Raw genomic sequence first — 142,469 nt, forward strand, 5'->3', positions numbered from 1 at the left:
CACAACGGTCACTCTAAGAGAGCTTAGGAAGTCCTCTGCAGAGATTGGTGAGCCTAACGGAAAGTTGACCATCGCATCAGCACTGCATCAATCAGGCATTTATGGAAAAGTGGCTAGATGGAAGCCGCTATTGAGTAAAAGGCATGTGACCGTACACTTGGAGTTTGCCAAACAGCAATCAAAGGACTCAGACGTGAGGAAAAATATTCTCTGGTCTGATGAGACAGAAATTGAACTCTGGTGCAGAACTCCAAGCATGTTTGGCAGGTACCAAGGATTACTCTTCACCTGACTAATACTATTCCTACGGTGAAGCATGATGGTGGCACCATCATGCTGTGGTGGTGCTACTCATCGGCAGGGACAGGGAGACTGGTCAAAATTGAGGGAAGGATGAATGCATCGATATACAGAGGTCCTTGAAGAAAACCTGTTTCACAGTGGACACAACTTCAGAGCATACGCGAAGGTTCACCTTTCAGCATGATAATGAGCCAAGACAATGCTGAAATGGATCTCTGACTTTCCTTGTGTGGCCCAGCCAAAGCCCAGACTCAAACCCCATGGAACATCTGTGAAGAAAACTGAGAGAACCAAACTTAAGAGGATTTTCAAGGAAGAATGGGATACACTGCCCAGTTCCAGATGAGCAAAGCTTGTAGAGACATACCCAAAAGACTTGCAGCTGTAATTGCTGCCAATGGGCCTTCTACAAAGTACTGAAGTAAGAATCTGAATAGATATGTAAATTAGATATTTAAAATATGAGATTTTAATCAATTTAGAATTTATATTTTAGAAGATTTCTAAAAACACGTTTTCACTTCGTTGCTATGGATAATTGAGTGTTGATTAATGGGCAAAATAGCAATCTTATTCAACACAATATAATGTGCTCAAAGTGAAGAGGAAATTGGCTACTTTCTGAAGCCACTGTATAAATATTTGCTTTGAAATATTTATAACATGCCAATATAGCACCTGAAATTAGAATTGAATTGAGAGAGACAGAAATAGAAAAAAAGAGAGAGAAAAATGTGAGAGAAAGAAAGAGACAAGAGGCAGAGACATGAACAGTGAACTACCACTAGTAAGTAGATGTGATGTTCTACTGCCCCCTACCTCTAATTCGCAAACGTGAACCTGGAGTGGACAGGGCGTCTAGTAATAATTGAATCTTTTTTTCACTGCTCGTTTACAGTTATATTGCACACACTTTTATGTGCCCCACTGCACATATTGGGAATTCACAGAAAGCTATCCATCTTTAGAACCATCCTAAAATGCAATATGCACGCACACAGAAGACTCGGCACAGTAGTCAGAATTGAGGTAGGCTAAGAAAACATTACAAAACTAGAGAGGGTACAATTTCTGGGGAAATTGTAGGGTGTGCTTGCTTGCGTCGGTTGGACAGGGGTCCGTTTTTTAATGACATTTTTACAACTGATATTTCTGTATTTTATATAAAAATGCATACTTATTATTTATAAAGATGACATAGATTTAAAAGCATTTTTTTTTTGCTGCTCATTTACAACTGAAAATACGAGTGAAGTGTAGAATGAAACGGATGTCTTCTCATTTCCCCAAGAGGCAAGAGGCAGCCTCATCGTTGAATCAAAACGAATACATTTGGCAGACCGGTGTACAAATTGACCTAATCTCTATGACTTAAACGTCCTTTTAAGTTTTTCCCTTCTCGTGATATTTTCATGCATTTAGCCTACTCATTGCATTCATTCATTAATAAAGAACCCCCTTTGAAGATTATTCTACGACGTTACCCGGCAGTAGAAGATGGAATCGCGATTCAAACAGTAACATCTGCTAACTGAAAATATGCCCCCCAAAACGTAAATAAGCTTGACATTTATTTAGTGGAAAATCGCTCATTCATAAAAAGCTCACTGGTAGCGATCATTGTCAGTAACAACGCAAAATGCGATATAGCCCTGTGTGGAGAAGCTGCCCCGGTAAATTGTACTACTATGGTACAGTAGTAGTACAGACTAGACTACTGCTGTGTTCGTCTTGGTAGCGATTGCGTTGGTTGAATTGGATTTAACGTTCCGTTGTATGGTTTAGGCTGAAATTAATTATTTTCATGAACAGATTGACAAAGTTTAGGCTGTGGCAATGAAGTTCAGGTTAGTAGTTAGATAGACTTTTGACTTAAGTAAGGGGAGTGCCGAACATGTTCTGTCGCTGTTTGACTTCCTACAGCTGTGTAGATGTTTTTGTAGTGTCTCGCGTAGGCTACAGCGTTGCAGTGATACACTGGATTGAAACCACGGGTAATGATAATTTCACCCACAAATCGTTTACTTGTAATCTAATGTCATAATAAATCCTACAACGAAAATGTATATGTGAGGAATGTTTTTTTTAACGATTGAAAACAGATACATCATAGACCACTGTAGTATGTGTTGGCCGGGCAACACAGGCTAATGTCATGATGCTAATATTTCAGTGAAATAGTAGACTACTGTTTCCGAAAGTAGATGTACTTCCTTAATAATATCAGCTTATATTGTACATTACACATCACAATTGTGTGTCATATCACAAAGTAAAATGAGTAAATAGTTATCACCCTGGCCTCTTTGCTTGTGGCGTTCCTGCAGCTGCCTTGCAGTAAAGCTATAGTTAGCCTAGCTATCCCCCAAGTTAACAGATGCGAAACGAATGTTCTGCTACAGGTAGTCACGCGTGTTTTCGTGACGTTAGTGACGTAGTGACGTTAGTAACGTCAGTGACTGTGGCTAGCAAATTAGCCACCGTTAGCTTCACTTTTCGCCACAAAAACTTAACTTAAGCCCAAACCATGCAACGGAACGTAAATTCCAATAGAAGCAATGCAATCGCTACCAAGACGAACCTTTTGACACCGCCGTTGTGTATGTAGGCCAAATATTGACTGAGTTTTAGGGGGGCGAAAATAAACAATAAACAATAAATAATAATATATATGTGAGAGAACAAAGGTTGTGCTCTCGCCGAAGGCTTGAGCACACCCAACTAAAGATCGTTTCTAAATGAGAGGCCTACCAATCATCTTATTTTGACTGAAACATAAAAACATTATTACATGAAGCTCAAAAAAACAGTATTTGCGCTCAAATGAATGCAAAAAAATGTGTGCTCTCGCATTGATGTCCCTGCCAAAGCTGATAACAAACTTGTGTCCCTGAACTGTTGTATAATGGGTTAAGCGCACAATGTAAGTAAAACCTTAGTGTGCTGGGACTAGGAGGCCAGAAAATCTTGAATCTCGTGCAGAGGTTAACATAATTCTCTACCTATAGAACATAATGGTTCTAATACTTTAATTGTTAGTTCATGGTGATGACCTTTGACTGGAATTTCATATGAAAATTTACAATGGAAGGCTTTTTGTATAATCAAGAAAACAGTGCTTTAGTGCCACTTGAGACATCCACTTTATAAACTCATAAAGAGATTTGACTAAATTGACTCACATTAGGATATTAATTTCAAAACAAGGCTGTGTAATACATTTTTATGTTGTAATTTCTTGCCGGAACCTTATTTGTTGTTATAAAAATAATTCAGAAACTACAGGGTAAATATAGAACAGTATCACATGTGCTAAGGTAATTAGGACAATGGTGAGTAGGGCTAACTGAAGAAATGTATACTGACCCAAGGGTGGTAAATAACGACACCTGGCACAAACAAGTGCCTCTCACTTTACTGATGCCAAGTTCTACAATTTCTTAACCCACTTTTTCACATTTCACTTACCATTGCCGCATACAAAAAGGATGTACTGTACAGCACATCAGCCAAATGTCTGTTTTCAGAATAAATTAAACAATCATTGGTCCACATATAATGTTGAATATTTTAGTTTAGTCTATTTCAAAAATGAAATAACATTTGGGGATTTAGAATAATATCCATATGGTCTTAAAATTATATATTGATATTTCATTTCAGTATTACATTTGAGTGGATTATAATTCAGAATAGTCTGCTACTGTGGCATGATCTTGCACAACCACATGGTGGCAATATCTACAAATATATCTACCAATACAATTTTACAATTCATGAATTATAGTTTCAGGGTTTGTGGAACATGACTGACGCAGCAGAAGTATTACTCAATAAGTCTGTGAACTGTCGGGGACCTTTCGAACAATTTCAAGCCACCGAAAGACAGTCTATGTTTGAGAATACTGAAAATTGGACTAGATTAGATGTAGGTCTACCGACCATGAAAAATGTGGTTGTAGGTTACTTGTCCACTTGACCCTACATAGTATAATGATTTTTAGAGGAGTTAAAGACAGAATTTGATACTTAAATGCAATTTTAGAGCAGAGCAGTATATGGAACTTGTTATCTCTTACCTTAAGACCAACAGAATTGTGCCTACTTTAATATATATATTACTGTTGTAATATGTAATAGATATTTTACTGTTGTAATATGAAAAACTTAATGAGTCTATCCACTCTAGATAACTGCACAAAAAAGTACATATTAACCTACCTGATTGTAATAAAAAACAATTGCAGTATATACATGTATAGTGTTGCCTGCCGACACAATGCATTTACTGTAAGTAAATCCATTACATGTGTTGTTTTTTTATACAAATAAAAACAACATCCTCCAATCCAGCTGCCACGCTCCGGGCCACATATTGGTGCAAACCATAAAACACTCTTCTTATTTACTAAATGCACATATCCCTCCGCAGGATCAGAGCGTATTAAGACATTGTTGTTTTTTTTACTTGATATTTCTAATCACGTCTTGCTGGTTTTGTAGTTTCCCTTTCCCATTCAGTGACATTTTTGACACGTTTCATTTTTTATATCTCCATGTATATCCTTTTTTGAGATACATGTATCAATTTCGGACCTATTTTTTGGGAATCCAATAGGTAGTGCTTCGATAACACTCTGACATGGCCACCGTAAAGGAGCATAAGGATACATTATTTGCAACTTTAATTTTATAGATATTCCACAGACTTTCACTATCAGTCACTGTCTGAAAAGAAAGTGTTATTTCACTTTCCGCCGTTGATGTCAGAAAGTCTTTCAGTCGGTTATCTTTGCGTGTCTATGCGAGTCTCTAGCCGAGGTAACCTGCAGCTTGCTCTCCGCTTGACGCAGCTGAAGAAAATAGAACCAGTTGGGAAGCGAGTAGCTAGTAGGCTCGATCATCGTTACTCCGCTAGCTAGCCAACTGGTCCACCTCATCCGTGATATCTCTAAAGGATTTGTTTTGGTTCGTTTTGGGAGTTGTTTGTGGGTCTGACGTGGAGTATGGATTTCTTTTTTTTTCAGACAAAAAATGAAATAGTTGGCTACAGGACTTGGGGTATCTAACCGAAACCTTTTCGTATTGCGTCGACAGCTGTCATTGAAGAAAGGAAAGTGATCCATCAGTGTTCGTGTGCTAATGAAACAAGTCCCTTTGGATGTACATTTTGTATTATTGTTGAAATGGTTGAAGACAAGGCTCAACATTGGATCAATGGTTTATGCGTAATGCATTTTTGACAACTGCAGTGTTCCTCCATCCGAGAGAAACCCTGCTTCATTGAGCTAGCTACCTAGCCAACTAGCTAGATTGCTAGCTAAACTACAAAGTTATAGAAGTATAACATCAGCTATATCTCCAGCCATTTTGGACATGAAGAAAACAATTCATTATTCATAGGGTTGGAAGGTAAGTTTTTATCTCACTGTGCGGGGTTTTGATTGTTAGTATTGGCTGTAGAAGAAGGCTGCAAGCTACCTAGCAGTATCGAGTTTTTTTTTTTTTTTTGTCGCCGCCTAGTTTACAGGCTCTGTCTACTTGCTGGAAAAGAACGTGTCTACAGTGGTAGTCCACACCATAGCCATCCCACGTCCTAGTATGAGTCATCTTTGATAGTTAATGTTATGTTGTTATAATGCTCTCAAAACGAATCAATGCAATTGTAGTGCATGTTAATATGGAAGTAAGACTAGTTTCTCATAATTTAGCTACTGAACGTTGCTTGACGGTGCAAATGCATCTGTATCTTGTTGTCACTGGACTAGAGGGGCTCCTGCACCTTTTTAATCCACGAGAACGCAGCCAATTACTCGAATTCCTTTTATATTTTATTTCCCTTGTTAAGTAATTAAGGTTTCACAGTACACTCTAAACGCAACCTGCAAGTGGGCAAAAAAGTATTTGCTTTCAGAATGCAAACAAAAAACGGAAGATTTAGAATTAGAATGATCGGATGTAATGAGTTGCAATCAGATGCAAACAATGATTTTCTTTTAATATAATATGTTATTTCTATTTGTGATGGTGTAGTATTATCGTTGACTGTAGCAGGCATTTAGGCACATCATAAACATGGAACGTTCCAGGGAGAGTATGCGTTCCAGAGACTAGCCATATTCTTAATGTGGCCCAAACCTTCGCCATCTACTAGCTAGTTAGCCAGCTGCTAATAATCTGCATATTAACGTCATATCTTAAGCACTTCTTTTCTATTATTGCTATGTTTAGAATACAGAAGGGGCAAATTAGTTATCTTGGATTGTAAATGTTGCCACTATTTAGAAACAACTCTAGCTTTGTTTTATGAAGCTACGTAGCTAGTTAGCCAACTCTGGCTAGCTATCTGTAGGTTACCTAACCTGTTTGCTTGCAAGTCAATTTGTAAATAACAACCATGTTATGCAAAAGTTATCTTTAACCTTAATGAGAACAATCACTAAAGTGTAACCAGAGACGTAGTCCCTACAACTAGCTAGCTAACAATGTTTCAGCTACTGCTAAACAAAGACAACAAAGTAACAAGCTAGCCACGCTAGCTGCATTGAAGGGGCAGCTGCTTTGTGTCCTAGGTCGAGTTTAACAAAAAGCTAGCTAAGCTAGTCCTTTCTTGTGCTTTGCTTGTCATATTCATTAGAGACTGTCCATCGTTTGACATGGTGTTGAAGGATTGTCTGAGTTGGACAATTAGTGGTATGTCTAACTTGGATAAATTGTTACTGTTCCCAGAAGTATGTGAATAGACAAAATTAGTCTTCACATTGATTTTATCAACCCATGTGTACACAGTTGTATATGCATATTTTCAACTGCCCTCAATGAAACCAAATAAAGGCTTGTGTATATTAGGTATGTAGTTCTCAACCTCAAAATGGAATAATGCTATAATAGCTCATCAATGTTTGTCATTATTGGCCCCAAATCCACCTCCACAGTTTATGATCGATGTGTTTTATAACGTCATGTAGGCTATATCCTCGAAAATGATCAACAACAAAGTCTTACATGACTACATTGTTAAGCGTCAGCTTTCAGGAAGGGGTTCTCCTATAGCTTGAGGAAAAAATGGTGTCCATCCATTGGACAGGATGTTGTGAATGCCTCCAAAATACATTCAAGAGGCTTTACAGTCCAACTGAATTGAAACAAGTTGGCCTAGTCATACTTGGGATTGCTCAGGAAGGCACAAGGAAGGTAGGTTAACTCAGATTTGACATGGCAACAGAAGCTACACATCCTCAGTTGGCCCATACTTAGATTGGCACATTTTGTACTTTTTTGTCAAAGTTAACAAGGACATGGAGATTTATATAAGTCATCTTGCTATGTCTTAAGAAACCTCAAACAAGCTGAGATACCTTAGACATGAGTTTGAGGGATCCTACAGGTGTATCCGAAGATGTGATCTCACAGTTCATCTGTTATTTTGCACAGAATGTCATCAGAGGATAAGACTGTGGAGCCCTCTGACCAAGGGCCCTCACTGCCACCCAGCAGCACAGGGGCCACATCCACAGGAAGTCCTGCCCAGACAGACAAGCGTCCCAGAGGCAGGCCACGCAAGGATGCTGCCACCGTCACAACCCAGGCTCTGCCCACGGCCACGTCCAAAACCAGAAAGAAGTATGTTTATTCAAGGCTTTTATGTTTTCATTTTTCTCTTAACTTGGGACAGCCATGGGTCCCCTCAGCATATGACTAAAATCCATGTTTACACTAATAGATTTAAAAAAAAGCTTTTTCAACTGGGACTTATTCCAGGAGCTTTCTTTGTTGCATGTTGGCCTGGATGTTACTTTTGTGACATTTGGTGAACATGCCTATTTAGCATAGCACTGTGACTACAATGGTCAGACAGACCAAGGCTGTAGATTTAGGTACTACAAGCACAGAACATTTCCAATATTTCATTGTATTCTGTGCCTGGGTGCCTTTGTTATTACCATGGCAACACATAATGCAGCTTAGAGCCCCACTGTAATCAAATGCCCACAAGGTCTTTCACTCTCTCCTTACACACTTACACTCCTCAATTGATTCAATAAAATAGCCCAGATGAATTGATGTTTAATCCATCCATATCCTTACTGTTGTCATGGCATGGCCATAGAATGATCAATAGTTAATTGATAACTGTATGTTTGTGAAATGCCTTCTCATATCTCCTCAACAAGATGTGTTACCCGCGTGAGGGGAAACCTGACGGTATACTAGGGGTGGAACGGTACATCTATTCGTATTGAACCGAAACAGTACGGGCGTCACGGTTCGGTGCATGAAATTACACGGAGAATACACAGTATAAAAATAAATAAAACTTGCGTGCAAATTAATTAATATAATGCGGAACTACTGTTATATACTCATGTTCTTTAGGGACACCTAATCTGTTGCCCCACTTTAGCTCTGAAGCTCTGGCGCCGCCATGAGTCAGATAGCTAGCAGCACTAAGGACGAGTATGGCGAGTGGTGGCGACCCACAAGAGATAGAGGCACTGCCGGCCTCTTTAAGATCGCAAGTTTGGGACAACTTCATTCAGTTACAGTAGTACAGGCAAGAGAGTGGTGGATAAGACAAGCACTGTGTCGGCGTTGTTCAGCAGTTGTGGGGTATGCGAGTGGAAATGCTTCTAACATGCTAACGCATATAACGCATCTGGATAAGAGCGTGTGCTAAATGACTAAAAATATCCGACACCATCACCCAGGTGTGCCAATCACTGGAACGAGACAAAAAAACAGTCCAACTTCTCCTCCCTACAGTGCCTAACCAGCCTTTAGATACAGATACAAATAGGGCCAAAAAAATCACTGAAGCAATCGGAATTTACATGTCATCTTCAATGCAAGAACTCACTCCTGAGGAACCTGGTTTGTTTTGCTTTTCCCTCCATTGTACCGAACACGTACCGAACCGTGATGTCTGAACCGCGGTATGAACTGAACCGTGATTTCAGTGTACCATTCCACCCCTACGGTATACTCTGTTAGATTCCAGTCTGTTGTTTTGGGCCACTGTAGTGTTCATGTGTTTTTGTCCTATGGCCCCATTTGTTGCATTTAGTCGTCGTTTAGTTGGCTTCATATCACGAGGGAGTAGTGTGGTCAGTGACATCCTCCACTGGGCTTCAATGATAGACTTAGATGCTATAGCAGTTTCCAGGGACACTCAGGGACTGATAACAATGGCAAGAAGAGATAGTTGGGGGACTGCATCTGAGCCAGCTCATCAAGTAAATGTGAGGAAGGGGTGTCAACTGACGGCACAATATTTGTTGTCTTTCTAGAAGTGTCAGGTGTTGAGACAAACTTGTTACAACAATCGGAGGGGGTGACTGCAATGGGAACTTGAATAAACATTGATGTGACCAACCAAGCTAGGTATGTTATTATTTGGTAGATATGATTTGCCCCATATATACAGACAGGAGCCCTTACAGGTAGGGTGACCAGTTTGTGCTCAATCATGGCTCTATAGTGATTGATCAGGATACCCAGGGTTTACTTCTGCTGGACATGAACTCCACTCCTAGTTGGGGGCTCATTTTCCAGGTTTTCCACTGTGCTCCGCCTGAGCTGGGACTACTTACCACAGCATTATTTTCACCTTCTTTCTCTTTTTTTTCCACCCCTGTCTCCTGGTGGTGGGATTGAGGGGATAAGTTGTGCAGGCAGGGTCTTGAGGTTTGATATTCGGGTGTGCCTGGTTTTTGTAATGGAGAGAGAAGGTGGCTGGTCGATGTGAAGATCGATGCTTCAGTTGATGTTGTTTTCGATCAGTGCGTCTGCCTATACGGTAACGGGCCTGCAAATGTAAATGTTTGAGCATCTTGAATGTTCACACTGGGTTGTAAAGTGCATGGTACTGTCTACCTGACGGAAATGTCAAGCAACATTATTTGTTGTCTGGTTTTTAACGGAATAGGCCTCTGTAGGTCTGTGTAATTAATCTATGTTGATCGGCGAACGTGATATTTCATGCCTGATGAAGGGGGTTTGTCAGAGAACGATCCATCCTCCACACGCCCAGATATCTCCGTTAGGCTGCAGGCATTTGGCTTTGGAACAGGCCTTGCCTCCTCTCCAGACAGCTAGGGAGAGAGGGAGAGATGTCTGGGAACAGAGATGCATTTTTAATTCTGATGTCTGTCTGCACCCCTAGTCAGCACATGTCGCTGTGCAGAAACTGGAACTGGGGAGGACTAGGAGGTCTCACCGGAAGGACAAACCAGGTGGACTAGGGTCTCTTGGTACTGTGATTTAGGCCTTCAAGGCTTGTGGGGTTGGTTGATTTAAGGGACACACTGGCATTGGTGTTGATTGGGAGACTGACATTTAATGATGTGACTTCATATGTGTCTGTCGGATGATTCAACCCTGCAGTTAACCTTATCTAAACCCATATCTTGTGTTTGAATTTAGTTGGCAGGGTTGGGTTTCCTCCAATCAGGTTTGGGGCATTAGCAAGGCTTGAATTTGTCATTCAGTCAAGGTTTCAGTCTCGTTGCTTATCTAGAGTGGGAAGTCATTTGGAGGGAGGGGTTGATTTGGCATCCAGCCGATTGTGATTTTTCTCTCCAGTGGCATTGAAAATTACCCCCCTCCCCTGTTCCCCTCCGCTCTGCATCCTCCTGTCTCCCCTGGAGACCGCTGCTCTCATTGGGCTTTTCTCTTTGTGCTCACCCCCACAGCTGGCCCGCTGTCCTTGCTACCGTCAAATGTGTGTCTGTCTTGTTACCATCAAATGTGATCATCCCATCCACAACTACTGATTTGACTTTAAACAGGTCCTATTGGAGGACATTTTAATAACAGTTCTGTTTGCGCCATCTCCCAAAGCCGCACTGGTGTCAGCAACAGCACTACCTGTCCCCCACCTCACCTCCTAACACCCATGCTCTCTCCTCCTATTGCCCCACCGCGTCACCCTGCCCAGCCACATTGGCCAGCAGGCCTGAGTGTCTCCATTAAAAATCAGTGATAGCTGTGACTATATTTAACTAATTCATGACCCCTTCAACCTCCACCCACTCCGAAGGCTAGCCAAGGCAGTAACACCTCTCTCTCTCTTTCTCTTTCTCTCGGTCTCTCTCTCGGTCTCTCTCTCTCTCCCTCCCCCCCCCAGGGGTCGCACCAGAGGAAGAGTGGTTGTGGACGAGGAGGACAGCATGGATGGGACCGAGGTGGCAGAGTCGGTGGGCCTTCAGGACACAGGTAAGCACCCCCCTCCTAAATGCTCTGCTGTGGATCTGAGGATGATGGTTCAGCCTCACCCACCACAACCTTGTGCGGTGAGTCCTTCACCGGGGCTTTCAGAAGGAGGACTTCCCCAGGTCTGGAGAGGGATGGATGAGAGCCTTTTCTTGGCACCCCATGCCTCTACTTTTGGGCTGTAATTGAAAGGGTTTAGCTTGAGCCGTGAAGCTGCAGCTGGGTAGTGAGTGAGGCTGGGCATTTTCTCTCTCTCTCTCTCTCTCTCTCTCTCTCTCTCTCTCTCTCTCTCTCTCTCTCTCTCTCTCTCTCTCTCTCTCTCTCTCTCTCTCTCTCTCTCTCTCTCTCTCTCTCTCTCTCTCTCTCTCTGTGTCTGTGTCTGTGTCTGTGTGTGTGTGTGTGTGTGTGTGTGTGTGTGTGTGTTGAGATTGGCATTGAGGTGCAGCGGGAAAGAGCCCAAGGCTAATGCCCTCTAAAAGCTTTTTAAAATCCCATCACTCCCTAGACCCATTTATGTGCTTTTTATGTGTGTACATTGCATCACGTGAGTAGCCTCCCATTCCCATAGATCTAGGTGCTTTCATGCTTCTATGATGGGAGGGAGGTACGGTACCAGTGCCCGGCTGTTGTTTCCTCAGATTTTACTTGTCTGAAATGCAAAGTGTGGAACAAAGTGGTAGTCTTTTGTTGTTATTATCATTATAATTAGTCTTTGTTTAAATAGTAAAAAACTGATTTTTTAGAATCTATTTTACTAGGTAATAGCATAATACGTGCTGTAGCGTCAGTACTTCTCTTTAGACAGTTGGCCAAATGGACTTTACAATTAGTCTTTACAATCTTGCCCCCCACAGTAAGAATAGAGGATCAACATGTCTTAAAAAAAGGTCACTACAGAGGAAAAAAAAAACATCCCGTTGTACTAATCCCGTGCTTGTTTCCTGAAATGTGTCGCACTCGCTATTTTTTTTAAATTTATGCATGCTGCCATAGCAACGTCCTAAAGGTAAACAGTCCATAGTTAGAATCTCACCTGACCTCTTAGTATACCTTGCAACCACCCTTTGACCCCAACTGGTCAAACGATTAACTCTCAAATTGCTACTAAAGTGACAAGTTAAATGCTAATCAAAGTAATGAGCTGCCTGTTGAGGGAATGTAGGGCGCCCTGAGCAACCAACCAACCCCCAACGACCTTTAACCACCCCCATGGCTAGACCACTGCTCAGCTCTCCAGTTAAAGTATGTTTGAAAAGTCTATGCGGTTTTGGAAGATCTTTCAGTGGCTGTGGCCACAGTGTTGGTGTCAGTGTCATTGCCCAGTTTGTGTGTGGTGTGAGTCTTTAGTAGCCTGCTGTCGCCAGACCAATTTGAAAATACGTTTGAGTCTAAAACCTCTCAGTTCCATTTTTGATTTCCAAAGGGCATCAACGGGTGTAGGTCAAATCAACTGAATGCAGTTATTTAGATGGAACCAATGAAAAATGTTCTCGGTTGTTTATGAAAATTTACATTTTACATTTTAGTCATTTAGCAGACGCTCTTATCCAGAGCGACTTACAGTAAGTACAGGGACATTCCCCCGAGGCAAGTAAGGTGAAGTGCCTTGCCCAAGGACACAACGTCAGTTGGCATGACCGGGAATCGAACTAGCAACCTTCGGATTACTAGCCCGATTCCCTCACCGCTCAGCCACCTGACTCCATGTCCATGAAAATGCCTCAGTGATGCTCTTTTAAAGTCATCGTTTCAAACCTGCCCCATATAACATACAATGGTTGAGATTGGCCCGGCACTTTTAATGCTGGAGGGAAATCTGTTTGAATGGGAGGGTGGCCAGACCCATCTGTCAGAGCAAATAGAGCTGGCAGATTGGTCTGGTTCTCAGGCCAAGTCTTAAGCACTTTCTTAATCTATTTTAACTTTGAATATTATTTTGAATACAATTTGTATTTGCTGCGTGTGTGATAAGAGCCTTCTGGGTGTCCCTTTGGCCAGATTGTACACTCTGGAGCAAATGCTTTCTGCTGTCAGACCATGTAGATTCAGTTCACAAGCATAGCCCTATGATGTGCTGACGTGCCGTCGCTGACAGTGGCGGGATTTAACGCTTCATGCCTCTATCCTGGTTGTGTGAGCTGACTGTCTTCCATGTTTTTCCTCAGAGACTAAAGAGCTGCCGGGGGAGAGGGCCGAGGAGCTGGGAGAGGACGCCACCAGACCGCCCGGCCCTGCCAGCAGAGAACCCAGACACAGGTAAGAGAAGGAGCTCTTAAAGCTGTCGAACATTCCTGGGTATGTATGCATTAGGGATGGAACGGTACACTGACATCACGGATCGGTACGAGTTCGGTACAATGGAGGGAAAAGCAAAACAAACCAGGTTCCTCTACGAGTGAATACGAGCGCATTGAAGATGACGTGTAAATTCCGATTGCATCAGTAATTGGACAGTTTTTTTTTTGTCTCGTTCCAGTGATTGGCACACCTGGGTGATGGCGTCGGATATTTTTAGTCATTTAGCACACGCCAGATGCGTTATATGCGTTAGCATGTTAGATGTATTTCCACTCACATACCCCACAACCAGTGACGTGCGGTCATGTCAGTAAGAGGCTAGGCACTGAGTTATGAAAGCCAGATTACCTAATTACCTACTTTTTGAATAAAATCGAGCTTGGAGAAATTCCTCAACTTTTGACTTGAATTTTGTGGGAATTACGCTTACAATGTAGCTGGTGTAATGACGTTAGCTGCGCAAATGTCCAGTAATATCTCAATTTTAATTGGTCCACGTTTGATGCCTAACGTAGGTGATTACTGTCTGGCATAACATATGTACGTGCAAAAACGTGCTTGTCTTATCCACCACTCTCTCGCCTGTACTACTGTAACTGAATGGGAAACCGAAGTTTCCCCAAACTTGCAATCTTAAAAAGGCCGGCGGGTCCTCTATTTTTCGTGGGTCGCCACCACTCGCCATACTCGTCCTTAGTGCTGCTAGCTAGCCTATCTCTGACTCACGGCGGCGCCAATCAGAGCTTCAGAGCTATAGATTAGATGTCCCTAAAGAACACGAGTATCTAACAGTCCCGCATTAAATTAATTAATTTGCACGCAAGTTTGATTTATTTTTATACCGTGTATTCTCTGTGTAATTTCATGCACCGAACCGTACGGGCGTCCACGGTATAAAAATAAATCAAACTCGCGTGCAAATTAATTAATGTAATGCGGGACTGTTAGACTGCATGTGTGTATGTTTGTGAGCCTGCACTTGTGCAGGTGCTTGTATTATAGCCCTCATTCACAGTCCCAGCATGCACAGCCTCGTACCGTGGAAATATATTCTGCTGCACATGCTCAGTGTGCCCCGCTCGGGTCAACAAAATGGAGTCATCAACCGCTAGCGGCAAACTCGCTCCTGCCCAGGTGCCAGTCTGTTAAAGGTTGTAATCAATCTCCTGGACTGACTGCACTATCGATGGTGGTGATGGAGGGCAGGCCGAACAGCATCTCCGGGGATCTTATTAACAGGCCCCATCTCCTCCCTTAGAAAGCTGATAAATATTTACCGCCTGCTTTATTTCATTGCACTCTAGCCTCTCAGAGCGCCTCTTTCAACTGCCCCTCTCTCCCGATGTGCTCTCTCCAGCCCAGACCTCAGCCGTTGTGGGCGGATTGATTGATAGCACTGATCAAAAGTCTGCTCGTTGTCCCCCGTGATGTAGCTTTAGTAGTCCCACAGATGTTTGTTGAAGGCACCTACCAGCACAAATATTAGTTTGTGGGTTTCCCCCCCACCAACTTGTCGATGTGTTGTAGAAAAAACATCACACTGCTGTAATTATGACGATGGAGAAATGATCATGGTTTATAAGATTGATATAGAACCACTTAATCACCTTTTTTACTTGTATACGCTATATTATTGAAAACCAGATGCAAAGCTGTTGATGGATTAGAATTGCCACTAAAACATGGCCAAATGTGGAAGTCCAGATACATGGGGTTTGAGTGCCAGAGAGAAAAGAATGTGTGTAGGCCTCTCCCATGAAGGACTACATAGCCCAGATATTGAGAACTACAACCGCCTGATATCAGGGGACAGATTTATGTCCTTAGACTCAGTGTCCCTGTGCAGCTGGGCTGCATAGCCCCACGTGGGCCTTGGAAAGAGAAAGTAGGGGGAATGTACCAGCAATGTAAATTTTGTGACCATTGACCAACCAGGCGTGAAATGCATACATGCATCTGAGACCAGAGATAATGTACCAATGACAAAAGATCTCAAAATAATGGAAAGCAGATATATAGACAAATGTCCGGAGAAAAAGTCAGTCAGACTCCGGGGTCTACTCACGTTTGTTGGAATCGTTCCTCTGTGTTGGATTCTAATAAACACTTTGCATCATACTTTGCTGCCTTTTCCGTGCTGTTTTAAAAACTTGGATATTGGATGAAAACTTGGATATTGGATATAAATTTGGATTATTGTACTTCAACAAATGCTCGGGCACATGTATGATTCATGGTCCCCATTCTTCCAGAATACAAAGTGATTCATAATTACACGCATGAAGCACAGACGTACCAGGTCACATTTGGTATCTATAATTAAACAAGCCTCTCTCTCTTCGCTCTCTCTTTCTCTTTCTTTCTTTTTCTCTCTCCTTTCTTTCTTTCTTTCTCCCCCCCCCCAGTGATGGTCTCTGTACCTTCTGCTACTGTGGCGGCCGTAGCCTGCTGGGTCAGGGAGACCTGAGAGCGTTCCGTGCCCCGCCTGCCCCCGACCCCCCCCTCAGCTGCGAAGACGGAGGTGGCAGCGCTGACGACGGCAGCAAGGATGAGCATAGCGGCGGAAACTGCGACAGAAGCATCAAACCCAACGCACCCACGGAGATCAGCTTGGGGCAGGGCACACAGAAGTAAGTCGGTCCGATTGTCACAAAAGGCTCGCCCCCCAGCACTTGGTCGGAGCCCGGCAGGAATCATCTGCAATGCCCTCTCTGTGACTGGGTAATGAGCCGCATGAAAGGAGAGCTGTCTGTCGGGCTGTGGTGTGGGCCTGCCTGCTCCCGGGAGAGAGGACAGGGGGAAGCCTCTTTCCCCGTCCCAGCATATACGTGCCTCAGAGTCCGCTCTGTGGATGGACCTGGTTTACAGGAGGTCAGGGGACATTTTGACTGGAAGGTACAGAATTGTTGAAAGTACATTGTCGTTTGTACAGTTACGAACGTAGTCTCATCGTGTTTAAAGGGCATCATCTTTGTTTTTTGGGGGTTTAGTATTAGTTTGTTAGAGTCTTGGAATTGGCATTTGAGTGGGTTGTCACTCTTTATTTGGCAAAACGGAACCAAGCATGAATGTGGATGACATCAGTTTAACCTTGTCCATCCACTTCAATTCACACCACTAATGGGATGAACGCTTCTTCAAAGTGCCGTACATACGCTCTCAGATTCCACCAGCTAAACGAACACTCTTTTCTACAAGTTAATTAATGCCACTCACACACCCGCATACATCTAGAGGTCTTTGCAGATCTCGTGTGGGATAAATGGCTACCTTGACTTAGCGGCTTACTTAGCTGGTTACGCTAGCTCTCGCAGGCTAAATTAGCGCTCCGCCTCTCTGCCTGCCTGCCGTGCTCCCCACACCCAGGGAGCCTGTACACAGCAGAGACACGTGAGCCCCCTCCTGTGCACTAGCACCGTGCCAACAAAAGGACCCTCCCCGGACTCCTTTTGGACAGCTGCCCAATTTGTTTCGGCTCTTCTGAGCCAATAGAGCGTCTCCCTGGGGAGCAGGTGACGTAACGTTCAGCAAGAGGCAGCGCAGGCCCCTGGCATGCAGCCAGGCCCAGCCAGCCCTGCTTTGTTGTGCTGAGGGAAGAAGAGGGATTGGCCACAGGGACTAGAGGCCAGGACTGTACCACACAGGAGACAGAGAGGCACAGGAGAGAGTGGGGGAGGGAGAGGGAGAAAGGCAAAGAGAAACGGAGAGAGAAAGATGGGAGGGGGAGGGACAAAGATGGGGCAGAGAATTACAAGGGAGGATGGAGGGAAGAAAAAGTAGGGCAGGTGAGGAGAGGGGGGAGTGAGGGGAGGAGGGAGGGGATGGCAACATAAACACTGCCAACGGTGTGGAAGCCGGTTACAAGACGATGCACGCGCACAAGGGCCTGGCATGACGAGGCAGTATGCCATGAATACTCATTCACCGTCACCAGCATCATTACCAGCGGCAGCATCCTAGGAAATCAGTCACTTAGCTTTGGCTGCCGGTGTGTTTACTGAAACCAGGGCCTCTTTTAAATGCTAATTTCCCCTTTCCACTTTTTCTGCCCGCTCGGCAGCTCAGCTGTGCAAGCCAGGGACTCGAAGAAACACTTCCCCCTTTTTCAGCTGATTTTATGCAAGCGAACAGCCAGCCCCTTGTGTGAGTGCCAGATAGGGTGACCCCCCTCACCCCCTTCCTCCTCTACCTCCTCCCATGCTTTTTCTTAGCCCTTAAGCATTTTCTTTTTTACCATCTCTTCCACTCACTCAGTCGGTCCTCCTCTCTGTGCTCTGTAGAATAGGCTCCCTTCTTCTCCTCTCCCCTGTCCCCTAGCCCACCCCCAACATGCCCCTCAGCCGGGCTGTTGCCTAGCTGAAGGTATAGTGTTTAGGAGGAAGGAGCCCTAAGCCCATGCTCCATCAGTCCTCTGACGTCCCTCCCTCCATCTTTCCTGTTCGTGTTAGTGGAGCTGGGAGTCAGGGGGCAGACCCAGACCCAGGCAGCAGGTTCTGGGACGAGCTTGCCCACGTGGGACTCCCCGACCACCTGGACGTCCGGTCGCTCGTTGACGAATCAGGTGAGTTCTCCTTCAGGGTGGGATGGGGGGCACATGATGTGTCATCAATGGGTTCTGACTTTCCTCTCCCTCTCTCTCTCTCTGTGTCTCTCTCTGTCTCTCTCCTGTGACTGCAGGGCAGTGCTGGGCCCACCAGCGTTGCGCCTTGTGGTCCGACAGCGTGTGCAAGGAGGGCGAAGGACAATCGCTGCTCAACGTGGACAGAGCCATCGACTCAGGGAGCACAAAGGTGAGGAGGAGGAGGAGGAGGAGGAGAGGACTTCCGGGTGGCTAATAGGACTTAGGGTGGCGTGTGTAATGAGCTGTGGCAGCAGGGGGAGGGTGTGATGGTGAGGGGCAGCGGCGGGCGCTGATGGATCAGGCTGGTAAAGGTCGGCCCCGGCAGCGTGGCTCGCTCAGCTGTGAAATGGGAAAAGGTCACACCACTCAACAGGGATCTGCCCCCCTCTCTCTCTCTCTCTCAGGCTCTCCGTCTCTGCTTCTCTCCAATGGCTGCTTACCTGCTAGCGTTAGCATAGCCCCCCAGCATTAGCACAACTCCCCGCCTGATTGTGTTTGAAAACCCTTCTGTCTACTACACCATCAGCAAGCCTACCCACTTTATTTTCGTTTGTGTGGGGAGGGAGGGGGTCGCCACGGCAAGGGGATTTACATTTTCGACCACAGAATGAAAGCTTTACAAGTTCTTTTTTTTGTGAAACCCACAAGTGATCTGATTACCCTCTGTGTATTTGGCTGTATGCAGCACTGTGCCTATTGTAAGCGCCTTGGAGCCTCCATCAAATGCTGTGCTGAAAGCTGCACTCGCCTGTACCATTACCCCTGTGCTGGAGCTGCCGGCACCTTCCAGGACATCAGGAGCCTCTCCCTGCTCTGTCCAGAGCACCTCCAACTGGCCCTTAACAGATGTGAGTCACCATCTGCTAATGTCCCCTTCACATATACCGAATCAAAACACACACACACAACGTTTTAACGTTACCAACAACCTTCGAGGAACGTCTCTCCAAGCTAACTGTGCCCCTGCCTCCCTCCCAGTTCCGGAAGAGGCGATCTGTGCGCTGTGCGACAGCCCCGGGGATCTTGCCGACCAGCTCTTCTGCACCAGCTGCGGCCAGCACTACCACGGCATGTGCCTGGACATGGCCGTCACCCCGTTAAGGAGAGCAGGCTGGCAGTGCCCCGAGTGCAAGATCTGCCAGACCTGCAAGTGAGTGTCTACTCGTCCGGCTGCCCACCACTCTGACCCCCCCCCCCCACCTCCTACACCTCTTCCCACGTTCTCTTTCTCCTCTCTCTCCTGTGTGTGCTCTGCGTGGAGCAGACAGGGGAGGTTGGTTGACCATCTCTGCCTGTGGTGCCCAGAGGCATCTGTGTTCTTGAACCCCTGACCTTATGTGAGAAGCCAGTGGTTGCATTCAGAAAACCCCATCGTGGTAGCATTAGCAGAATTGAGTTACACAAGATGTTTTCCATCCCCTGTAGCGCAAGTGAATTATAATTTCTCGACTGAATGTCTGTGTGTGAGTGAGAGAAAGAGCTCACACACACACAAACATTCATAAACAATGGGCCGCAGGCCATTTAACCACATTAACAAATATCCTGACTTAATAATCTTCCTGCCTGGAAGCTAGTCTAATCACCATTCCATGTTCCCCCCTGCTGCCGTGCAGGAACCCAGGGGAGGACACCAAGATGCTGGTGTGTGACGTGTGCGACAAAGGTTACCACACCTTCTGCCTGCAGCCTGCCATGGACTCCATCCCCACCAACGGCTGGAGATGCAAGGTAGGGCAGGATCCCTTCTGGTGGCGGGTTGGTGCATATTTGGAAAGCAAAAATGAAGCCTCTTGGTTGTTGTCACTGTGCAACAAATTGTTTTCCAAGATATGATATCAAAGTTGGGTTAGGAAAGTTTTGCGAAGCTAGCTATTTTAGCTTCTGTTTTGATACGATTAAACTAAAATATTCCACCCTCTCCCTTCAAAGCCACATTGAGTGCAGGGGCCAAGTAGGTAGGTAGACAGACAGGTATCCCGTCCAATCATTAGTGAGGGTACGGCCTAATGATTTGTCGTGTTTATTACAGTCTTGCAACGCCCACAGATGTCGATTTGATTTCATATTACCGTCAATGTATGTATTGGTTGCTATTAAGATGCGAAGTTTATAAAGCCAAAGTATGACATATTATATGACAACGTGCTTCTCAAAGACAGTTGATACTCTGCCTTTAAGTAACTGAACTGTAAAAAAAAAAAGTTATTTCCATTTTTGTGTCACTGTAGCCCACAGAACATTTCCACCCTAATATAAGCACCGATTGAGAAATGTGGTTGCTAACCAAGAGAATATGACCTTTTTCAGTGGTTGTATCTGTGCTTCCTGTGGTTAAGAAGTGACTCACACTGGCTGATCTTTTAAAGGCCCTGTAGTGTTTTTGATAAGGCTGTGTGTTTGTGTGTGTGTTCCACCGCTGCATGTGCCAGCTCATGTTCTGGTAAGTGCAGGTGGTACCCCCGGTCACCTGTGCTGCTGGTTAGCACCCACCCAGCTGCAGTGGTGTGGGTGCAGATGGCAGCAGCGCTCGAGGCAGCCGTGCTCAGGAACATGTTCACACACTGTAGCCTGTGGTTGTGACTCAGCACATCCAACCCCCCCTCCCTCCCTCTGGCTACAGCATTCTTTCACTTTCTGTCTCTCACCCTTCTCTCTTCTCCTCTCCTTTCCTCCCCTTCCTCCCCTCCCCCCACGTTAAAAAGCGTGTAGTTTAGAAATGAATGGATGTGTCTGAATGACTCAAAAATGCTTGAAAATGAATGATTGTTCTTGTTTTGGTCCTTCCTCTGTCCTCCACTCTGTTTTGTATATGTGTGTGCAGGGCTTGTGTACCCTTTTCATCAGAGCCAGTCAGAATGCACCGGAATGGTCTTGTCTAGATACTGGCTGAAAACGGCAGCATGTGTTAATAATGTTGCCCACATCAGTGTGGAACTATGCGTCTCAGAAAGTTAGCAGTCTCGAATGCTGCACAATATTGCATCTCCATGACATCTCCATGAACCCCATGCCCCCCCCCCCCAACCATGTCCAGAACTGCAGAGTGTGTGTCCAGTGTGGATCCAGGACCAGCGGTCAGTGGCACCCGGCCAGCCTTTTGTGTGAGAGCTGTGTCCAGCACCAGGACCCGGCGCTGTGCTGCCCTCTTTGTGCCTGCGTCCTGGACCCGGAGCACCACAAAGACGTGCTCTGCTGTCACACTTGCAAAAGGTAGGAGACACCAGTCACCTCTCATTGTTTCATTACGGTGTATTTCTACGGAACCTACATAGTTTTTTATTTTTTTCTCAACCCAGACTCCACTTTATTTTAGTTCCCTGATTTCTGTTTCGTTTTCCTCCCCCCCCCCCCTCCCCTCAGATGGCTCCACCTGGAGTGTGAGCGTCAGAACTCAGGCCAGGCTGACGTCCACCCCAGGGAGGACTACACCTGCTCCAGCTGCAGGCCTGGCATCCCTGAGCTCCCACCCCAGGCGGAGGACGAGGTCCCCATGGACACGGGCCCAGAGCTGAGCCTGCAGCCAGCCTTGACGCACACACGCCTGTCTGACTCCAGTCCGCAGCTGTCCCAAGCAGACATGGACCTACACACGAGCCCACACCCCCCTCCTCCTTCTCCTCCTCCCCTTCCTCCCCCCATGCACAGTGACCCAGAACAGGAACCACAGTCCGTTCCAACGCACACGGAGCCCAATCCCGTCCAAGCCATCGTCATCTGTGAGACCAGCCAGGAGGGACGATCTCAGGCCAAAACAGACCAGCAGCTTGGTGAGACATCTTGTGTATGCCCTGTGTTCTGTTGGCCAGTAAAAGGTGTGTGTTAGGAGTGGAACGGTACACTGAAGTCACGGTTCGGTTCATACCGCGGTTCAGACATCACGGTTCGGTACGAGTTCGGTACAATGGAGGGAAAAGCAAAACAAACCAGGTTCCTCTACGAGTGAATACGGCGCATTGAAGAGGACATATAAATTCCGATTGCGTCAGTATTGTTTTTGGCCCTATTTGTATGTGTATCTAATGACTGGTTAAGCACTGTAGGGAGGAGAAGTTGAACTTTTTTTTTTTGTCTCGTTCCAGTGATTGGCACACCTGTGTGATGGCGTCGGATATTTCACTGCGTCATTTAGCTAGCTAAATGACGCATATAACGCCAGATGCGTTATATGCGTTAGCATGTTGTATTTCCACTCACATACCCCACAACCAGTGACGTGCGGTGATGTCAGTAAGAGGCTAGGCACTTGAATGGGAAAATGTGTCCAAACCTTTGACTGGTACTGTACATGTTGAAGAATACAGGATCGAAAACAGAAGTTTTTCGCTTGTCGTCCGCAGTGAACAGACAGTAAAAGCACTGCTTATTCTACTTTTTTTTTTGTATTTGATTATGCGTACCTGCTAAATAAAATGATTTAATAAAAATGTTTACGTTTGAATTTTGGCAGGGTAGGCAGTGCCTACCTTGCCTACCCAGACTGCACGTCACTGCCCACAACTGCTGAACAACGCCGACACACAGTGCTTGTCTTATCCACCACTCTCGCCTGTACTACTGTAACCGAATGGGAAACCGAAGTTTTCCCAAACTTGCAATCTTAAAAATGCCTGCGGGTCCTCTATCTCTCGTGGGTCACCACCACTCGCCATACTCGTCCTTAGTGCTGCTAGCTAGCCTATCTCTGACTCACGGCGGCGCCAATCAGAGCTTCAGAGCTACAGATTAGATATCCCTAAAGTACACAAGTATCTAACAGTAGTTCCGCATGACATTAATTAATTTGCACGCAAGTTTTATTTTTATACCGTGTATTCTCCGTGTAATTTCATGCACCGAACTGTGACGCCCGTACCGTACGGTTCGGTACGAATACATGTACCGTTCCACCCCTAGTGTGTGTGAGAATGTGCGTGTGTTTTTTCGTGCGTGTGTGCGCGCGTCTCAATTCCACATTTCCTCTTGGAACTTAATGTTTACCTTCGGAGCGTTAGGCAGGTGGACTCATTGGAGCAAGAGTGATGGGTTGTTTGTCACCGGGCTTTATCAGCCATCCGGACTGGAAGGTTGTTTGAAAGCAGCCAGAGACAAGGCCTTTGTGGAGCTGCCAGAGTCTAGGTACACCAGCCGGCTCCGCAGCCCTTTGCGTTGTGTGCGCATCAGGAGTTTGAACTGCCTTGATCCAGTCTGTGTGGATGGTCTGTATTTCCATGCAGGTGTGAGGCTCCACCTGGCTGGCATCAGTACTGTGGGTTGATGCCCTCTTTGGTGTGGCAGATTAAGGAATGGAGGAGGGGTGGATGAAGACCAGATAGAGCAGGACACACCCTCATCCCTCTCCTCCGCTTGCTCTATCTCCCTCTCTCTCTTTCACTTCTTCTCTGCCACGCCTCAATTCAGAATTACAGGCGTTCGTCACGGGCTTCTAAAGCATCAATGACCAGATGGTGTCCCGGGATCAGTAGATTAAAGCAACAACGTCGTCTTTGTAATTCTTAGCTTTGAAAATGTGAAGTTAAAACTCCCTCCCTCCTTCTCCTGTGGAGCTGGGAGTGTTTGGAGTTAGATTGTGTTAAGGGGACCAGTCCCAGGCCTCAGGGGCTTATCACATGACATCTGCACGCCTGGATTGCCTGGCCCCCTTTTCATCCTTCCTTTTCCTCCTCCTCGTCATCCTCCTTTTCATCCTTCTCTTCCTTCTCCTCCTACTACTCTAGGGCACCTTCAGCAGTGCACATCCATAGTTTTCACCAGCAACTGAATGTCAGACAGACAGGGTCCCCGAGGGTCTGGTCGGCCTTGGGGCTGGCCCTGCTGAGGAACACATCTCCAGCCTTGGCCCTGTGGGCTCCAGGCTCCTAGCTCCGGGGGAGGAGCTCTAGTAGGTCAGGGACATATGCAGCAGGCTAACCTCGCCAGACCCCCTTCTCCAGTCTACGTGTCTCCCCTGACTGAGAGACCTGAGAGAGAGTGTTGCTCGTGGAAGGTGTGCCCGGTCATTATGCCCCTCCAAATACACACAGCCCTCCTTTCTCCTGGAGGGTGATATTCATTTTATGGATGGCGGCCTTTCACTTGGCATAAATTGTCTGACATAGAGCGATGCTCTTCTCTGCTACTTACACTGGCTCTCAAAGGTAAACATGGGGATGCATTTTTCGAGAAACATTTGACCAGGAACCCTGCCGTCACCCTGTAGGTGAAGCTGTAACCAGGGACGGTCTCGTCTTTCCAGCCACTCCCCTCCTCCCAGAGCCCTGTAATTGAGGTCATTAAAGTGAGCAGCCATCACCTGGAAGGATCCTCCTCATTGCAGGGCTTAGCACCAGGCTTACCATGACTCGGATTACAGGTACCTCCAGCCACGGTGGGGGAACCAATTACAGCTGGTGCGATTTGCGCCGCCGTGTTAACTCGAGCTGTTGTTTACTTTTCGCACAGTTGCTCCTAGGGAGACATGACGCGGGGCAGTTAGCGTAGCATCACAGATGGGGACTGGCTACTGCTGTGGTGGCCTGATCGATGTTTTCGAATGCTCAATCACTGTCTTATTGACTTCCGACTGTGTGCTTCTGTTGGGTGCGTACGTACCTAGAAACTGCACACTCACCAGCCCCCGAGCGCGACAGAACTCCGCGGCCTGGTTGTCATGGTTACCCTTCCCTCTAGCAGCGAGGACTCGGCCGGGCGCACACGCCATCTAGGTTGACATGGGGAGATTCAGGGATGTGTGTGCATGTGAGAATGTGGGTGAAGTCCGTCATTGCTTTTGTAATCTTTCATCTTTACACAGTGAATCCTGTTGTATTGAGTTTCCTGATTAAAAATGTCCTTCTCTGTCCACTTCCTGCAGTTTCAGGGGAAGTTGATGGTGATGGGGGGGCCAAGGAGGTTCCTGTCAACAAAGACACAACCAAGGCCCTATCAGGTTGGTCTAACCAACTTGGTCATTCATTCCTCTGAGCATCAGCAGCAAACTAGCACCTAATATTGACTACATCCACATACAGCGTCCTCACATACTAGACATGTCAGGTTGCTTATATCATACTAGATGTTAGAGGGGTTTATATAATACTAGATACTAGACGGGCCTATACTAGATGGATCTATATAATACTAGGTGTTGAATATAGACATACTTTCTTTAGCAACTTACCGTCTTGGTTAAATATGCAGTTGCCAGTTGTACTGGGAATGTACTAAAATGTGTGTCATCATTCCGATGTGTTAACAATATTTGTTTGTTCTTGTCTTCAGAAATTCCACCAGTAGGAGAGAACGTGGAGAAGTTGGATCAGCCCATGCCCACGCAGCTGTCAGTGAGGCCAGAGCAGCCACAGGACACTACAGGACCCACGAAGCCAGCAGAGACAGAAACCCATTCTGTTCAACTCAGCACAAAGGAAGTCAAGGCCATCATCTCACCCACCAAAGAAGCTGCTACCGGTCCGCTAACGGTCAAGGATGAGCCCATGGACGTGTGGCCCTCGGGACCGCTGTCAGCAGCGCTGGAGACGGCCCCCAAGGAGGCCAGAGAGCGGAGGAGGGGGGAACATGTTCCTGGAAGCCTGGCTGAGAGGGCAGAGTCTCCAGAGGCTGTGGAGGACATGGACACCAGCCTGGAGAGCAAGTCTGGCCTCTTCCACCTCAGCCCATCCTCCTCCGACCACAAGCCCCTCAAGGCCTCCCTGGACAGGTTGGCGGAGATGGCTGCCTCTCCCACCCACTCCTCCCCTCTCGCCATGGGAACCTCCCCCAGAGAGCCCCCCCACCCCCATGGCCTCCCTGGCCAGGGGGAGCACACAGGCCTGGTGACCTCCACCACTCACATACCACTCACACCCAAGATCGGCATGGGGAAGCCAGCCATCACTAAGAGGAAGTTCTCTCCCGGGAGGCCCAGGGTTAAACAGGTTGGGAACTAAATTCTACTTATTCTGCTGTGGCTAACCCTAATTGGGTGTGCTTTGCCTTCGGCAAGGGCACAACCTTTGTTCTCTCACATATATATTAATATTATTTTTGCACCCATAAGGATCCCTCAATATTTGGACTACATAGACAACGTTGGTGTCAAAATGTTCGTCTTGGTCATGATTGCGTTGCTTCTATTGGGAATTACGTTCCGTTGCACGGTTTAGGTTTGAATTAAGTTTTTGTGGCAAAAAGTGCCTTTTGTCGCACAAGGGAACTCAGTGCTAGCCTACGTCACAACGTCAGCACACGTGAGCAACGATGCATAGATACGACGTGCTAATGTACTAGCAGCAGTTCCGCTGCCAGCCATTTTGGTGCCCTAAGCATAATTCCTTTATGATGCCCCCCCCCCCCCCCCCCCACTAGCCTGGCTCTGCCCTCCTTACGTTCTTCCGCTCAATTTTGATTTTGCTTCTGTACTAGGTCTGGGCTTGAGGTACGTAAGTCAGATGTCTCCGGTTAATTTTCTACCTGTCCAATCAGCAAACAGAGGGAGTGGCTGAGAACGTTGACGTTGATTTAGTGCGCTAGTTTGTGTTGTAGTTCCGTAATGGCGGCGGAGAAAGATGCGAGCGAAGCCATTCGGTCCGTTGTGGCAACGCTGCCGAATATCCAGAAGTTAAAGCCGGAGCAAGAACAATCTTTGATCCCCACCGGGTTCGTTTGATTTTCCAGGAGTTGGCTAAGGCGAACGCTAGCGATTATTATTATTCTTATTATTGGTTATGGCAGATCCAGAGTGGCTCTGGGCAGGGCCCCGTTCGTCGTAAGGGTTGAAGCTAAGTTAATCAATTGTCCCTTTAGCCCGTTAACATTAGCGAGATGAGTGAGAACAGCAAATATCGGTTCGTCAACGGCTGATCCGCATCCAAATCATGTGGTTAATTTCAATAATGGCTAAACTTATCAGGGAAATTGCACGTGCACGTCCTACTTCAAAAGGCAGGAAAGGTCGAACACCAAAACCGTGATTTTCTAACGGTATGATGGCGGAAAAGACGAAAGAGAGAGCGGTGATTCTCGCCATCCGAGCAAACTATTATAATGAGTCTCTAAGAAGACAATAAGCATATTATCATGGCTAAGTCAAACACCGCCACCGCTGCCAGAGCAAGACAAGCAGCTTGGCAAAAAATTTCCGATAAGCTAAATGTGAAAGTTTTGGGGAAATGTATAGGCTCATCTTAAGTGCCTCATTACCCCAATCAATCATATCACATTTCTTTAAATGTGCCTGCTGGTATAGGCTTAATGGAAATTAAGAATCGAATGAGATCTTGCTAGCGAAAATAATGATCTCAACTCTTTCAGAATAAGTAGGCTAGATAAAAACAAGGCAAAAGAGTATCTAATTGATACGAATTCATAGACAATTATGAGGATATATGTAGGCTACTGCGCTTATATCATGTACTATATATGTGTATATGCATGTAGGCCTATGTGTAAATCCCTCTTTGATTTCATTGACTGGGAGATGGCCAGGGAATATGATGAATTGATTCATCAGCTGGTTAAGCGCCAAGTACACTTTTCTTACAGCAACGCATGCTGCGGCTTTGCCAATGTTTTCTGCATCGCCTATACTGTATACAAATGTAGCCTATAGCCTACCTGACGCAAAAAAACCTCAGGCTATGCAGTCTGAAGCACAGTTAAAGTTTCAAGTAGCTTTATTGTCAATTTCTTCACATGTCAATACATAAAAAGGAATCGAGATGACGTTTCCCACTCTCCCACAGTGAAACATATAAAAAGCACAGGCACAACAGATAAGACAAGACATTTCGTAAAACATAGCGTTACATATTCACATACAGCAGCATAAGCTAATAATGAAGCATAAAGATTGCTGCGGCGTGTGATATTTGCAATGTACGGCCCGAGAAGGTCTTGCAAATAAATGAGTCCTTGTCGGCTGAATCGATATCGCTCAAACAAGAACTCATCCGTGTGAAATAAAGGATTTTGGCAATCGCGAAGAACTCTATTGGTATGGAAAGCTAATCAAACTAAAATATAGCTCCTTGGTCAACTGGGTCTCTCAAAAAGGGAGCTGCCATGTTATTTTCCGGGGGTGTGGCAAGCTTATCCAGCTACACTTACGTTAGCCTGCTCTGGAGCAGGTTAGTGCTAATTGATATGTTACTATGGTGATTTATCGAAAGTTGCTTCCACGAACCAAAAAGAGGGGCGTTTTTTATCTTAGCCTGAAAATTAGCTTGCTAAACCGCTTAGCGAGCTACGACGAATACCCCCCTGATCCAATAGTTTTAAACTTCAACAGAGTACCCGCCTTCAAGGAAGTTAACGCTTGTCAATGGAGCGAGCCCAGACTCTCTGTACAAATGAAATGTACGAGAGTCTGTTTATGACCAGGCTACCCCCCCACCCCACCCCGAGAAAAAAACTTTGATTTTGCAAGTTTGACTTCTTATTACCAAACATATAACTCAATACCAATAACACAACAGCAGCATCACAATGTAACACCTATTCAGAGGTGGTGGTTCTCTGCTGTGTATCTGTCCCTAAACTGCTGGTTGAGGGTGGTTGATCAGGGCTTGGCAATGACGGACTGGGAGTAAAAATAGGCCCTGGACTTTGATCCAGACCGGCCCACCAGAACCGGCCACCATATAGCCACCTCAGCTGCCCTGCCAATGCATGCACTTTCTGTGTTTGATGTGATGCTAGTTACAGATTTCCAGACTTAATGCGAGCATGCAATGCGTGCAAGCGAAATTGTTTGGCCTTTATTTGAGCGCAAAATAGTTTTTTGAGCTTTATGTAAAATAAACATAGCCGTTTTTCAATTGGTAAAACCTTGTCTAGTAAAGGTGATGTCTTTTTGTCTCTTAATTTTTGAGCCCCACCCTTACGTTTCTTAGCCTGGTAATGTTTAACAGTAAAATCTCAATTTAGCTTGCACCTAAGTTAAAACATATTTGAGTTTGATAACATTAGCAATAACGTCGGCTAAGTGTATGCATAGGCTAACCATTACATTAGCAGCACATTTCCCGTATTTAACAATGATTAAACATGGACTTACCTGCAAGTGATGCATGGGCATCATCTCGCAGTTTCTTCTTCTTTCTCTGCTTCTGACTCCTGCTGTCTTTTCGAGGCCATTTACAAAAAAATTGACTTTTAGCCAGCTGTCAAACTTCCATCAGGCGCAATCCAACAGACCACTGATAGGGAAAGGCACCCACGGGGAGCTTGGAAAGTTGAGTGTTTGTTTTAGTTTGTGGTTTAGTTTAGTTTAATATATATAATAAATATATTATATATATTTAAATATATATAATAATATATAATCTTATATATATATATAATCTTATATATCTTGAGCAATTAAATATATATAATAATATATAATAACAACAATTGTGATATACATGCCTAAAAAGGGCCTAATATTTCTATACTGAAATAATCTCGGCATTATAATTATTATGACTATTAGGATTTTTCATTAGGCTATTTTTGGTGACCCCTCAGCACTTGGTGCCCTACGCACAGCGCGTGATGCACGTGGTGGGAGCAGCGGCACTGACTAGCAGCATCATATATTTAGGCAATTCAAGACTTGCATGTATAGTAAGTAATGTCAAATTAAATAATGTATTTAAACTCAAGCTTGTGTGGTGCGTCATTGTCTTCAATGACACAGCCTACACTTTATGTCAAAAGAAATGTTTTTTATTTCCGGCGCATTCAAACAATACCCTCAGTGAAGTTTGGCTAGCACCAGCAGCTAGGCTAGCTTGCCCGTAGCACAATTCAGCTTCTCCACGCAGGGCTCTAGACTGAGACCAAATGGTCGCTTTTGGCTTTGTTACTGACAATGATTAGCCTGGGTGCCAGGCCAATCTAGACCCGCCCACAAAAAAATTTGGTTGGGAAGTTGGGTCTGGGGTCGCTAGATTTGGGAAAAACTATCTCAGAACAGGAACTGTTCGGACCAATCAAATTGTCAGGGCGGGCTTTATACGATGATGGACAGATGATAAACAATAACGTAATCAACCACGTCACCAAAGAGCGCTTGGGTTTAATTTGTTTTCAACAAACATGGCTGCCGCTGGAGAGCTGAGATGTGATGATTCTGCCATCGAGTCTGTTTTAGAAGACATCGACAGGGCATTAATTTTTAAAGAGGAACAGAGAAACGCAATCAAGGCATTTGTCGATGGAAAATATGTTCTTGCCGTCCTTCCTACGGGATTAGGTCAAAGTTAACATACTACGTTGCTCTGATTGGTTGTAGGTCTATCCAATTGAGCGAAGAGGCATTTTTTTTCAGGGTTCGGTTGAAACGCCCCATACTCACAGCCCAACGGAGCGGTATCAGACTCCTATTCTGACTAGAATTATGAGTATGACAACTTCAGGCTAGACAATGATCGCTTCCAGCAAACTTCTTTAGAATTAGCCATTTCCCCATAAATAGATATTAAGCTTATTAACGTGTTTGGGGGCATATTTTCAGTTAGCAGATGGTACTGTTTGAATCGCGATTCCATCTGAAAAATACTGCCAGTGACAACGTTGTTAGAATAGCTTGTTTCAAACGGTGTTCAGCTTGTTTCATAATAAACGGACCCATCTGCAACCGACGCAAGCAAGCACACCCTACAATTTCCCCAGAAATTGTACCATCTCTAGTTGGTTATGATTTTTTTTTCTGCTTCTTTTAAGAAGACAGCTCTGCAGAGTAGGTCAGATTGTTGCAGTTCAGTGATAAGCTGCTCGTCATGTATTTAATGAGATTGGAGATTTTAAGGACTGGGATCTTGCAGGTGGATTAGATATTGTGTTGTAAACCGCCGTTTCCAGGGTTTAGATCCGATCTGCCTACTTGTCATCAAATACAGTCAAGCAGAGCTTGCAACCTCCAGTGTGTGTATTTATGTATTCTGAGAACAACAGAGGCAAAACCTCTCCCCCACCCCTAATCCCCCCCCCTCCACCCCCCCTTCCCCTTCTGATTTAATTTGCCGTCAGCCTGGTCCGTTTCAGTACAAGCATCCATTCCTCTTTAACATGTGACAACATCCATAACATGCTCTTCATCTGTTTCCATGATTCATCTCCAAACAACCTGATGAACTTTGTCTTCAACAAGAGTTTAAACCTCTCTACATATGCTTGTGCTGCACACAAAAATAACAATTAGAGAAAAAGGAAAGCATTGTATTTGTAGGATGAGTCCGGGTGGGGGGGGGGTGGGTGGGTGCGAGCTGCGCAAAGTCTAACACAAATCTGTCCAGTCTTTTCTGCGCTTTTTACAGAAGCGCACGCCGTCCGTCACTCTGACTTGACTCCCACCTCACTCGTTCTGTCAACACGCCAGGCACGCAGTTGCCATGGCGAGAGGTTGCATGGCCTCTTTCCCGCTGCACGGGGCTGTTGCCTTGGCGAGCGCTGCCATGTGAAGGTTGCTGTGCGACTAACACGATTGTGCTTCTGTCTCTGTCTCTCAACGCAGAATCTCCTGCAAAAAAAATTATGTTATGGTTATGGGCAGCGAGATCATTGTACGCATCACTTTTAACATATATACAATATATATACGTATATGGAAAAATATATGGGTAAACAGTTTAGCCAATATATAAAAACACCATCAGCAGAGCTAACCATCTGCAATTTAACCTTGTTGTCAGAATATTCTTTCCAACCCAAGGGGTATAGAATCTTTTTCCATATTAGCGTTCCATTTAAGAGTATTCTATACATAGTACACCCATTTTCATTCACAAAATGCACACTCAATTGGATTTAATTGACTTAACGATTGAGTAGACAACTTTTTGGCATAAAGAACTCTCGCTGATCTAGCAGTATGTTTTTGCCATTGTGATGCAAAATCAGTTGAGTCTGGGTCAGACTAGATCTGTTGGGTGGTTCTCAAGGGAGTTTTCTTCCCAATAGATGATTCCTCTGTCCACTGTAGAGGTGTTCCTTTTGTGAAACAGATTTTGTAATGAGAGCCAGTGTTTTGTAATGAGAGCCAGTGTAATTGATACAAACAACTTAAAACTTATACGTGAAACAGAATCAAGACTAAATATCCACAACTCTAATGCATACAATACTCTATGCTAACAACACACACCTACTTCTTGAAACACTGTTGTCTCATTTTAACTAACACTTTTTTGACAACCATCTGCATGTCAACTTCATTGTTCTGTGTCATGTAAAACCCGAAGTGCCAAGATCAAAGTAACAAATGGGTCGATATCTGATGATCTCGAGTGCTCACAGTATAAACATCTGTATTAAGTTCATGTCCAAGTGTGTCTGATCCTTTGCATCAATTGCTCAGCTTAAACTACCTCATGGTGGTTACTATCTCAAGCTACGTTAAGCCTGAACTCACTGCATCTCTCTCTTTTACATCTCTCTGGTTATGTTTTTGTTTCTTCGCTGGCCTTGGTTTTTAAGTTGCTGCATTTTGTCGCCCTCCCTCCCTCTCTCACCCAACCCTCCTCTTACTCCTGACCCCTCCCCATCCCCCCTTACCCACCTTAGGGCGCATGGAGCCCCCATAGCAGTGTGAGCTCCCCCTCGTCCTGGTCTCCCGACCAGCCAGAGGGGTGGGATGTTCCAAAGACCAGGCAGCCCTCCAGCTCAAGCCCCGGCTGGAGCATCCGAGTGGTAAATACCCCCTGAGGCTCTGCAGAGGGAGAGCCAGCAGTAGCCTCTCCTGTGAGCGACGTAGACTAGCAGTGCCAACACGTGTTGATTCGCGTCACTGGGCTTTTGGCCAACCGTCACCGTATATTGCTACAATCAGGAGCGTGTGTCTTATGGAAGAGAAACTAATCTCATAGAGGGACCGTATAGAATGGCAGGTCCTTTCTGTTTCTCTCCAGAATGTTTTTTGACAGCCTTGTGATTGAACTCAGGGTTGGAGCTATTTATGTTTGTCATGCTGTATCTCAGAGAGCGGACTGATAATAGAGCAGTGATTAACACTAATGATCGCTGTATCCTTCCTGGACATACGCAATGCTGTTTCCCTGCTTGGAGCCAGAGATGTTTTTCTGATTGTTGGTCATCTTTTTAAAAGTGTTTGTTTACTTGTTGGGATGTCTGGCCTTATTTGTTTGAAGCTGATGGTGGATCCCTGAAATATGTCGCTTTGGAGACAATAGCTTGATTACTGCGAGATTTAAGGGAAGGTTACTTGTGAAGTTCTGAAAGGGTGCCCAGCCAGGTTCAACGGACACCTGGAAGGGGGTCTTGGGAGAGTAGGGTTGGAAATTGTGTTCAAATGGGGAGTATTGTGGAATTAGATTTTAAATCTGATTATTCCCGGGGCCCCCTTCCCGAAAATACACAAACTACCTTAAAATAACTAAAATTGAAATGAAAAACACATTCCAGGCTTCTGTCCACAGCCCATGAACGCCTAAACACCCCACTGTCACACAAAAACGGCTGTGACATCAGTGTTTCCTCTGGGATTTTTTTTGGCAGTGGGGGCAGGCCTGTACAAAATATACAAACGTGAGCAAGGGCAGCAATCGCTATCGAATCAACAGACGTGCAATTTAGCTAGCAGGGGAAGAATACAAACAATGAAAATCACCAGTTAACTTAATTTAAATTTGCAAGAACTATAAACTTATTCAATAACAGGCTTGAATGAACTGATAACATAAGTTATACGACTTACAGTTCTCAAGGACGCACGCACGCAATCTCAACTGCGATGTGATGCGCGTGTCCGTGCTATTCTCCGACATGCACTCTAACAATCACTGCTGATAGACGGCCTAAAATTTTTAACAGCCCTATTTCTGATGCCGTGGCGGGCAGGCAAAATCAACATAGAGGAAACACTGGACATTTTTTAAACGACCATTATGCTAAGACACTTCATAGTAAAAATCAGGGGAGGGGCAAAGTAGGAGTATGATTCAGAAATGACTGGTGGACAGCTATTTTAATCCTATAAATTCAAAATCCCCTAAATAAACACTAGTGTGTAATATATTAACTGTTTGTCATTATCTTTGCTTTAAAATCAGGATAGAAATGCAGGTGTCTCTTTCCTCAGCGATTCATTAAAAACCACAGCGTTCCTCAGCCACAGCAGCTCTGCCACAGTGCAGTAAGCACCACAGAGGAAGTGACCTCTGGAAGCAGAGGAGCCGTGCCGTACTTCCTCTCTCAGCCTCATCTCGGTCAGCATAGATAGCAGACTCAGAGCAGCGCAGCGGGCAGCTAGCGAGGACCCCTCTGGCTCTGGCACACTTTCTTCATCTTCATTTATGAAAAGTGTAGGATTTAGTGTGCCTGTGCCGTATGGAACATGTCAAACCTGTCAGTTTGACCTGTGTCCAGATTCAGTTTGAAAAGTGCAACAGACCATGTCTATCCTGTTTGCAGTTTGCTTACTTCTTTCTGCAGTGTCACGTTGCCAGGGAATAGGCTTATTTGTCCCAGGCAAAAGCAACCATGCGCGCAGAAAGTAGAACTAAAGTATTGAGTGTCTTTCCAGGTCCAGTTTGTGTGAATACACTCCAGCTGAGGTGTGTGTGTGTGTTCCTCTGTCCACAGGGTCGAGGGTCCGCCTTCCCAGGTAGGCGGAGGCCCAGAGGGGCGGGGCTGTCGGGCAGAGGGGGGCGTGGCCGAGCCAGGGGGAAGAACGGAGCTTGTCCTTCAGTCAACTCTGGGGTAGGCCACAGTCACCTGCCTGCTTTAACCCTGCCCAACATGCCCAACATGGCCTCCACACATACCAGACAATCTACTTGTATTGAGAATTTATCTTCTGCCCATGCTATCTGACAAGTTTCCAAGTTTCCTGTGTGTGTGTGTGTGTGGAGGACGGGGGGGGGGGGCTGCTGTGGGTATGTTGTAAACGGTAATTATGAACTTGTTGACAGATCAATCAGTTTTAATTATTCAATTTACAAACTCAGCTCTAGGGAGCATGTTACTCAATACCTGAAGGGTGATGCAACACCAACCATGAAAAGGCTAATCCATATTCCAATACAGAGGCTGCCTAGTGTGGAAGATCTTGTGATGGTCTGTCACATGTAGAGGCTGTATAGGGGGGAATAATGAAAACCTTATGAAAATTTAGATTTGATCCCCCACTACATGAAACGGTGCAACGAAAGGTTTGGACGCTCAAGTGAAAATACTGTAACCTGTGCGTGTGTTTGACGACCACCTTCAGGTGACTACCATGGAGACGCCATACCCCGTGAAGGAAGAGGAGGACAACGCCATGCACAACACGGTGGTCATATTCTCCAGCAACGACAGTTTCACATTGAAACAAGTGAGCATCCTCCTTTTACTTGATTCTAACCCGGGGGAAACTGTTACTACAAGGTTCTTTGTCTGTCTGCCACTAGTCTATGTGATTTGAAAGTGTTGAGCAGTATGGGATTTCTGTGCTCCAGGACATGTGTGTGGTGTGTGGGAGTTTCGGACTTGGGGCCGAGGGCCGACTCCTTGCCTGTGCTCAGTGTGGACAGTGCTACCACCCCTTCTGTGTCGGCATCAAGGTGAGCCTTTTCCTGTGCCTGGATAGTCCTGCACCGTTCTTCCTGCCCTCGAGGCCACGCTTTAGGGTTTGACCCGGTTGATTTCCCCAGATCACCAAGGTGGTGCTGAATAAAGGCTGGCGTTGCCTGGAGTGTACGGTGTGTGAGGCGTGCGGCGAGGCCAGCGACCCGGGGCGCCTCCTGCTGTGTGACGACTGTGACATCAGCTACCACACTTACTGCCTGGACCCACCCCTGCAGAACGTGCCCAAGGACAGCTGGAAGTGCAAGTGGTGAGCACGTTAATACTGTGCTAATGCTAGTTAGCTTCTTTCATGTCTATGTTCTGTTTTTGGTGTGTCTTTGGAACTGGGTTCCAGTCAGTTCAGTTTCAAAATTGGTAAAAAAGCAACTTAAGCTTCTGTTTTTTTCTTGTGTGTTTTTACAAAATAATAATTATAATTAAAACAACAAAGAACAAATAAGTTAGATTTTCATACATTGAGCTCCTGAAGCAGCCCTCCAGTGACAGGCTCTCTCTGCCCCCCCCCCCCCCCCCCAGGTGTGTGTCCTGCACCCAGTGCGGTGCCACCTCCCCAGGCCTGAGGTGCGACTGGCAGAATAACTACACCCAGTGTGGCCCCTGTGCCAGCCTGGCCTCCTGCCCCATCTGCCAGCTGGACTACAGTGAAGGAGAGCTGGTGGTGCAGTGCCGCCAGTGTGACAGGTGGCCAAAGTCATTTCCTCCCCTAGAAACCACTTTTGTCTGTGGGTTTGTGGGTCATTTTCCCAAATGAAGCCATTCTTTGGACATAACCCTCCCTCTGTGCCCCCCCACACACACACACACACACACACACCCGTAGGTGGATTCACGGCTCCTGCCAGGGTCTCCGTTTTGAGGAGGACGTGGAGAAGGCGGCGGACGGCAGTTTCGACTGCACAATGTGTCGAGCTTTCAAGATCACCAAGTGTAAGCAGCCCCACGCTCACACCTTGCTACTGCATTTGACCTCGTTGGTCTGTCCGTCTGTTTGTCTGTCTAACTCATGTTATCTTGTGCCTCGGCAGCGGTGGCGACAGCCAAGGCCAAAGACTCTATTGAGCCTCCAGCTATGACGCATATTGTCACAAAGGCTAAAGAAATCGGTAAGCAGATACCTGGCTATTGGCTACATACATACAGAGAGTAGAATTGAGGATTTTCTTCCAGTTGAGGCTTAAGAATCTTTTCGAACTCCTTCGACAATAGATAACGAATAAGGGTTCAAATGTTGCTATGTGGTGTAACTTTTAGACAGACGGTGTTCCGTTTAACCAAAGCTTTTAGTAGCAAACTAAGCTTGCTAGAGGTTGGCCCCAAGTACTTGGAATTAGATTGAATCTTTTAAACTCACTGGAACTAAATAGTGCTCTGAAGGACTCTTCGTGTGAGACATGAGAAAGTCACAGCGGTTCCTCGAACAAACCATCGGCAAACTATTTAGCTTGACTCGTACTTGTGTGTTTGGTCAGACTTGGTGAGGACGTACACCCAGGACGGCGTGTGTCTCACAGAGTCCGGGCTGTGCCAGCTGCAGAGCCTGTCGGCTGCGGCGGCACGGCGCCGGAAGCCCAAGCCCAAGCTGAAGCTGAAGATCATCAACCAGAACAGCGTGGCCGTGCTGCAGGGGCCCGGGGAGCCCCCCTCAGAACAGGCCCGCCACGAGGACATGGACGACCACAGAGGTGCTCTTAACACACACACACTCTTCAGGCCTCTGGTCGGCTGGACTGGAAATGCACTTTACACGATATTGAGGGGGAGAGGAGTTTGTTTTTGATCAAGCCACCCAGTCTATAGGGAGGCTTGGGATGGAAAGGTTGCTTCACCCAAAGTGAATGCTCTGTAGAATCTTCTAGATTTTTTTAGGGGTTAGACATTGATCCGTTCCAAAAGTGGGTGTTCCCCCTCGTGTGACCAGGGCTGTCTCATCCCTGCGTCCTCATCCTCCTCCTCACAGAAGCAGAGCTCCTGGACTGCGATGCCAAGTCAGACTCCAGCCCGGAGCGGGAGCCTGCAGAGGAGGACTCCAAGGGGGCCGACAGCAGCAAGAAGAGGAAGAGGAAGCCGTACCGGCCGGGTAGGGCACCTGATTGGAGGAGACAGCTCTTCTGGAGCGTAAAATGGTGCAGTACGTGCCCAGCTCTTGCTGCAGCCTTGCTAGCACGGCCAGGCCACGAAGAGCCATTGTATTTTGGATTTGTCTTTGATTTTGTATACGGTTTTCTTAAAGAGACTCTCCCTCTTCAAGTAATTATATAAATCCCGACACCAAAAGAGAACCTATTCAATATCCATATTCATTCAGTAGCCCCCTCAAGCTGTTTGCTAATGGAACTGACATCAAAGTAGAGCTCTTAAGGAGTCGGACGTATGCAAATGAGGATATTTACCTTGATTAAAACACATTTAGTAACTCTTTGATCGTTTGTGTTCCTGTCTGTGGATAAGTAGGAAGGAGAGATGTAAGTGTGTGTGTGTTTTTCCCTCGGTTAACAACCTCTCCTATCCAGGCATCGGAGGGTTCATGGTGCGTCAGAGGAGCCGGCCTGGACTGGGCCTAGGCAAGGCCAGGCGATCACTGTGCAGGAAGGATTCATCCGGTTCTGTGTCTGAAAACCCCATAGGAAAAGATGACGGTCAGGGCATCGATTATTTATCATATAGCCGACATACACACAGTTTGAATTGAATATTATATATATATATATATATATATAGTATTGAATGTCTGTACTGTCTGACCCATTTGCAGGATGGGGAGAGCCGTTACCTGACACACCCGTGGATGACATGCCCCCGGGACCAGAGGTACCGGAGAAGATCAAGAAACGCTACAGGAAGAAGAAGACCAAACTGGAGGAGGCCTTTCCTACCTATCTTCAGGTCAGCCATCCACCACGCTCACAGACAGCTTCGCTTCACACAATCTAGAAACAGTAAAGGCAGACGGCTAGACTATTCTTTATTTTTGTTAGTAAGTAGTTATTTTCAGTTTTTTTTTTTTAAGCGCAATGGTTCCAAGGATGCAATTGATCAATAAGGAATTTAACGAGTAATTGAACGACTCATAAATGTAGACGTCTGATTTCCGTTCAGTAAGTTTTGCGAAGGCACCCGTTCATAGATGCGACCGATAGCCTGGTCACGTCACATTGTATCAGCATAAAGAACTCTCACCCATGGGAGGGCTGAAAGGGTGGAACTGCTCTGCATGGCAACCACTTAAAGACAGGCCCCTTTGGAGAGCACAGCCTCTACTGTGTGCATTCTTAAATGACTGGATATTAAATCGCCTGGAGGATAGTGCTTCCTCTCTGATCAGCCCCCACCCACCCACACACACACACACACACACACACATCAACGCTAAACTAATAGGCACCAAGTCTTGAAATAAAATTAAAATAAAAAACACAACTCAATGTCACCTTTCATCGGGGGCCAAACAGAGGAGAGATGTGAGGTGCATTCAGCAATGGGGCAGCTGTCAGCAGCACTCTGTGTCCCATCGCAGGGGCGGAGCCCCGATGAGGAGTGGGGGTGGGCTGGGATGGGTCCAACCTAAGGGCTCTGACACAAAGAGGAGCATCTGATTAATAATTGAAATGGTGACGCGTTAGGCTTTTAATGTCTGAGCGTGGCGAGGATGAGCAGTCACATGGTCAGGGGCTGACGAGGGCAGACAGGCAGATGCACACGGGGAGAGAGAGGAGTGTTGGGGGAGGGAGGGAGGGGGTTGCCAACGTCAGCAGAGGCAGTGAGAGCATGGGTTGTTTTCGTCTCAGTGTTTACCCCCAGGATCTCCACCACCTAACGGGCTGTGTGTCTGAACCCTCCTACTTAGTATGTGGTGGAGGTGTGCCTCCCCCCTAACAGCAGTCAGTCCCACGGGGGGACCTTGATCAGAGCGGGGCTGGGAGGGCTGGAAAGTGATCCCAGGTGTTGTGTCATGTATAGGAGGCCTTCTTCGGCAAGGACCTGCTAGACAAGAGCAAGCAGAGGCATCAAGGGGTGGAGTCGGGCCTCTTGGAGGAGGGCCAAGGCCAGGTGGACAGGAAGCACCCGACCGCCAGCTTCCTGGACCCGGCCTCGGACCCCCTGCTCAGCGCAGCCACCACGCCCATCGGCACCAGGGCCACAGTACCACGTACGTCACACACACACACACACACACACACCACACTCTGGCATTCTTCAAACATTGGCTGCTGTCATGACATTGTGTGTTCTCATTGAGCCAGGTTTCATCATGTTACGGTCTGTGTTGTTGGTCAACAGAGACAAGCGAGGAGCCTCTAGTGGATCTGTCTGACGTTCTGAGCACTGACACAGACCTCTTGGGAATGCTTGGGAAATCAGCTACCGATCCTGGTATGTGTGGGAGAAATGAAAGGATTGACGTACTGGCATGTGTTCATCCTAATCAGTAGATCTAGTCTTACGGGACATTCACACATGCAGCAGGCACATCAAGGTGTCATCAAGGCGCATCAAGGCGTCTATATTGTTGATGAAAGGGGGAGAAGCCGATGAGCGGCGCCGAGCTAGCAATTCGAGTGACGGGAAAGTTGACAAATGAAGCCACTACATCCAGTCAGTGACTCCCATAAGCAAACCTGTGGTGTCCACATTTTTGTATGATTACCTAGATCTAAACAAAAACACAGTAGCTAGCTGGTGCTAGCATAGCCATCAGCATCTTTTGGTCGGTCTAATGTAAAACAAACAACCCAGCTAGCTGACTAGCTAGCCGCACATAGCTTCCAACTTTGTCAACGCCCACACAGAGCGTTGAGCCAATTACCAGCAGAGCTGCAGGGTAGAGTCCATTCACTGCTACCTGTGTGAATGCACCATCACCTCATGTTACCATCTTATCTGACATTAGAATATCCGTTAATATCTTTATACTGATTATAAGGTGCAGTCTTGTAGGTACCCCCGGTGCTTAGACCAGGAAGAAAGCTATCAGGATCTGTCAGAATATACAAGGACTGCTTTGTCTTCATTTGCCTGCTTTTCTGGATACAAGTTTCTGTTTCTTATGTCTGTGTTCACTTTTAAAATGAGCCATGACCTTCATGCTTCAGAGAGGTTTTGCAGCAGATTCCCTTTCTTTGATCAATTCATTATTCCTGATTCCTGTTTCTTGTCTGTTGTTACTCTCTCCACTTAGCTGACTGATAAATGTGTATAAACTCCTAGACTGAAGTCAAGACCAAAAACAATTATATATTTATAATTGTTTTTGGTCTTGACTTCAGTCTAGGAGTTTATACACATTTATATATATATATATATAAGGGGGTGAGGGTAGACAGGACAGAATCACCCCCTTATGTTTTTCATAATGATCTCATACATTAGTTGCGTGGTGTCTGCTTCTTTTGTACTTTTTTGTTTGTTTTTTTATACTTCACTCATTGTATCTGGTTTGGGTTCCTTCAGGTCTTGATTTTTGCCCCTTCCAATGCGACAACTCACCTCCTTTTGGTAAGGGCGTCACACCCAGCTCGTGGCTAGCAGTAGTGCATTCTCCTCCATTGGTTGTGTTTACGTGTGTGTGTGGACGCAAATAGCTTTTTTACGCAAAGCTTTGCATGTTCTAACTTACTCACATTTTTTGTCTACCCCTCCAACTGCATATGCTTAGTCAATGCAAGTTATTTTGTGCGCTCTCACAAATTAGAAACATGTCTTTGTCTGTTGTTTTTTTTTGGTCTTTCTTCGTGACATTATGTTATAGAATTGAAGGCACAAACTCGAGGCTAAGCTGCAAAGCATGCTTGAGCAATTCAGATGCCGCAGAAAGAGTCTGTTGAGGACACTCCCATTTACACTCAGAAATTAGTAATTTAGAGAGAGATGCCATGTACAGAATCAGGAGCCTTGGTGTGCGGCCTTCTATTTTCTGATGACAGTGAAGGCCTTCGTCTCCCAGCCTATGATTGGCTGAACAATAGCTTAGCAATTCCACTGAGGATAACATTTGTCCTTGGTTCGTTGTAAACGGTACTCTATTCATCTTTACATGCACTTTAACAGGATCTGTTTTTGCCCAAAGGAAAGCCTTGATGGCACTCGGCTGTAGCAATCTTAGAGTTGTGGGTAAAATAGACGCATATTCCCTCAGAAGGAAATAAAGTCTAAATTCCCATGGCACTATCTGCCTGTCTTTCCCTGTAACATTTTCAAATGTTCTATATTTTTTTTGTTTCAAAACATAGAAGCTTAGTTCTCTTTGCCTCGATGCATTCTTGCTACAAAACATAAAAATGGCTTTTTATTTGTATTTTTTTAATGATCAGGCTGTTGGGGCAACACACTTCTCATATATTCTCCACGTGTGCATCAGTGTGCCATGTTGTTTGATTTGGATAGTGTGTTTGTGATTGTCATTGCTTGTCCATGTGTTTCCACAGCCGGGCTGGACATGGGACCCCTGGCGGACAGCTCCCCTGCAGCCCCCCAGTCTCACTCAGGACGCAGAACACCCCGCACCCTGCCTGAGGAGCCCCTGGACGACATCCTCAGCCCTGAACTAGACAAGATGGTCACAGATGGTCAGTCGGAAAAACTCGGCTGCAGTCAGCCACTTGCCCTGATGAATAATTTAGCATAAATTTTCTTTTATGGGTCTAACAATATGTTTTTCCTTCCTTCAAATATTTTTTTGTTGTCAGAATCGATTCTCAGCAAACTCTACAAAATTCCAGGTTTGTCATCAACCCCACTTCTCACTCTCGTACAATGTCGGTGTTATCTATTGGTGTCTGCTAAATGTTCCCCCTCTGTCTGCAGAGTTAGAGGGGAAGGATGTGGAGGACTTGTTCACTGCCGTCCTCAGCCCCAGCACCAGCCAAACACCACAGATGCCTCACCCGCACGGCCCCGGGCCCCTACACACCACACCAAGCACCAGTCTGGCCCACCCCAACACAGGTGGGGCACCCCATCTGGGGCCTGAGAAAAACAAAGATTCTTTGCCTTCAGGATTGAAACACGACTTGTGTGATCCTTAAAACCTTTCATTTCCCCACAAAGGTAATGCCATGTTCCCACGGATGCCCATCATGAACGGTATCATGGGCCAGAACCAGCGTTTTCCCCTGACGCCGCCCAATCAAGGAGCCGGACCTTGCATCCCGGAGAACTTCTCCCCCATTCACCGCATGCCTTTCACTGACAATCCAAGGTATAGTTCAACTTTTACACACACACAGTACCCATTATTAATTAATTAAGTTCTGGTTTGGCATTCTGTTGGCCCTGCTTCCCTGCATGTTAGCCTGCTGACAGTGTTGTTCTGCTTTTGTAGGGACAGGAAGTTTAATCAGATGAGCAGAGAGGCTGTGGGTCCCTGGGCCTCCCCTGCCCATGGCCCTGGCCCACCTCCTCCTGGCCCCGGGGCAGAGGGAGAAACAGAGGCCATGTCGAATGCCCAAAGGAGCACTCTCAAATGGGAGAAGGAGGAGACACTGGGAGAGCTGGCCACCGTGGCCCCGGTCCTCTACACCAATGTAAACTTCCCCAACCTCAAGGAGGAGTTTCCAGGTTTGTCTCCTTGGCCAATCCCTGGCAAATGTTCTTTTTATATGTCGAATCAGACCAAACCTTGTCAACACCTCTCAGATTGGTCCCTGAATTATAAATACAGATACAAGGAATTCTGTGCAACCAAATTGAAGTAGGCTCAATTTGGCTAATAATCTTATTCTCCTCTTTTTTCTACAGACTGGTCTACAAGAGTCAAGCAAATTGCTAAATTGTGGAGGAAAGCAAGTTCACAGGACAGAGCCCCATATGTGGTGAGATACATTACAGTACATACACTTTTTTCTCTCAGGCAACAATATACTCCTAACTGGGAAATACATCTGTTCATCCCTAACCAGCAATGACTATTCACCATTTGTTGCATTGTTATTACTTGAAGGTGAACTTACTCATGTACCGTAGAGGGTACTTTCTAGAAAGTCTCATTTCTCTTACCAGTATTGATTAAACATTTTGCTGTTCATTCACACTGGAAACCTGATTTAGTCTTAGAGCTCACTATGGTCTCTGTAATTAAGTACCCAAGAAGTAATTCTTGGGTAATGCGCCCCCTGGCAGGGGCGCATTTTAAAGGCCTGCTCGATTAAAATCTACAAAAAAACTACAATCCTGCTTTAAATAGTCTCTGTAGGTTACCATGGCACCGACTGAAATTCTTTTGTCTGTCTTTCCTGTCTGTGCACGCCTGTCTGCGTGTGTGCGTCTTGACTGTGTGTACGTGCGGCTGATCTGTTCCGCAGCAAAAGGCAAGAGACAACCGGGCTGCTCTGCGCATCAACAAGGTCCAGATGACCAACGAGACGGTGAAGAGGCAGCAACCGGCGCAGCAGCAGCCCCCCGAGGTGTTTGACCCCAACATACCGCTAGACACAGACCTGCTCTTTAAGGACCCTTTGAAACCCAAAGAGTCAGAGCATGAGCAAGAGTGGAAGTTTAGACAGGTAAGGTTGTATTCAGAGAAGTCAGGGTGTGTAAGCACAGGGCAGGTCAGCGTGTGCTCAGTTTAACCGGAGAGGCAGTTCAGAGAGGGCCCCCACAATCCCCTTGTAGATGTAGCATCGTAAACAAAGCCTGTCCCCCTGTGTCTGCTAGTGATGGGAAGGTAACATACCAAGGCTCCCTTTGCACACTAAACCTGATCTCTGTTCTCCGTTCCCATGACAGCAAATGAGACAGAAAAGCAAGCAGCAAGCCAAGATCGAAGCCACCCAGAAGCTGGAGCAGGTGAAGAACGAACAGCTCCAGCAGCAACAGCAACAGCAGACGGGCAGCCAGTCGGAGAGCGACGGCCCCAACAGCGGCAATCAGAGCCCTGCCTCCCAACCCAGTAATGGCGCTATGTCCCCAATGCAGCAGCTGAACCCTAAAGAAGGCTTTGCCAGGCCCCAGCTGCCTGGGACGCCCACCTCCGGGCCCCCTGAGGATGTGTTCCTGCGCCCCCCACCTCCTCCTCCTTCAGGCCAGTCCTCCCAGCCTCAGTCTCCTCAGGTCTTTTCCCCTGGCTCCTCTGGCTCTAGACCCTCCTCCCCATGGGACCCCTATGCCAAGATGGTAGGGACGCCCAGGCCTCCTACTCTAGGGCCCAGCGTGTGCCGCAGGATGTCAATGGAGTCCGGCAAGTCTCCTACATCCCTGATGGAGCAACAGGACAGAGGGAGGCCCTCTCCTGCTCACGAGTCTTTTGGTTCACCCACATCCATGAGCAGCGACCCCTATTCAAAGCCCCCAGACACACCTAGGCCTGTAGGGGAGATGGATCCGTTCCTCAAGCCCATGGGACCCCCCAGGCCCAGCCAAGCTTCTCAAGGAAGGCCCCCAATGGGTTCCCCAGGCAGGGACCCGTACTCAAGACCGATGATTCGAAATGAGGCCTACCAACGCATGGCCCAGAACAGGATGATACTGTCAGACCCTTATTCCCGGCCCTTGATGGCACCCATTCCGGGTAGCAATGAGTCTGGATCGGTCTCTTTGTTTAAAACACCCATGCCTCCTCCCCAAGCCCAGGACCACTTCAACAGACCAATGCTACATCCCGCTGACCGATACTCTCAGAATCAACAGATTGACCCCTACGCTCAGCCGCCCCTGACACCTCGACCCTCCATGAACGACAGCTTCACAAGTCCCCCCAGAATGGCCCAGCACCACCCCCAGGGAAATCCATTTGCTCAATCTGGGCCGATGCCACAGATGTCCACCAGGAACCCTTACTCTCATGCACCCTCCACCCCAAGGCCCGACCATTTCCAATGTGACCCCTACTCCCAACCACCAGGCACGCCTCGGCCGTCCGACCCCTACTCTCAGCCTCCAGGGACCCCTAGACCCATGAATGAACCCAGTGGTCTACCTCGTCCATTCTTTGAGCCCTATGCGCGACCTCCTGGTACACCTCGCCCACACGATAACTACGGGCAGCCGTCAAACACCCCTAGCCCATCCTCAGACCCGTACTCCCAGATTCCATCCACTTCTCGGCCTGGCGGCATGAACCAGTTCCACCATCCAGGTCAGAGAATGTCCCCCTCCCACTCCATGGACCCCTATGCCCAGCCACCTGGTACCCCGCGGCCATCAATGGGGGAGAGGTTCTCCAAATCTCCAGGAAGCCAGAGAGTAGGCATGGACCCATACGCAAACGCCCCAGGGACCCCCAGGCCTGGGAGTGGAGACATCTTCTCTCAGCCTGGAGGAACTCCCAGGCCAATGCTGAATGACCCATACGCCCAGCCTCCGGGAACCCCCAGGCCAGGCATGGGCCCGGAAGGCCTTGGTAGACAGGTGCAGAGGCCTGGACCCATGATGAACCAGGACCCTTTCTCCCCACCTCAAGTCCGAATGCAGGAGCCCTTTCAACATCATGGTTCACAAACGCCCAAGCATCCCGGTGTTCCAGATGAAGGGTTCTCTCAGGTATTGTCCAGAAGACCTAATCAGATACCAGTCCATGACCCATACGAGCATGCAGCTATGAACCCTCGGCCACAGCCAACAGAGAGACTGGAGATGAAGGAACAGCAAGGCGTGGGGAATCCTGTCAATGCAGTGCAGGATCCCGTACAGCTGGCTAACAACCCTCAACTTTCTGGCATTCCTACTGAAGCTCAGAGTGTCCCCCTATTAGACAGCGAGGAGAGGCTGAGACAGGTATGATTACATTTACTGTAGTTTGTTAAAACTTGCTAACATTTTATTTGAGCTATGGTGTGATTGGGTTTCTGTTTTTAGACTTCATGAAATATTTGATAGCGTGCATAATCATGACTGGAGTTGTGGCAACCTTTGTTTGAAGTCTGACAGCTGATCTATTTTTTTTATTTTTTAGCGTCAGCGTATTCGGGAGCTGATTCTGAAGCAGCAACAACAGAGGAGTGCCATCCGCCAGGAGCGAGGCCCGCAGGACCCTTCCATCAACATGTCCCCTGGCACACCCAGACCCTGGCCCCAGGAGGGCCACATCCAGCAAGGGGAGATGTTCAGTCGGCCACCACCTCCTTATCCTGGACCAGGCCCAGTGAGAGGCCCCATGAGGTTCCCTGGACACTTCCTTGGGGACCAACGGGGCCCTTTCCTCAATGAGGGGCAGTTTCCCAGGGCTCAACATCCTGGGGATCCTAATATCAGACACCAGGGCCCAAGGTATGTAAATTAAGAAATTGATATATGTGATACATCTAAAAGGAGTCTTGTTATTTTATCTGTATGATGACTACATTTCAAGGATGTGTAGAATGCAGAGATATCCTTTCTCTTTCAGGTTTGCATTTCCACCCGGAGGTCAGGGACCTCATGGAGGACAGGAGTTCTTCCCCAGAGGGCCACACCCAATGCAGGACATTCACCCCCAGATGAGACGCTCCATGTCTGTGGACATGGCCAAGTCCATGGGAGGCAACCTGGCTGGGATGCCTCAGCACTTTCATCCTCGAGGAATACCAGTGCAGCAGCACAACATTATGGGCCAGCCGTTCATTGAGCTCAGGCACAGAGCCGTTGAAAGCAGGCTTCGTCTCCCCTTCAGCCCCTCGGGACCCATGCAGGGCAACATAGACCCGAGTGTCCAGCCTCAGAGGCCTCCTGGCTTCATGGGTGGGCCAGAGTTCCGATTCCCTCCAAACCAAGTCCCCAGGATGATGGACCCCATGGGGAACCAGAGTGGCCAGATGTCTGCCAGCATGGAAAACCTTCACCAGCAGCCTCAAATGCAGGGCACCGTCATGCCTAGACAGTCACTACTGATGAGATCAATGAGCCAGCCTGCTTCTAATGAGACCCAGAGTATGGCTGGCTCCATGATGCTGCATGGGCAGGCTGAGACAGTCCCTATGACTAGCAGTGAAGGAGTCGAGGAGAAGCTGGACACTGTGGAATCAGCTGTCAAAGACCTTGAAGATGTAGAGGTGAAAGATTTGGTTGACGCTGACTTGGAGAACCTGAATCTAGATCCAGACGATGGTAAAGATTTGGACCTTGAGACAAACGACTTGCATCTTGATGACTTCCTAACCTCAGGAAAGTTTGACATCATTGCATACACAGATCCAGATTTGGATGACATCAAGAAGGACATGTTTAACGAAGAACTGGACCTCAGTGACACTATGGAGGATCACAGTGATGCCTCAGACATCCAGAAGGCTTTGTCTGAGAAGAAGAACTCCAGCGGTTCCACAAATTCCTTCAGTTCAACATCTGGAATGGGAAAATCTGAGCTTTCTGCCAACCAGTCTTCAGCAAATATCAAACCTGAAACTTGCACCAATCAGAACTTGGCTTCCTTGCCAACCGAGCAGAGGATCAAGGAGGAAGTTAAAGACGGTCAGATGCCCACGGACGGGACTGACCAGCCAACAGATGAAACCACTAGTGCTCCAGCTCAGCAGGGGGCGCTCTCTGATTCCACCCCAGTCCTCTCTGGCCTCCTCATCAAACAGCAATCTGAGGACCCTTCACTAAACCCCATGGGAGACTCTGTCAAACAAGCCGACAACCAACCCGACCCAGGCGAGATGTCTATGGATGCCTTTGGAGGCGACCAGGTGCTGGACCCGAGTGGTCTGACCCTGGCCCAGCAAGCCCTGTTGAGCCAGACTCTGGGTCAGCAGGGCCAGCAGCATCGGCCCCTGCTGCTGGAGGAACAGCCCCTCCTCTTGCAGGACCTCCTGGACCAGGAGAGGCAGGAGCAGCAGCAGCAGAGGCAGATGCAGGCTATGATCCGTCAGCGCTCCAGCGACTCCTTCTTCCCAAACATAGGTAACTTCACATGCAGGAGCGACTGATGGTCACTGACAGTCAAAATGCACAGTGGACAACACTGGGACTTAGGGTCACAGAAAGTGTTTAGTGGTGCTAAATTTACTGACTGCTAATTATATATATATATATTTGTGTTGCTATTTACAGATTTTGACGCTATCACAGACCCTATTATGAAAGCAAAGATGGTTGCTCTGAAAGGTATCAATAAAGTCATGGTCCAAAACAACATGGGAATGACACCGATGGTTATGAACAGGTAAACACAGGTTTGGGACTGACCTTTTTTATGGTGTTTATTGTTTGTGAATCCTTGGCTTCAGTTTTTGTCAATTCACAGGTTTCCTCCTGCTCCTGTCACCCCATGTCCTGAAAACAGTCCCCTCCCTCCTCCAGTGGTTGGACAGGTGGCAGAGCCAATAGTCAGTGAAACTTCCCATTCGTTCTTCATTCAACATGCATTTAATATACAAGCTTCTGTGTAATATCTAAACACAAGTCTTTGACTAAGTTTGACTTTTTCTCAAAACCAGGATAGCAAGCTGACCTCGCAGGTGGTGAGGCCTAACCCCCCGAACTTTGGACCTGGTTTTGTCAGTAAGTGGACCATGTCTATAATATGTATTCTTATACACTTTGTTTTATGAATACATTTAATAAAAAATAAAAAAAGGTCTTAAAGAATGCATAAATCAGTGTGTAGAGTCTGTCTGTTTCTTTCACTCACTCTCTCGGTTGTTGTTGTTTGTGTGTGTTGATGTGGCACTTTATTTCATGTGATGTGAAGCCAAAGGCAATTTTCCACCCTGGTGATATTCCACCCTCCAATACATTTTCCTAATTGAATCAAAACTCTCTCTTAACAGACACTGCTCAGAAGGCCCAGTACGAGGAGTGGCTTCAAGAGACCCAGCAGCTGCTGCAGATGCAGCAGAAGTTTCTAGAAGAGAAAATCGGAGCTCACAGAAAGTCTAAGAAGGCCCTGTCAGCCAAGCAGAGGACTGCTAAGAAGGCTGGGAGGGAGTTCCCTGAGGAGGACGCAGAGCAGCTCAAACATGTCACCGAGCAGCAGGGCGTAGTGCAGAAACAACTGGAGCAGGTAAAACGCTCAGGCTGTCTGGGTTAACAATAGCACCGCAGCCTGTCTCCAGCACACACAATCTGTCTGGTCGCTTGGGTCAATGAGAAAATACGGCATTCTTGTAAATCCTAGCTGCTGAAAAACCATTGTAGTTCATGCATTGCATGGCACTTATTTAACACTCTTTGCTCCCTCAGATCCGTAAGCAGCAGAAGGAGCATGCAGAGCTGATCGAGGAGTACAGAGTTAAGCAGCAGCAGAGCAGCATGCCACCGTCTGCGATGCCCGCCATGGCGGCCGTGCCAGGGATGCTCCCAATGCAGGGCCCTGTTGGCATCATGCCAGGAGGACCAGTGATGGGCCAGCCCCCTATGAATCCCATGATGCAGCAGGTGCCTCTCCATCCAGGCCAGCCCAATGCGCCACCACGCATGCCCAACACCCCTGGCTGGCACCCGGGAGCTCCCATGCCCATAGCTGGCCCTGGAATGCCCGTGCTCATGCCCCCGCAGGTGCCCATGAGCAACCCGGCAGCCCAGCCTACTCAGATTCCCATGGGAAGCCTGCCTCCACACCCACAGATGCCCATCGAGGCCCACCCTCCACAGCCCCAGCAGAAACCTGTTCAGGGAGCCAGCGGCAGCGGGCTAAAGTTTGATGACAACAATCCGTTCAGCGAGGGCTTCCAGGAGCGGGAGAGGAGGGAAAGGTTGCGGGAGCAGCAGGAGAGACAGAGGGTGCAGCTCATGCAGGAGGTGGAGCGCCAGCGGGCGCTGAAACAGCGCATGGAAATGGAACAGCAAGGCATGCTGGGGCCTGACGGCAACATGACGCCTCTCTCCCAGATGCCCTTCTTTAATTCGGATCTGCCCCAGGATTTCCTCCAACCTCAAAGACCTCCACAACACCACCAGCAGCAGCAACTTGGCCCCATGTTCCCCCAGCAGCAAGGCATGCAGCCAGGCATGGGTTCCCCCCCCGGGTCCTTCATGCAAGGTGGAGACCGACGGACCATGATGGGCAATGGGATGATGGGCCAGGACATGGGGCATGGTTTCGGGCCGGATAACCTTGGGATGCAGGGAGGCGGCTTTGCCCAGGGTCAACCCAGGCCAAGAAGGTTCAGTGGGCCCGGAATGATGCCCCAGATGCCAGGGGAAGGGCTTCCTTTTGGGCCCGAATCTGCCACTCCTCTACCCTCCAACTTCCCTGGCTCGGGCCAGTCTCTCATCCAGCTTTACTCAAACATCATCCCGGATGAGAAGGGAAAGAAAAAAAGGAACCGAAAGAAGAAGAAAGACGAGGATGCAGATTCGGTAAAAACTCCCTCCACACCTCACTCTGACCTCACCGCCCCTCTGACGCCCTGTGTGTCCGACACCTCCTCCACACCAACCAGGAACGCCCATATGTACGGGGACCAGGATCTGTCCAGGTCCCCATTACTGGGCTCCTCCACCCCAATCCACTCCGAGCTTGAGAGGCAGCTGTCCGGGGGTCTTTCCTCCGACATGGCCAGGGCCCAGGCTCTGGAGCAGGATCGGATCCTCAGCAACATCAAGCTGGAGCAGACCGAGGCTAGCGAGTGCCACGGCCCCCGGGACAGCCAGATGGGCACTGGGATGGGTGCGGTGAAGGAGGAGGCCTGGAAGGGGGCTTTGTCCCCGTTCCCTGCTGGTCAGAGCCCCTCCCACAATGCCAAGGGGGAGTCTGGGAACGAGCTGCTGAAACATCTCCTGAAGAACAAGAGCACGCCGCCCCGGGGGCTGGCCCACCAGAGGTCTGACGAGAGCCTGCGCTCGGAGGAAGAGGAGGCTGCCGACTGCAAGGCCCTGCTCCGCCAGAGCTCCATGGACAGCAACGGGGTGAGTCAGATTAGTCATGGTGGCGGCTACCTAACTCGCAGCGTGAGTCACTGCCACCCAGCGTGATTCAGAGAGCGCTGACAATCCCGTCACAGCAAAATTGGTATGAATCATGGCGCTGGTTATATGAATGAGTCATTAATGTTTTTGTTTTTTTCTTAACTACTTCCCTAAAAACATCAAACTATAAATACTGCCAGAACCCAAACCTTTTGAATGATTTTTGCCTCAACCAGGACTTACTGTTTATTTATTGTAGGAGATGCGGCATCTTGAACTGTGTTTGGTCTGTGTTTTGTCCCCCCCTACAGGCCTACTCAGACGGCCAGCTGTCCGGCCCTACAGAGTTCCCTGGTTCCTTGTTACCTGAACAAGACAAGAAGAAAGGCCGCAACAAGAGAGCCCCCAAGGGTGGAGAGAAGCCCATCTCTCGCTACAAGAAGAGGAGGAAAGATGGGGAGGAGAAGACACTGGTGCAATCCAGCACAGACACACTAATGACCCAGCTCAAACAGGTAAGACCCCACCTAATTAGGACCTCCCATTCAACCATCTAGAAAGCGGGTACTCCAGGTAAAACTTGGATAAGAATATCTATAATATTTATGGTGTTAACTGCAGAAAGAGTTGGAAAAAAGCTTCCACTGTGTACTGCTTACACCCGTACATCACAGGGATATTACTGTAATTATGGACAAGCAAATGATAGTGACTGTTGAACTCCTTGGGATTAGCTGGGGTTATTATTCCAAAGAATGGTATGGAGAATTATGATGATGCTGTAACCCCCCTGTGCCTCTTATTGGTTTAAGCTCTTTACAGCTGTATGCTTAAAGGCCTAGTGCAATGGGAACTAGTTTTACCTAGAGTTTCTACTTTCCAGACAAAAGAGTTGGAGTTGAATTCTTTCAATTCCATTAAATTTGAGTTTAATTAGATACCAACATTATGCTCAATAATTGCACAATTTTGACTTCACTGAGCCAAGAATAATGGCATAAAATTTATTTAATAAACAATCTCGACATAATAAAGCTATTTCCTTTGAAAATTCCTTTTAATGCATGTGAAATTATAAACATTAACAAGACAAACTGTGCCCCTAAAACCAGGGCTGCCAGTGCTACTGGAAATATATCAAGGAATACCTACAGCAGGACTCACCATTAACACTTGTCTTGCACAAGAACACTGCATATTGTATGAAACATGCACATGTGTCAGTGAGGTGTTACAGACTCATTAGCCCTCATTAACATGTGGTAATAACTTGGCCTGGGCTCCTGTTCGGTTTCCCTCTTCCTCTCTCCCAGCAACTGTCCCTCCTGCCCTTGATGGAGCCCCTGATCGGGGTCAACTTTGCCCACTTCGCTCCCTACGGCAGTGGGCAACTGAACGGAGAGAACCTCCTGTCTGGGACCTTCGGCAGCGCCTCTCTGGATGGAGTCTCAGACTACTACTCCCAGCTGGCCTACAAGGTAGGTTGTAACGCGGTACTCCCCCCACTTCAGAGACATCTGAATAAAGAGTGTAAATGTCTGCTGCGGATTGATTTAAGCTTTTTACAAAAAGTCCTCTTTGTTTGGAAATGTTTTGGTTTCATTTCGATTCCGACGTGATGTTTACCATGCTGTTGCTGCGAGGAAAGTCTTGCTGTTTCAAGCAATGCAACGGTACACAACTGTCGTTGTTTGTGAGTGCGTGCGTGTGTGTGTGAGAGAATGTTTGGCTAATATGCCTCTGCAATAAAAGGTAATACAAAAATTATTTATTTTTTGTTTCCAGCAGAACAACCTGAGCAACCCCCCTACTCCCCCAGCATCCCTCCCCCCGACACCCCCGCCTGTCAACCGGCAGAAAATGATCAACGGCTTCGCCACCACAGAGGAGCTGGCTAGTAAAGCCGCCGCCATGGGTAAAGCATGTAGGGAATATGGAAAAGGAGGGTGGCTATGCACAACGTACTTTGGCCACAGTCTCAGATGTGTCTGAAATCTTTAAAAAGAACGAAACACACTGCATTAGTATTGTGTCTACATGCCTTACATTTTCTGCCGATTCAAGACGGTGTTATCAGGATGTAGCATAGCTCCATCACTTGTAGTATCCGTATGTCCAAGTCTGAGTATCTCATGTCCAGTGTTTCTCCTCTGCACAGTGTCCAAAGGCCTGGTTCCCAAGCCCTTCCACGTCCCCTTCAGGACTGAGGAGGAGCTGCTGGCCCGGGCCATAGCCCAGGGCCCCAAGACTGTGGACGTCCCTGCTTCTCTCCCCACACCACCCCACAACAACCAGGAGGAGCTCAGGTAACACCGTTAGCCACCCTCTTTAGAAGGTCTGGCATGGAAACGAGTTATCCCATATGACTCCCTCCATGGTGGCCTACTGTGTACGTGGAGAACATCTGTACACAACATATTTTTTAACCAAAGTTAAAAGCGCATCTTGTCGCTCAAGCCTACAACTTGTAATGTTCTCTGTTCTTTATTTAATGTCTTTTTGGGTATATATCAATATGTTTTATTGTTGGTTTTGTTGTATTTTGGGGTTTCTGCGAGCACATGGGTCAACCGTTGTTTTAAAATTGTGCTATATAAATAAAATTGAATTGAATCCGTGGCAAAACTCAATGTAGAGACCATGTAGAGACAGAAATGACATGCCGTCGTGTAAATAAGATAAATGACATAAGGCCATTTAGTTTGTTTAATAAAAGAACAAGCTATAGACCTGTTGTATAGGAAAGGTAACCTTAAATGACTTATTTTGTGATCTGGCGCTATATAGAAAATATATATGTATAAAAAAAATTTTTTTTTTAATTATTAACTTGACCTTCCGGGGGGGGGGGGGGGGGGGGGGTGCCGTTGGGGGGGCGGGGCGCCACCCTAATATAATGGTAGGGGAAACACTGAAGTACTCCTCCCCTGCCCTTTCTAGGTTGACTGGTATCACGTGACCACACACTCACTGGCGTTAACGGATTTTCCCTCTGCTTTCCTCTCCTTCTCTTCCCTGTAGCCGAGGACAGGAGCACTGCAAGGACAGGGACACACCTGACAGCTTTGTCCCCTCGTCCTCTCCCGAAAGTGTGGTTGGCATGGAGATCAGTCGATACCCGGATCTGTCCTTGGTGAAGGAGGAGCCCCGGTCCCCCTCTCTTTCCCCCGTCCTCCCCATGCTCCCTGCTCCCACCGGGGTGACAGGTGACAGGACAGGTGACAGCTCTCTCACAGCGGCCTCCCTTCCATCTTAGATTCTCCAAGAAGTGGTTACTGTTGTCATCGGTGACTTGGCAAGACTCTATAACCTGAGTTTATGTTCTGTCCTGACCCGTCTCCCTGTGTGCTCTCCCTCGTCTTCCTGAAGGCTCGCTGACCAGGCTTCAGGACATCAAGACAGAGCCCTGCAACATGTTCTTCAGTTCTCACTCGGGGCCCATGTGTGACTCCAAGCCTGGGCTGGTGTCTGTAGCCATCACGCTGAGGCCAGCGGCAGCAGAGGTTACACGCTCTTTTACGTCCTGTGACATGCTGAAAAAACTGAAATGTATCTATCAAGCTTCGGTACCTAGTTGTTATGTCGTATGTGTTGTCACAACACTCCTCAAAGCACATCTCTTTCGTACTGCCTATAACCTTTAGCCTTTCCCATATTTCCTAGTGTATTTTCTTTATCTGTCCTCCTGATTCTAGATGTATTTTTAACCGCCATCGTTTTTTTAACTCACCATATAGGCCCATTTTGTGTAGGATGTCCTTGAGTGTTTGGAAAGGCCTCCGTCAAATAAAATGAAATACTATTATTATGTACTAGTGTACTATACTAATCTATTAGTGAGAAAAGAAAAGTCAAAAAGAAAATGACTCAGCGGGTGTAACCAGTCTATCTTGTGGCCGTTACAGAACATTACAGGCGTGGTGGCAGCCATATCAGACCTGCTGTGTGTGAAGATCCCCAGCAGCTATGAGGTCAGCAGCACCCCCGAGCGTGGGCCCCTGGCCATGCTCAGCGGGCTCCGCGTGGGCCCCCACGGCCTGGAGCACCGGCCCCCCACCGCACTCTTCCATGGCCGCGTGGACATGGGGCCAGCCCCGGGAGGCCAGCCCCTCAGGGCTGGGGGCCCCCAGGGGATGATGAAGCATCAGGGGCAGCAAATGCCCTTCCAGCCCCACGCCTCAGGTGAGAGGACCACTTTTTATGAACGCTTTTACTTTTGGGAATGAATTTGAAAGAATCATGTATCTTACACCGGGAGCCCTTCTACAAGAGGGGGCAATGTTTCAAAAAAATCACCCCCCCCGCATACACACACGCGCGTCCTGGTCGGCTGCAGACATGATTAGCCCTGGTTAACAATGTTTACAAACGGTCCATGTTTTTTCCCCCCCCTCGGGATTCGTTATCCGTCTGTCACTGCTAGCCCCCGTCTCTGGGCCCAGGTTGCTGACGGGCATGGTTATTGATCGGAGACAACGATCCACCGAGCTAATGAAACCAACTAATGATCCCCGAGGCCGACCTCACTGGAGCACCGACACTCGCTCTGTGCTTGTCAAACTGTCCGCCCTGCCCTTAATAAATGTGGTCAGTTCACTCAAACACTGGACACCTCATCAAGGGGCCGATGGCTTCTAGCCTCTCAATTATCTGCTGTCATTTTCTCGGCTTGGAGAGGGTTCTCTAATTCGGTTTTTTATCTCTAAACCCAACGTGTTTCATCTCTTAAGTGATCGTCCTAGTTTTTTACCCATTTGGTCCTGGAGTTTGCCCAATACTAACAATTCATGTGTATGCTCAGAATGAAATTACGTATCATTGAGGCCTAACAAAGGTTAAGCCATGAGTTGGGACATGTGTAATGGACTGTGGCTGTGTTACAGGGCCCGTCCCAGCCAGGGAAGCCCATCACAGGCCGCCAGGCAGCCCTGGTCCCAAGCCTCAGTGGTGCTGTAACTGCAAAGTGGTGGTCCTGGGAAATGGAGTTCGGAAGTCCATCAAAGACCTTCTCATACACAAACAGGTAAACTACCAGAGCCCTTCACTTGCTAACCTGACGCCTTTAGTTAGTGTCAAGTAAAATCAGAAAAGTAAATAATCTACATTGATGATATGATTGAGTATATTATCTGTCCTTCGTTATTACCATCATGTATAGAGCTTAGGGTCCATAGGATCCATTAAGTGTGCTCGTTCAGTGCAAAAACATTGGCCTCTGTCTAAGTCATCAGAATGTTGTCCTTTAAGAAGGATGCTCAAGCATCTGTCAGTGTCTCCAGGGCCTCCTTTTACAGACAGACGGGTCATGACCCGAGGCCGACACTTCACTTCAAAGCACGTTCTAATTCACAGAGTTAGCCCGAAGGCCCACAAGTACAGACATTCATATGTGCATATGCTCACACACACACTCACTCCACACACACACACTCACTCCACACACACACTCACTCCACACACATTATGCTCCAATTATGTAAATCCTTGTTGGAGTGAAATCAATCTCGGGGCAATTAGTGGGTTAAGCGCCCTGCCCTCAGACTGTGGAGTCTGGAGAGGATATTTGAACAGTGGAGCTGATGCTTGATGTTTATTTGATATAACTCCCCTCTTACAGTAAATTGCGTTTTTCCACGCATCAATCGGTCTTTTTGATTTCATTTGAGTCTCATTTTTTTTAGCCCTCTCACTCTTAACTCTGTCTGTCTGTCTCTGTCTGTCTGTCTGTCTGATCCTTCCTGTTTCTCTAAACCATGGCTGTCCTCTCGACCTGGCTAGGAGCTAGATGGCCAGCCTCGACCAGATGAAAACCTGGTCTTCTGCAGCCACAGCTGTTTCCTGCTCTACTCTGCCTCCTCCTCCTCTACAACATCCTCCACACAGCCCCGGCCAGCCGCACACACCAAGGTTGGTCCCACCAACACCCCTGGAACAAACCCAGACCCTGAGATGCGTCCACACTAGTAGGTGAATGTATTATATGGATTTATTTCATTTCTCTTCCCAGGATTCGGTGTCTCTCCTGCCAGAGTGTGAGCAGAAGGAGAGCCTGTCCAAAGCCCAGCACCAGTACAGCAACAACATGTCCTCTCTAGACGTCCACTGCCTGGCCCAGCTCCAGCCCAAACACTCGCCGCCCTCCACCCCTCCCATCCCCTTTCCCTCCGCCAGCGACGCCCCCAAGGCCGAGTCCAAGTCGGACGCCATCAAGGTGACGGTGAAGCTGAAGGCGCGACCCCGCCCCCACCACCACCACGCTCAAGACTCCTGGCACCAGGGGAAGAGACAGAAGGGCCTGCGCTGGAGGAAGTGGAGCATCCAGGTGGTGGTACCCAGGGGGAACTCCCAGCTCCCGGACGAGGACAAGATCGACGAGCTCCTGCAGAAGCTGGGCGCCTCCCTGCGGCCCTCGGCCCTGCTCCGGGACCAGCGGCGCTGCTGCTTCTGTCACCAGCTGGGGGACGGTGTCACCGACGGCCCCGCCAGGCTGCTCAACCTGGACCTGGACGTGTGGGTGCATCTCAACTGCGCTCTGTGGTCCACCGAGGTGTACGAGACCCAGGCCGGCGCCCTCATCAACGTGGAGCTGGCCCTGCACCGCGGCCAGGCCGTCCGCTGCGCCTTCTGCCAGCAGGTGGGCGCCACCAGCGGCTGTCACCGCCTGCGCTGTACCAACGTGTACCACTTCACCTGTGCCCTGCAGGCCCACTGCACCTTCTTCAAGGACAAGACCATGCTGTGCCACGCCCACCGGCCCCGCGGCACCACCGGACAGGCTCTGGAGCACGAGCTGCGCTGCTTCGCCGTCTTCCGCCGCGTTTACGTGCAGCGGGACGAGGCCAGACAGATGGCCAGCGCGGTGCAGAGGCCCGAGCTGGGCTACACCTTCCGTGTGGGCAGCCTGGTGCTGCACGCCATGGGCCAGCTCACTCCCCAGCAGATGGCAGCCTTCCACTCTGCCACCGCCATCTACCCGGCCGGCTACGAGGCCTGCCGCATCTACTGGAGCATGCGCCACGGCAACCGGCGCTGTCGCTACGTGTGCGCGGTGGAGGAGAGGGAGGAGCGACCAGAGTTCACTATCCGAGTCATTGAGCAGGGCTACAAGGACCTGGTGTTGGCCGACTCCACTGCTAAAGGTTTGTAGCACCGGTATGCTCTGCCCCTTTAGTCAGCTAGTGTAGGGCTGCAACAACAAATTGATGAAAGCGATCACATTTGATTGTAAAAATAGTTCTGTGTTATTATCGATTCATTGGGTCGAAGAATTGGTTAACTAAGCCTGTTAACACTTCATTTGGGGGTTTTCTTTTTTAGAATTAATATTATTTTAAGAGCCCTGGGGTCTCATTTCTAAACATTTACATTTTAGTAATTTAGCAGACGCTCTTATCCAGAGCGACTTACAGTAAGTACAGGGACATTCCCCCGAGGCAAGTAGGGTGAAGTGCCTTGCCCAAGGACACAACGTCATTTGGTTGGCATAGCCGGCAATCAAACTAACAACCTTCTGATTACTAGCCCGATTCCCTAACCACTCAGCCATCTGACTCCCCGTGACTAAACATTGCGCATGCACAAAATCAGGCATACGGCACTTTCTAAGCAAGCACTGGGATTTATCACAGGCATGCAAACTCGGGTAAAAGGTGAAACTCACCTTTTTGAAACCGAAATGGGTAAACCTATGTGATTTGTGCAGATACAATGAGAACATTTGCTTCGCATCTGGGGAGTGGGGAGAGTTTTTTTTCAAAGTCTGCAACACTGAGCAGGCGTAGACAACTGAACCGAACTGAAGTTGAACACTGCCGAACTGCAGAACGAAATGCCCATCGGAAAGCAAGCTTAAGGTTTTGCTCTCAAAGTGCACCAGATGGATGCGTTTAACCTTTTTTACCTCTGACCTGTTTGCATGCCTGTTACCAACAACAAACTTGACGAGAGACTGCTGTCCTCATTGGACACTTGGCCCGTGTGTACAGACATGGGGAAATGAGAAACTGTGACTATAATAACCTGAAATGTTAGGGTCTTTCACATACTATATATGAAGAGTTCCCTGGCTGGAAGGCGCGCACACACACACAAATGATTTAGGATAATAAATACAGAGATGCTTTTGCTTAAGAGAGTTTGATTGGGAATCCTACTTAATTGGAAACAATTCTTGCATGTTACGAAGAGTAATAAAGTGAACAAGGACAGAATGACCATTGAGCCAATGCCGCTTTTGATGCTTTAGTCAGGCAGATAGGAGTTTATTGTCGTCTCATGTTGGTTGCACAGATCTGTCTGTAACTGACAATGACAGAGCCTTTCTCACACGGTCAGGGTGATTACCACACCTGAAGGTGTTGGGATCTGACGCCATTTACGTCACTCAGTCATGGTTGAATATTAACGTGAGGGTGTTTCATTGCTATTTATAGGCAACTGTTGGTGTTAAAAGGGTGGGACAAAACACTTGCTCATGTGCACCACACAAGTTGATTGTGATTTATATAGGGAATCCGGTGTGGGCCTTGCATGCGCACTGTTATAAGTCTAACTACCAATCTGTAATCCAATGTATAACTTACCAATATTTGACACATTAAAGATTCAAATGCAAATTAGCTGTTGTAACCTAACCATGTATGTCTTTCTCCTTGGATGTTGTTTACCAGGGGTGTGGGATAAGGTCCTGGGCCCAGTGTCTGAGAGGAGGAATGAATCAGGAACTCTGAAACTTTTCCCTGTTTACCTGAAAGGAGAGGACCTGTTTGGACTCACCATCTCTGCTGTCACAAAGATTGCAGAATCGGTTTGTACCTGTTTTTGGTTTTTCTTCCAAGTAATACGACAAAATGTTAAGATGTAAATAAATGTGGTTTGGTTGCAGCTACCCGGGGTGGAGTCCTGTGAGAGGTATAACTTCCGCTATGGACGCAACCCTCTGATGGAGCTTCCCCTGTTTTTCAACCCTGCCGGCACAGCCCGCGCCCAGCCCCGAACCAGCTCCACCTCCACCTCTCTGGTCATAAGGTATAGTATGGAGAGAAAGGTCTACAGGCCTTCAGACCCACTTAAGATTTCACATTACCAAGGTAATTACCAAGGCAAAGTCTTGCAGTTTTTCTTTGCTAACTCTACTTTCCTATCCCAACCCCCAGGCCCCAGACTGTTCCCCCCCCCACCAGCTCCAGGTCCAACCAGAATGCGGCCCAGGGAGAGGGTGGTGCCCCCCACACCAAACCCCCCACGGTGCACCCCAGGTCCTCTCAGTACCGCTGGATGAAAAGCGAGTGGAGGGCCAACGTCTACCTGGCCCGCTCTCGCATCCAGGTGAGACCCCATGTCGCTCCACCTGTTGGTGGAGCGACAGTACACATTCACCAGTACACATTCACAAGTCTGGGTCTCCCCGGTGGCTCACCGGACAAGTTGCTCGTACCACGTAGGCTGAAGCCTTACCACAGCGGCCTGGGTTTGAATCCAGCTCAGACTATTTCCTGCATTTTGTCCCCTCTCTCACTCTCCCTATATTTCCTGTCATTCTTCACTGTCTATCCCATTAAAGCACAACATTGCCTAGAAATATGTGTCAAAAGTCTACCAGCTAAGTATAGACTTCTTATGTATATGTATACAGTAACTGTGAATCAATGATGGCCTCCTCAGGGTCTGGGACTGTTTGCCGCCAAGGACATAGAGAAGCAAACCATGGTGATCGAGTACAACGGAACCATCCTCCGCAACGAGGTGGCCATCAGGAAGGAGAAGACATACACAGTTCAGGTCAGGAGCCGGGAGCCCCAGCCGTCACGCTCAGGTCATTGGTATGTAGCGAAGACTGCGACGGCTCTTATTGAAGCGCTTATTGTCTTTTTATCTGGGGATTTTCAGAATCGAGGAGTGTTCATGTTCCGCATCGATAGTGAACATGTGGTCGACGCCACTCGTACAGGCGGCTTGGCTAGGTAAGGAACGGCTTTGTGGAGTGTAGCGTGTCCACGTCAGCATGTTTGCGACACGGTGTGCATAATGGACTGTGTCATTTGAATGTTCTGCGTTTGCAATTCTAGGTACATCAACCACTCTTGCACCCCTAACTGTGTCGCTGAGAGGGTCACCTTCGAGAGAGGCTATAAAATCATCATTGGCACCAATCGCAGAGTAGAGAAGGGAGAGGAGGTGAGGTTTTTTTTCTAAAATTATTATTTATTTTTACAGACACTTTTCTTCATTCTCAACTGTCTACTCTGCATTATTTTACAGCTGTGTTTTGACTACAAGTTTGACTCTGTGGACGACCAGGACAAGATTCCCTGCCACTGTGGAGCACCCAACTGCAGGAAGTGGATCAACTGACAAACAACTACATAAGAGGACACTTAAACACAAATGCATTCCATGCCAATAATCTGCCCTGGGAAAGAGGAGGGGTTTTCACACTAACATCAGGCTCAGGCCTTCTGTTCATTCTGAGTCCCGCCTTAGGAGTTAGAAGCCGGTAGGGTTGAGAAATCTAGAAGGACATAAGAGGATGTGACTTGTGCCATATGTTGCAAGCTCTGCTTCATTCAGACAACCTTGTGTCTGTCAGCATGTGTTAGATGTACATAAGGGGCAGAATCCACCAGCGAATGAGGAGAGAGCACTGTGCGGGGCGCGGCCTTATTGGTTATTAAGGGCAGGCCCTTTTGTTACATACTATCAATGTGTACCATATGACTAAATGTAGACATCACTGAATGGGGAATGTACAGCAATGACTACCACGAAGGGAAAATTAACTTGCACTAAAAAAGAGACAAATACACACACACACACACACACACACAACTTTAAAATACTTGATTCCATGAGTCAGTTTTATCATAGGTTTCTTGTCATGTGATTTGAGTGGAATTGGAGAGGACGTTTTGTATTTATTGAGTGAATGAATTTTATTCTCAAAATTATGAGACAGTTGAAAGAAGACTGAACCGCTATTGCTTTTTGAAGATTAAAGACATGCTGTTACTTTTTGTATAAATGTAAATTAAGAAAAATATAGGAATAACCGACCAAATACTACCTTAACCTTGTTGATGTTTGGGATGTTTTTGAACTGCTTTTGTTTCATTTGTCATTGAAATTTATTTAAGATGGACATTATGATTTCAGTTTGAGAGTATATATTATGATTATTCTGTACAGAATTTGTAAAATAACCACAATAATTCACAAAAGTATTTTTGTTGTATTAAAAGTATGGTATTGTAGTGTAGTGTTTTGTGATTTACACGTACTTTGACCACTGAAGAAGAAATATTTTTGTTGACTAACGTGGTAACAAGTTATTGCTTAAAGAATCTAACTCTTCTGGTGTAAGAGGACATTCTGATGTATTCGCTGTTAATCAGGTTTGATTTTCTAGAACTGTGAATTAGGTTTTAAGCCACCCAAACACAACTTTTACTTTTTTAACCAGAATAGGCTAGGAAACCACCTTGTTGTCCTCTATTGTTTTTTTGTTTTGTTTTTTACATAGAAATTATGTACAGTTGTCCCATGACATTGTTGACCATTTCAGATGTGTGAAATTAAGGTATTGAAAGGGGGAGGGGGGATCCCCCCACACACACACAAAATCATGATTTGTGGGAAAACTTGTTTGAGACAGTAGGTGGTGCTACATTTTCAATGGAGATGGCATTCTACTTAATCAGAAATCTATCTTACACAGACACTTCACAAGTGACAAATGGAAGAGGTTTTGCGTGCACAATTTCAAGTTGACTGTATAATTTTGGAGACAGTCTTAGAACTTGTAATGTATATGGCATGTATTTTTTTAACTTTCCGAATACTCAATTGTATATATTTTCTCAATGAATGGTTGTAACAAAATTGTTTCTTGGATATTTTTCTTCTTGTATTATATGACATCATCCTGCCAGTGTGTTTGTGCTACATTTTTCTTGGTCCTGTAAAGTAGTCTAAAATGTTTTTGGAAAAATGCCTTTTGAAGTGTACAGAGTAATAAGAGGTTTGGAGTTTGTGGAATTGAATTTAGAAACATTTACAAAAATAAACTATTTTACATCTTAACGCGTTTTGTGTTTTTCATTTACTAGAGATCATATAAACTAGAAATTGTACTGTCTCCTGTCAGAGGAAGGGCCCACTACGTATGGGCGAGATGCTCTTGGGAGACATCTACTGAGCAAACACGAAACTACTGTAGCGTACTGTAAATGTGCTGTACTGTTGTTAAAGATTGCTCATCGCGACTGACTGACATTGATGTTGAATACACCCCAAAGGTAACGCGTACTTGGTGTAGGCAACACTTCCTGGTGAATTTTTCGTCGAAGCCGTAGACTTGAAGTTAACAACTAGCCTGCGTTTCAGATAAAGATTAACCATGCACTTTGAGACATTAAGGTCCGTCTTGTTGAAATGAAAGAAATCTGAACATCCAACTTGATCCAGAAAATGGGAAGCACCGTGATGGAGTCCAATAAGGACTCAAAGAAAACGCCAAAGAAAAAGAGAACACTACGGATAAACATGCAGGTAAATTAATGTGGTATACAATATTAACAGTAACAACTATACTTTACAATTTTGACATAGCATAGTTTCAGATGAGGATTATGTTGACATTACTATTGGGGAACATTGTGCAATATTAAGGTATGCGCAGTTGCGTAAATACGCCATAGCACCTTTATTTGAGCATCATTAAGCTACAAGATCTTGCATTTTCGAAACTCGTTTTTCATGTAAAAGTTTTCAGCCCCTCGTGAGTGTATGCAACATGACGTGATACAGTACGACATACTACATTTCCCTCCATGGAAATTGACAGCATAGCATATATGTTTCTGCAGCAGACTCCCATGAAGAAGATTCAGCTTGTCTAACACATTATTTGCTTAAGACTGACATTTAAACAGACCAGTGTATGGTGATGTCCAAGGAATAGTCCTCCTGTTTTGAGGCCCTATAATAACCTCAAGTGAGCAAGTGCTAAGACTGTAAAATAGTAAGAAAGGTTTCAGTATAGCCTACTGAAACTATTTTTTTATAGTATTACATAAAGTTTTTTTTTCGTTCAACAACACAGCATTATTGTTCTCTGTCAGTTGTGCATGAAGTGAAGTAGTACAACCTTCAAAAGGGTCGTAAATGGTTCCTTGGAGGAAAAGAGTTTGCCTTTACGTATGCTAGAGGCTTGATGTTTACCAATGAAAAGAGGAAGGCAAGGAAACATCTGGTAGGAAACATGAAAAACCACTCAATCATGAGTCATTGCGGCCACAGTTACTATGGGCAACTAGAGTCCAGATTTATTAGATTTGGTTTTATTTTTCCTTTTCCATATTTTCGTCTAATTTAGCATATTTATGATTGGGTTTGCTTAATCATTCCCCCAGAAAGGAGACAAAGAGAGAAACATGGATAAACATGAGAGATACAAACCAAATATTGAAATCATGTGAAACGGCCCTTGAATATAATGAGACCGGATGACAGGGCATTATTATTGTCATCAATTTGCACTGTGCATCACATGTTTACTGTGGACATCCACAACATCCCAGCTATCACATGCCCTCAGACTTGGTACATCAACCAAATATTTAAAAACATTTCACCTTTCTGTACTTAGATTGCATTTACATGCATGCATTTAGCAGACGCTTTTATCCAAAGCGACTTCCAAGAGAGAGCTTTACAAAAGTGCATAGGTCACTGATCATAACAACGAGATAGCCCCAAACATTGCGAGCAGCCAAAACATGAAGCATACATTGTGAAAAACCAAATAAGTGCCAAAGGGAAGAACCATAAGAGCATGCAGTTAAACAAGTTACAATTAAACAACATGAAACTCAAAAAGTGCAAGAGTGTACCTGTAGAAAAACAATCAACAGTAAAATATTTCACAGCGAGTACAAGAATTTAAATCTGTTACAACTAACCAACAAGAGCAACAAGTCTCTCAATACGAGCCATTGTGATCCTGGAGGAAACTAACATCAGGTCCAGCCAAGCATTCCTAAGTGCCGTTGTACTCCCGGAACAAGTGCGTCTTGAGCCTTTTCTTGAAGGTGGGGAGACAGTCAGTGTCCCTGATGGAGGTGGGGAGTTGATTCCACCATTGGGGGGCCAGACAGGAGAAGAGCTTGTGTTGGGACAGGGCGCTCTTGAGCGGTGGGACCACCAGACGGTTGTCAGAAAAAGACCGTAGGTGGCGGGTGGGGGTGTAAGGCTGGAGGAGAGACTTGATGTAGTCGGGTGCAGTCCCGTTCACCGCTCGAAGGTCAGTACCAGAGTCTTGAATCTGATACGGGCCGTGATGGGAAGCCAGTGGAGGGAGATTAGGAGCAGGGTAACATGGGAGCGTCTGGGTAGATTGAAGACCAGACGGGCCGCTGCGTTCTGAATCCTCTGGAGAGGGCGGGTTGCGCATGCTGGGAGACCGGCGAGCAGCGAGTTCCAGTAGTCCAACTTTGAGAGGACAAACAGCTGGACTAGCAGCTGGACTAGCAGCTGGACTTTGCTTGGACTAGCAGCTGGGTGGAATGTTCAGACAGGTATCTCCTGATCTTCCGGATGTTGTAGAGGGTGAATCTACACGACCGGGAGACCGCAGCAATGTGGGCTGTGAGGGAGAGCTCGTCATCCATGGTCACCCCGAGGTTCCTGGCAGAGGCTGAAGGGGTCACCGTTGCCGATCCCAGGGGGATTGAGAGATCGTGGGAGATGGAGGGTTTGGCCGAGATGATGAGGAGTTCTGTTTTGGCGAGGTTCAGCTGGAGGTGTGTCAGAAATATTTATCTATCAAGCATTGCACAGTCAGTCGGTGAACAAGTTTAAGAAAGCCTTATTTCTTGCGGCCGGCCCACAAGGAGACAAAAACATCACACACCATTGTGCTACAAAGTTTGTCTGCTAGCATGTTGTGCTAGCTACCTTTTTAAACAGACCCGCTCTTGACAGTCATTGGTTAAAACAAAGGCATGCAAATGTTCCATGGCTCTTCTTTCATTGGCTCCCTTGCATAGACCTGGCGCGTGTGTGTGTGTGCGTGTTTACGTGTGTGCGTGCGTGTTTACGACATCAACCCTGATTGAAACACAACAACAGGATCTCCTGATGTCTTAAAAGCTCCTTCACATAGGTGTCAAACAAATGTTCTCCAGACCTTGCGTCTCCACCTATAGTCCTTGTCACACAGTATCTCCTTAAAACAACCAAAACTCCCCTCTTCTTAGTCCTCAGCCTCAAGATAAGGGTCTTGTATGTTTACCCAGAGTTCAGATTTGGGGTTAGGCCTCTCTTTACACCCAAGGAATACTGAACTCAGAATCATTCTTATACAGGATAACAGTTACATCTTCAATTTGTCCAACAAGGTGGTGCCTGGTCATCCAGGCGGAGATGTCTGTGAGGCAGGCCTCGATCCTAGCTGAGATCCCCGGATCAGTCGGGGGGAACGACAGGTACAGCTGCGTGTCATCTGCATAGCACGCGTACTAGCGTACAGAAAGGCGTACAGAAAAGCGTACAGAAAGGCACATTAGTACAACTAAATTACTTTTCTTACTGCAGGTTACAACACAAATTCAAATGACATGGGTCAGGTTGGGTTTAATTTTTTTTCAACTTGATTTAGGCAGCTCAACTCCTCCTGTTCTGGTCAAGGCGTGATTGCAGGTGTGTTCGTCCTTCAGGGTGAAGCAAATGCCAGAGGCAGATTGTAAGCACAGATAACAAAAGGAATCAAAAGGAAAAAATGTGCCCAACCCAGGTTGCCAGAGATGTGGCTTCTATCGCATGGTTAGAAAAGCATTGCTGCCTGTCATGACATGCATACCATTAGGTATAAATAGTGCTATTTCCTGTATCAGAATGATCTCTCTCTCTCTCTCTCTCTCTCTCTCAGTCTCTCTCTTTGTGTAATGGTGTGTGTATATTTGTCTGTGTTTGTGTGTGTGTGTGTGTGTGTGTGTGTAGGACTTCAGTGCTTTTACTTCCCCCCAGCTAGACTGTGAGACTGAAATCTCTGACAAGGATGGCACAAGAAAGGTAAACTATCTTGTCATTAGTATCTTGCTATGTTGTTGTTGAACCCATAATTGTGCTTGTGTCTCCTCAACACTTACAACATGTCACTGTTGGCCTGACAGTTTTTTTCACCTCCTGCAGACTTATTTGTGATCAGATGAGTCTATGCTTTTCAGCTAGCAAAGTGGTACAGTCCAAAGCTCTCTGTCTTGCATTTTCTTGCAACCATCCTAGACTGCCTTACGATAATAACCTACACACTCTGGCTAGCCTGGGATCATGTACATGAAATGTATCCTAGTAATGCATTCTTCCTCTCTGTTTACTGTGTTGACTGTCTGAGTTAACCTAATCCTGTCTCAGGACCCAACTTTGTCTCAATAATCTTTTTGAAGTATTTCCCATGGTTTAACTCCTCCCCATTTGAAGTTGTAAAAGAAAACACCTGTGTTGAGTGGGCTTACGGAGGAAGTTGATTGGTTCCCAGATAAGCCTATTTTTTGTTGTTGTTTTGCTTGCCTATACACGGTCTAGCACAACCCTTGAGAGAGAATTAGTTGAAAACAGAAGAGTTACAATCTGGTTTGTATCTCCTCAGATTTTGGATTGGTTCAAAAGAAGTGTGCTTGGAGCAGGGCCAGGGTTGAACTAGTAGCTACAGTAAAACATAATGGTAGCTCGCTATGAGAACAGAGTTGAGATCCATTGAAACATTATTGACTAAACACTTGAGTGTAATCATATGTGGAAACAGCTAAAGATAACTTAATTGAACTTAATTATGATTTAAACAACTCTGGACCCTTGCCCCCTGCCTGATTGTAGACTAGACACGCCCACAACACTAAATAGTGATACCAAATCACTTCTCATCTCCAGTGTTTTTCTCTCCCAACACCACAAGTGTGTGGTGGAGCCCCCTGTCTCAATGGCTGTCTTCACAACATACTGCTTCCTTGAAATAGCTTAATATGCATATTGTATGGCGTGCAGTAGGTGCTATTGTATTCAGTAGGTGGGCCTACCAACCAACCAGACCAAACCACCAACCCCCAGCTTGTGTAGCACCATTTGTTTTCAGCTACCTGCCCGTCCTTTGATGAACATTGATGCTTGATGTTTCCATCATTAGTATCAATATGAATATAGGGCATCTATTCTTCACTACACCCCCCCACCCCCCCACCCTCTATCACACCCTCACTCTGACTCTCTCTCTCAGGGTGAAGTCAGCCGCTCTGCAAGCCCAAATAAAGGACTGTATTTAAGGGATTCTACCGGTGCCAACCAAGCCTCCAGGCCCATGCCTGATGCTGTTCACCCCAGGACCAGCCCTGGCTCCCCTAAAACCATCTTCCCTTACCGGTCCCACCAGGACCCGTCTCACCAAGACTCATCACCCAAGTCCCCCCACCGACTGAGCTTCAGTGGTATTTTCCGCTCCTCGTCCAGCTCTGCCCCTGCCAGCATCAAGTTATTTTCAAGAAATAAGAAAGGTAAGCATCTTGGTGCGAAGCATGCTATCTACAGGCTACCGATTCAGCAGTTCACTGTGATGTCACAGTTTAGAAAGAGATATTTTGTTTCTGTACGAGATGTATTTTCTGTACTGATACACTTCTTACAAAACTTTGATGCATGATGAATGTACAAAATACAGCTTATAATAGTGACAATCAAACACCATGCACATGATAATCACCCCATCTTTCGAACGTCTGAGGTAACTGGGGTTTCCTGTGACCTACATTCACATGCTTCATTGTTTTACTCAGAGACTTCTGTTATGACACAGACGTCTGTGCACTTAATAAATGAAGAAATTTAATAGGAAGTATGCTGTGTTTTTGTAGTTTATATTTGAGCAAAAATCATGCCTAAGTCGGAACCTTTGTACCAATTATAGAACTAGCAGTGAGAGGGGTCTGCTTAGTTCAGTCATAACTCACTTTAAACATCCTGACTGTGTATACACTCTAACTTCCTCCCTAGGATGTTTCCTAAGGGAAAACACAGGTGAAAAAGTAGGTTGGGGAAGGTAGTACAATATAATACTGAAAATATATTTTAGTTGGTGAAAAGTGCCATGTTCTTCGGCATACCCAGCTTTGACAACTTAAGTAATGTTGTTTTTGTTCAAATACTGTCCTTATCCAATCCAAAAAGCATAGTACAAACCTAAAGGAGATCTAAAGGAGAATTATCCCATTTGTGTGCTTTATTAATGCAGGACTTACCTAATTCCACTCACTAAATGTATGGTAATAGATAAGCACCTACACGCAGTTACAGTAGGTTTCTCCTATGTGTCATACGCTATGATGGAAGCAGCCATGTGCTGCTACACAACATGGCCAAGAGCTTTCTCAGGGCGATAAAGTAGAAGAGAAATGTTGAAAAATGCTTCACTCACCCTTATTACTGTCAAACTACTTCCTCCAGGAACAAGAGAATGGGACTTTTACATAAACAAAGAGTAGCTTGTTTTACTTGTTATGTTCCTCTGGTTGTGGACTCCAAAGTCAGCTTGTCAGATTAAAATACATCCATTATCCTTTTAGGACTGACTGGACAGGACTACATTGTTATTTAGTTGCACATGGCCAATGTTTTGGAGGCCTACTTTAGAACCAAATCTAGATCCCTGCTAGAATAGAGACCTTTTTGTGTTGAGCTAAGTGGGTTTCATTCCTAATATTCCTTAGTACGTGGATAGTTGATTAATACCTAATGACACCTGATCCTGTTCTACACCAAAATACTTTACCTCGACTGGGATCATGTTGAAGTAACTGAAAAAGTGAGTCATTTTCCTTGGCTCATATTCACCTATTCTTCTTAGTAGGCTTGGAGGGTGGAATAGAAGAGCTTGGGCCAGATGATGTATGCCCGATCTGAGAGATGTCAGCATGCTGTGCTTTCTACCAGTGTCCTTATTATATACCGCAGCTCTCTACAACACTGTTACTGGTTGGCTTGAGGGTTTTCACGTCAAGCGTATTTGTTTGTGAAGCGTGTGTGTTTGCAGTATCCCACAGCCACCACAAGGGTGCATCGCATCCTGAAACTGTTCATCCCAACTGTTGAAGCAAATCTACAAGGATTTAACTACATTTCCTGTAATATTCACTTGGAGGTAAAAAAGAGAATTAAAAAAGTGCTTTAGGAGTCTTGAACATGATCTTAGTATGCAGAGTAATGTCAGCCTCATATTGGCCTTAAATACAGTATGTGTAGAATGTCTCTTTATTCACTGCTATTCCAAACAAGCCCTTTTCCCTGTCTGGACATTGTCAAACACACCATGGTGGACAACTGAAGCTCCCATCATGGCCTTATCAGGAAGTGACCAGACTTTTACCAGGCTCTTCACACAAATAGGCACGCTCTTCTCTCTCTCTCCCTCACTCTCTTTCTCTCTCTCCCTCTCATTCTCCCTTTCCTCTCTCACTCTCTCTTTCTTTTTCTTTCTCTTTTTCTTCCTTTGTGTCTATCTGTCTCATGTTTCCCTCTCTCTCTCTGTCTACTTGCTCTGTCTTTTTCTCTCTTGTGCATGTGGACAGTAAATAAAAGAACATTGTAGTTCACCCAGTTCAGCTGTTCATTCACAGAACAGGACCCGTAGAAGGCAGGATTCAGAGAAAGAGATGATCTGTAGGGAGATATGCTTATATAAGGGAAAACGGCAAAGGTCTTATTTACTGATACAAGTCTTATTACTGTAAGTACTCAACAACAAAAAATACGGAAACACTAATTTAATCAAGACTTTGGACTGGCAGTCACTTCACAGAGCCTTCAAATAGGAGAAAAACTTGATGTACGGAAATATAATGGGTCAAAGATGACTGGCCTCAATCAGATGCACACTCCCCAAAACTATTTATCGACTTGTTTGAGTTGATTTGGGGTCTTTGCGTAACACACCAGTGGAGAAGTCGGGTGGCAGCGCAATCGATGGCGTCTGTTGTGCTCTCTAACTGGGTCATCTGCTGGGGGGCATGGCAGGAGGGAGGTACAGAGTGGAGCCTGTCTGATCAGCTGACAGAAGATGGGATCACCCGGTCAGCTGAGGTGATTCTGGTCTCAGCACTCTGTAAAGGTCAGTCTCCCTGAGTTACAGCGACTGGAGACCAAGAGGGCGGCGGAGATGTACAGTAGATGTCCGTGACCTTTATCTATATTTGTTTCCCTCTGGTCATTCCAGGGGGCCACTCCGTGAGGATTTCTGTTTGAGAAGGTTAGGTCTCAGGATCTCAGGAAATTGAGCGTGAATGTTGGAGTGTGTCACAGATTATACTCAGTCAGAGAAGCGGGGGTGGGGGTGGGGTGGGGGTAAAAGGGGATGGGTCAGCGAGGGGGCTGTGACAATTGTGAACGTTGGTTTCCCAGCCTGGCCTCAATGAAATGCGTGCTATATTAAAGACATGCCACCCACAGCTGCACCTGACAATTTACAGCACTGACGCCACAGCACAAGGCGCTCCACAGAGAGAGAGACAGAGAGAGAGACAGAGAGAGAGAGAGAGAGAGAGAGAGAGAGAGAGAGAGAGAGAGAGAGAGAGAGAGAGAGAGAGAGAGAGAGAGAGAGGAGTGGTGGTGTCCGGCGCTTATTTGCATCAGTTGTGCGAGGACCTTTCACGGACGACGTGTTGAATTTCCAGCTTTCAATGTCTTCCTCAACAAGTGTGTGAGCAAACACAGGCATCAGTACTCTGCCAGACGATCATAACATCTTGGGAACATCCTCTGGACAAGCTTTGACACACCCCTGAAGAGCAGCTTTCGCAACTGGCCGTTCATTCAATCCATGCAAATGACTAGTAGGAATATATCAGCAAAGCAAGACCGTGTCTGAATGGCAGAATTACTTAATGGAAAAAGAGAAGGCTTGGGGAAATTGTAATCATTAACACTACGACAACTCACAAAGGCTATTCTGACCAGATTGGACCGTCTGACAACAATATTCGTCCAGGACCACCAACATCCAGAGGACCAGAACCTGTAACCCCACAACAGCCTCAGACCTCAGACGCTTCAATGAAGTAAAGAATAACTTTTTTGCACCTCCAGGGCTTTCCACTGACCCAGACAAGCTTTCTTGACTCTTTTACAGTTCCTTCAACTATGATTCAGTCGCACTAACTCTTACTGTGGGTGTACCAAGGGCCAGAGCTGTGCCCTCCCAGTGCCCCTCGGATGGTAATGGTCATATCTGGATTCGAACCCTCAACCCGCTGCTCTCCATGAAGAGGTTCGGCAGCCTGAGGCGGAGCAAGAAGCGCAAGGAGCAGGATGGGTTGGCTGCAAGGCGTCAGTCCGAGCCACCTTCTCTACCTGGTAATGATCCGTGCTGTTTACATGATGAAGTCTGTGTCTATAAACTGAATCAGGGAACAAGTTCAACCAATTAGCAAAGTCCTGGAAATTCTGCCCATGACTCCCACTGTTGAGTCGTCCAAGTCACCAAGTGATTTGAGCTGTAGGTTTTGTAAAAAGAGAGTAATGAATCTGTCCTTTCCTGGGTGGTGAGTACTGTGGAACCATATCCACATAGTAACCTGTCATAGAATAGTCTGTCAGTGGGTTCTTATTTGAATGTTTTACTGCTGGCCTTGGGTCCTTAGTTCTCATAGTTAACCCCTATGATCCAGCAACGGCTCTCGTTTCACTAATGCAACACATACTCTGGAAGCTTTTTCCCAGAGATAAAAACCTCTACATTCTCTGTTTATGTGAATACATGAATTAAGGTCAAACTTAATGACTTATATCCATTCTAGTGAAACTGCAAAACTTTTAAAAGCAGAACCACAATTTATGCAGCCACATTTAAGTATGATTTAAGAGTCAATCTTGTTTTATTTGGACTAAATAGAAGGTAATTTATAGACGTGTAATCTAGTGTTCATCTAATGCAGGGGTGGGGAACGTCTGCGGCCCGCGAAATCATTTGGTCCGGCCTGCCATGGCACTGCAGGAACAATATTATTAGGTGCATTATTTGTTGGCAGCAGCACTATTTTAATATGTGGAAGAGGACCGTGGAGGCACGCAGCGTTGCGTACCAATGTACCAAAAAATTCGTATGAGCGTTGTATGAATGTTTACAATGTATGGCTCCGCGCCTGATTAACACTCAGATCGATAAGCAGTCTCAAAAATGGTAGCAATATAAAAAATAATACGATCCCTTTCCGTAATCATGATACCCCCCAAGAAATGTTCGATGCACACCTAATCAAAGCAGGCTGCATCCGTGCCAGCTAACATCACAAACCTCACCAAAGAGAAGCAGTTCCAGCCATCACATTAGGGGTGAGTTAATTAAATGTTTGACCAAATATAGCAGGCACATTTTTAAGTTGATAATTCTGTACGGCCCCCGAATGATTTTATAAATATCCAAATGGCCCTTGGCAGAAAAAAGGTTCCCCACCCCTGCTGTAGATGGATGGATCGGTCTTCTTATTTTATTAATGTGATCCAATAAGAGTATTGATGAGTAATTCCTGTTCCCACACTAGAGCAGGATTAAGTACCTCAGTGGTGGTGTGGTTCTACATTGTTATGTAACTAATTTGGAACTCTTATAGATATAATTGACACACTGGTATGAGGTAGTGAATCTTCCTTAATTACATTTATTCATTTAGCAGACGCTCTTATCCAGAGCGACTTACAGTAAGTACAGGAACATTCTCCCCGAGGCAAGTAGGGTGAAGTGCCTTGCCCAAGGACACAACGTCATTTTGCGTTCCGGGAATCGAACCGGCAACCTTCTGATTAATAGCCCGACTCCCTAACCGCTCAGCCATCTGACCCCCCCCCTTAATTACTGGATGTAGGAAATGTCTCCCTTTGGAAAAGTCTCAGAACAAGATTACTGTTATGACTTCATGTAGGTGACTATTTTGAGGCTCTGTTGCTAATGGTCTTCAAACAGCACACCTTGTTGTTGAATGCTACACATGAACAAAATACAGTTCCTGTCTCTGCTTCTCACACTCTACACACACTTATCGAATGACATCAGGCGGCAGTAGGTGGGGATGGCTGTTGCGGTGTGGCCAATGGAGCCTGTGGAGGTCTGTGACTGTAGAGCAGGCCAGATCATACGATGTAGACTTCCCCAAAGACCCAACCCCATCCATTCCTTTATGCTCACTGTTCATCTGCAACACACTGGTACCCTCCCTGTAGATGTTTGTTTGTTCAGTGGTGATGTGGCAGCTCTGCTCACTCTGCTCCATTGTACTATGTCCTCACTTTTACACAGTGCTATGTTAGTATTTGGGATCATACCATGCTTTAGCACATTTAATGAGTTATTGTTGGGGGCTGTGTTTTTGTGGTGTGTGTGTATGTGTGTTATCTCCTCCGGTGGAATGTGCCAGAACAGCGGGGCTAAAATAAGAACCCAACACAACGGAAGAAAGGCAGGATCAACAGGGACTGGTATTAGCCAGCTAAATGTCAGAAGATAGTGACGAGCGCTGGACAGGGTAGACGCAGAGTTTGTGTGTGTGTGAGTGTGTGGAATGTGTGTGTTTGTGGGGTAAGGCACATCATCTCTGCATGCCTTTGCACATGTACAACCGATTTCAATTTGTTTATTTGATCAAGAGGGACAGTGTACATTCATAAACATTAAACTGTAAACGCACCCAATTATAGCCAAAAGGCTAATTTCCATTGGCAGTCCCTGCCAGAGGGAAAAACGCTATACAACCTAAAAAAGGCATTAACGTATATCAAACATAACATTGACAATAAAAAAAATAAAAAATAAGAAACAATCAAATAAAATAAAATACAATCCCAATATACAAGTTCTACTGCTTACCCACTAGTGATCACATTTTTGGTTATTTATCAACCATTTTTTTAGATTACTTTTAAAACAGTTGGATGAGGTTGATTCTCTAATGTTTTGAGGGAGATGGTTCCATTCCCGGGCTGACCATTTAGTGGACTGGTGTTTCTTGACATTGATGTCGACCAATGACACCAATGTTCATTCAGGGGTTCTAAAGGGAGTGAATGGGAGATGAACACCTTGGCACAGAGAAGTAGGACCAAAGAAAATAAAAGAATATGGTATCACAATCCTACTTGCGGCTGTTTGAAATGCAGACCATTTTGTATACAGCTCAGGGAGAAGGCCACAGTCTTCAAAATATGTCAGCATGTCAGGCCGTGGAATGTCTTGTGTCACCCTACGCTGTCTGAGGCCGTGACGCCATGACACTTGATGCTCAGGGACATGTGAGGCCTGTCGTGTGACCTACGACCTCCACCTGACACTGCCAGAACGAGAGGCTGCCTCTCAGGCAACTGTCCAATGCACTAAAGGATTCCACAACACCGATGTGACTGGTGCAACTCAGAAATTGACTCTTGTTTCTGATTGTTTGTTTGTTGCTGTTTATTCATGGGGGGTAGAAAGAGGTTAGGGAGGATACGTATATTTTATTGAAGTGATTTAAAAACCTTCTTTGTTTCTATACTTCTAAAAATAGTAATAGCCATCTTTAAAAGGGGGGTGAGAGAAAATAAAATATATCATAGAAATGTAATTTATTAATTCAATTAATATATATGAATATATAAAAAGGCCAAATGCTCCAGAAGTCTGAACATGGGTGATACTAAGTCATAAGTACATAGCTGACTACAATATGATCTCACATGTGTTGTCGCTGAATGGCTCTCTTAAGAGTAATGGCAAATCATGACGAAGGGGCTCTTTCCACTGCAATCACCTGTCGAGAGGTTTCGAGTTCCCTGCAGATCCAAGCATCTGTCAATGCAGTATCACCCTCTACCATTGGCTCCCTGTCAATATCCAAGGCTCTCATTGAGACCCTGAGTTAAATGACATATGCATTCTGATGGTCACCCTTGCTTTAGTGTTAATAACAACACACACACACAAACTATTCTTTTGTCCTATGACATTCACATGACTTGCTAACCCTGTCTCTCTCTGGTTCTTGTCTCTCTGTAGTGTCTGGACTCTCCTCCTCACCAACCACCCCCACACAGGCCCCCAGCCAGCCCCTGTTCCCCCCTGAGGTCCACCACAGTGCCCCCGAGCGCCTAGATGTCCGCGCCTGCTCTCGCTCGCTCTCCTCCCCCCCAAACACGGCCCATCACCTCAACTTTCCCACCAAGCCCCCCATTCCCTCCTCTAGCCCTCTGCCCAACACTACCTTACAAGTAAGTGATAAACTATGCATGTGTGTAGGGGGGTGGGTGTGCTTGCATGTGTGTGTGTGTGTGTGTGTGTGTGTGTGTGTGTGTGTGTGTGTGTGTGTGTGTGTGTGTGTGTGTGTGTGTGTGTGTGTGTGTGTGTGTGTGTGTGTGTGTGTGTGTGTGTGTGAAATCTCGTATGTACATAAGTGAGTCATGCTCTACTAACTTTCTACCTCAAGGTCATACCTTTTCTTATTTTTTTTATAATGGAAAGTACCTCCTGAAGTGAACCTTATGAAGCGTATGTATGTGTATTATCCAGTGGGGCATGTGTGGCTATACACAGTGTATGTCAGCTCTGTTTACACCATCTGTTCTATCAGTTTGACTAACAAAATATCTCAACAGGCCTTGGTGGTCTGACTGGAAGGAGTTTCTGTCCATTCCACAACCACAAGTGTGTGTGTGTGTGTGTGCGTGTGTGTGTTTGTGTGTGTCAGACTGGACAGCAGGGATTATCCCCAGTTGATAATGCATGTTGTTCATCTTCAGGGTTGACCACAGCAGGTCGATAACAGTCCGACATTAGCACAGACCTATTCTTCCTGAAAGAGATGCCGATTCATGAAAGCATATCCGGATAAATCCCAGCCTGCCTGTTTGAGCCATGAGACACTTCACCTGGGAAGTCTAAACTAATATTTCATTACAACCTTGTATTTATGTTGATGCAAATGCCCAAGTCCTCATAGTTGAGAATAACCTTGGATCTCTCTAGTCTTATAATAATGTCACAATAATTTGAGTTATGAGTTTCTGCCAAATCCATCAGGAACACAAGTAATGAAATGGTTCCCTGTTTCAGATTTATGGGTAGCTGCCAGAAGCGTAGGATCTGCGGCCATGCCCAATGCAGGGGAATTGATTTATGGGGTTGCAGGAGCAGTGTTGGCTGCAGAAGGTGCTGTGTCACCACTACAGCAGTATAGGGTGACTGGAGGGAGAACTGGGCACCCCAGGGGAAAGTCGTCAGGGATTTTTTATTTTGCTGCTGCAGGCTGTTGTGAATGAGCGACCAGGGGGAGAGATGACTAATCATAAACATGGCTCTTCTGTGCTGAGACTTTGTGATGGTGACTCAGCTTCTTGTATGCCCCTGATGCATACTGAGGGGTTGGGCCTGATGTAGTCTGTTGTAAATGCATGAGAGGAGGGGTGTATTTGCATTTATTTTAGATTACCTTGCTGCCTTACAGCCTTTTTTGCATGGACTTAAAAAATGAGTCATGTTTAGCTGCAGTTTGACTGCATTCAAATAACACTTTGGTGCAATTTGATCCATCTAAAAAAAAAAAAATTCACCAACCAGTAAAAAGTTTTCTTTATTGACATCATTGAGAAAGAGATTACTGTGTACATGTTTTCTTGCTGCTTGGCAACGTAAGGGATTTCCTAATATGGTTAAGAGCCTTGGTCTGCATGGAGGGCGTGTCTATGGTGGGCTCGTGTCTGTGGCTTTGCTTGACACATTTCATGAGCTAACGATTTCTCAATTGATATAAGGCGCAAAGTGTCAGTCTTTCTCTCAAATGTGGCGTTTTGAAATGTTTTTAAAAGACAGTCTTCTCTGTAACGTAGCTGTTTCTATGTCAAGTTTCGCGCACTCCTCTGCAGAATAAAGTACTATGATTAGTCCGAAGACGTTGGCGCTCTTGACTGCAGCAAATGAATAGGACGCTTCCACTTTCAGATTCAAGGGGTGTGTTTAGTCTAATAATAATTTACCAATAAAGTTACAGACTCTAAACCACAAGGTCTCAAACAAACATAAAGTCGGAAGTAATATGAGGATTTTTTTCCGACAGCTAAGTGATGTTGGTAGTTAAGTCGTTGGGTTTATAGTCTAACTGTCGGTGGGTTGTGTCATCGAAGAAAGTGTCGCGTAGCACCAAACTTTGATGAAAGGAGTTGTGCGCTTGACAGCGCGCACGACTGGTGTCAGTCGGTCAGTTTGAGTATTTGCTGCGCGTTATTGACTGTAGCTCTGTGTTTTTTCTTTTAGGTCTACGGTTTATTCGAAGGCATGCTGGAAAAACTTGAACTAGACGATGATGGTAAGTGTCTGTGAACGAACCATTTAATTTCCCCAAGTGTCATGAACATTTCGCTGCATTACTACGGAATAGTAGGCTACGGAATGAAGCCGGTGCAATCAAAGTAGGCTTCTCCATGAGAACCAGTATTGGATGGACTGTAGGCTAATAGCCTACGACGCAAGCTAGTTAACGCCTAACTGAAAATGTATTTCGCACATAACGCATTTTATTTCGATGACATCAGTTAAATATGGAAATTTTTTGTCTCAGTCGCTTCCCGATGTTGCCGTGAGCGCATTATGTCAGATATGAGGGATTCCCTTTGCCGTGTCGGTGACATCATTGGTTGAGTATTATGATGACAAGTAGATTCGTGCAAATTGGCGGAGAATATACACGGATCCAACGTTGTGGGTAATATTGCATTTAGACATGCGTTATTTTGTGCATTAATGTGTCTAGAAGTCATGTACAACAAACCAATTATTTAAAATGACCTAGTCCATAGCAGCTAACAACTGATACAACCATGGATAATAGTATGGTTTTAAGGTATATCCTATATTAGTCGGCTGTGTCCTGTTCACCTTGCCAGAGGTAGTTTTAAAGGTGCGATTATTTTTCAGACGATGCAAGTGGTTAAGTAGGCCTAATGTTACAGAAGCTTTTAGTACACAGATGATCCAGAATGTCTCCTGTCAAACTATGGGCGTTCAAATGTTTTATTTCTTGACTAAACCTTCCCTGTCTCTTCATACAGCTGCTGTAGAACCAGAGAGTGATATTTACATGCGCTTTATGAAGTCCCACAAGTGCTACGACATTGTCCCCACCAGCTCCAAGCTTGTGGTGTTTGACACAGCACTACAAGTAAGGAAGAACCACTTAGCACCTATATCTATCTTTTCACATGATGGAGCCCCATTTCTCCAGAGAGACTGACCCTGTTCCTGTAGCATTTTTTTCTAACAGGGTTTAGACGGTTCCAGCCTAGTTGTCCAAACCTATCATATTAAAGTGCCTCCTTGGTCAGATAGCGATTTCTAATTGCTTGGTTAATGTTCCATGAGAAAAACTATATAATTAGCTTCTGTGTTTGAGGTGGTTGTGAAATTGTCTTAAAGCTGTTAAACAATAATCTTATGGAGAGTGTAGGAAACCTTTTGATGTGTAAACGTTCAACTACCAGATCCACTTACCTCAAGGTTGGTATTATTCTCGGACTTTGTGTTTCTCAGGTAAAGAAAGCATTCTTTGCCTTGGTGGCCAATGGGGTGCGCGCTGCTCCACTCTGGGACACTGAGAAGCAATGCTTTGTGGGTAAGAAAAAGTGTGTCATGTACTGTATTCAACCCTTGTGCTGCCTTCGGGTCACATGACCCGAAGGCAGCACAAGGAACCGAACAAGGAACCGAACCATCGTTGTGTTGCCACAACTTTACCCAATACAAAAATAATTGTATTTTCTTTTAACCTTTGCAATGTGTGGGGTCTGAGACAGCCCAACGGTTAAAAGAAAATGCTTACGACGGTGGGTCACAATGACTGATGGGTCAGAATGACCCGAAGATAACACAAGGGTTAAATCAGTACCTCCACTTCGGTGACTTCGAATGGTTTGCCTACGCTTCTCCATAGGTTCTCTGCTGTTTGAACTAATCTCTTTAAAGGGGGAATTCATCTATTCTTTATGCAAACATGTATGAACTTGCTAGATATGACTGAACCTCCTCCAAAGTGTCATGAAGGATTTTCTTCTTTGCGTATAATCCAATATAGACCATCAAATGATCAAACTCTTTTGGGCAGCCGCAGAAACTGCTAAATGAATCCTGAATAAGACTTGAGTTGTCTGATACAGTAGCAGAGAACCCAACATGGTGTACGCACTGCAGTACACCAGACCACCATGTTGTCATATTCAGACCTACCCAGTTCTGCATCACTCCCACACTCTGATTAAGCTTCTCCTTTTAGGAATGTTGACCATTACAGACTTCATCATCATACTTCACAGATACTACAAGTCACCTATGGTAAGGCAAACCCGGAGAAATCATCTGCAAGGATTATTTCTTCATCTTTTCAGTACAGTGAAGGATTTCAGTTTGTAAAATATTTTCTAATTTTTATATGAATTTATATGGATTTTTTTTCAAGGTGCAAATATATGAATTAGAGGAACATAAGCTTGAGACATGGAGAGGTTTGTAACTTTTTTTGCAACGCAACTGCTATAAATAAACACTGCTGTGTGTTACGTAGGGTTTTAAATACAGTATTAACACTCTTTCTTTCCTCTAGAGGTGTATTTACAGGAGACCTTTAAGCCTCTAGTCAATATATCACCTGATGCAAGGTAAATACACTGTTCTAATTTAAATAATAACACGGTTGTTCTAATGTCTTTTCTGAACAACTATACTCATTATTCTACCGCAAACATGCACACCCACTCTGAGATTGAGAAATCGTCTCGTTCTGATTGGGACGTGTATCTGTGTGTCCGCAGCATATTCGATGCTGTCTACTCCCTGATCAAAAACAAGATCCACCGCCTCCCTGTCATCGACCCTGTGACAGGGAATGCTCTTTACATCCTCACTCACAAGAGGATCCTCAAGTTCCTCCAGCTCTTTGTAAGTGATGATGAGTGTCCACTGTCGCAGGGAGTGCAGATGCTTACTCCATGAACATGCTTGTTCTGTGGTAGGGGAAGATTGTTGAAATACTTGTTCCTGTGACACAGCAGGAAAAGAGAACCCAGCTTTAAATGTACAGTGTCCTCTAGTGGTGAAATATTGGAATTCAAGATTAATTGTCTTTTACGCCATTAGTGATACAATCCAACTGGCAAATGTGTGCCTTGTAACTGGGATTGTGAGATGAAACTAAGTTTCTTGACCAAGAAGGAGCCGTGTTTTAGCTTGGACATCACCTAAGATTACTTTTCTTCATCCCCACCCTGCAGGTGTGTGAAATGCCCAAGCCAGCCTTCATGAAACAGACCCTTGGAGAGCTGGGCATCGGCACCTACAACCACATAGCCTTCATTCACCCCGACACGCCAATCATCAAGGCCCTGAACATCTTTGTAGAGCGGAGGGTATCTGCTCTTCCTGTGGTGGACGTGTCTGGTATGACCTCTAACACTCACTCACTCACTGCACTTGGAAACTACTAGTCATACAGGATGTTCTACAGATAGTTGTCTGGTATCAGAAGAGAATCAGAATCAGAATTCGGTTTATTTCGCCATGTATGCTATACAAACACAGAATTTACTGTGGCAGGGAGGTGCAAACACTAAACATATACAAATATTAAATTAAGTAAAGATACAGAAGTTTTACTATTCCTAAGAACTAAACAATCTAAGAATAAAACAATTTAAATATAAAATAAAATATATATAAGAATAAGAATGAGCAGCAACATCCTAATAGGACGTTGATTTACATATCGTAGTAAAGTTTATATCGATAACTTTCATTCTGAATTTTGTTACAGGGAAGGTGGTGGATATATACTCTAAATTTGATGTCATAGTAAGTGCTGTTTTTCTACAGAGTACGCTTACCTTTTATTGATAGTATGCAGGGATTTAGTTGGGGTTTAGAAGTCAAGTCATCGGGTCATGCTTTCTGTTACGCAAGTTGGATATCTGGGTAACAAGACTGTTTCCCGTCATGTATAGAACCTGGCTGCAGAGAAGACGTACAATAACCTGGATATCACAGTGACCCAGGCTCTCAAACATCGCTCACAGTACTTTGAGGGAGTCATGAAGTGTCACAGGCAGGAAACACTGGAGACAATTGTGGACAGAATAGTCAAAGCAGAGGTGAGCAATTATTTGAGAAGCACAAACAGTTTAATGGCGTGTGGGGAAAAACACACCTCAAACTTGTGTGTGTTTGTGTGTGTGTGTATCAGGTCCACCGGTTGGTGGTAGTGGATGAGCACTCCAGCATCGAGGGCATCATCTCTCTGTCAGACATCTTGCAGGCCCTGGTGCTCAGCCCAGCAGGTATAGACGCCCAGAACTCCTAACACCCCCCCCTCTCCTCTCTCTTTCTTTGTTCTGGAACCCTGGTCCCCTTCCCCACCCTGTTCCACTCTCCCAGGTAGGACACTCACTCACATGTACGCACATGCTCTGTGTCTGGTCGGCTCGCTGCCTCTCCCTCACCTGGGGCTGGCAGGCTGTTAGGGCCTGCCTGTGTTGCCACACTGGATGCCAGCTTGATGCCAGTGTGCTGTGGGCATGTGCCTGTGCTGTGTGGGCATCCTAACCAGGTCTGGAATGGGAGTTCTTGGTGGTCATATCCAGACTGTTGCTTGACAGGAGCTCTTCTTATAAAACAATGAAAAAAATGTAAATACTGCTATGTTCTATGACAAGGCTGCTGATTCAGATGAGCTGTTTGCAAAGCACAGTAGACTTGATCTCTTCTGACCTTGTTTTCCTTTAGCAATTTCTGTCTCTTTTTTTCACTGCCTGCACAGCAGACCAGTTCAGTACCTGGGTGTACTGGATGTTGACCTACTACTTACTGTTAATAGGAATCACATTTGACTTCTAGGAAAAAACAAGTAGGGGCTAACAAATCAGTCTTTACTATAATAATATGTCATAATTGTTAGTTGGTGTGGATGAATAAAATCATCAGTCTGCATGTGCATCTGGAGTGTCGTGAGTTAGTGCTCCTCACCGTATATACAGTTAGGTCCATAAATATTTGGACATTGACACAATTTTCATCATTTTGGCTCTGTATACCACCACAATGGATTTGAAATGAAACAATCAAGATGTGCTTTAAGTGCAGACTTTCAGCTTTAATTTCAGGGTATTTACATCCAAATCAGGTGAACGGTGTAGGAATTACAACACATTTTATATGTGGCCCCCCCCTTTTTAAGGGACCAAAAATAATTGGACAAACTAACATAATCATAAATCTAATTGTCACTTTTAATACTTGGTTGCAAATCCTTTGCAGTCAATGACAGCCTGAAGTCTGGAACCCATAGACATCACCAGACGCCGGGTTTCGTCCCTGGTGATGCTCTGCCAGGCCTCTACTGCAACTGTCTTCAGTTTCTGCTTGTTCTTGGGGCATTTTCCCTTCAGTTTTGTCTTTAGCAAGTGAAATGCATGCTCAATTGGATTTAGGTCAGGTGATTGACTTGGCCATTGCAGAACATTCCACTTCTTTGCCTTAAAAAACTCTTTGGTTGCTTTCGCAGTATGCTTCGGGTCATTGTCCATCTGCACTGTGAAGCGCCGTCCTATGAGTTCTGAAGCATTTGGCTGAATCTGAGCAGATAATATTGCCAGAAACACTTCAGAATTCATCCTACTGCTTTTGTCAGCAGTCACATTATCGATAAATACAAGGGAACCAGTTCCATTGGCAGCCATACATGCCCACGCCATAACACTACCTCCACCATGCTTCACTGATGAGGTGGTATGCTTTGGATCATGAGCAGTTCCTTCCCTTCTCCATACTCTTCTCTTCCCATCATTCTGGTACAAGTTGATCTTGGTCTCATCTGTCCATAGGATGTTGTTCCAGAACTGTACAGGGTCTTTTAGATGTTTTTTGGCAAACTCTAATCTGGTCTTCCTGTTTTTGAGACTCACCAATGGTTCACATCTTGTGGTGAACCCTCTGTATTTACTCTGGTGAAGTCTTCTCTTAATTTTTGACTTTGACACAGATACGCCTACCTCCTGGAGAGTGTTCTTGATCTGGCCAACTGTTGTGAAGTGGTTTTTCTTCACCAGGGAAAGAATTCTTCTGTCATCCACCACAGTTGTTTTCCGTGGTCTTCCGGGTCTTTTGGTGTTGCTGAGCTCACCAGTGCGTTCTTTCTTTTTAAGAATGTACCAAACAGTTGATTTGGCCACACCTAATGTTTTTGCTATCTCTCTGATAGGTTTGTTTTGATTTTGTTTTGATTTTTCAGCCTAACGATGGCTTGCTTCACTGATGGTGACAGCTCTTTGGACTTCATATTGAGAGTTGACAACAACAGATTCCAAACACAAATACCATACTTGAAATGAACTCTAGACCTTTTATCTGCTCCTTGTCAATGAAATAACGAACTCCCATGAGGGAATAACATACACCTGGCCATGGAACAGCTGAGCAGCCAATTGTCCAATTACTTTTGGTCCCTTAAAAAGGGGGGGGGGGCACATATCAAATGTGTTGTAATTCCTACACCGTTCACCTGATTTGGATGTAAATACCCTGAAATTAAAGCTGAAAGTCTGCACTTAAAGCACATCTTGATTGTTTAATTTCAAATCCATTGTGGTGGTATACAGAGCCAAAATGATGAAAATTGTGTCAATGTCCAAATATTTATGGACCTAACTGTAAATCTGAAATTAATCTTTACATTTTTCAAACAAGCAAGTAGGATGCATGTTGACTTGTGAGCTACACTATGTTGTCTATTCCTGCTCATTCCCCATCAGACGTCTGCAGAGAGGAGTGCCTGCTGGAGTGAGGAGGAGGAGAGCTCTCCCATAGAAGAGCTGGGGGGTCCACTGAGGTTTAAAGGCCTACTCGTACCACCCCATGGCTGTTGTAGGGAAGCGGGAGAGGGTGGGAGGGGCCGGGGGTGCAGAGACCCCACACTGATACACCCCAGCTGGGTAACCAAACGACTGGACGGATGTCTTCCAAGAGGCTAAGCCCCCACACCAGAGGGTCCACCGCTTACTGTTGGAAATTAATTTATATTTTTGGACAAATTGATGACACACACACAAACGTACACGAACACACATGACCAGCATGAGTTGGACCTCTGGTTTCAAGCTGGTCTGGTTTTGGAGTGTGTGTGGAAGAAGAGAAATATGTGTTAGGTTTGGGTTTCCTGTGTCAAGCTGCTCTGTCATGTTTCAGCATTTCCTAATCTATAGTGTCAACTCCAAAAGGCTTGTGTCCTAGACGGAATGATGTCATCATCCTCCTGAGGATTTTTCGCAAAGCGGCTTTAACAATTCAAATTATTGTGAGGAAATGTATCGAGCACCTCAACAATTTCATACCCAAAGTGAATAGCCCTGTAGAATTGGAGAATGATGAGTTTTAACAGTGTTGTTCTGGTGAAAGCAGCATTTGGGCAGATAATCAATCCTAACTCGTTTTGTGCCTTTGTCATGCCTTGCCCTGACCAATGCAGAACAACCATGGTCATGCCAAGTAAAGACTGCTGTTTTTTATTGAAACTATAGAGAAACATGAATGTTTACTTGATAACTTTATTGGGATTGGTGGGTGAGGGGAGTATTTTTAGTAATGTGCTTTGGAGGGACAGAAAAACAAACAAACAAAAAAACATTATTATGCTATTATTTTTATGCTTTTTTTTTTTCTCTCTTCTGTTTCCCCTAACTCATTGTTGGCAATCCCAGTGTTGAGAGCCATTTCTTTTTCCTGCTGTATGCATCTGAAACACAGTTACCAAAACCATGTTGAACCAAATGGCGGCTCACAGCAGTGGGCCTCTACTGTGCCCTGAGCATGCAGCTCAGACAGAACTCATCTCGTGTTTCACTGTAAATAAGATGGTTTTTCAGGAAAAGTGCCAGAGCAAGCTTTATTTTTATGAATGTTACAAAAAAAATGTTTAAAAAGACTGATGTTTTAATATTATTTTTGAAAATATATTGTGGAAACATGTTAAATTCAATGTTTGTATTCAGATCAAGATGTACTGTACATGTGTAAGCATGAGGAAATACACTTTAACAGTTATGAATGTTGTTTGTTTTACCATTTTGCATTTTTATGGTAACAGAAAAATAAATGACACTGAATGTACTTCACTGCATTTAGTTGTTTGTTTTTTGGTCTACCATGTTGTACCAGACAGTTGTATGTATAAGTTTTATGTAGTAGGACACATCAAGTGTGACAAACTATCGCTCTATCTCCTCTTAAGAAGTTAAGTGTGACCAATTGAAATTGTTTCCACAGTAGGAAGTTGATATCATTCCCCAACCCCTTTTTCCCCTTATGTTTTCAGAGAACAAACGTCCTACCCACAGCCTTCACCAATTACTCTCCCACTCCAGTGCTTGTAGCACAGTGACTATGCACTGTACTGTACTGTATGCACTGCTGCTTCTTAGCAAGAAGGTCATGGGTATGATTCCCGCATGGGACACTGTTGGAGGTGCATGCATCTTCTCCCGACCCATCAGTGCTTTGGTGGGCCATCTCCTGGGCCTTTCTGTGTGAAGTTTGCATGTGCTCACATCAGTTTTCTCCACAAAGAACCACTTTTTTTAAAAATAAAAACATGCAGAATAAAACAAATCACTCTCCTGTTCTTTCCCAGACAAAGACATGGGACATGAGCACTTGGAAAGATGTGGCTGATGTGAGAGAACACATTCCTTCTCCTGCGTGTGTGTTGTCGGTGTCGCCGCTCCCTGTACGTGTGTGTTGTCGGTGTCGCCGCTCCCTGTACGTGTGTGGGTGTCATACTGGAAGATGAAGAACCTTCTTCTAAAAAGTGCTTGTTCTTTGCGCCCAGAGGCAAATGGCAATATTTCTCACCACTGATCCACTCATCATTGACCCTCTAGTAGGTTTGATGATCGTCCACAAGGGGGCACTCTGGTACAAGCAGCAGGACTGCTGAATGATGCTTTTTTTTGTGGAGTTACTAAAATTGTCACATCTTCAAACTACATTTGTACTCAGATAATTTTGGTTCAACTTGAAAATGTTCTTCTAATAATGATCACATAGGGCAAACAGAGGGGGTTTTAATCTATTGTTATGCTAATTGTTGTATAGCTGACTAGTAGAACAGTCGGTTCTGCTAATGTTGATAGATTCTATTAATTTGAAGAGAATGGTAAAACTTATCCAGTCTCCATAACTTGTAAAAGCATTAGGGCTTACCAACACTGGGCCCTTCCGGTTACTGCTTAAAACACACACACACAGACACACAGATCCACCACTAGCCCTCACACACTGGACATTCCCTTGAAATACTAGGGGTGATTTAAAATTCTCCTTCTTCGGAGCGTGTCATGCATTTTATATGCATGGTGGGGGAGAGAGAAGGGCTTGCAATGGGCTCCAACTCAAATGAACTTCACTCCTCTGTTCCTTTCCTCAGGGAGAACTCTCCCTTTTCCTTCTCCCCCCTCATTTTCTCTTTCCTTTACTCTCTCCTTCAATCTCAGCATTAGTTTTACTGCATCATGCTTTTTCACAAATTTTGTGAAGCAGCAGAGGACTTTAGCCTTTGAAGACAAGTGTGATCAGAATAAAGAATAAAGAGGCAGAGAGGGGTATAACAATCACGCCCGGGGGCGCTTGATTTTAATATTCGTCCCATTTAGCAGGACAAGTAGTCAGAGGAGTGACTGACAGGGGCAGTGTTTGGGGACAGCTTTGAAGTCTGGTGGGGTGAGGCAGCCTCTCTTCCTCAACACAACTCTTCAGAACACAAGTGTGTAGCTCTGACAGCCATGTCGACCAAGCAACTCAGGGCTACAAGTCTGCTCCTTCGTCGGGTCTCTCTCTTTCTATGGATAAAAAAATAATAATCTCAACTGTGTATTCAGACAAAGACGATCCATGGACACATCAGAATTGGTTGCATGCAACAGCCACAATGGCACAAACTGCATCTCAGACTGTGCAGGAAAGACACCAGGTTTATTTGGAACAGTAGGACCTGCTAGCTTATTGTGGATACATAGCAGTAAACAAAGGAAACACGTCTCACTTTGTAAGTGCTACAGGTTGGAGATAATATACAAAGGTACAGCAACCATGGTGCCTACATTCATAAATGCAGAGTTAACAGGGGAACATAAAAATGGCTCTAAACTGCTTTTCTTCCTCAAAGAACAGATCTAAGCCTCTTTTTTCCTTCTTATCTCGATCCATCAGTGAAGCTTTTGTTTGTACTTCAGGAGCAGAGAGACTATCGCGCTACTGGGAGAATCAACATCGGGCAACTGTGACACGTCACACAGACTCACTCGTGTTGGTTACCTCTCACAAACCTACTGTCCATATCCCACTGTGAACAGAAACACAGCAGAACAACATAGACTGTACACTTCACAACTGCAGACTTGAGAGGATAGCTTTCTGTAAACACAACATTTACAACTGTACATGTTATTGTGAAAGCACAAAAGACAAGCTGGATGCATTGTATGATACTATAGTATCAGAAATGTTATATTACAGTATGCAAAGCTTGGTCTAAGTGTTCAAAATTGCAACGCTTCCATATTTCCATGTTTGCAAAATGTCACTCAGCAATCTTTTAAAGTGAAAATGAATTGGCATATTTTATAAGTGAAGCTACTCATCATTCAATAAGGTTACTGAGTTCACTTTGGTATACAGCATTCTACATCTATAGTATGACAATTTTGTGGCAGTTTTAGCTGTGTTTAATCAGAATTCGACACTGTAGCAGCCATAAGCCAATATTAATACAATACAGATCACTTCTCAACAATATTTTACTTTTGATACATTAGCAGCCAAAAAGTCTACTGTTACAGCAAGTTCTCAATTAAAAGATTATTTGTAAAGAATACATTAAGTGTCTGTCCATCATTCTGAAAAGAAAAAAGGTGACCTATCCTTTCACATGTGTGATCTGGTACCTTTATCTGTGATCTGGTTAATAAATAAAATCTGTTCAGTATTGTAACATCTATCCTACCATAAATATATCGATGTGTACGCGTGTTCATTACGTTTAATATTTTGTTTTGTTTTATTCAGTGACAGGAATTGTATGTACTGTATACTGTAAATATGGATATCAACCCTTCAGATATGGTGATTGTATAATTTGACTGCAACGCAAGACCAACACCTATGAAACATATAAACCATACACGTAACAAGTGTAGACATGAGCGTCCAGGCAGCAGTTGGATATAGACGTCCATCCAGGTTCTGAGGAGGCTGTGCCAGGGTAAGACCCAACAACATTGAAGAATTTTTGCTACTTGGAATTCCACTTGGGAGTCCCTCAATGGAGACACTGAGAAAGGTGCACTCTGGGATTTGGAATTTGTGTCTAGCCTGGTGCCTCAAAACACCTGTTTTTTGACTGTCCTTTCAGTCGCCTGGGTTCCCTCAGAGGCCAGCAGCAGCTGGAGGACACATGCTCATGGAGGGTTTGGCAGTTTACCATCTCTTTTCCAAGTAGCTAGTGTGTCCAACAGTTCAAAGAAAGTAAGAATAAGACAGTCAACAAGTCAGTGTTGGTTCTAACAGGAGCCATGCTGGTGTTACACAGTATTTCCTCCTCTTCCAGTCAGATACCTGGAGAGAGAAACTCTCAACCTGTGGAATGCATGCCTGATATTTGTGTCCTTTTATGTTCAGTGTAGCCCCAGAACTCTTGCATTCTTTCCAACTATGTCTGTTTTGTTTAATGAATGAATCTGTATTCTTTTTTTTTTTTCTCTAAAATCTGCTTACTGTTGGGAAACTATACTCCTTTTCCTGTCAGTAATGTCTAGTCAAGCCAGGAATTCTGGCATCCTGCTACCTTTGCTATTCACTCACTCGACATCTCTTTTCCTTCCTTTCCTCTCCTGTCTTTCTCCAACTGTGGTAAAACAGCAAGGATCCACATTGGTGAAAAGCAACCAGATTCTGCTTCACAGTCCAACAGCAGTCCAAAACTTTACAAAGTGCGCTACGGGCTCTGTTGAGCGCTTTGTACACTGCATGGCTGGAGTTCAGCGATGCTCATACATGCTGAGCCGATAGAGGAGAGCTGCCTCCATTATACATTCTGAGCAGCTGTTGTGGAGCTGTTCTGAAGAGAAGCTGGAAGGGGGTATGCAGAGTCCACAGTTCAAACAGGGCTCCTCACCCCATCATCCAGGGGCAGGGCAGGGCCAGCTTCCTGGTTGGTGCAAGCCAACCAATCGGAGCCGTCCTCGCACTCAGATTTACAAGTCCTTCAGGGGAGGCCTCAGGTGTGAGTCCCACTGATACATATAAGGTTTATACAGGTGCACCGACAGACAAAGCTTCATGCTCAAACTAGTACAAATGCAGGCAGGACAAAAAAAGAGACATGCCAAGCCCCTCCCCCCCAGACTCTTTTTCAAGTCCCCCGCTGCCTTCAACTTTTCCTCTGATTACAGTTTATCTGACGCCTTTCATGACATCTTTTATTCTGTGTGGGCAGTGGAGTCGGTTTCCGTACTGTTGTTTGATTTGTGTCTTTGTTTTGAAGTGGCGAGGTTGAGGAAAGAGGGAATGTTCCAGAGCAGGGGGAGAGAGAGAGAGAGAGGAATGGAAGCTTTGAAGAGAGGCAAGTTTGGGATCCGCCAGTGTCTCCGAGGGGGCAGGGGTGCCTTTGAAAGGAAAGAGTAGCGAGGGAGGGAGGGAGGGAGGGAGGGAGGGGGGTGGTGACAGAAGAAGGGAAACGGTAGAAATAAAGAAAGGGGGAGCAAGGAGGCTTCTTTCACTTCTGGGTGAGGTATGCTCCGATAGTGAGGCTGGCAGCTCCCAGCGCGGCCAGGCCGAATACAGTCTTCATGGAGGGCCAAGAGCAACTGAACACAGAATCCCTCTGTCTGTCATACAGCTCCACGAAGGCCTCCTGAGGGACAGAGGAAAAGAGAGACGGACTGTTAATACAAATGTGTCTGTGCAAGTGCAAAAATATGTGTGTGTGTTAGCGTGCGTGCATGTATTCAAAGCTGCTGGGGGGTCTCCTTGGAAGTGCCTGCAGATCTAAATCCCCTTGGACGTCATCCAACAAGAGTGTTATTACATGCATGCAGGAAGCCGGATCCATTTCAGTCCAGCGGCCCTCACAGCCTGCTCCACAAAACTCTGAATTATCTTTAAAACACAGAAATGCAAACACTCTAAAGCTGTGACTGGCATAGGCGTGCAGAACATCCCTGAAACACAGGAAGCCAGACAAGGAGATACAGAATGAATACTGTACAGTCTATAGTCATTTCAGTTCAATTTCCCTCTGGGAGCAGATCTATTTCAGTCTGTCTTGATTGGAATCAAGGTTAAAAACATCGACAGTAATTATGTTTTGTGTACTATTGGAACACATGAGTACATGTGTTTGACCTTGATCTAATAAAAGGAACAAAATGGGTTATCATCATCTGAAAGTGTCATGTTCAATTTGAGTGCAAGACAATATTTCCAGCTACCACAGCAAACAGCCTCTCACAGGATGTCTAAAATAGGCAATCTATTCCAAACTGCTGGGGAAAGACAAAAGTATTTCCTGCCTCCATCTCCTCCCTTCCTTTCCTGTAGCATTCCTGAGGCTGGGGGACATTGACACAAAGGAAGGATCAGCACTTTCTTCCCAGTTTAGGCCCTCTGGTACCAAAAAATCCCACAGCACTCTCAAGTAAATCACTGATGAGGCTAAACATTGTGTATCCCCTTTGTTCAAATCTGATGATCATCAATTAGCTTGGACTAAGAAGAGTTGAATGGTGAAATGCAGAGCACAAATTAACGTCAGATGTTGAGAGGGAGACATGTAGGTCATTCAACCCCTCATGATAAAGGGACTCATCTCTCCCCCTCCAAGATGATAACAACCCCACCCCCTGGGAAAATAATTATCAGGTATTAATTCGTGTTCCAGTGCCTTCGTCAGACCTCCTACTGTGAGGAATGTAGGAACATTGCTGCTCCTCTCTCCCACCAACCGTCTCTGGAGGAGGGGATCCCTCTCTGAATTGCTCCTCCCAAGGTTTCTTCCATTTTTTTTCTCCTGTTGAGAGTTTTTTGGGAGTTTTTCCTTGTCTTCCTTGAGGGTTTAGGTTGGTTGAGGGGCAGTTCTATGGGCATATGTGAAGCCCTCTGTGACATGCTTGCGTGTAAAAAGGGCTATACAAATACATTTGATTTGATTTGATTTGAACACAGGAGGGCTCCTCGAGCAAAAAAAAAAGATAAAGCGAGCCCTCTCTTTTCTGCAGAAAAATAGTTTGTTGAGGCAACCGCACAAATCTGCCAGTTGGCAGTGTCCACCACGTAACTGACCGTGGTGTTACAGCACTGTAAAACATTACAGGTAAACTGCTGATGTGGTGAGGGCCTAAATGTGTTTGAGGAGAGAAACATCCCTGCTTTTCAGGTCCAATATAATAGTTATTAAATTGGCAAAATAGCAGCCATAAATTTGTGTTTCGTCAACAAACCCGGAGACAACATTACAGGGTCATGCTGTCAGAGGGATCTTGACTGTGATACAGTATGAGCAACTAGAGGCAGCAGACCCTGATAGGAAGCAGAGTCAGGTGGACATCATGAGTTTAGCTTCCACAGCTTTCTCACCCACATGCGATTTAACACCAACACGTCTGTCATGTGATGAGTGAAAAGGCAAGGTCAGCCTCTCTCTCTCTCTCTGTCACACACACATGCTTTCCGTGTTTTTTACAGGTTATTGTATTAAGTTATATTGGGTCAAATAGAAAACAACCGAGACAGACTTTATTGTTAGTCGGAACTCTGTCCTTCAACAGCCCATCTGCTGCCCCCGGTGGCCCAACAACTGGGGACTCAGACCAAGATTACAAGGATACGGTTTCCAACCACTGTCTATGATTTTACCAAGAGAACTGTTTGGCTCAGTGACTTTTATAAAGGTCAACACAGTCACATGAAAACCAATAACCCAGACAAAATCCTGCATATCCCTCTGTAGAGCAGAAGAGTACAGAAGAGTCCTGTGCCTTGGAAAAGGGGTGCCAAGTTATTTCCAGTGTCATGGTTACCAACTGGTAATCACACCAATTGATGTCATGTTGCTCTGACACATGATTTGCTTTCCCACCAGCAGGGACTGTTTCTTTAACTTGCCTGTTCGTTTACTTTTCTCATGACAACCACAATAATGCCCTCATGACATGTCTCTCATGTGAGTTCTTTCTTACACTGTTCTCCTACAAGTCATGAGGAAGTAGAACATTTCAAACCTTTACTGAATGCAAGGCAGGGGGGTATCGCCTTACTATGGTCAATTGTTGAATAAGCTTAATATTACTTGTTGTTTGGTACACTTGGCTAGTGGTGTGTGTTTAAATACCAGCAGTGCTTAACCGTGAGAGAGGGCTGATTAGGCTGTAATATCTCCGTTTAGAGACATTTTTGTGGGTAATTAGAGGCAGCCTGGGAGTTCTCACTGCACAGGGAGAGCGAGAGAGAGAGAGAACGAGAGGGATGTGGGTTAAAGGTCAGACTGTAATTAAAGTTCCAGTTGAAGCTTCGATGCAGCATCCACCGCGACTCAGTCGAGCTTGTCCCGATGCTTGGCTTTTCACCGTCCGTGGATGTACACACCAGTACACAAACACACCTCTCGGCACTGAGAATCTCTAATGACATTCTTGTCATGGCTTCCCCCAAAGCTAAATAAACTAAAACAAAGCTCCTGGTTAGGACTGAGGGAACACAAAGAGAAAATACAGTCGGCTAGAGTATGAGTTGATGGGGAGAGAAGGAAACTATTTAAAGGGAGGCAAGTATTTAGAAATAACTGATTTGTAATAAAACATCATATTTTGTGTATTGTAACCCCAAATCATTGTTTTCATCCACCTCAGACACGAAAAATGGCCACCTTGAGCACACAGCAACAAGGTCGGCTACGTCTTCCGTGCAGTCCCAAAGGATCTTCTATCGATCTATTGCCGAGAAAAAACGATGACAGAGTAGTTTTCCGTGCCACACATTACCCTATCCCCCAGAAACCTCTGCCATCAGCAATCCAGGTCATGCCAACGACCCAGATGAGACAACTGGGAGAGTCTAGGACTGGAGTTCTTGAACAACAATGTAACACATGACCAACAACTGGCAGATATCCGAATTCTGGCAATGCAAATGAGACCTAAATATAGCCTACTCTACAGGCTGAATAGTCCTGCAATGTATAAGATAGACTTTAATAGTACTGTAAAGAGACAACTTTACCCAAACATGTTTTAAATAAGTGATTGCTAAAGACGTGGTGAATGTTGCAACAATGTTTGCAGTAATATTCCCAATGAAGACTAGATGTGTGCATTAGCTATCATTTATTGCGACACGATGCCTGTGTTTTTGGTGAAAGAGACCAGCAGAAAATCTTATGGCACACTTAAACCCTCCTGTCTCCTAAACAACCTGCAGATACCCTCTTCTACTCATAAATATTCAGAACCGTGTCAGCACCAGTGTGTTTGCAAAACAGCCCGCTCTCCCACGGGCCTGTTTACTCTCCTGGAACTAGCCATGTGAGCCCAGACAATAAATCACCATGAGTGAAATGACACCTCCGTTTTTATGCTCTTCATGATTCATCTCTTTAGAACTACAAGATAAATCTGTAAACTGTAGTCTCGCTTCTTGAAGACTTGTTGTTTTACAAGTTACTTTTTTAAGGGGGAAATCAGATACCATGTGACTGCATTTTGGATTTGGCACAGAGTCTTTACAATACTTTATGTTTCCAGAATTTCCATGTTGACCTTCACCAAACTATAATATGATACTAGTGGCTCCTGTATTGTTGTGGAGCTCTTAGTATTGAACAGCTTTGATCCTGAGAACAAACAAAGAACGGGATGACCTTGGTGTCCCAGGGGAGGAGTGTGGGCAGATAGCTACACACAGGGTCTGCTCTCCGATTGGTCGATGTCCCATCTCTGCCGGCCCAACCTGATTGGTTCATGGAGATTTCACACCTTTGCACTTGCTTTGGGCATATCATTTACAGCCAGACACCAAGGGACCCTCTGATTATATACAGCCCGGGACATCAAAGGAAGAGCAAAAACCACATACTCACATAGCAAATGAGACAATACCTTTCCTCTTTCTGAGTCTGTATATCAGGTAAAGTCCATTTCATTGTGACATCCTTTTCAACCCCAACACTGTAGTTAGAATTACAATCCGAGCCTCAAACATAAAAAAGAAAGGTATGCAAAAAAAATAATGATTTGCTTGTACACACTACACAGGGAGTAGGTCGAGGAAGAGGAGGAAATGAACTGTGGAGAGCCACTGCTGTGGCTGCTTTAAATAACAACAAGCCAGGCCAGGGCTACGAGATACCAGCTCCACTGGCTCTGAGGTCAGGGCTGCCCAATCTAATAAAGCTGCTCTCATCTCCGGAGCCAGGTTCCACTTAAAAAGCACCAATGACATGATAGCTCGCAGCGATGGAGAGTGGACTGAGGCAGGGGACCCTGAGTCATCGGCCCACACTCAGGGGTGGGGGAGCAGGGAGGTGTGGAGGGGCGGAGGGAGGTGTGGAGGGGAGGAGGGAGGTGTGGAGGGGAGGAGGGGAGGGGAGGGAGGGGAGGCAGGGGGTGTGCAGGGGAGAGAGGTGTGGGTGAGAAGGGTGTGGGGATGGCGGGTGTGGGGGCCGAGGGTGTCAGCGCCTGTTTCAGCTGTGTGACTGGCTGGAGCCAAGAGGACAGGAAGTCTGCCACCCTGCTCCCCTTCTGGTACTGCAGCAGAGTGGATAGGCTACTGTGATGTGTGACACCATCGATCTCATGGAAACCACCGAAAACCACCACTGGCTCTTTGCCTGGCTAAGGACCCTGGGAAAAACGCATTTGCAATGGTTGTTTTGAGTATTAATTTACTTAGAAGTATGCGGGCAGTCTCGGAAAGAGCCACTTAGTTACCAGGAGTAAAATGCTTGGTATCTGAGTCACACGCGCGTAACCTTGCCCGGACAAGAGCGGAGCCATGCTTGGTTACCACCCTGTGGAAAAGACTAGAGGACAAAGGATCATATAACCTACTCATTCCAAGTTCCGCTCTGAACTCTTAACTAGGAAGGTTATCAGCCTGAAGTCCAATAAGAGAGGGGGGACAAGTCAATGGCACAGCATGGACCAATCAGCGAGCGTGAGAGACACTCTGCTGTGGCCAGTCCTGTGTGCCTGTGCGGCTCAGATAGCGGCTCTGATCCAGACCTCCAGAGCGTGGGAACCGGAGAGATCCCAGGTGGCCTGCAGCCTTCTCTGTCACAAACAGCCCTGTGGGAGGAGGGTTCCTGCGACACTCCCCTGTCTTTTTAAAGACCCCAGTCCGTCCCCAAGACCATGGAGCCACACTCCTCCTGGCAGGCCTCAGTCACACAGCAATACCAACATCACGTTTCATCTGACTTCGGTGTTTGTTTTGCTTGGCTTCACAAGCATATCTGAGCTGTGCTTGATGAATCACAGTTAGAAAAAGGGAGAGTTCTTCAAGAGGTTAACAATAAGTTCTCGCTAGGCACAACCCCTGTGTACGTCAGAGGCTAATTAAACAGCTTCCTGTTCGAGCGGCGTTGCAGATGACATCATTGTCTGGTTTAGAACAGGCTCCTCTGTGGTAAAACCAGCCCAGGCCAAATCATGGAGACCGTGCCGGTAACTAGGACAGAATTACCGGTAAACCAAACTTGTTGTTGGGCTGATACCATGGAAACAGGGAGGAGGAACAGCTGGAAAGAACTACAGTTGCCTAGAATCAGCTAATACATTTAGACCATGTACAATACAGAACACAAGCAGTCATTATTCAACTTCTGTAAGACCATTCAATACAAATCAGACCACTTGGTAGTCACACTCGCATATAGTTTTGATCTGTCCACCAAAAAACTGCAGTTAACTTGCCTTTAACCCAGGCACTTTATATAATCAAGCTTCTAAAGAGAAACCACTTATGCCTACAGTTTATGAGTTTCAGTCCTGGTAAGCAGCTTGAGATTAATTCATGTGAGTGGAGGAGAAAGTATTAGAAGATCAAAGCAAGACGGGCCCTGGATGATAGGGTCTCTGCTTTCATATAGCAGACGTCTTGTAGAGGGTCAGGCCTCTAATGAACCCTCGTCAGTTTTGGCAACAAGATAGCGGACAGGTTATACGTGATTGGTTTACATGAGGATGGGTTTCAGGTCAGGCTGAGGATCCTGTCAGCCATGTAAATCAGACAGAGAGAGAGAAAGAGACTGCTGTGCATGTCAGTAACATGGGATCTCAGATGTCCGCTATGTCAGGAAAGACAATTTATCTGTTCAAGGAATCAAGGACAAGTGCTAGGGAGAGGAGCAGAGGTTCTCTAGGGAACGGTCGAGGTAGCTCACGTCAGTAAAACGTTCTTTCTTAAATCAGTCAAACGTACAGAAGAAAACAAACTGCAGACTGGAATTCTGGAATGCATGACCTCTTCTCCCTCTCCTTTTTTGAGTATGAGGTCATGGTGGAACCTGGGGATTGGGAAGGAATCTTACACAATACACTACTTCACTCTGAGCTGGGACCTCACAGTGACCTCACAGTACCCGTGCTGCCCAGTAGGCTTATTCTTCAATTCAGTTGAACAAACACACCAACAGTGTAAGTCATGCTTCACCGTCCATCCAAGTGACCAGTGACAGCAATGTGACAGGACATCTGTGCAAATGCTGTGAGAGACACCCAAGTCAAAGTGAAAAAGAAACAAGGGTAAAGTTTGCCAGCCTCTGTCAGGCGACCAGCTGATCTCTATCCTAGGCTGGGGGAGAGAGGGAGGAATGAGAGGAATGCGTTAAAGTGTGCAGACAAACAGCTCCTCTGTGAGTCTGAGGGGTCTGATATGAGAGGCATTCAACCCCAGACATCTACTTAGCCCCCACCCTCCCTCCCTCTCCCTCAGAGACCCATGAGAAACGCAGTTGGCTAATCGCAAACATTACACAACAGTGAATAATAGCCCTTTGTTTCCGATGGGCTAAAAGCACTCAATTGTCTAGTGACGGAAAGAAATGGACTACGAGGCTAGGTATTCTTACATCTTCTTACATTTGATTTGCAGTGTCTTTAGTCTCAACTTGTGTAGGACTTCAAATACAGTAATCTAATCAGCAGTGCTGTTTCTCATTGCGTCCTTGGCTGTCCTACATAGAGGCCTAGCGGAAACAAGCGCAGCCTATCTGGTGAAAGACAATTAAATAGCTTGTGAACAACTGTGGAGAGCTGGCTCGGTGGATGTCCCTTTGACAATAGCGGAACATTTCAAGTCTTTTTTTCCCCAAACTCCCTAGGAAAGAAAGATCCGTGGAAATATGGATGGCGTACCCTAAACGGCCATTGTTTGCTTATTTAGAGCTTCAATGAACAAGCAACCTTGATTATAAATTCTGCTGAAAAAGTAACTGAGGATGCAGTGTAATTGGTGTTGGGACTTAATTGCATCTGGAGTATGGGAGAGTACTCTCACAGCAGGATACAAAACACCAGAGAAGCACATCAGATGACCCATGCGCCTGATGACTACTGATATTAACCAACAAGTCATGCGCAATCTTATGTCAATCGGTTACTCATCCTGCTTTCATACACAGAAACATGCCTTGTCTCTCTTTACCTGAATTCTGATGTTTATGCTCTCCTATTCTGTCCCTTCTTCAGTCATGCACACTTTTACCCCATATACCATTTCCCTATGGCTCTGCCAACCCACAGTACCTTGACTCTTTGCCATCTTTCTTTGGCCATGCCAATAGTGACTGGTCCTGGCAGCAGGCAGACCCAGGTCATGTTGCAGCTTGTGGGGCTGAGCCATGGGGAGGGCAGGCCGTCCCTGGACCTCATACCCAGGCTGTTTGTAGTCTAATGAAGGCTCCATCCCCTCCCTGTACTCCCGGCCTGCTGCCTCCATCCCTGCTGATCAAAGTCTCCTAATCTCTGCTGCTGTGGCCAAACGCTTTCATCCAGTAGCACTTTTTAACCCCTGTTGTAATTGTGGGACGTGTGTAATGTTCCAGCTATGATAACCTAGACGGGACATGAAGGAGAATCAAATAGAAAAGGTCAGTCACGTGTGGAGGGATGTGTAACTGTTGGACAGGTCAAAGAGGGGGGTGACGAAGAAAGTGTTTTGTCCATCTCTTCATAAACGGAGTGATTAAGTTCAGTTGAGTTCTGAATTTTAATAAGTATTTATCAATCTGCAGATTGAGAGAGAAACCCAGACCTCTGACAATAAATGACAACACAACACCATTTAGCATCTGCTAAATGCATAAATGTAAATGTAAGGCAGTCAGGCAGTAATGACGTTACAACAGTCTGACACATAGACACAATCTGCTCTTATTAATAGCAAGCTTACATGAGAACATGAGAACTAGTATCCAATGACTAATTCTATTGATTAGTGAATAATGTAAGCACACAGGAAATCCCAATTTCTTCCACAGGGGAAAGATGGTGGGAATAAGCCATACGACTAAGCAGCTGAGTGTTGTGTTCAGTGTACATTGGCAGCCTTCGTTTGGGACCAAAAGCCCCGCTCTCCAGTCAATAAACAGCCTGTTTAAAGGGGAGGGGAGGGTGGAATTGGACTCTTTCTTTCTCTGTTTTCATAATGGTGGGTGTTTTCGCCCTTTTTGTTTTTCAAGTAAAATTGGAATCAAGGAATGGAAGGTTTTTAATGGTCACATTACTCTCTTAATGAACTTCTGGTGGTTGGATTCATGGATATACACCATGTCTAGACGTGTCTGAGGAGCCCCATGTTTGACGCTTCTCTGGCCTAATAAAGCAAAACGGGAGCCTTATAAAGTATCTAACCATCATAGGAACTTCCTGTTCCCTAGCTTATGGGGCTTCCTTCAGCCTCCACACAGAGGGGTTAGGCTTACGTTCAGAGCTGAAACCATAGAGGAGCACACCAGCAAAGTGAAAAACACCCACACCAAAATGTAAGGGAATCCCCCATAGTTATGGACCCCATGAATTGGCTCCTTTAAATGGATTCAAAATAGACACAACCCCCAAGTGTAATATGGTGTTATACAGTGTTGCCCAGTGACACCTTGAGCAGGTGTATTTCTAACTGATGCGTACCAACACAGTGTTCTCTGTCCTTCAGTGACAGACTGCTCTTGTAGGTGTGGGGGCGGACGTGCACGACGCTCGGCGAGGAGTTTCACGCGAGCGTCGTTTACTTGATCCCTGCTCCCCGACGTCCACACGTGGGAACGTTCCCCCAGCAGGCTTTCATCTCTGCAGCCTCACACGGGCATCACCCCCCTGATCCCAGCACTTCAAAACCAATCAGATGCCATCAAAGGTGACTGCCGAGGGGGGGGGGCGGAAGGGGGTGGGGGCAAGCCCGCCAGGAATCAGAGCTTCCACTCGCGCCAGCCAAACCTGCCAGATTAAAAGTGCTGAAATGCTCATCTGCCCAAGGTCTCTGACAAAGACATATTCTATGGCTTTATGCTTGTTCCGAAAGATAAACATATCCCGCCGACGTGCTCCAACACTGCTTAAGCAGTTAAGAGTGTTATCAATTGCGTTGTCACGCAGTCAATCTTTCAAACATCCCAGCATAGAAGTCCTCTAGGTACAGAGCACCTCTGTTGGCCTAGAGTATTGTCTCACAAATCTATTGTTAATGAAGTTTCGTTTTGCATTCTTCTGCAAGCCATCACAAGGGGAGAAAGTGTTGTAAATCGATTTTCCATGTGCCATTATTGCATTATCGCTGTTTTTAGAGCTGGAGCTTATGGTGTGAGGAAAGTACCAATAATAATGCCATGTTGTTTGTTAATGGCCAATGTTGTGCCCGGTGATTTTTGGAAATTCCCAGCGCTGGAGACTATGGTAAAGCTAGCAGGAAGCTATCCACCCCGGGGCTATCTGCCTCCTGCCACGGCTTACATGTCACCCTGTGACAACACAGCACTATTGATTCACACCACCATATCCGCTTCTCAGTATATGTGTGTGTGTGTGTATGTGTGCATGACCACTGTGACAACAGAAGATAATTGATTTGCACAAGCACATCCGCTATTTTGTTTGCCTGTCTTTGTGTGTCTGTGTGTGTGCCTGTGTGTGTGTGTGTGTGTTGTACAGCTGCGTGGTTTGGTAAGAGAACCTATCTGGGTTACACTTTCTGTGACAGAACAATATGAGCACCACCCAAACGCAAATAAACAGTTGTACTGTAGTATATTCAACAGCACTGGCCATTGTTGCCCTACAAATGAAATAGTTTCTAGGGAGTCTCTTGGGAGTCCCAAAATATCTAGAATAGCCAGCAACAGGGTGGAGCTGTTTAACCCCCCCCCCCACCACCACCACACACACAAGCTGGCTGGGCTGTGCCCGGTGGCAAAGTCACCCAACCATCTCAGTATCTGCAGTCTCTGAACACATGAAGACCATCACAGATCTTCATAACAAGTGATCTGTGCTGAGGGTAGCGTTTGGGGAGGGGGGGTACAGAGATGCACAAAGCAGGGATTTGTTTGGGATGTGACAATTAAAGGCTAAACAGGAGAAGTGAAGCCAACACATCTTTAGAGGACCCCTCACATGGCTCTGCATTTTTCAAGGATGTGTCTCGTCACCTGACACTGTGCTCCAAGTCTCAGGGTAATAACTGTGTGTACGAGTGTGTCAATGTGGGTGTGTGTGTGTTTATGTGTTTGCAGGATATGGTATCTGTCAATCGATGCATGGGCAGCCCTTGGGGCTGTATTTGAAGGGTGTCCATTTAGTGCCTGAGCTTATCCAGCTCATCCATTATTCATCCATGTGTGTTCCGAGATGGCTGTGCTCAGAGGTAGCACATGTCTCTCACCATGGAGTCAACAGAGAGGGAAGGTCACATACGGTACTCTTTTGCACAAACACAAAGCTCTGCGGTGCACATTCACAAACATAAATAGTGGATGGACGAATGCATACCATACAATTAAAGACCCTCCTACCATAAACACACACACACACAGCAAAACACAGATACAACCCACACAGAAACAGACACAAAGTCTATTGGCCGTCCTAGTCTCTGTGTGAGATCAGCGTCCCCAGCCAGCTAATATGATTGTCCAACAAAAAGAACAAACTGTTCACAGTCCACACCCTGTGCTGGCCACTCAGGAAAGCAACACCCAGGTCGTCCCCATTATTTATTTACAGTGTTCCTGTTCTGACATTCCTGAGGCTCTCCTCAGGGAGAGCCAGAAGGGTGGGGGAGTCTGGGGTGGAAGAGAGGAGAATATGATATAATGATGCAATAATAATGATATCTATAATCAATACATGATTTTACTCATGTAGATACACTACAGACACATCTGAAGATTTTTCAGTGCATGCTTTTACTTAGATCCATAACACTAGAACTTCTTCTTTCACCTCACGGCTTTCGTGTTTGACAGAAAGATGGTTCCTTGGTCAGGCCAACACGATCAGCATGATCACTCTTAGTTACTTTCGTCTTAAGAGAGAGCTGTCTCTCTTCACAAACTCTCGACTAGTTGAAATTTGGTCCGATAGTAAAAGTGAACATTCACACCAGTCCGAGCCCAGAGCCCAGAGCCCAGAGCCCAGAGCCCAGAGCCCAGAGCCCAGAGCCCAGAGCCCAGAGCCCAGAGCCCAGAGCCCAGAGCTGACTATCAGAAGGAAATGTTACTGAGATTACAGTAGCTGGGCTCGGTAGGCTGCTGAGCGTAAACACAGTGGCAGATGGTGAGCGACCGAGGCCCACTCAGCCAGAGGGGGGAAACTTGGCCCCTTTAAACACAGCTAAGCTTCTACATTCTTTTTAAAGTTTCTATTACAGCTACGGTTTCTAGTGTCCACATCCAGAAACTACACTGGAGTTGAAAACGAAAATAGGGTTGTTTTTAAGTTGATTTACGGTTTATAAACCATCTGGCTGTGGTTGATAGCTGTATCTGCGTCCGACACCCGATTCCCATCATTTCCTGCTATACCCGCTTGTCCTGGCATTGTATCACCTCAGCCCAGATCAATCTGAGTAATCCACAGGGCCTGAGCTGCAAGACGGGTTGGCTGGACTGAATAAACAAGCATCACTCTCCAGGGGGAGTGTCTGTATGTCTGCAGTCAGCCGGGCGGCCAGCTTCTCCCTTTCATCCTTCCACAGACACCTCAGCCTGATGGAGATTAATGACTTCCCAACTGTCCCAGTTCCTTTTAGGGCTCGGCAGAATAAGAAGAGAGGTGCAGACAGAGGCTCATACTGCCCTAGCAACATGGCTCAGCCCCACCCACTACTTCTCCTCTCCTCACCCACCCAAACCCTCCCTTCACAGGGTTTTTTTGGGAACCCCCTACTTTCAGGGTTGACCCAATCACATCTGTTCTCCATTGTCTCCAACTCAAACACCTGTCTTTTAGACAGGACCACCTGGCTTACTGCACACTGCCCATACAAAGCCTTTTGAAGTCTTCTGATTGGTCAGAGGGAGGATGGTGTCCTCCAATCGTCTGTCCCTACATCCCAAGTTATATTCCAGGTGCGCTCACCCCCTCCCCCACCAACGCCCCCCCCCCCCCCCCGAACCTCATACCCACCCAAACAAAGAACTGTATAAGAGAGGAACTGCCACATCTTCAATTCAGAAAACAGAGATTTTTTGGGAAAACACATCTTTGCAACAACCCCCCTTGCTCAGATCTCCTAGACCGAATGTGTCATTTCAGTTTAGCAGACGCCTGCCGCTCCGTCCAATCACAGAGTATTTACTGAAACCGCCCCACAAATAAACACAGGTGTGCCACATGTGGGTGGTGACGAAGACATAACAGGTCTGAGTGTCCCACACTGTCTGGCTCTGAGACTGTTTATCCAATCAAACTCACTGACCTAAACTAGCGTAATTTCTATGGCCACAAAAGACAGGAAAAGGCTGAATTTACCCAGGTGGAGAGAAAAAGATTGGAAAGCTACACAATAGACAACACAAGTTTAGAGGTGACTGGAGGAGGGACTGTATGGGGGAGCAATCCCAAGTTTACAAGACAGAGCCTGTTCAGTCCCAGACAGGATTATGGACAACTGCAACTTTGTTATTTCTGAAAGTTTTTGTTATTTTGTTCCCAAAGTGTATTTGGCTAGTCACAGGTGAGTCAATATTGTGGAGAGGCGTACCTATTTAGCTAAAACTGTCCTCAGGTACAGTAACAGGAAGCAGAGGGAAGCTGTTCTCCACACCACTCTCACGTGATATGTAATGCCACTATTAGGTTAATTAGTTTGGCAGCACTTTCTATTTTTTGAAAGACAGCAAATAAACAAGCAGATAGAATTACCTCAGACACGCAATGGCAGTAGGTCTATCAGTTTCTAGACACCTAATACCTCTGCTAGTACACATTTTTCCATATTTATTTGCCTCACACACATCACATGGGCACCATTAGGGCACATTGGAAGATAGATGGATCTCTATCGTCCACTTTTAATGTTTGGATTTGACATGTCTGCACCACTGTAGGCTATATCCAAGTTGACTCCACAGATCAGCACATATATTTTGGATCTGAAGTAATCCCCCCAGCCCCCAAAGCATTCAAAAGAACATACAAATCCAGAAGTGCCTGTAAACCATGGAAGATGTAGCAGGTAGAACCAGAGCACTTTCCCCATTTTTGCATGTGCTCCAGATATTTCCATTTATTGTAGCAATTTAGCAAATTTAACTAATTCAGCTTCCTTCAATATAGCCTCTGAACTGCACAATGACAACATTTTTGAGGATTGTGCAAGCATATAATCCCAGCAAAAACATGACCTAAATTACAAAAACATGTTTTCTCAAATAATCCCAAATTATCCAACTGGGATTGATCACTTCTGTACTCTCCCTCTCTGCATATGGCACAGACAAGCAGTGTTCCCCACTGTGGAAAACATAGACTATATGATGACCTAGATTGAAGTGCAGACATAAGCTCCAGAGACCTCTCCCCAGCATGGCAGGCAGAGCCAGAGCCAAGGCACAGGTTTTTCATAAAGAGACAAAAGAGTCTCCATCCTGGATGCATTGAGGAGTGCATGTTAAACACACAGCCAAGCAGACTGGCACTCTGGTTTTCCTAGAGGGCCTTCTCTCTCTCTTTTCTGTTCCCTTGCCTTTGATATTACAACCTGCCACCTTCGGGGGCCGGGGCAGACTCAAGGGGAATGCTAAACGCTCCTTCCTTTGGAGATGAAATGATCTGTATAAATCATTGATTAGCCTCCCAGCTTCAGGGTAGATAACAGAACAGTGCAAACGCATGTTACGCTCTCATTTGGAACACTTCTGCCAATTAAGAGTGAAATTTGGGCTAGTTTGGGATTATTGACAGAACTGATGAGGAGAGGTGAAGAGTGAGGCAGCTGTATTTTACTCCTCAGAGAAAAGCGGAACAAAGGCACAATTATGTTATTTGTGTTCAGTGATGCATGCTCGGATGTGTCCATTTAATAAATGTGTTAGTGTGTGTGGATGTGCAAGTGAAGTATGTGTGTGGAACAAGGGGGGGGGGGGAGAGAGAGAGAGAGAGAGCGTGTCCATCTTTATTCATGTGGTCATCATTGCTGCCCAGTCCTGCATTCCTTGGGGGTCTAAACACATTAACTCAATGGTACCCTCTTTTGGCATGCGTCTGGCATGCTCTGCCCACTGGCAAGTGGAACGAGGACCTTAACCAATTACCAATTGGAGTTCGAGTGTATAAAAATTGAACCACTACACACACATTAAAGACGTGAATTGTAATGTTGAGAAGGATAGTCGATCTCAAAAACATTCTGCGGTTTGTCTGAATCGTCAAATAGGAATGCACATCTGGTCTAGAACATCTCAACTGTCACTGCTCGAAGCCGAGCAGGCGGGCTAACAGTGAGAGCGTCGGGAGGTGTGACAGGGAATATAGTGTCTTATTGGTCTAGGCAGCATGACAAACAATTGAACCATCAAATCAGGACACTGTATGGCTCATGTCGTAGTTCGGAAACTTGCCCACAGTCCCTGCGTAATGAGCGTCTATAGGTCAATAGAGATTTAATGGTGAACAGCGACTAATGCCTACCCATCCCCCGTTCTCCTGGATCCAGTTGTGAAGTGGTCCATTTAGGTATTCTGTCATCCACTCCGCGATGTGATCCACCTGCGATGTCATCTCCTTGCTCACGCACTCCACGCATATTGTCCCCCCAAACTCAAAGAACGCAATAATCCTTCCCCAATTCACCCCATCCCTAAACAGTTCATCTATCACCTCAGTGAATCTCCGCTCCGCTATAGAAGACGTGAGATACAGTTGATGTGACATTTCTGCAAAATCGGGCTGATAAAGCCTTTCGAGTTCGTCTCCAGCTTCACGTAAAACTCTGTGGATGGCAGCATGCGGATCAGATTGTGCGACCTTCTTAGAATTATGAGGGACGCTGTCCGGTTCGACGTCCGCTCCGTGACACCGCCGTGCCAGAACCGGCTGGGAAGGAGAAATCATTGAACCATTATTGGCAGTATCTTCTTCTTCTTCGTCGTCGAATACCCACTCATATCCCCGTTTGAAGAGTTTGTGACAAATATACTTTTCTACAATATTGCGGTTACTCCAGTTTGCCATAGCAGCGTATAATTGGCACTAGTGATAATGTGACCAAAATATTACAGATCATAACCCATGGCTAATATAGCCGTTCAATTCACAGTTTCAAAATACAATTCAAAATGAAGGGTACCGAGTTCCTTCATAAAATATTGCTTTGTTAAGTTTGCATGATATCGAGAAATATGCGCGAAAACGGTTATTGTTCACAGATTGGAAAAATGTCCATTTGAACAACTAGCCTAAATCCCCCGAAAGTCTTGTTTACGCACTGTGCAAATCCGAGAAATCTTTATCTCATAGGAGAATCTTCGATGCCTTGGTCTAAAAGTCGCGATCGTTTCTCTTCGTTTCCTAGCCAATAAAATCCAAACAGAAATACGGAAGAGATTGCAAAAATGTCCATACAAAAAACAATTATACTACATTACAGCCAATGCAGTAATAGAGGATGAGAAAAGGTCAGTGTGGCGTGTGCCCACAATCTGACACAGCCAACTATTCAAGCAGCTTTTAGTCAGAACAAGATTGCTTTCGAGAGGAAATATATTCCTGCCTGTCCTCACTCCCGAATCCCAGTTTAGTGGGTTGCGCACTCCTTTTTCGTGATGTAGCTCTTACGTCATCCCCCCATATAAAGTTGTAGTCGTTCTTGCGCTTGGAAACTCCAACGCGTAAAAAAAAATTGAAAGCACTTTCTAAACTTGGAAAAACCGTCACCCGTGAAAAAATATTTACCGACTTTATTGCCAGACGGGCTCAAACTGTTAGGGACTTTAATAAGTCAGACTTTAATAAGTTTGAAGTGTCAGTTTTTTGATAACCCATTCCTTTACAAATTCAGATTATGTGATTTGGTTTACGTAAACTATATATGCTGATGATCTCATATTGCCGCCTGACTAATAGCCTAAGTGTGTTCATCTCTGACTCCGCGGGACCACCCCAAACCTGCTGAGGAAGGGGTGCTTTGATACGGCAAACCCTCTCGATGCCCATCCCAGAACAGCCTATTATTGATGAACTTGGATCTTATACCCTTATTGTTCTCGCGTTCTGCCCCAGTCCTCTAGTTACCGTAGTCTCCATCGATGCTTCATTTCTTAGTCTCTGACAGGGCAAACAAGGCTTCTAAATTCCTATTTTCCTTGAGCTCTTGCCCAGGCTGATCCCCTCGTGGAAGATGAAAGTCGACTCATTCAAACAGAATACGTAAGACCCCCACAGCCCTCCTAGGCTCTGAACCTACCAATTCTGCACATCAACACTAGCTCTACTCTTTCACATTGAATCCCTGCACTCGCCGAGAAGAGACTGGGAGCGTACAAGACGGCTGTGTCTGTAGTGTATCCCTCTCCAACTGAATATCGATTTAATGTAGACATAGACGAATCCAGGTGAGGTAAAGACTTGTTTCTTAAACTGGGACGGCGTTAAAATACCGAAATGTTTTTACTTTATGGAATGTTTATTTTTACATGGAAAATGCTAGTTTGTAGCCTATCTTAGCTACATAAAACATACATTTCAAACGAGTTCTTAGAACTACAGCTAATTAAACAAATAAAGGAGCAGAGACGTGCAATTCACAGTTATTTCATGTATTATGTAAGAAAATAAGACAAAGAAACATTTTCTCACATTTCCTTTCAATGGCACACAAGGTGAATTTCTAACAAGGCAAAAACATACACAACCAAAGGTGATGGAAACAAGCAGTGGCTTATGCTAGAATTAAGTACTTATAAACACTACATAATCTTAATTTAAATTCTTGTGGACACCAATACATGGGGAATATTAGGGCGTGAGTGTTATAAAACGGCCATGTTAAATATTGTGAGCATAGGCTTCATTTGCATAGCTTGAAAGTGTTCAAACCAAAAAGTAAGCTATGTGTCCTGTTGGAACTACCTCAACATGAAAAAGTGATTCTAAGAGCAGCGGGCACTCCTTAAATAAAGCTACAAAACGCCAAACAGTGATCCTTGTCCAACGTCAAATGAGAACATCATCAAAACTGAGTCATCCATTCTCACCATTAGGGATGAGTAAGGCCTTGCAGTACAATATAATTGGAATTGGCAAAAAAATCAGAAGAAGTTTCAGATCAAATGAACAAGAAAAAAACAAGCGGGTAAAGTGAAAAAATGTTCTGTGGACAGATCCATTATTTTATGCATTTTAGCTTATCATCAGTAGTCATCTCTTAAGGCTTACAATGGGTCCCCAAAAGTGTAGTGCTGGCTGAAAACTAGGATAAACAGAGCAGCGACATCAACAAAACAAATCTCAAAACGGTTGCATTGCATTTACCCAAACTGTCAATACATTTTGGCATTCAGATATTGGTGGTTTCAAAAAAAAATATTCCTACTTTTCTGGTTTGTATTAAAGTACATTCTCCCCACTAGTGATGGATAAAAGGAAGACTAGAACGAGTACGCTTTTTTTTCTTTCTTTGTCTTTCAACAGGCAAAACGTTGAGAAGATAAGGAATGGGATGCTGCAAGGCTGTTGGGACATTGATTTGGACTTTGTCACGGACACAGTCAGTTAGTAAAGTCAACATCCTTAGAAACAGTGTATGGAATCAGATAACCATCATCTTATGAATCAAAAGACGTTTGAAACAGTTTCCCCTTGATCTTTTGCCCTTTTTATACAACTGATCTATTGCGCCCTCACTGGGTTTACTAGGGTAATGCTCAAACCTGTGAATACGACCCATCGATGTCAAGGATCCCACTGTGTACTCAAACATACATAAACACACATACAAGTGAGTTCTCTGAAGAACATGGTGTGGATGGGTGGCTCGGGCAAAGCTTTGCAGAGGGAATCTACACAATTTGATCTACTACATTCTGTAATGGTTCTGCTTGTATGAACTACAAGAATGATCTGGGCTGATGGGCAGAGGAAACAACTCCTTATGAAACTCAACGATGATAGTTTTTTCATCCTGACAGTGTGTAATGGCTTTCTCTTCTTTCCCTGGGGTTGACTTGGTCACTTACAGCACAAACACGAGAAACACAATGACAGAGCATCAACACGTATCCCCAAAGCTTCTCATTACCTGATGCACTCACCGATGCGTGCACACATTCCCTCAAACATGGTATATAGCAAAATACACCTTTACAAAAAATTTAATGGTTGCGTTTACCTTACGTAAAAGAGATCCTGGCCCCTCATCACAGAAGAGCACTGTTACATCACCCTTGCGCTTCACAAAGCCAATGGCACTAGCCAAAAATACTGCCTAACTTAAACTAAGACAAAGAGGTCTTTGCCTGCAAAGACCTGCGTGAAACATTTCCATATAGAAAAGGATATATTTGGTGAAGACTATATAGTTGGATGAGGTGAAACTATCGGTATGACAAATGCCAACGATTGGATATGCATGTTATCTTTCTGTCTGTCTCTAAGTACTTAGAAAGGGACTGCAGGCCACAAGCTGTCAGAGGAGCTATCCTTAGCTCTTCTGTCTGTAGAGAAAGATAAAAAGCCAGGCAGAAGCTCAGACCTAAAGTATCAGGTGTTGACAAGGCCTAGTATGAGGCCAGACCGTGACTTCTGTAGGTATGCTCTCAGCGACCTTGAGAAAGGCAGCCTTGAGAAAAGAAGAAGTCTCAATTACAACAGTTCAACGAGTAAACAAAAATCACTGGAATGCTTGTCAAAGAAGGTGAATTGAACAAAATGGCTGTCTTATGGTGTGTGTTACGCCAATCAAGAACATTCAGCAATCAGAATTGTCTAATTTTGAAATATCACCCCCCCCCCCCTTTCATCCACCACCCAGGCCTGTGCGTTGCTAAAGAGGGAAGAGGTGGAGGTGGGGGGTATCAGGAGTGAGGATAGCACTACTACTCCCTCTTGTCAGCTGCTTTTGACTGCTCCCTCTGGATCATGCAGCGACGCACAATGCTGTCAAAACTCCCCAAGTAGAAGAGAGCTATGGTCCGGAACAGTCCCATAGTCACAATCTGTACAGGAGGAGAGGGGGGGGGGGGGTGGGGGGATTAGACAAATTGTTGGTGTCCAGGCAGCAGTGAAGGAAGTGTGGGGGAGCCAGTACCTGCTGGAGGCCCTCAGTGATGGAGGTGACGGGCGACATGCCGCAGGTGAGTGCAGAGAGCATGTAGCCGTCGGGACCCACGGAGCTGTTAAAGTTCCCCTGCTGCAGGAGGAGACGGGGGGGGAGACAGAGAGAGAAGCAAGGAGGTCAGACCTCCGTCACACAGCAGAGAGGCCCTCCTGAGTACCAACACTGTGGGATGAGGCTGGGTGAAGGAAGGGGCCCAAGGGGGGTCCAGTCACCTACCACAGCGTCCTTCACAAACACCTTGGCCACCAGCTCCGGCTGACACACGCCGGACGTCTCAGAGATCAGCTTGGTCTCTAAGGGCTGAGAACACGGAGGGATTCAAATATGGTTCAGGAAACACGAATGTTCCTCCACTGTGTGTCGTTTCCCCCCCTCCATAAGGACACGTGCTTATAGGCCTTGAGGATTTTGCTAACTTGTGCATTCTGTCTTAGTGTGGAATCACGGATGGTTAACACGACTAGCGGATTACAGGAGGTGTGGACCCCAGTCATCAGACTTGGACCTGAAATAATGTGGACTTGAAAACATCTGAAATGGCTGACTTGTGGGTGTCTGACTTGAGTTACAAACTCACGTATTGTTACTGTAAATTTTTGGTGTGCATTCAAACTAATTTGCCGCAGTCAGGTGGATGAATACAGCGCTAATTGTGTCATGCATCATTAAGATTCTATGTTCTTGGGTGCAGATTCACTACATAAACTAAAGGGATTTGCATCATCAAATGAGGACTTGCTAGACAAGATTTATGCTTGCAATTCAAAAATATGTTTGTTTCTTTTGACCTATTGTAACTTAGAAGCTTTAATATTGCTATTACAGTGCAGATACGGCCAGATGAGCAGTGCTGTCTAACAATGCACAATATTGAATCAGCTTCTTTCAAAAGATGTTCTCAAAGGATGAAATGCTGGCTGGCTAACTAACAGCAAGACCATATAAAATTGATTTTGTCATGAGTGAATAAATGCGTTTACTGAAAAATCTGCTTACGTTATGTGGACACAAAATCTATCTATAATTCCAGAAATCTGTGTGTGTGCGTCATCGAATCAACAAACCAACATCTTGATCACTGGTTGCATCACAGGCACTGAAGACTCAAAGCTCAAAATGAGATACTAAAGACTTGACGCTAAATGACATGGGACTTTCCAAACAATAACTTTGACTTGAACCAAAAATATTTGGACTCGCAAAATAGTGACTTGTTGCTGCTGGCACCACTCACCTTGCTCTTGTTCTCCTCTGCTAGGCCTGGAGTGTCGGTGTCAGGAGGGTAGGCCAACGTCACATAGATATTATAAGGCTTCATCTAAATGGAAGCACAGAGGAGTGAGGCTCTAATGAAACTCCACAGACAGACCCAACCAGTGTTGGGGTGACGCGTTACTGTAATCAGATTACATTTGTCTGTGATGCAGTAATGTAACGCATTACTGTTGATAAACAGTAGATAAAAAAAGATTTAAAAATGACTAGTAATGTGTAATCTATTACTTTTTTTGAGTAACTACCCCAACACTGGACCCAACACACAACCAGCACACGAGTAGGAAGTACTGAATTCAGATAGCAACCTTTCATGTTCACATGCTTGTTGACAGAATGGGTCTCGGCTACCGGTAGGGTTGAGGGGACTGAGTGAGAGGGACTCTGTACTGGACTCACCTCCATCTGCAGGGCCTCGGCCAGCCCTCGGAGGGCAAACTTAGATGGGGAGTAGGCCGTGTAGCCAAACAGGCCGATCTGGCCCGCCTGAGAGGACACGAACATGACCCGGCCCATCCTCCGCTCTTTCATGGTGGTGATGACGGCCCGTGTCGGGTACACACTCCCCAGGTAGTTCACCTCCATCAGTCTCTGTTGGAGAGATGAGAGGACTGGTACATGGAAGGGATGTGTAAGACAACCCCGCCCCTCTCCCGCACGCACGCACGCACACACCTTCACAAAAGTGCTGACCTCTGGTCTCTTTCGTCATTGCCTTTGTCGTAAGGGGGAGTTATATTTCTACAATCGGAGGCTTAGTAGTAATTGAAGATCACAGGTTCTCTCGTATTCTTTGGCACACACAAACACGCTTTCCACTCGTGATTATTTCAGCAGTGGAACACAGTGGGTGAGCCAGGACACCCTTCACCTCCTGATAGGTGCTAAGCCTCTTTCCCTCCTCCAACTGCAATCGAACCTCTGTATATGCTGCATCTTTAAATTGAAATTTGACCCCTTGCTTAAGCTACACGTAGAAACAAGACCCTCTTGATCCTAAAAGGGGAATGCATCATTCTGTCTTTGACATTTGTGCAGCGTAGTTCATCTTGGGGTTTGATGCAATATTCTTTGATTGAACTTGGGAGGAACTGGAACTGAACTGGAATAAACTCTAGCACTCATCTGCAGTGTCCTGGATAATTACTCACTCTGAAGCGATCCACCTCCACTTCCTCAAACTTTCCAGCGATGGATGTCCCGGCACAGTTGACCAGCATATCCACAGGGCCCAGCTTCTCCTGAGCCTGGAGTTAAAGGTCCCATGACATGAAAACTTTAGGAGGTTATTCAACATTAATACGAGTTCCCCTAGCCTGCCTTTGGTCCCCCAGTGGCTAGAAATTTCAAGAGGTGTAAACCAAGCCCTGGATATTCTTCTCCGCCTTTGAGAAAATGAGAGCTCAAACGCTCGGTTTTGAAAATCCCCTATTGTGATGTCACAACAGGGAAGGTTACCTCCCCTTTCTCTGCTTTGCCCGCACAGAGAATTTGGCCCACCAATGAGAAAATGAGCTACGACCGTGCGAGCGCGACATTGGTTTTTCCTCGAGACATCATGGCTTGCAAACAACCGAAGCATGGCAGTTAGCCCCGCCTCTTTCTTCCTCACAGCATTTAAAGCTACAGACACAGAAACAGCGTGTCCTGAGGAAAGCTCATTGTAGGACTGCTCGTAGTGCCTGTAATTCTGCACCAAGGCTGAATTTCGGGAAAGACACTTCAGATACAGTAATAGGGGACCACTAAGGCCTATATAAAAGCATCCAAAAACAGCATGTGATGGGATCTTTAAACAAAAAGGATGGCTCAATTACTACAGTCAAACAGGAAATTGTGCTAAATGTCTGGTGTGATCTAATTAAAAGCAATCCATTACCTGCTTTATGACACTCTCCACCGGGCCATAGTCCTTGGAGACATCAACAGATATGCAGAGCACTACCTGAGTGAGACATTAAGAAAGAAAGAAAAATTATTTTGTTCAGAAAAATATGAGGAGGAAGGAGGTCTCAAGTATTTGATAACCCTTGTCAGTTATCTTTATAGAGGTTATTGACTTCATACTTGCTTATCATTTATCGCACACTTCTCCACTTCTTTTTTAGCTTGGAGAAGTTTACTCTGTGGAAAACAAAAGTGATATCAGTATGACATCTTCCGATAAAACAAGAAATAACAAAAAGATTAATACTGACCTCATCTCGTGCCACTAAAGTTATGAAAGCACCTTGCCTGTAACACTCCATGGCAATGCTTTTACCAATGCCGCTGGAACCCCCTTTCACCTTTAGAAATACATGGTAGGGAAGCAGAGTAAAGAACCTCAGGAGTTATATGAATTGATGAAATAGGAAAGATAAAATGGGAAAGAATCTACAGGTTTGAATAAAACTTTCGCAAAACAACATTTATTGAAGCACATGCGCAATATGATAGTTATTGCGACACATTTTAACATATTTTGTCCTTATGTCATTCCTGTATTGTGGGCGTGTCATAAGACGTTTTTTTTAATCCTGCAATACAAATTACTACATTGATGTTTGGGTAAACTCTCTAGACAATTGAGCAATTATTAGTAAACGTATCAAAACGACAAAGTTAGCCTGAAAAAAACGTTTGTTTGAGAGCCGTTTCACGAGCTACTAGTAGCCATCCAGCTAAATACACTTACCACAACGTGGGCCCCATTTAATTTTAAAGGTTTGGGGCTAATGAGAGGGGATATCATATACAACAGTAACACAAAGGCAACAATGAATGCAGCAACAACTAATAGCATGATGAAAGGCAGAAGAAGCCACCAAGAATTAATAAAAAGCCAATCCGCGATTGATGAACTCAATCCTTCCTCAGAGGACATGGGTAAACTTGTCGATTTCGTTAGCTAGCTAAAGCTAACGTAGGTTTCTTCGGCAAATCAGTAGAAGGCGCTTGTCAAATGGGTGGAAATTAAATTTAGAGGAGGAGTTTTAAATAGCTTGCAGTATTTGCAGTCACAGACATCTACTTATCATAAATTAAACTTGGACCTTGGCTCTACGACTAATAGCTATATGTTGCCCAGCGTAGTAGTTGCAACATTCACCAAAACAAATGGAACTGTGCACTTTGAACGGGCTACAATGCTAGTATTGCAGTAGGTATTTGTAGTTTCAAAATCGTATCGCAGGCTGTCACCTGACGGGAACTTGAACTGGCATACACTCCACTTCCCAAAATGCAGCAGTACATTTCCTCATTGTTGGTGTAACTGTGGTTGTGTGCCGGCTTAACTGATTGGTGGTTGACTATGGATCCCAAAGACATCTTCATTCCCGATCGTGCTACAGTAAAGACCCTAAACATATTTCTCAGTATTACTTTTATTTACATGTTTGGAAAGAAAAACATTTTTTTTACCTCTTCACAGAGATTACCTGTCTCTAGATACGTTTACAGTAACGTGAGTTAAATAGACCACGCCAAAGATGTACCCAACTCTGAATGAAAGACTTGTCTTCAAAATACCAACACCTTTAGTGCATAGTAATATAGTTGTATACAACCTTTAAATGAGAAAATACATTAAATGTATCATACTACATACCTAGCAATGATGACAAAACACAAGTTTAAGCAGTGTCTGTATATCAACTTCCAAATTCAAAAATAAAATGAATATATTTCAGTAATTTCTTTAGAAGGCACGTGGTATGCATTGCCACTGAATATGGCCTCATTTCAAAGGTGGTCTCTGTTTGGAAAACACTATCGCATCTGCTCTCTTGTTCTTCAAATCTTGAACTCAAACAACATTTTATTCGATCCTCAGTATCCGCCCTTCATAAGAGTAAGGCTTAGACAGGCACCATCTCTTTTCAGTAGTTGCCGTTGGGAGGATCAGCAAAGCTTTGCAGGGAGGGTATGTGAGAATGGGCAAATTGTATGTAGTGTGTAAGGGGGGGTCAGAGTTACAAATACAAAGTTATTTTAAAAGAGTGTAAATATACACACTCCTTGAAAGCTAAAAACTGATCCAGTACCTTTGGCTATCCTGATACACTAAAAGCAGAAGAACAATGAACTACTCAAATAAGATGGTGGTGGAAGAATTTTTTTTTTTTTTTAGTTTTTTTGTTTTACATGGAACCATGGCCTAACATGTTCTTTCCTGAGTGTCAGTCAGTTCTTCTAACCCATTTTATGACCATCACCCTCTGACTTGAGGCCTTAATTCCACAAATTAAATATCTTATGAAAATACAATGGCATGCATTGTTAATTTAGTTTTCCATAAAGTATCTACTATAAAATGCTTTTCATCTTAGGAGTATAAAAAGAAGTAGAGTAATATGGACATTGGTGCTCACTGCAATCATCTTGAAGGCAATTGTACAGGTACCTATACATTTTACAGTCAAATTGTTACAAGGACAATGCACAACATTTTCTTGAAAGCATGATTTACATGAGGTTGAGTTTAATATGCATGTCTCTCAAATTTTAGGTTTATCCCAAAGTGCTGTCGACCTGCTCATATGTTCAAAATAAACAATTCCAAAACTGCAAATTGATCCCTAAGTAGTTGTCCATGTGCCAATTATCAAGTCAACTGCATGCACCCCACACTTTCAAGTCCTTAATCCGCTTTGGACAATGGAGGACATCAGAAAACATATTAATCTTCAAGCTCCTGTGTGGCCAACTAGACTAGCCTAGCCAGTCATGTGGCACACTTGAGCCAATTGATGAGCCATAAAGTGGAGGAAGATTGAAAAGAAAAAAGAGGTAAAGAAAAAGAACACTTAACAATCAATTTCTTCGCTTTGGTTAGACTTAAAGGCTCCATTTAACCCTCTTGTCCGAAGTCCTCTGTGAATTTTTTCAGCTTGTCCAGATCTGCCTCATTGACGGTAGGCTTCGTGCTGGCAAGGGACCTCAGCATATCAGGCTGCAAAGAAGGAAGAACATATCATGGGGATGTTGTTTTAATGTTCATGCACGTGACAGGATACAAATGACAGGACTGTTAATGCGCTCACCATGCTGACAACAGGTTCCAACAGCTTTTCTCCAGGGACATCCATCCACGTCATTTCAACGGCATTTGGGTCTCCAGGAGAACATGGGGTCAGAAGGTCATCGATGAGCATGTTAGGATCATCTCTCGATGGTCCTCGTACCTTCAACCAGAGCCACCCAAGTTAAACACAAATACGGCAACCAAGACACAGCACAGATGAGGCCCGAGACTTTCGAAAACAGTGCCAACAACCAATCCTATGGAAACAAATCTTACATATACGTACCCGTTTGAAGTGGGTGGCAGACTGCACCTTCCTGACGGGCTGCATGAGAGCGTCTCTGACGATGATACTGACGTCAGCTCCAGAGTAGCCCTCGGTCTTCTTGCCGAGGGTGACAAAGTCAGAGTCATTGAGGCTGGTGGCTGTGGAGCCCAGATGAAGCCTAAACATGAAGGAGCGGGCATGTTCCTCAGGCAGGGGGATGTAGATCCTCTTCTCAAACCTGACACAAACACACCAGAACAAGTTGAGGACAACAGCTGCAGTGGCCTAATTTCCTATATACATCTGTTTTGGATTATTGAAAATAAATTAAAATACAGGACATTATGTCATGTCAATTTAAAGTGATCATACAAGCATACAATGGAAAAACCTAGATATTATGCTTGAAAATGATATGGTTTTTTATTATCGATGGCCAGGACAGCCTATTACCTTCTTCTGATGGCTGAGTCCAATGTCCAGGGGATGTTAGTGGCCCCGAGGACCAAGACTCCCTCATTGTCATTTCCAACCCCTGCAGAAAGACAGACGTGCTTAGTTAAATGACAAAATGGCTGTATCCCAATTCCCAAATATCTCAGAATTTAGTATGCCAAAAAAAGAATTACAATGCATACAAAATAGTATGGTAGTATGGGTATTGGGATGCACCCTTAGTATGTCCTAATGGAATACGGCACAATTTCCAACTACATCCGGTAGCATTCTGCAGTATGCAAGCCAGCATGCTTTTCTGATCATGTGCAGCAGAAGGGGCATCAACCGCAGAAACAAAGGTAAAATAGCAGATACCAATACTGTCTGTCTTTGCCAGTTCAAGGTGCACCTACATGACAAAGTAGTATGTCCCAACAGTATGCATACTGCATGCAACAGAATGTAAGGTCAGCTGTATTACCTTCGAAAAGTACAAATATGCTATTCGGGACACAAATCTCCCAAAATAATTTGTATTATTTTGCCGTATTACAACCAATTGCAAAGTACTTTGGCAACTCACATTACAAATAAACAGTCACTGGGCTTTTATTTTTTCAAAATATTATAGAACAATCCTGATGTGAAAAAGAAATCATGGAAATTATTAACACAAAAATCCTTTATGTGCTAAATTATGGTTTGTTAAAAGCCTCAAAATAAAGGAAATTCAAATCACCACCACAACCCTAACTTGACCGCTTGTTCCAGAACTATGTTGTTCTACTGTAGCAAAAAACCCTGAATACATGACAAAACACCTTGTTTGTGCATCACAAACCACAACTTAACATTCAGACATAGTTTTGGGGTTTTAATTAATACAACCCGCATTGAAGATAAGCTTTTGGATAATTTGAAGAGACCCTACATTCTCTTCTGATCTCTGCAGTGTCCCTTACCTTGCATCTGAACCAGGAACTCAGTTTTGATACGACGGGCAGCCTCACTTTCATTCTCACTTCTGGAGCCACACAGGGAGTCAATCTCATCTATGAAGATGATGGAAGGCTTGTTATCCCTCGCCAGGCTGAACAAAGTTTTCACCAATCTGGAGAGTTGAAAATAGTGTATTTTTACCAAACAGTAAACTGACCAGTAATGTGCAGAACCCCAAGGATGATTATCCTCCAAAGAGACAGGGTCATTTCTGAAGTGACAATAACAAGGGGCTCACTTTTCACTCTCTCCCAGCCATTTGGATACCAGATCAGAAGAAGAGATAGAGAAGAAGGTGGAGTTGTTAGCCTCAGTGGCCACAGCTTTAGCTAGGTAGGACTTTCCTGTACCAGGAGGTCCAAAAAGCAGGATCCCTCTCCACGGTGTTCTTTTACCTTAAAAGACAGACAAGCTTGTCTGAGTGATCCACATTGTACTAGGACAAAATCATTTTCAATCAAATACCTGAAGAACTCAAATAATTTATCGATGCATCATCTTCAGTGTTGTCTTCACCCACATCAAGTAAAAATAACATGAAGACAATACTTCTGCACTACCTGTGAAAAGGTGGGGGAATTTGATAGGCAAAATAACAGCTTCTTTCAGTGCTTCTTTGGCTCCTTCTAATCCAGCAACATCGTTCCACTTGATATTTGGCTTTTCCATAATAATTGCGCCTGGAGGAAGTGAAAACATATTAGTCAGGGGTAATGCAGATAAGACAGACATGGCCTAAAACTACTAATCTATAAATGCATTTTCAGTAACCACGAACAATACCAACATTTCACAGGCTCCCTCGTAGACTGTAGGGGTGCAAAACCGAACCACATAAAAACAAATTGTTCAACATACAAACCACAGCCCCGTTTTTACATTCAAGCCGCGTTTTTTCGGATCTACGAGAAAACACATATACTTCAATACTTTGTCCTTCCCCTTTCCATTCCCAGAGAGCACCTGTCCAACGAACTGTCAGTATATATCAATGACAAGTCACGTACTGGAAGGAACTGGAGAGGCAAATCATACGAAGCTAGGCAAGATAAGAATGTGTGGAGAATGGAGATGGCATGTGGAAGTGAAAGGTTAGCCTTTGAGGATGTACCATCGTCTTTTAAGTCACCTGTGTGGCAACATTTTGGATTTAGTGTTGACTACAATAGCGATGGAGCAAAGCTCGTCGATAAAATCCTCTGAAATAATGTTGATTTCATATGCTATCAAATCTCTGGATGTAAGACAATGTTATTAATGCAGAGAAAATACAGCGAGAACACTGAAATGGTAATGTTTTTCTCTTCCCCCTAATGTGCTAAACAAACCGAACCAAAACTGAAACCGTGACGCACAAAACACAATATAAACCGAACCGTGGGCTTGTTGAATTGTTGCACCCCTAGTAGACTGTTACATTCATACTGTATGGGCTGCAATAAGAATGAGCTTAAGAGTACTGACCTGAGAGTTGGTTCTGGAACTTCTTTTTCTCCGGATCATCCCCTTCATCACTTTCATTCCTAAAACAATCAGTTACAGAACAACACATGACGGTTTAGCATATGGTCTACCTCTATCTAACGCATAAATGCAAGTTCAGTTTCCCCTTGTCATGGCTGAGTCATTACATTCCATCAAACTGTATGGGTGACAGCATCTGAACAGGTTGAGTCCAAAGCCCCACCCACAAACGCACCCTTTGTCGTCTGAATGAGACTCCTTTACAGGCTTGGCAGGCGGAGCCTTCTCTTTCTTCTTCAGGTATTCCTTCAGCTTCTCTGCTCTGTCCAGGTACTCTGCACACTTGGCCCTGATGCTCTGTTTGGCCTTGTCGCCCTGAGCTTCATCTGATAAAAACAGAGAAGGACATTTGAGAAATGGCAACAAAAAGTCCACTGGTGGGGAAAACTTTAAATAGGACAATGTCTGCTAAGACATAAACTATAGAGGATATACTACTAAACCTTGGAAAATGAATACACGTTTGAAAATGAATGGACCATTTTCCCTCTGAAAGAGGTAACAACATGCAAATATGAGACTTACATTTGACCACATGAAGAAAGTACTGAACAGCATGCTGGTACAGGCGCAAAGCCTCCTCATAGTTCTGAGCTTTATCCTCCTGTGCAGCCTTGCTGGCCAGATCGATGGCTTTCTAAAAGACAAGTAGGCAAGAGCCAAGATTGACATCCATCAAACCAGCAGGTTTAAATACATTTATTTTCGAACAGTGAAATGAACCGCACCCTCTCTAAACCAGGGATTAAACACTTTGTGAACAATATTCTAAGCATAGCAACACAAACTTCAATATTGATTCAAACTAAATAACTACAAACAGGTGGCTTTAAGACATTCGTTTCATGACAATACAACACTACATTATAAAGTGTAATTTGAAAGGATACTCTTATAAAAACAAAGTCTGTACTCTCTGGAATTGGCAAGCTCCAAACTCCACTGTGTGTGTGCGTCATGATACTTTTTCAGATATCAAAACAAACACACAGCAATAATCCAATTAGATAACTAACAGGCACATAGCTAGAAACCCCGGTCCTATGCTAGCTAGAGTCAAATAGCTATACCAAGGAGTCAAGAATGATAAATTGGTCGTACGCTAGCTACGGGATAGATAACCATTAGCTCTAGCTTTGAAAAAATAATTCGAGTTAATAAGGCGATCTGACAACTGAAAGTTGCTTAAATCACATGGTAGTTTAAATGTTGGGTTTCGATATCACATAATCGCAATCATGGATAATGCACATGCTTTAAACAATGTATTAGGGTACTGTAGGGCTGCGGGCCCAATGTTAATGTGCAGCTAGCTAGCTAGCTAAATGGTTAATGTACATGAAAGCCTACCTTAGTCAAATCCCAGCTAACGTCAGCTAACTTGAGTAGCAAGCAGATTTAAAACAGACCTAGTTGCATTTTTGTAACTGCTGAAATAACATAACGAAAGCAGTTCGACAGAAGAGGTTGATTCCCGATCCCAAGCGCTAGGTAGCTAGCTAGAGCTAGCTACAGTAGCTGGTGAATCTGTCAAACTTACCTGTAAATTGTTGTTGGCAGCCATAAGGGCTGAATACTTATCAAAAGATCCCAACGAATAAAAAATTTCAATAAATACACCCTATGGTTGTTAATTATGAGTACGGCAGTTACGTAAAGTAAATATTTCGCTGGCTAAATAACTTTGAAGTTGATTGTTTTCCTTTTCTTATAGATCGTTGTTAAAAACACAGCGAAGACAGAGAAACTTCCGCATTGAAGTCGAGTTGATTTCCGTGGGGCACAGAGCCTACGTCATCCACTGACGCACCCAGAAGTCAGAGACGAATAACAACAAGCTAAACATACTGTATTCAGCCAGAGACGTAGCCAAGACAGAAATGTGAAAACAAAGCAAATCCATTACCACCTCTGGTGTAAAGTGGGCATTCTTATTTGTTCTTGTGAAAGCAGAGTTGGATAAAGATGTAGATCCTTGCAGTAAAAACTCAAGAGGGTGAACTTGAGAAGCTTAATAAGTGCCCACTTGACTTTTGCCCATTTTTTGACTCGTTCTCCTGAACCTTGTGAAATTAGAGCAACAACTACAAACATGAGCCTATTATCAACATGTAAAAATCTGCATTGTCTAAAGACCTCTTTGTTTTCTAGGTATTGCTGAAGCTCCTCGACTCTGTCCAGATAGAGTTTACATCTATCCCTGATCTTCTGGTTTCCCTCTTTACCTTGGGGTTCACCTGAGGGGTTCAAAACAAAATGACAGACACTTGTTAAATTGATTCACTGAAGGTAATCAGACTATAAATAATTATTTTCCGCCAGGGTGGAGCATCGTCTCGGTTTTACATAGACTAGGAAGCACTATGAGATCAGTTACATACGCTTTATAATGTGCAGGAAGTACTTGACCGCATGCTGGTAGGAGCGAATAGCCTCATCATAATTCCCAGCCTGGTCTTCTTGGGAAGCCTTCTGTGCTATGGCTATAGCTTTCTGGAGACAGAGAAAAAACATAATAAGGATCTCATAGCATCCACTGTTCCAGATCACTCCACAGCATAGTGGTCTTAAAAAATATCCCCATTTATTTGAGGAAAGGTAGCCTAAATTGTGAAGTAGATGGTCAATGTAATATACCAAAAGGACAAACTCAGAATATCCATGTAGTGCTGCAACTATATTTAAACTCCATAGTTTAAAAAAGAAAAAGAAAACAAAAAATTCAATTCAGTTTTTCAACCATTTGTGCACCAAATCCACTGTAACGCCCCCAACATCCCTGTGGACAACTTAAGGACTACACAGTTACATTTTTAGCAACACTTACATCATTAGTTTATGTAGCCCTCCATGACAGCAACAATGTAGGTCTACAATGCCATATTGGTATGTATTTACCATGCAACAGATTCAACTCTGACTATTTCTGATATTGTCAATCAGTGGGGTAGTCTAAGTCTTATGCTATTATCTCAGATCCCCTAAGTAGAGGCTGGATTCTAATGCACACAAAATGAATCATACTGAAACCAAGACCAAGTTCTGAGATTCAAAGTAATCAGTCCATTTACCTGTAGATTTGTTGGCTCCATGGAAGACAGAGGTTGTCACAGTATGCGAAGAATCAACAGAGTCTCGAAAGATCTTCACTATCCCAGTTTCGTTTAGCCATACAGCCATTTCCTTGTTGTAAATCTCTTCAGGGAGCACATACAGGTCCGAGTGACAAACTTGCTGCCTACAAGAATGATAACAATGTCGTGTTGTGGTAGCCGCCTGTCTGTGAGTCATTATGTCAAGCCTGTTACTCAAGAACAGAAAATATACTGGAGAGCCAGTAATAGACTACTAACAAGCTTAATGGTTCATAATGAATTGTATTATTTGATGATTTTTTTAACAAATAAACTGAAGCTGTATTTTATTTTGTTTTAAACCACATATAGCGGAATTGTATTTGTACAGCAAATATGATTATAGATTTGATGGTGTTTTTTGAGTGGTTCTGTTATTTTCTGAATGTATGTGTAAAGGATTATCTAAAACGGGGACTCTGACCTCAATTCTGCTCCATTAAATGAGTTATGCTGTCATTTTTTATCCACTAGATGTCACTGAATAACCATAAAATTGGTAAATAGGCTAAGCTCCAGATTGGAAGCTTGCCACAGGTGAACCTCCATACAGATTCCCACCACTATGTCCCCAAGAGGCCTATCCCTCTAGACTAATTGGGTGTGCTCAAGCCTTCGGCGAGAGCACAACCTTTGTTCTCTCACATATATATTATTATTTATTTTTTTATTTATTTTTGCCCCCCTAAGACTCAGTCAATATTTGGCCTACATAGACAACGTATGTGTCAAAAGTTTCGTCTTGGTAGCGATTGAGTTGCTTCTATTGGAATTTACGTTCAGTTGCATGGTTTAGGCTCAAGTTAAGTTTTTGTGGCGAAAAGTGAAGCTAACGGTGGCTAATTTGCTAGCCACAGTCACTGACGTTACTAACGTCACTACGTCACTAACGTCACGAAAACACGCGTGACTACCTTTGGCAGAACATTCGTTTCGCATCTGTTAACTTGGGGGATAGCTAGGCTAACTATAGCTTTACTGCAAGGCAGCTGCAGAAACGCCACAAGCACAGAGGTGACACAATCGTTAAAATAAACATTCCTCACATATACATTTTCGTTGTAGGTTTTATTCTGACATTAGTAAACGATTTGTTGGTGAAATGACCATTACCTGTGGTTTCAAACCAGTGTAGCTCACTGCAACGCTGTAGCTTACGCGAGACACACTACAAAAACATCTACACTACAGTACACAGCTGTTTAGGAAGTCAAACGGCGACAGAACATGTTCGGCACTCCCCTTACTTAAATCAAAAGTCTAACTACTAACCTGAACGTCATTGCCACAGCCTAAACGTTGTCAATCTGTTCATGAAAATAATTAATTTCAGCTTAAACCGTACAACGGAACGTTAAATCCAATTCAACCAACGCAATCGCTACCAAGACGAACACAGCAGTGGTCTAGTACTGTACTGTAGTAGTACAATTTACCGGGGCAGCTTCTCCACACAGGGCTATATCGCATTTTGCGTTGTTACTGACAATGATCGCTACCAGTGAGCTTTTTATGAATGAGCGATTTTCCACTAAATAAATGTCAAGCTTATTTACGTTTTGGGGGGCATATTTTCAGTTAGCAGATGGTACTGTTTGAATCGCGATTCCACCTTCTACTGCCGGGTAACGTCGTAGAATAATCTTCAAAGGAGGTTCTTTATTAATGAATGAATGCAATGAGTAGGCTAAATGCCTGAAAATATCATGAGAAGGGAAAAACTTAAAATGACGTTTAAATCATAGAGATTAGGTCAATTTTTACACCGGTCTGCCAAATGTATTCGTTTTGATAAAACGATGAGGCTGCCTCTTGCAGGGGAAATGAGAAGACATCTATTTCATTCTACACTTCACTCGTATTTTGAGTTGTAAATGAGCAGCAAAAAAAAGATGCTTTTAAATCTATGTAATATTTATACATAACTATGCATTTTTATATAAAATATACAGGAATATCAGTTGTAAAAATGGCATTAAAATTCTTGTACAACCGACGCAAGCAAGCACACCCTACAATTTCCCCAGAAAGTGTACCCTCTCTAGTTTAAAGTAGATCAGTATACTAGAAGGAGACAAAAAGCAATAATTTTGGCAGCCACATACATAATGTGGCTGTTATTCTCCACATAAATCCCCAAGCACAGTTGTTGAAAAAGCGGAACTCGTATGCAGTATGCGAACAAGCACTGTGTGTCTTTATGGATGAATCTGGGAAGGGTTTACAAGGATGTGTCTCTGACTGGTATGGTGTATAGGCTGTAGTGTAAGGGCGGGGTGCCTGTTTTTGAATGATATTGATGGAATTAAGAGGTACTGCCAACAACATTCTTGTTTTGTCCCAAAGTCAGTAAATACTATGCAATATTCAATATATTACCAGATAATGATAACATTATGGCATGAAACGCTATGATATCCAATCAGTTTCAAAAACGTGTAGCTTATACACTGACACATCTCAGAAATCGTCGCGTGAATATGTAGGTTACAGTAAATTAATCTGCGTGAATATAGGCTCCAGGCTACTCTAGACTAGCCTACTGTTCATAAATTACATTTTATGAAATACGAAATTATTTAAATCTAGTGAGGTAACAGTGTTGCCTATGACCATACTGAGCTTCGAATCTTACTTTGGCAATACTGCTACAGATGAAGAATATTGGAAGACGTCAGAGCACCGAGAAACCTTTGGCCCCACTTCTCTGACTCCTCTCGTCTTGCTCTGACCGCTGATAGCCTGGCTGACACCTGATACCGTGGTACAACAGCAGAGTTTGGCTAAGGAGATTCAGGAACCTGACTAATTTTCACGGAGAAACATGCAGTCGAGAGGGAGCTCGGATTCAACAGCAGATCAAGTGAAACTTTTCAACCAGCAGACTTGAGCCGCACACACGAATCGTTGTATTGCCCCGAATCAAAGGGAGAGTTTTAGGCGTTCTGCGCGTATTATTCATGGATGTCTAGGGAACATGCACTGCGCTCTGCGGGTCAATTTCAGCATCCACGAGGATTCCTGATGTGGAACATGGCAAGGGGGATGAAGGGAGTGCACCCCGCCGCTTTGATTTGTACTTTGACGCTATTATGTACTGGTGCCGTCCGTGGGCAGGTCTCTTTTAACGAAATTACGGGATTTAGTTTGAGTCCCCCGTACTTCAACCTTGCCGAGGGAGCACGGATCTTTTCTACCGCAACTTGCGGTGAAGATGAGAGAGGGAGACCGAGGTCAGACCTGTACTGTAAACTTGTTGGAGGACCTACCACGGGACCGCCAAGTCAAACCATACAGGTACGGTGTTCATTAAATGTTCAATATTTAGCCGTTTTCATGTTTGATTTCATGCGTCACGTAATCATGACAACTTCACATTTTTCTCATTCCGAGTTACATTTCTTCATAGAGCACATGTAATCGTTAGGCTATGGATTAAAGCGACTGTTTACATTATTCTTAGTCAAATATCATAAAGTGGCAAACAGCAGTTGAAAAATAGTTGTTTATGTGGTTGACTTCCTTTCCTTACTGTTTTCCCTAGGCTCTAGTGAGTCACTAGAGCCTCCTGGGAAACATTGGCAGATTTGCCCGCCCTGGCCAAGTTGTACATCTGCCAGAAATAGTTTACACCATTGTTTCCTCTTCCAGAGGGATTGCGTTCACTTCTCTACAGTACACGCATAATGCAAATTCTGAAACACATATCACAACAATTGACCCACAACAATAATTTTTACTTGAATGCTATAACATCAGTTACTCAAAATATTTTAGTTACTATTATTCCCTTTTGCTTATTATACTTCCCTGTTATTAAGAACATTATATTTAATTTCTACAACTTCCAAAAGTGTGTCTTTAGTGATTCTGTTATGTTCTATTGTCTCTCTGTGTTAGGGTCAGTTTTGTGATCATTGCAACTCCAACAACCCCAACAAGGCCCACCCAGTGACCAATGCCATCGATGGCACCGAGCGCTGGTGGCAGAGCCCCCCTCTCTCCAGGGGTCCAGGGTACAACGAAGTGAACGTCACACTGGACCTGGGACAGGTAAGAACCTCTCTTTGGTGACGGGCTTGCTCTAAGATAAATAGTGTGTCCGCTGCTCTGTGGAGAGAGACAGATAGAACCCCAATGCTACAAAGTGACTCAAGGATAGTTTCTCGCGTTCTCACTCCAGCCTGCTGAGGTGAGATGCCTCACCTCGTTTGTGGGAGATGGCTTTCTGCCTGCAATGGTGTTGACGACATACCTTCCATTTGGGCAGGGACTGTTTGTTTTATTGCTGTGTGTACAGTGTCTTAGTGTTGATTTTGTTTGTGAATGTGGGTGATTCCTGCGCATCTTGGCCAAGTGTCCAGTTTTACCAGTGTTGTGCTGCAAGTGTGAGTTTTCCTAACCGGAGACGGAGATAGTCATGTGAGTGATGTCTTGTAGACCGCTGTAATGCAAAGCCAGTAGTCATACGGATGTCTTCTGGCTGGGGGGAAATGCATTTATTCTGACCCCTGGCTGCAGCAGGAGTTTGGCTCATGGCCCATGAAATTGCACCTCACGCTCAATTATCCACAGTGAGGAAGAAGAGAGGAATTCTGTCTCGGGATTAGGGATCAGAGGGATGTTCAGGCTGGTTTGGGGGGTGCAGGTGATATGTTGTCAGGAGAGTTCTGTCTGTGGTTCAGAGCTGGCTGGAGACAGAGCCCCCCCCTCCCCCCCCCACCCAACAGCAAATCTCCCGGAAAGACCTAACTTTCATCTGTGCGTCTCGTCCTCAGGAGGACTGTTGGAAGAGAAAATGTAGAGAGGAGGATTCTCTCCATCTCTGTTTTTAGACTGGTGGAGAGGAGCAGAGGGGCCAGGATAAATATATCTAAGGCCTGTGACCAAGCGGACGCATGCTGGCCGCAAGGGATGTCTGAGTTTAAGACGTGGTAATGCTCCGTTTATTTGGGAGCGGGGAAAGTAGCATTACTGCATTAAGGCATGCTATAAAGGGCAGGGCCCAAGTATTTGCCCCCAGACTACCAACCACAGGCCACCCCCCCTCCCTGACCATGAGCCCCTTGCGTCCCGCCCCACCTGTCAAACAGCGTCTCTGACCCAATGAGAGGCTGAGCTCACCTGGCCTCTCCCCTAACAACCTCATCCTTTTTTTGTTCCCTAAAACCTTTTGGCAGTTCTAACAATTTATGAGACTGTGTCTTCTCTAAGCGACAGTGTAACCTTTTGGGTGTAATAGGGTAATTTCATGCAAAGACTGCTTTCAATAAAGTCTGAGTTGTACTAATTGGAACCAAATGGTTTGGCACACTTGAGACTTCAACCCAAGATAAATCCATCAAGCTCAATTGATGTCATATAGTTTTTAGATCCACCAGAGGATTTATCATATTATATGTTGTACAATATGACAGTGTGATTGTAAACTATTGGAATGTGGCTAATGTGCGTTATTTCTGTTTTACTATACATTTGTACTGTATATTGCATGCATTGTGAATCATGGTGTTGTTAATGCCCTAACTCATAAGACATTCTGGTAATTTTCCATTTAGGGCAGATCTTCGAGAGAAAAGATGTGCTAACTAAGCAGGTGCTGAATGAGATTTGGATGCCATGTGCCTACCCATGATCCCTACCCAACATAATCTCCTCACGTGTGTATGAAGCATAGAGAGAATAGCTTTGATTTATGTTGTTTGAAGGAGGTCATTCTAGCTTGTGCTTTCAATGCTTTTGAGGATTCTTCATACAGAGAGAGTAGGTGGTGTGGTTACTGAGATGGGTGGGGGCATGATCCAGTTCAATAGGCTTTGTGGTCTCTTTAAAGACTAACACAGGTGTCTTGCTTCGCCGGTGTTATCTCCATCTCTCTCAGCGGACATATTAGATAATAACCCAGTGGATGTTTACATAGAAATAGGGAGGTTGAAAGAGAGAAGCCACTTTTGGCGTACGGCCGTTACAAACCGTCTTGTAAGTGCACACTTTGAAGCTCAAACCCATCATGGCCTGATTCTGCGTTTGTGAAACTTGAAATCATATGGTAACACTGAAGTCCGCACATATTTTATAGAAGGATTATTATGGACACAGACATACAGACCCTAAAGCTTTAAGACAAGGTGAACAAGAATGTTGTTAATGACAAATAATTGTGAATAGCAGCTGTACTCTAACAACATAATGTTCCTGTATAGAACATTACCAGAGATCTGTATATAACCCTTTTCAAGCTGTAATACCCTGTTTAAAAAAAACCTTTTTTAAGTGGTAAGCGTCTTCTAATATTATGAAGGGTTCTATTTCAAAAAAACCTTTGCTATTAGAATGCAGGCTTTGGTGGAACTCCTCCTCAAATACAGCCCCCCCACTCCTAGTTTAGACCTGAGGCTGTGGAGGTTGCTCCCATCTGTGTTATCTGGCATTTGACCTGTGACCCAAGACAAGGCATGTCAGGAGAGAACCTTGATGGGCATCAGTGAGGTTCTGTACAGCAGCTGGAGTTGAAAGGCAAGACCTAAACCAGCTGGTCTCCAGGGCTACAAACTTCCACCCTAATCAATGTCAGGCCTGTACATTAGGACTTACAAAACCACCAAAATCCTTCCTAGAGACATGATGTGTGTGTGGAGATACTCAAACCTACCCTTTTACTGGGATTAGTGGTGAATGTGTGTTCTAGTGAACGTTGGCACCGCTGTGGTTAGCCCTCCCAGCCTGCCTGTATTTCTGGGGAATGTATTTTAGGAGGCCTGACCACATGTGCTTATCTGCCTGAGTGGCCTGGACCATGTGAGACTTGACATGCCTAGGCTTACTGCTGTCTGTCCAGCGATGCTATTGAAAGGCCTGTGATACGCTAAATGGGTGAAGTTCGAATCCGAACCATCTTGGTTAGCACACCGGCAAGTTGGTGACGACAAGTTATAGTTTCACTTTGAAACAGCCTTGATGGCCGGTCTCGTAATGTTTACTCATGAGATGATTGAGATTGTATGGCTTGCGAGGTCCTCGGAGCTCTGAGTGATGATCGTCGGGTGCAACTGAGCATGAGCTAATCTGTAGGGTTTGATAACACGTGTGAGGTCCTTGTTTCTGATTGGCTGGGAATGGCATGGTACTATTTCAGTCTATGGGCCCTATTTTAACGATCTGAAACGCAAGTATCAAAACGCAAAGCGCAAGTAACTTTGTGGGCGGGACTCCGGTTCTGTTGCTATTATACCGGTGGGATAAATGACTTTGCGCCTGGCGCAAATCTAAAATGTGTTGATCTGAAGTAGCTACATTACTAATGGGTGTGGTTTGAGCGTAACGTGCAATAAACCAATCAGAGCGTCATCTCACATTCCCTTTAAGAGCAGGCACGCTTGTTCCATGGCGGATTGCTATTATAACGGCGGATTTGCCAGGCGCACACCAGGAGCGGTTCACAGCCGAGGAGACAGACGTTCTCGTCAGGGCCGTAAAAGATAAAGTGACATTGTATGGGAAAGGCAGAGCAGTTTTCTCATTGCATTAAGTTGCCGACTCATGCTGCTCATTCAAATTCTTAGTATTATTTTTATATTTTATTTTTAAATTTGTTATAATTTTAAATTGTTTAGTTCTTAGAATTAGTTTAACCATTGTACTCTTTTACTTAATTTAAGACCCGTATATGTTTATTGTTTGCACCTTCCTGTCACAGTAAATTCCGTGTTGGTGTAACATACATGGCAAATAAACCGAATTCTGATTCTGATTGGGATGGGAGAAGAAACCCACACAGCTTCGGTTAAACAGGCGTGGGAGAATATTGCCACAATTGTTACAAATCAATTTCACATACATAATAATTTCTCATGAAAATCTTTTTAATCATTGACATGAAAGAAATATAACACATCCATACAATAAATCAAAACAATGTCATAGCTTCGCAGGAAGAAGACCCTGGCCTCGCCAGCAGTGCGCACGGGCCAAGCATGCGCCCTTAAAATAGCATCTGAATAACGCACCATTGACTTAAGACTACGCTTTTCCTGGTCTGTGGCGAAATTGTTTTTCTGAAACTGCGAAATAGAACCAGGGAACGTTTGCGCCGGAACACGCCTCCTTTTTTTCGCTGAACCGCCCCGGGAGCGCAAGGTCATTCCCTAATTTTTTTCTTTGCGTCGAGTGCAAACTAGGAATGATACTTGCGTCGTTGACAAAGTCAATTGCGCTGGGTGCAAGATAGGGCCCCTATATGTACTGGGCCAAACTGTACAAAGAAGCCCATGCTGTTTGCTGAGGTCTCCTTGTTCTGTCATGGTCATAGTGGTCATGTTATTCTGGCTGACAGGAGAGATGGGCTTTCAAAAACTCATTTTTTATCAGCTTAAAGAATTCCTCTGGAACCTCAAGCTTAATTTATACTTAGGTCGCGGACACTTTTGAAATGGTCGCCGACGAAAAAAAAAAAGTGTCGCTCAGGCTGCTGCATTTATACTTCGGCAAACAGTCGCCTGTGCTCAAGGTTCGCGTGACGTAAACAGAATCATTTTACCGTTACATTCATTGCTATGGTTACATTGTTAACGCTTTGTAGCCTAGGTGGAGAAATCGGAGAAACTGACCATTTTAATTTTTCACTATGTGACGACATCCGCGCCAGTAGAAATTTCTCCTGGTAGGCGACACTTCTAAGCGACGGTTAAAAGTGTCGACCGAGACGTCATTTCTGTCGGCGACCTTTTCAAAAGTGTCCGCGACCTAAGTATAAATTGGGCTTAATCCGTTTTCTCTTCAGGCTATGCCTCCTTCAGAAGTTGGCCAGGGTGTTTTATATGCATCCGTCACCCCCTTTTGTCCCCTGAATAATGTCGGCTGTATTGTGTGACATCCTTTCTATGCATTCAAATATTCACAAAGCCTTACTTTTCTTTAAGTCCTTTTCTGAAAGTGACCTAGCCTTTTCTTTTCAGAGGGTAAATGCTGGGTGATTTAGCTTCTGTGGAACGGAGTCCAGAACCAGTTTCCCTACGGGGGCATTAAAGTATATCTTATCTTAAATGAGGGATTGACGAGTTGGAGGAAATGAGACTACGAGGCATTGGGGACGTTGTGTGTCTGAGGTGATTTTGCCAGGCCAGTTTGAGGCGTAGCAGGGTTGTGCTCACGCTAGCAGGTCCCACAGATTCCTCTGCTTCTCCTGTCTCCTGGCACTGATTCAGTCCTCATGGTTCAGCAGCATAACTTCCCAATTAGGCTGTGCAACAGAGGAGCTGATTAACAGACCCCAAAACACCTCAGTGTATGCCCTGCCTGCTGTATATCTATAACCTCTCTAAGATATACAGCATGTTATTTTAAAGACATTCTACACTGTCATACTGTTAAGGAAATGTTAGATGGCAGGAACTTTCATCTTATTCACATGTAACTGCATTGTACCATGTTAACTGTAGCTGACTGGGTCATGTCTAAAGCTCCAGAGACCTGCTTGGCTGTCGGACATGTCCCTAACTTGCTGTAGTGGTGATGGAGGTGATGTAAGCGCCCGTCTTTAGCTGGGCGCCAGGCCAAGCTGGTGTCTGCTGCTAATATTTACAGCCTCTCTCTCCTCCCTGGCTCTTTCTATCTTACACACACATAGCAGATACACACACTTAATTGCCTTGTAGTCCAGCCCTGCCCTGCCCAGCCCAGCCCAGTACTGCGTGTGCTGGTCACCAGCCTGGCCTCACGTCAGAATCAGGGCTTATTGTTGGACCGCAGCGCCTCCCAAAACTGGAGTGCCACTATGGAAAGTCGCGGGATAGGGATTTAATTCAGGATCTACCCACCTTTTCAAGGCCACGTAGCCCGTTCGTACACAGGGAATACTAATCGTCAGGTTGAAGGTACACTGACGCAGGCGTTGACGCACACACATACCGTTTTCCTACATGTAGTATGATACACCCCGCCTGCTCAGCAGCAAGGTTATGCATGCGTTTCTAACACAGGGGTCATAAACACGATCACTTTTATTAAACAGTTTATTTCTTTCCATGTCTAAACCAGATTTTTAACAAGCTACTCGGATGGTTTACTCACTGACAGACAATACCGTCGATGGAGAACACAAGTCCAGAGCAGCAGCTGCGCCTTTTACAATGACCGGGCTGTTGACTCGACTTGTAGAAACTTTGCATTCATCCCATTTCTCATTGTACCAAAATAGCCTCTTGTGGCTATCTTTGTGTCAGGGGTGGATGCTTTTTGAATGCCATTTTGCCCGGGTGTTGCTTAAAAAAAGGGGATTATTGAGTGCCGTCTACAGGAGAGAGGTGGATGTCTACCATGGAGACAGAGAGAAACACCCCCCCCCCCTCTCTAAGCACAGGCACCTGTTCCCCGTAGACAAACAGTTGAACGTTGCATTGTTTTAAACTGGACTTAAAAGACTCCACCCCCGCCATGCTGCCTGCAACTGTCTGGCACGCTGATTTGCCTCAACAGAAGGTGATGCCTCGCCTGAGCCCCTCTCCTCTGGTGTGTGTGTGTGTGTGCGTGTGTACTGCATTCCTCAGCCCTAACATCAGAGATGTCTGTCATATGGCTTCTATCTGTCAGACAGCCTTGGCTCCTGCAGTAGCCCTCCTGGTTCCTTGCTGCCATCCCACTTTCCTCCATCTGTGCATTCTGGGTCTTAAACACACACACACACACACACACACACATATACCATATACCCACATTTAGAGTAGCTAGAGAAGTGAAGTCGTTAAAAGTCACGCAATTGGGTGTGGGATCTCACAGTGACTTTCCTCCGGGGGAGCAGAGCAGTGTCTGGCCCAATCACCTGAAGCGCAGGCATGTGTGAAGGCTGGGCAGGAATTCTGCATGGAGGCAACAACACGGCGCTTCACGCTTTAGGGCACACATTCATCATGCCCGAGCTGTCACACACTCACTGTGGGTAGGAGCTGTCACAGCACGGAAACACCCAGAGACACCGCTGCAGCCTTGGAGGGCTCTGTGGAACCGTGTGTGTGTGTGTGTGTGGGGGGGGGGGTTAGGGTGTTTGTGTGGGGCTGAAAGTTATATATGTCTCTGTGTGTGTGTCTGTGCATTAATCTGAGTTGTATGTGAGCATTGGAATTTCGATGCGATTGTGCTTTTGTGTGTGTGCCTGTGTATGAGTTTTTGGGAACTTTGGTAACATTACACCTGTGTGCGTGTATGTGATGGTATACACATCATGTTTTTCCCTGCTAGTAAGAATGCATTGAGGATAATTAACATGGACTGGGATCATAGTGAGAACTGCAGGGCTGGAGAGGCGAGAATGGTGCCAGGTCACAGAGGGTTCTGCCCTGCACTGGCCTGCCCTCCAGTTAACTGCAGCTCAGCAGTCAGATTGGAATATTTATTGCCCTGTGTACATGTTTATGGGAGTCATTGAAAGCATTTGAACTGGGGTTGAAATCCAGTGAATGGAAGGTGTCAACGTTCATATCTGTGACAGTTCTGCACCTGACCTGTTTGACCCTCTCCCTCACGCACACACCCTGTCAAACCTTAACGCTGTACTGCACAGCAACAATGTTTTACACTACGCTGATAAGATCCAGGGGACTACATTTTTCAATGCTTCGTGACCGTAACCATTCCAAAACACTCCTCTTCATATATAATAATGATCATATTGTTTTATGAGTTAACTTGTGTTGCTCAGCAATAGACTCTTAATTGTGATGATGTCATCCACATAAACCTGCAGCAGACAGCAACAGACAGGTTATCCTCAATTTGACATGAAAGACTGATTGTAGCAGAAACGTCTTTGCAACAGTGAAAAACTGTAAGACCTCGCTACTGTGTTCCTGGGCTGAGGGGTTAGGGTGAGGATAACTGTTATTCAAGTTTAACTATGTGCATGACTGATCCCTCAGTTTTTTGGTGTTTTATTGCCATACGCCTGTCGTTCTGTTTCATGTCTTTGCGTTTAACAGGGTTTCTAGACTGGGATTTGGTTGCGTGTCTTTAAAATATTTCAGGCTTGTTCCAAACAAAAGGTGTTGGATATAATTCAAGGCTGATTGTTTAGACTGGCAGTGGTAGTGATGGAAAAGAAGGTGTGACAGAAGACAGGTTCTGTCTGTATGCCTGTCTCACATTCACTGCAGGAGTATTCTCACTTCTCAGTGCCATTGTGTGGTTGGATAGGATCACCATTGGCTTTGATACAAACCCTGACTGGGTCTGGATTTGAACTCTGAAAGGTTTGGCAAAAGGCTGCTTGTCAGAAAGACTAGCAGCGTAGCTGTTTGTTTTCCTTAATATTAACTACCAAGACATACGTTGTCTTTGTTACATTTGAGACATTTCACTGGACATTTAATCTAGAGAATGGACAACACCAGGACAAGAATGGACAACCCCCTTCTAGCCCCCCTAAAAGGGCTAGAAGGGGGGCTAGGGGGTCATGCATTCCCCAGACGACAGTTTTGTTGGCCAACATTTTGAAGTTTATGCATCAATCTGGTGCACTTTGAGAGCAAAATTGAGAAGCTATTGTTATTGTTTTTTGAGAGGATTTTTTTTTCTTCTCTTGTAAACAATTTGGTGCTCTAGTAAAGAATTGTATGAAACGCATTAGTCGTAATATGAATGGTGACACGGAAAAGTCACACTCACAAAGCATGGTAAATGAGATGGAGTTTAACGCAGTTCACAAATGGTCAAAAACACAATATTGACTAGAGCGTAGGCGTGCATATACAGAATAATAAGAAATATCATTACATTTGCCAGGATTTGGGGAGAAAAAAAACTGTTCCAATGCCCTTTTATAGTGTATTTCTTCTGGGCTTGGCTCATTGATGGAGATTATCAGGCAGGCAGCCAGGTACCGTCCTTGGAGCCAGTTGCAAATGTCTGATTTGACCTGAAAATGAAGGTAACTGCAATTAGCCAAATGAATGAAAATAGCAGGTGCTTTAGAAGTACACTACTCTTATTTTAGGGTAGACACATAAAGCATAAAGCATTAGCATTACTTCAGTTTGATTAAAATTTGAAGTAGCCTAATGTTACATGATACGTCAACTTGCTCCTCGGATGCAGAGAAATTAACGGGAAACACAGTTTTTAAGCCACAATTGAACCACTATTGTTTATCGGATTCATGTTGCTGTGGTAGCGTATCGCATTCCTTTGGCCTAGAAGATTGTTGCTGTTGTGTGTCACTTGTCAGCGACAGGTTTTCGAGAGCAGTGGGTCGCCCTGGCACAATGTGGAGGGGCTCGACGGGGAGAGGGGGGGGGGGGGTGGGGGTGGGAATGTAACGCCATGGCAGGAATCTGCCAGTCGGCACGTCCCCTTGCTGCCTCCTCCCTTTCTCTCTCCGTCCCTTTTTCTCTCTCTCCCCCTTTGTCCCTCTGACGTCATCCAGACCAGTGTGAACTAACCAGCCCTCTGCTCTCTCACTCAAGGCCCCTGTGTCTGTTTTTAGTAGGATGGAGGCCTACGTTTTGTTTGTGTGCTTCGACTGTCTTTTTTTCCCCCCTCCGCGCATCCTGTGCCATGTGGGTGGAAGTGTTCTCTGATTAGATTTTGGGACGCACCCATGCCAAGAAGAGGTCAAGACAGGGTTCTGGGAACTGGACCTCACAGTCACAAGTCCCTGTTCAACATGTTAGCGCCAGATGAGGTTTTTTTTGCTTCCTACGGACCCAACTCTAACCCTATGAGGGAATTTTCAGTAGGCTAAAGGTTTGTCTGTGCTGTTGACAGTATCGACTGTGACCTCTGTTAAGACAAGGACAAACAATGCTCTCCCTGACCCCCAATACCCCTCCCCCATCCATCAAGTAAAGTGTTCTTTTTCAAGTGGAGGCCCTGTCTTAGGGTGGAGGATCACAGTCCTTCAAGTTAATTGTGGAGCCAGGTTGACAAGACCATGACTCCAATCCAGGCTTTAGCTGCTGTGCTTTGATAGGGCTGTTAGCATGGGCTGTGTTTCCTGCCAGGAGAGACATAGTGCTGAAAAGCCTTCTGGGGTTTCGAGCACAAGGTGCTGAATGATGTCTAACCAGTACAGGCCTGCCCTCATCCTTTTCAACTCTCCACAAGGCAGTTAGTCTACTGCAGGACCTTTTAGAAATGACATATTAGATACCGTTTTCATGCAGGGGCTGGATTTTGTGCTTTAGGTTGTCAGATGTTCAACAAATAGTAGTGCTATAGCCTCCTTCCCACCCAAGTCAACTGCTGCTTTATGATCCCAGCTGATATAAAATGTTCACTGGAAGGAATCTCCACTCACTGCTTTAGCAGCACAAAAGTGGGAAGTGTGCATTTGGTCAGGTGTGTTTGCTGATACACTAGACGTCTCATGACGGGATCTGTAACTCCAAACTGTGCCAGCTCCACGCCAACCATCACAAAGAAAGCTTTGCCTGTCTGAAAACAACCCTTCGTTCTATACAATCAAACCGAAGCTGCCTTCTCCATAACCCTAATGACGATGATCATAATAATGATGATGATGGTAATGATTATGAATTGAATATAGAAACATCACAGCCTCCCCCCAAATCTAATCAGTGTTCCTTGTATAGCTTGTATGTGCTGATGGTAGAGATAGAATAGGGTTGTTGAGGGAGGTGAACGAGTCAGAAAGGCTGTTTCCATCCTCCATCAATGCTGGATCAAGTACTTGTGATTTGAGGTGATTCTGAGTAATTGTGTGACCTTATGTGGGAAAGGATGGAGACGCAGCGCTGTTAAAAGTTACAACAGCAGTTGACCCAGTGGCCGAGTCGGCTGGCAGCATTAGGAACATTAATTCAGGGCCCCAGTAGCTCAACAGAACCAGATTATCCTTGTTGACGTGCTAGTTGCCCTGACCCACGTGAGAGGAAGCAGAGTATTGTCTAAGACGTCTGCCAAAGCTGGGGCCTCGGCGAGATGGCGGTAGTGAACCAAGCCACAGGAAACCACCGAGAGGGCTGACTTGTGCCAGAAACCATTAAGGAACTTTGTTTGTTTTCACACCCTTTTGTTAAAGCGTCTGCTCTTTGTGTTCTTGTTTTCAGCTCTTCCATGTGGCCTATGTCCTCATCAAGTTCGCCAACTCCCCTCGTCCTGACCTGTGGGTGCTGGAGAGGTCCATAGACCACGGCAGAACCTACGTACCCTGGCAGTACTTTGCACGTACGTCATCTTTACTTTTTGTCTGAAAGTAAAGTTTACTTTTGTGGGTTTGTTTTGGTCTGACTGCTGTAGCACATTTGGTTTGTCTCAATGGAGTTACTGAACCAAGAGATCTTAGTGTGACCTCCACTTTTCTATTTATACTGTAGGCCTTTTGTACAGTATGATCCAGAGATGTAATTGTGTCAGTGTTTTGTTTCTGCTTAAGGCAGCATAGCAAGTATTTGGCAAACATGGTCTATAAGGTCTAATTCTCAGAATGTGATGGACTAGTGCAGACTGAAGGGGATTTGCAGCGCTCAGTGAGAAATGTGTGGTTTTGTGGAGCTTTAATCTTTCTCCTTACAGCTCACACACAGTATGTTTCTGCCAGCATCTTCTTCTCTCGTACGTCCCTTATCTCCACACGTATGAGCTGGAGGGTGGGCATGCCGTGCTCCCTAGAGACACCTGCACACACACCTTGCCAGGGTGCACATATCTGACTGTTCTCTATCTCTCTCCTCTGTCTTCTTGTCTTTAACTTTTTCTCCTTTGGTCTGTTCCTTTGGGGGGAAATTTATGTCCTTACTTGTAAGGAAGGACCTAACTTACATATTACTCAATCTACTTTCAAACTCACTGGGTCTTGGTATTTAGTTGATTCCTTTTTATATATAAAAATATGGCAATTCGAAAGCAGTAGATTTCTAAAGGACAAACCCCTATACAACCCCAATGAGCCTCTGTAGCTACCTTGTTGACTTCCTTCATGGAACAATCCTGACCCTTAAACTGACAACAGTGAAAGACAGTCTTTTTTGTTGTTCGATGACCTTATTCCTGTGACATAATCTTTTAACAGGATGGACTGAGATAGGCCTAAATAGATTGCATCTGTATACGTGTTTGTATGTGGGGAAATCAGATTTTGCGTAGAGCTCAAAGGGGTTAGAGAAAAACTGTTCCAGCACCTGTTTTGCCAAATCTGATTTTTACAGAAGGCTATTATTACATACCTTAGATAAACCATCAGGCATAGATAGTGGATGAGATTACTGTTTGATTTAGTGCAAGAATGACTCAAATAGAGAAGAGAAGAAAGGTTGCTGTTTTGCAATGCACTGTCAACACTGTCTTATGTTTGGACTCATATGACAGTATGACCGTGATAAGTTATGATAGGCCTATGCCTGCCAAAACTGATATGAAATAAGTGCATGGGGTTTGTGACAAAGTCAATTTAATTTCAAAGGGGTTCCACCTTCTTCTATTCCACTACCTTGTTCGACAGTCTGCAAAAATGTTACAGATCAAGAACATTTTATTTCTAGAAATTGGTGTCAGAGCTCTGTGGTTGCCGTTGTGACATTAGATTTGAAGCGTGAGTGCATCGAAAGGTTCGGCAAGGAGCCAAACGGCCGCATAGTCCAGGACGACGACCAGATCTGCACCACGGAGTACTCACGCCTCGTCCCTCTGGAGAACGGAGAGGTACCGTCTCCTCACCCCCACCTCAGATGGAGGGCTTGAAATTTGTGTCTGAAACAGTGTCGAGGTGGTGACTGTCTGACATGTCTGAGGTCATCTCTGTCCAGATCGTGGTGTCGCTGATCAACGGGCGCCCGGGCTCCAGGAACTTCACCTACTCCCCGGTGCTGCGGGATTTCACCAAAGCCACCAACATCCGCCTGCGCTTCCTGAGAACCAGCACCCTGCTGGGCCACCTCATCTCTAAGGCCCAGAGAGACCCCACCGTCACTCGGCGGGTAAGAGAGACCCTCGGAGACACCAACAAACAGGAAATACCGGAGCACGATGGCCCAAGCCTCAATTCTCAACCCTGCATACTCTAAGACCTGGCCTCACCTTTCTTGTCTTTGCTGTCACGGTCACATTCAGTCATACTAAAGCAGCGTAAGTGCTGTACCTGCCTGGGGCATCAGCCAGTGTCCTACAGTGAAACCTGGCACCTTATCTGCTGACACTAACACACTGACCTGATTTTGTCCTGCCTGCACATTCTTCCTCTGCGAGGCTCGATAGCAGGGCCATTCCGTCCAGTCATGGTGGTAATTCCCTCTGGTGGAGAATCATGATAAGTCCCTCCCTGGGCTGCAGAACCATGAGATATGTTCTGTTCTGACTGGTAAACTGAACATCTTTAGTGAATATTGAGTGGTGGCATTGAATGGTGGGTGTTCTAACATTGACTGTTCATCTCCCTATGAATGAGTTACAAAGTTATGTGATGTTAATGCTGTTAGCCTAGGTTCTTTTGGCTCCAGGGTTTTGTAGCCCCTGGCAGATTTCATAGAAGAAAAAAAAACCTTAATTGAAAGCTATAGGACTTAGACATCCAGCCTTCTTCATGGCCTACGCAATAATGTACAACCCTTCACCAACCAATGCTGTTTCCAATTGACCAAAGGCCTATAAGAGTCTCAGCTTATTCCAACATGATTTTCCTCCTTAAGCAGGCGTCCAGGGAAGTGTTCAAATCCAGTCAGCTGGGCTGAGCTGGGCTAGTCTGGACTTAACATGACAGAGGCCAGATAGAAGAAGAAACCAACCAACCAGTTGGCTTGCAAACACTGAGTCACTCTACAGTCTGTGCTTGGGGTCATAGCTGTACCTGGTGTGATTCACCTGTGCAGAGTCAGACCAGGGTGTGGTTGATATAGTCAAGCAGCTGATGACAGCACGCTTGATATGGCAGTCTTCTGACTTTGTTGTTGTTAATATGATAAAGTGTTGTGATAACGTTGTTATCGATATGATACAAACTCAAAAGATGTGTAATCACTATTAGTAACTTTTGATCATCTTCAAATACATGGTTCTAAAAGTATTTTGTGCATATAACAATCAAACAAAAAACTATTGTTTAAGTTGCAATTATTTGAAATGGCTAGGTTTACATTTGACAGGAAGTCCCAATATGTTAGTATGGAATGTATTTTTATCAGGGCAGTGTTGCTGTCTTTGTGTCGACAGTACTACTACAGTATCAAAGACAT

The 142,469-nt window shown here is 45.2% G+C and overlaps 6 protein-coding genes across 14 annotated transcripts in view; 3 read left to right on the forward strand and 3 right to left on the reverse strand.

The window, feature by feature from the left end:
* The first annotated feature begins 4,946 nt into the window (after positions 1-4,946).
* kmt2cb (lysine (K)-specific methyltransferase 2Cb) lies at positions 4,947-63,823 on the forward strand. Its single transcript, XM_062482496.1, has 59 exons — positions 4,947-5,715; positions 7,738-7,926; positions 11,429-11,517; positions 13,680-13,770; positions 16,218-16,442; positions 18,261-18,373; positions 18,490-18,602; positions 19,119-19,281; positions 19,412-19,583; positions 20,050-20,164; positions 21,471-21,646; positions 21,797-22,203; positions 25,287-25,361; positions 25,694-26,349; positions 32,960-33,085; positions 34,997-35,113; positions 35,625-35,729; positions 35,854-35,958; positions 36,049-36,230; positions 36,500-36,664; positions 36,804-36,910; positions 37,009-37,086; positions 37,453-37,665; positions 37,941-38,060; positions 38,494-38,619; positions 38,736-38,866; positions 39,941-40,130; positions 42,406-42,546; positions 42,667-42,699; positions 42,785-42,925; positions 43,028-43,178; positions 43,302-43,537; positions 43,718-43,791; positions 44,281-44,481; positions 44,705-46,690; positions 46,869-47,182; positions 47,301-48,796; positions 48,947-49,058; positions 49,140-49,221; positions 49,333-49,396; positions 49,666-49,898; positions 50,078-51,745; positions 52,057-52,260; positions 53,059-53,223; positions 53,531-53,660; positions 53,904-54,051; positions 54,767-54,963; positions 55,115-55,248; positions 55,651-55,927; positions 56,629-56,768; positions 57,524-57,652; positions 57,753-58,884; positions 60,415-60,551; positions 60,630-60,772; positions 60,901-61,072; positions 61,409-61,525; positions 61,634-61,707; positions 61,813-61,921; positions 62,006-63,823. Exons 2-59 carry the CDS (start codon positions 7,739-7,741, stop codon positions 62,096-62,098), a joined length of 14,781 nt encoding a protein of 4,926 aa, XP_062338480.1. The 5' UTR covers positions 4,947-5,715; position 7,738; the 3' UTR covers positions 62,099-63,823.
* A 218-nt stretch (positions 63,824-64,041) lies between these two features.
* On the forward strand, positions 64,042-86,942 carry LOC134036654 (5'-AMP-activated protein kinase subunit gamma-2-like). 6 transcript variants are annotated; one of them, XR_009932430.1, is made up of 16 exons: positions 64,042-64,291; positions 67,742-67,813; positions 69,015-69,288; positions 76,806-77,017; positions 79,056-79,107; positions 79,850-79,959; positions 80,328-80,409; positions 81,067-81,125; positions 81,250-81,295; positions 81,394-81,448; positions 81,602-81,728; positions 82,061-82,226; positions 82,600-82,637; positions 82,787-82,933; positions 83,026-83,216; positions 85,589-86,942. XR_009932430.1 is itself a non-coding variant. In XM_062481673.1 (16 exons), exons 1-16 carry the CDS (start codon positions 64,211-64,213, stop codon positions 85,618-85,620), a joined length of 1,647 nt encoding a protein of 548 aa, XP_062337657.1. In that variant the 5' UTR covers positions 64,043-64,210; the 3' UTR covers positions 85,621-86,942. The 6 variants fall into 6 exon arrangements, 4 of the variants coding, with proteins under 4 accessions (XP_062337657.1, XP_062337659.1, XP_062337661.1 ...); XM_062481673.1 differs by having other exon boundaries at positions 64,043-64,291; positions 83,026-83,119; XR_009932431.1 differs by lacking the exons at positions 64,042-64,291; positions 67,742-67,813; positions 69,015-69,288 and adding exons at positions 72,299-72,840; positions 72,963-73,135.
* A 1,843-nt stretch (positions 86,943-88,785) lies between these two features.
* On the reverse strand, positions 88,786-108,116 carry bcl2b (BCL2 apoptosis regulator b). The gene is made up of 2 exons (XM_062481678.1): positions 107,006-108,116; positions 88,786-91,740 (listed from the first exon to the last, which is right to left on the reverse strand). The coding sequence occupies exons 1-2, from the start codon at positions 107,546-107,548 to the stop codon at positions 91,603-91,605; spliced, it is 681 nt and encodes a 226-aa protein (XP_062337662.1). The 5' UTR covers positions 107,549-108,116; the 3' UTR covers positions 88,786-91,602.
* Positions 108,117-109,683: 1,567 nt separating this feature from the next.
* kdsr (3-ketodihydrosphingosine reductase) lies at positions 109,684-116,115 on the reverse strand. Its single transcript, XM_062482506.1, has 10 exons — positions 115,603-116,115; positions 115,124-115,213; positions 114,993-115,049; positions 114,805-114,870; positions 114,077-114,172; positions 113,325-113,516; positions 112,885-112,968; positions 111,867-111,950; positions 111,621-111,722; positions 109,684-111,528 (listed from the first exon to the last, which is right to left on the reverse strand). The coding sequence occupies exons 1-10, from the start codon at positions 115,789-115,791 to the stop codon at positions 111,409-111,411; spliced, it is 1,080 nt and encodes a 359-aa protein (XP_062338490.1). The 5' UTR covers positions 115,792-116,115; the 3' UTR covers positions 109,684-111,408.
* Positions 116,116-116,277: 162 nt separating this feature from the next.
* Positions 116,278-124,386, reverse strand: vps4b (vacuolar protein sorting 4 homolog B). 2 transcript variants are annotated; one of them, XM_062482504.1, is made up of 13 exons: positions 124,234-124,386; positions 123,544-123,655; positions 123,299-123,399; positions 121,688-121,799; positions 121,338-121,488; positions 121,103-121,161; positions 120,199-120,318; positions 119,877-120,033; positions 119,602-119,750; positions 118,655-118,736; positions 118,220-118,439; positions 117,953-118,093; positions 116,278-117,861 (listed from the first exon to the last, which is right to left on the reverse strand). In XM_062482504.1, the coding sequence occupies exons 1-13, from the start codon at positions 124,252-124,254 to the stop codon at positions 117,760-117,762; spliced, it is 1,527 nt and encodes a 508-aa protein (XP_062338488.1). In that variant the 5' UTR covers positions 124,255-124,386; the 3' UTR covers positions 116,278-117,759. The 2 variants fall into 2 exon arrangements, with proteins under 2 accessions (XP_062338488.1, XP_062338489.1); XM_062482505.1 differs by lacking the exons at positions 123,299-123,399; positions 123,544-123,655; positions 124,234-124,386 and adding an exon at positions 122,703-123,218.
* A 2,679-nt stretch (positions 124,387-127,065) lies between these two features.
* Positions 127,066-142,469, forward strand: part of LOC134035960 (laminin subunit alpha-3-like) — a 57,236-nt gene continuing 41,832 nt past the window's right edge. For 2 of the 3 annotated variants that reach the window (XM_062480560.1, XM_062480561.1), the window contains exons 1-6: positions 127,066-127,593; positions 128,197-128,349; positions 139,353-139,470; positions 140,825-140,943; positions 141,048-141,218; positions 142,447-142,469. The exon at positions 142,447-142,469 is cut by the window's right edge and continues 75 nt beyond it. In XM_062480560.1, the coding sequence (XP_062336544.1) occupies positions 127,261-127,593; positions 128,197-128,349; positions 139,353-139,470; positions 140,825-140,943; positions 141,048-141,218; positions 142,447-142,469 (917 nt within the window). In that variant the 5' untranslated portion in view covers positions 127,066-127,260. The remainder of the gene's footprint in view (positions 127,594-128,196; positions 128,350-139,352; positions 139,471-140,824; positions 140,944-141,047; positions 141,219-142,446) is intronic. The other variant, XM_062480562.1, reaches the window with a different exon arrangement.

The sequence above is a fragment of the Osmerus eperlanus genome, chromosome 16 (assembly GCF_963692335.1).
Source record: "Osmerus eperlanus chromosome 16, fOsmEpe2.1, whole genome shotgun sequence".
NCBI lineage: Eukaryota > Metazoa > Chordata > Actinopteri > Osmeriformes > Osmeridae > Osmerus > Osmerus eperlanus.

What these genes read in the sequence shown, in the direction of transcription:
- kmt2cb (XM_062482496.1), top strand. Translation starts at nt 7,739, where the DNA reads ATGTCATCAGAGGATAAGACTGTGGAGCCCTCTGACCAAGGGCCCTCA. An exon ending in TCGACTCAGGGAGCACAAAG is followed by an intron (nt 18,603 to 19,118) that starts GTGAGGAGGAGG and finishes GGCTGTATGCAG; the next exon opens with CACTGTGCCTATTGTAAGCG. An exon ending in GGTGACAGGTGACAGGACAG is followed by an intron (nt 54,964 to 55,114) that starts GTGACAGCTCTC and finishes GTCTTCCTGAAG; the next exon opens with GCTCGCTGACCAGGCTTCAG.
- LOC134036654 (XM_062481673.1), top strand. Translation starts at nt 64,211, where the DNA reads ATGGGAAGCACCGTGATGGAGTCCAATAAGGACTCAAAGAAAACGCCA. An exon ending in TGTTTGACACAGCACTACAA is followed by an intron (nt 79,960 to 80,327) that starts GTAAGGAAGAAC and finishes TGTGTTTCTCAG; the next exon opens with GTAAAGAAAGCATTCTTTGC. An exon ending in ACAGAATAGTCAAAGCAGAG is followed by an intron (nt 82,934 to 83,025) that starts GTGAGCAATTAT and finishes TGTGTGTATCAG; the next exon opens with GTCCACCGGTTGGTGGTAGT.
- bcl2b (XM_062481678.1), bottom strand. Translation starts at nt 107,548, where the DNA reads ATGGCAAACTGGAGTAACCGCAATATTGTAGAAAAGTATATTTGTCAC. An exon ending in TCCAGGAGAACGGGGGATGG is followed by an intron (nt 91,741 to 107,005) that starts GTAGGCATTAGT and finishes TCTGTCCCTCAG; the next exon opens with GAGGCCTTCGTGGAGCTGTA.
- kdsr (XM_062482506.1), bottom strand. Translation starts at nt 115,791, where the DNA reads ATGTCCTCTGAGGAAGGATTGAGTTCATCAATCGCGGATTGGCTTTTT. An exon ending in GTGCGATAAATGATAAGCAA is followed by an intron (nt 114,871 to 114,992) that starts GTATGAAGTCAA and finishes TGTCTCACTCAG; the next exon opens with GTAGTGCTCTGCATATCTGT. An exon ending in TGGAGAGTGTCATAAAGCAG is followed by an intron (nt 114,173 to 114,804) that starts GTAATGGATTGC and finishes CTTTAACTCCAG; the next exon opens with GCTCAGGAGAAGCTGGGCCC.
- vps4b (XM_062482504.1), bottom strand. Translation starts at nt 124,254, where the DNA reads ATGGAGCCAACAAATCTACAG. An exon ending in GACTCAGCCATCAGAAGAAG is followed by an intron (nt 118,440 to 118,654) that starts GTAATAGGCTGT and finishes TGTTTGTGTCAG; the next exon opens with GTTTGAGAAGAGGATCTACA. An exon ending in CTGCCACCCACTTCAAACGG is followed by an intron (nt 118,094 to 118,219) that starts GTACGTATATGT and finishes CTCTGGTTGAAG; the next exon opens with GTACGAGGACCATCGAGAGA.